Source organism: Elgaria multicarinata, chromosome 7 (assembly GCF_023053635.1).
Source record: "Elgaria multicarinata webbii isolate HBS135686 ecotype San Diego chromosome 7, rElgMul1.1.pri, whole genome shotgun sequence".
In the NCBI taxonomy this organism is placed as follows: Eukaryota; Metazoa; Chordata; class Lepidosauria; order Squamata; family Anguidae; genus Elgaria; species Elgaria multicarinata.
In genome coordinates, this window is record NC_086177.1 from 116,835,486 (window position 1) to 116,974,497 (window position 139,012).

Sequence of the window (139,012 nt, forward strand, 5' to 3'; positions counted from 1 at the left end):
TGAACCCAGGGGGGAACGGTCTCCTCGGGCTGGCTTCCCTCAGGAGGCAAAACATGGGGCAGAAGTTCATGTGCCAGACGTCCCCAACGCAGAAGCAGAGCCTGGAGCAGAGGCTGTTCTTGCACGACCAGGGCCCCGACGCAGAGCAGGACAAGAAAGGGCAGGAGAACCGGCTGGGCCTGCGCAACTATAGGATCTCCTCGTACCTGAGCGGGTACCAGTCGGATCCCGGAGAGGAAGGCCTTCCCGTGCCGATGGATTCGGAGGCCTACAATGAGGTGCTTGGCCCTGCCGAGCCGCTCGCCAGGTACCCGAGCGACCTCTTCGCCCCTTTCAAAGCCCAGCTCCCCTTCGCAAGCGCCAAAGACTCGGCTGGAGCTGAGAGGCTGGCTGAGGAGGCCTCGATGGTGAAGCCGGATCCCTTCAGGAGCAGGATAAACCCCTTGATCCAGAGGAGTTCCCGGCTGAGGTCTTCCCTTATTTTTAGTGCTGCCAAACTCGACCAACAAAATGCATCCGCTGAGAAAGTCCAGATGGTGCAAAAGGAGCAGATGTCCAGTGAGACGACCAAAGACGGCGAAACGGCAATAAAGACCACCACTGCCTCCAAAGTAGCCGAGCTGCTGGAGAAGTACAAGGCTGTGGGCAAAGACCCCGAGAGCACGACCGTCAGCCACACCAAGGCCGTGTCTGCTTTCCTCCAGGAAGAATCCCAGAACGCCGAGAAGAAATGCACCAAGTCGGTGCAGTACAAGATCCTGGAGAGCCGGGTGCTGGACACCAAAGACTCCTTCGGCAACTACAAACTGCACCCCGAGTCAGAGGGGCTGTATGGAGGGGGGCCTACCGCAGCCGGCCAGCCAGCTGACGCACTTAGCAGGGACCCCATAACACAGGTTAGCAGTCGGATGGACAAGTTATCTTCTCGGTTCTATCCAGTAGACAACAAGCCCAGTCCTCCGGAGCAGGAGAGCCTCATATTCGTTGGGGAAACTCAGAAACTCACTGTACCGGAAAGGGAGAAACTGTCCTACAAAGGAGATGCGCACGGTCCATCCGACGCAGAATTCAAGAAACCAGTGCAGGTGCCGACCGGCACCACGTCCGCCCTGGAAGGGCCCTCCAGGAACCTTGGCTCCAACGGCGCTCTCCATAAGCCAGAGGAAGACGACAGCAAGCAGGAGCAGAGTCCGAGGGAGTTCTTTAGGAAGGGATCCCTCAAGCTAAAGCAGCTGCTGAACCCCAAAGGCGAGAAGAAACCTGAACAAGAATCCATCACCGAGAGCTGGAAGGCAGACAGGCAGAACCTGGGCAGCTTCAAGCGGTTGTCCAAGGACGACTTCCAGGATATGCTAGAGGAGGAGAAATCCCCGCGGCTGACTTCCCCAGCACCGGTCCTCAAGGGGAGCCAAACCGCCCAGCCTCGGTTCTCCTCGCCCACGGCCAACGTCCTCTACAGCAGCAACCTCCGTGACGACACCAAGGTCATCCTGGAACAAATTTCTGCGAATAGTCAGAAGAACCGAGCCGAGCTGGCCAGGCAGCTGCCAGCTGCCAGCAACCCCGAGCTGTCCAGGTCCGCCAGTAGCCTGGACCACAAGGGGGAGGAGAGGAGCACGGGGATCAGCCGGTCAGAGAGCTTTAGCAGTCACCCGAAGCGCAACGCCCAGAGGGACCCTTCCGAGGACAGGGACTCCCTCCTGAAAAGGATGGAGAGCATGCGGAAGGAGAAGCGTGTCTACAGCCGCTTCGAGGTCTTCTGCAAGAAGGACGAGCAAGGGCCAGAGGAGGGCGAGGCGGACGCCAAGGACAAGAAGGTGGGCAAGTTCATGCCCAAGCTCCTGGGCACCTTCAAGAGCAAGAAGTGACGGTGATGTTGTGGCCGCCCACATCCACCGCTCTGGTCCCGAACTGCTCTGCCCGAGACGAACACTTGCCGGAGGCCCGGGTGGGAGGACAGCTGCATTTGCCCAGCCATCCCAGCTGCCGAGTGGGCAAGACAGGGCAGGGCCAGAGCTGGCTGGCCGGCTGGCTCCCTGGAGCGAGACCAAGAGGCCATCAGGGGTCAAACTAAGAGGCCCTGGGTCAAACTAAGGGTCAGCTTGCTTGGGGAGGCGCACGGAGTCCCTTAACTATCGTCCATCAAAGCCACCAAGAACCCTCCCTCTCTCCTTCCCTCCCTCCCCTGCAGCTACAAGTGAGACCGGACTCAGCCTGCCTGATGGGAGCCTGTGGGCATTGCAGAGCTGTTTTGAGGCTCAGCGCCAGGCTTGCCGGCCCAGGATGGCGGCTCTGATTTCACGGCTGCCTCAGGAAGAGCAGCGCTGGCCGCTCTGTGGCTGAAGGGTCGCTCAGCCCTTGGCCACCAGGCAGCGGCCAAGCACTGGCTCACCGCCTCAGCCACATCTTTTCCACGCGGACGGGTCATGCAGCCGCGAGGCCGGAGTCGCCGGGGCCAGAAGGGGCACAAAGGGATTTGGTGAGGGGCGGGGCCGGGGGTAGAGGCCAGGCGGCTCCTGGCCTGAGTGCCGAGCTGCCTCCCTCCTGGTGTTGTCAGAAGCGGGTTTTGCAGAAGGCTGTGTCGACATCTCCTAGGCCAATGCGGGGCATTTGGGAAAGAGAAAACGAAGTATGTACATGAAAAGAAAAGCATATGTACAGGATGTTTACAAAACGGCTGGGGTGGGGTGGGGTAGCTGGGTGCACATTTCTTCGGAGCCCCTCGTGGGCTGGGAAGTTCTCCAGCGTGGTGCTGTCCTCTCCCAGCCATCCACAGATGAAGACGGGGTGCCCTCTCCATCTTCGTTGGCCCAAGTGTGGGCGGCCGCACGCTCAGCCAAGGAAGGGTCCACGAAAAACAAAGTAGCAGCTGCATGGAGAGCTTTATAAGGGGGTTAAGTAAGTTCTTGGAGGGTCCTTGGAGGGTTAAGTAAGTTCTTGCAGCCGTCCTTTCAACGGCTGCAAGGTCATGGTGGCTGAGTACGACCCTCCTGCGTTGGAGGCAGGACGTGGCGGCTTCTAGGGAACACGAGCTGGAGGGGGCCGCTCCGCCCACGTCCTTCTTGTGGGCTCCCCACTCGGGCATCTGGTTGGCTTCTCTGGGAAACAGAACGCTGGACTTTGGTCTGACCACGCTCTGGGCTCTTCTGATTGTCCTCCGCGCTGCCAGAAATGTCACACCCAAGCCGAGACAGAAGGCTAGGAGTGCAGGGCGGGCACCGGAGCACCCGGAGAGAGTGGGCCCAGGGTTGCTTGGCTCGGCCCTTGGGCTTCCCAGGGCACCATCTCTGCCACCCCCGGGGCCACGTTTGACCCGCTGTGGCCTGAAATCAGCGCATGTACGCTGCTCAAGGTACTGTTGGAGCTCAGCTAGTCAGGCCAAGGGCTGAAACGGGAGAGCCGCTTCGGGAGCAGGAGCCCTGGCGCTGCCTTCCGAGGAGCTGAGAGGGAGAGGCAGAAGAAAACAGAGGAGGGGGTCGGCTGGCACTGGGCTGCCGGGCCTCGCCTGGTGTTTTCCCAGCACCACTTCCCACTTCCCACCCCAATAACATTCACCAATACCGTGCCAGGAAGGCTCAATCATCAATTCTGGGACTGGAATAAACTATGCAAACGTACATACACCTCTAAAACTTGTATTTTACTTGGAGTGCGGTAACTGGAGAATGAGTGCTGCTAAATCTGGGTTTTCTTGTGGGACCACGCAGAGGGAGCTCAGTCCCAGGGGACAAATCCTGCAAAGCCGAGCTCAGAGTGACTCCACCCCTTGTGTTCTCGAACCCTAACCCTCTCCTTAATGCTCTGCCCATTCCCCCGCTCCCCTGATAAGAGACCCATCTTCATTTTCAGGGGACTTGATTGACTTGGCCTTCCGCTCACTGGAGGCTAGTGTAGACCAGGAGCTGAGCCATACTCTCCCTTGTATTTTAAAGGCCTTCACATCTGATTGGCTTTAACAGCAGTTGGGGCAAACTAGCCAGAGCTATAAAAGTAGGCAGGTGGGCTTGTGAGGGAGCCCAGCTGACTGAGTGCAGGGTCTCCATTGACAAAGCATCAAGGTAATAAGTGAAGCACAAACACGTGAGTTAAGCAACCATGCGAATTTAGCAAGAGGGCAGAGCTGTTAAGAAAAATGCTTTAATTTAGGTGGACGTGCCCATTACACAAACGTAAACCAAACACATACACCAGCAATCTTTTGGCATTGAACTCTGGGTGCTTAAGAAAATCTGAGATGCCAAAAGTGGAGCGAGCCAGACAAGATACTTGAAAACAATTCTGTTTTGTTAAAGAAGGATTTGAAATGAATTAAACTCACACAACAGGGGAATTAGAGCTGTACATACGTCAGGGGAATTGGAACCATAGATTAACACAGAAGATCACAAGACCAAAAGGGGCCATAGCTCTCAGTGTGACACAGCACCTGTGTGGCCTGCAGAAGGGAGCCTGGTTCGATCCCCAGGTAGGGCGGGGAAAGAATCCTGCCTGGGGAGGCGCTGCTGCCAGTCAAGAGTCAACAATACTGAGCTAGATGGACCAAGTGTTTGGCTCCGGAGAAGGCAGCTTCCTGTGTTCTTTTAAAAATCCATAGTAAAGCTGGGTGCAAAAGAAATAAAATGCTTGTGTGTGTGTGCAAAACTGAGTGAAGGTCCTGTGGCCAGTTAAAGAACCGTTTTAATGTCTAGCAAGGCAAATGCGTGGGCTCCAAATCATGGAGAAGAGGAGCGGCAGAAAAGACGTTTCTGCCTGGGATCATTGGAATGGGGGAAGAAGCAGTCTGGTTTGGGGCTTGTCAGTATTAGCGGGCGGGATGTGTGTGTGACAAATACAGCGGTTTTAGAAGGAAGAAGGTGGGGAGGCTGAACAGAGCAAAAGGGAGCCCCGAGGCTGCGGGCTTTTGGCGTTCAGGATGGCGTGGAACATTAGTGAAAGGGGGGCTGAGGGGCAATAATCGCAGTATGGGCTAATAATATTGAGGGCACCCAGGGAGGTGGTGCCCCCCCCCACACACACACATACAGGAGAGGCCTTCAAGAGGCAGCTGGACAACCGTCTGTCAGGGATGCTTTAAGGCGGATTCCTGCATGGAGCATGAGGGGGTGGACTAGATGGCCTTGTAGACCCCTTCCAATTCTACGATCCTATTACTAACCCTGTTTCAGCCAGACGGACAAATTAAGGGAGGTGAGAAATCAGCATGAAGTATCTCATGATGAGGGAAAATCTGAAACCTGATGGTGCTAAATCAGAGGAATTAAAGAAATCCGAAGGCGGGTGGGTGGCCAGAAAGTCGCCCCTCTTCTGCGTCCGGCCGCTCGAGAGGGCAGGGCTCCTGCAGCTTTCCCTGTGGCGACGGAGAGCGGGGTTTCCCCGGGCGCCAAGTGCTCACCAAGGGCACCTGCGGAAGCGCCCTTCTCTTCGCAACTGTCGGGAGCTGCGGGAGGCCCCCTCCCCTCCCCCGGCCCTCCTCTTCCATGGGGCCACCCCATGCAGGGGGGGGGCGCCCAGGGCAGCTCAAGGGAAAGGGGGCGGCGGCTCTGCGCGGCCTCCAGGATCCGAGGCAGCAGGAGGCGGCGGCGGCGGCGGCGGCGGCGGCCCCGCTTACCCCGGGCAGGGAGCGTGGCTGGGCCGTGGCCTGGGGGGGGGGGCTTCTTAGGAGAGCGGCGCCGCGCCCCGGTGGGAACGGGAGGCAGGACCCAGGCGGGCCCGATCCAGGCGCCGGGCTCCTCCGGGGGGGGCGGGGGCAGGAGGGAGCGTGCTGGGAGACCCGGAAGCGCCGCTCTACGGTTTAGGCCTGCGGCGTGAGGCGGCGGCGGCGGCGGCGGCTGGGCGTCCCCTGGGATTGGCGCTCCAGCAGAGGTCGGAGGTCGTGCGCGCCGGGGGGGCGGGTCTTCCGGGGCGCCTCCCGCCCGTCCCAGGAAGCGCTCGCGAGCCACGCCGCTGGAGGGAGAGGGGGGAATGTGCGCGTGCGCAGCTCCCTCCTCCCCGAGTGTTTCCATGGTAGCCGTCATCAACAGGCCGCAGCGGACCGTCTCCCGGTGTGCAGCGCGAGAGCGTCGGTCGGGGGCCGGGAAGGCGGCGCAGGATGAGCGCCGCGGCCGAGGTGGAGGAGCAGGTCGCGCGGCGCTACGAGGTCAAGCGCCGCCTGGGCAAAGGGGTGAGTCGGGAGGGGGGGCTGAGTGCGACCCCCCCGGCCTCCACCCCCATCCCGGGCCCGCACTGACCTCCTCCCCCCCCCAGGCCTACGGGATCGTGTGGAAGGCGGTGGACCGCAAGACCGGCGCCGTGGTGGCCGTCAAGAAAATCTTCGACGCCTTCCGGAACCGGACCGACGCGCAGGTAAAGGCCAATGGGGGAGGGGGCAACCCCTCCCCCTCCCCCTCCCCCCTCCAGCGCTTGACACGCGTGTCCCAGGCTTGGCTTCGCGCTCCCTCCCGGGCCGCCCTGGCCTGCCTGCCTGCCTGCCTCCCCCCCACCCCCGTTCCGCAGGCGGCGCACGGGCGTCCCGTGGCGAGGCCTGGGGTTGCGCCCCCGGGGGGGGGATGGGGGTGGCTGCTGTCGCTGAGCCCCCGCTCCCTTCTCGAGCGCTAATGGCTGGTGTCTGTTTTCAGAGGACCTTCCGGGAGATCATGTTTCTTCAGGTGAGCTGCGGGGGGGGGGGCGGGGGGGGGCGCCGCCGCCTTCGACCAGGGCCTAAACGAGCCTGCCATTGCGAGGCCGGGCAGCACTGCGTGGGTAGGAGGGCCTGGGGGGCATCTCCCGCCCCCTCCCCTTGCTGCAGCTGAGCCTTAAAGAGCTGTGCGGGGCTGCGGCGGGGGCTGAGAAGGGAGCATCCGCTGACCCGGGATCTCTGCCTGCCTCGCCTGCCCCTGCCTGCCTGCCTCACCTGCCCCCCCTCGCTGCCCCTGCACACAGCAGCCTCTTCACGCGCCCCAGGGGTGCCTTGCTCTGTGTAGGGGCCTCTGTGTTAAGCAGCGTCGCCCTGAACAGCCGCTGAGTGGCAGCTCTTATTTCCTCAGGAATTTGGAGAGCATCCAAACATCATCCGGCTCCTGAACGTCATCCGGGCTCAGAACGACAAGGACATTTACCTGGTCTTTGAGTCCATGGGTGAGCCCTTCCCGGTTGCGAGGAGCAGAGAAGCCCCAGTGAAACTGTAGAACTGGCAGGATGGGCTGAGTGTCTTCCTGAGGGAGGGGCATGAAAGGTTCCCAAAGGGAGGGGATGGCTTGCAAGTAGGCAGCCTGGGGGTTCTCACAGCCCAGGCCCGAGGGTGGGGACCCTTTGCTGTCACGTCCTCAGAAGCCCCATGGAGAGTTCCCGGGTGCTTATGACCCACTTAGTTGAGGGGCAGGTGTGCAGATGCGAGGCTTTCAGGCCAGGATAGCCCGTGGGAGCAATGGGCCAGGCCTTGGGCCGTACGGCCGGTGTGGCACAAGGCACTCACTGCTTATTTTATTTATTTTATTTATTACACTTATATACCACCCCCATAGCCAGGGCTCTTTGGGCGGTTTACAGAAATTTTGAAAAATTAAGATAAAAACGAGTATAAAAAAATTAAAACTCTAAAACACAGAACATACACACATAAAGCATTAAAAGCCATTAAAAACTAAACATGTGGGTAATTAAGACGTTCTGCCATATGCTTGGGCAAAGAGGAAAGTCTTAACGTGGCGCTGGAAAGATAGCAGCGTTGGTGCCAGGCAAGCCTCGTCAGGAAGATCGTTCCATAGTCTGGGGGCCACCACTGAAAAGGCCCTGTCCCTCGTTGCCACACTCCGAGCCTCTCTCAGAGTAGGCACCCAGAGGAGGACCTTAGACGTTGAACGTAGTGACCGGGTGTATTCACGTTGGGAGAGGCGTTCCGTCAGGTATTGTGGTCCCAAGCCGGGTAAGGCTTTATAGGTCAAAATATAAAGCTCTGCTATCCCTGTTTCAGAGACTGATTTGCACGCTGTGATCAAGAAGGGGAATTTATTGAAAGACATTCACAAGTGCTACATCCTATATCAGCTCCTGAAAGCCACCAAATTCATCCATTCAGGAAACGTCATTCACAGGGACCAGAAGGTACGTGTGTGCGCGTAGGACTTTCTTCCAGTGCCTTGAATGAAAGGTGGTGGGATGGCGGGGGGGGGGGGGGTTTGCTGCTGGGCTGAGACTGTCTGCAGGGCACCTCGGAATATCCCTTCCTGTGTTCCAGGCATTTAATTCCATATATTGTTTTCTTATTGCGCTTTTGTACCTTCCTCCAATGGGGAGGAGGGTTATGTACGCCGTCTTGGTTTCCTTGGAGGGAAAAAGGCATGATATAAATGCAATAATAACTGTATTTCTTTGATTGTAAGACGCCATCGATTGTAAGACGCACACTAATTTCAGTTCCACCAACAGAAAAAAAAACCTTAAGACACACCTGCGATTCTAAGACGCACCCCATTTTTAGAGATGTTTATATGGGGGGAAAAGTGCTTGTTAGAATTGAAGAAATAGGGTAAATAAACTCTGCCATTTTCCACTCGCAGCCTTCCAACATCTTGCTGGATGCGGACTGCTTTGTTAAGCTGTGTGACTTCGGACTGGCGCGTTCCCTGTGCCAGATCCACAAGGACCAAGCCAGCCCCGCGCTTACCGAATACGTGGCTACTCGCTGGTACCGCGCCCCTGAGATTCTGCTGGCCTCTCACAGGTAAGAAAGTCGAGCCCCCGGGTCTCGGTGTGGAGCAGGTGGCGTGTGTGTGTTTCCTGGCCTCCCCTGCCCAGGTGGCCAGCGCCACTCCCACCCCGGTCCCTCAGCACTTGGAGATGCATAAGAAGAAGCGCGAGAGGGAGGAGCGCTCCCTGAGCCCCAGATTCTCCAGAGTTAGTTGGTTTACCTAAAGAGAGCTCCGGCTATTGGGCGGTATAGAAATGTAATAAATAAATAAATAATACCTCAGCTATAGGAAGCCAAATGGTGGGTGGGGTATGGGGGCGAGGTAATCGCTGCCCAGATGCAATTCTAGGGAGTGTGGGGATTCAAGGCGAAAGAGGATACAGTAATTTTTTTTCGTCGTTGCCCATGTCTGGGATGGGGCCACGCCAAGCAAGGGGCCGCTTAGCAGCTCTCCTGAGTGGAAGAGGGCTCTAGAGTTTACAATCCCTCCGAAGTCTTGGGGAGGGGGATGTCCTCAAGTGACTTTGTGCTTCTCCTTCCCTGGGAACTCCTAAATGGAAATAGGATGGTATTTACTTGCCAGCTCCACCTGATGCTACTGCCTGTTCTGTAACGCTCACCTTGTAAATCAGTAGTTCCGATTCAGAGAAGCAGGGCGTTGCCTTACGGTTGGGAGTGGTCCAGTCGAGACACGCCTTGTTTACAGAGGCATGACTTTACCAGCCTTGAACGTCCACGAGAATATTTAAGGCGTTCACGCCTGTGAGGTGATGCGTGACAAAGTGGTGACGCTTATGATTCAACGTAAGGACAGCTTTCTCTGTAAGGTGAGGCTGGACTTGCTCATATTTGTCATCTAGAACTCCCTGCTGGTGACACTTCGTCATCTGGGTTATGCGGAGGAGATCATAGAATCCTAGAATAGTAGAGTTGGAAGGGGCCTGTAAGGCTATCAAGTCCAACCCCCTGCTCAATGCAGGAATCCACCTTAAAGCATCCCTGACAGTCATACTGCTCTAACAATCAGGAGGTTTTTCCTGATGTCCAGCCAGAATCTGGCTTCCTGTAAGTTGAGCCCTTTATTCTGTGTCCTGCACTTCGGGATGACGGAGAAGAGATTTGCTTGCCACCCCTTAAGCCCCAGTCCACTCTTTCTTCATGCGTTATTGCATTTTTAAGCAAAAGCATGAGAGGCTGAGGGTACCCATCACTCCTGGAGAAAAGGGTGAAGGTGGGGAAAAGGAGTGCAGGGGGGCCCATGTAGTGGAACAAAGAAGGAGGAGAATCTCGCACAGCCTTGGGGACTTCAGGGCTGGAGGAGCCCTGCCCAGCCCCTACTGTGTGTGTGTGTGTGTCTCTGTCTGTCTCTGTCTCTCTCTCTCTCGCATACGGATCTGCAGCAAGGCTTTCCTTCCTTCCTTCCTTCCTTCTCCGCAGCTACACCAAGGGGGTGGACATGTGGAGCGTCGGCTGCATCTTGGGGGAGATGCTTCTCGGGAAGCCATTGTTCCCAGGCACATCCACCGTCAATCAAATCGAGCAGATCCTGCGGGTCATTCCTCCCCCCTCCCCGGAAGGTGAGAAGGTTTTGCACGGCGGGGGATGGGCACGTGAGTCAGGAGGTGGAGGTTGCTGGAGCCCCTCGCCGCTTGCGTGGGAATCGGGGTGTGGGGCAAAGGGATGGTAAATGTTCCCAGCTCCTTTCCCTGCTGCAGAGCAGCGCTTTGAGCTGCCTCCGTCCTTCTTCCCGCTTTGCCTGTGGAGAACTGACGGCAGTCTTCAGGATCTCCTCTGCATTGAGCTACATGGTGGATCCAGAAGGCCGCTGTTACTGCTGAGCCAACCTTTGGAAGGCTGGCAGCTCTCAGACTGCACAGGATGCTTTTGCAAGCTGGCAGGAAGAGCAGAGCTCTGTCAGCTTCGAAGCTCCCATTCCTTAAACTCTGCCTTCGGCATCACAGCTGCCTCTGAATCCCTGACGCTCACGGATACCAAGTCAGGCCCCAGGTCCCTCCAGCTCTGTATCGTCTCCTCTGCCGGGCAGCATTCATCTCGCCCAGGGTTGGCTGATCTGCCAGGCAGAGTCTCAGCAGGGAAGAGTCTCGCCATCACCTCGCTGCTTTTTGAAAGCAAATCTCTGAAAAGCAGCTTGGCGTCCTGTGGCAAAAGACTCGGAGCGCGTATGGCCAAGCGCAAGCCAGAGCTCCTTATTGGGCCTCCTCCGTGGTGCCCCGTTGGGAAGCGGTGCCTGGCGTGGGGTTTCCTTCAGTTTGGCCCAAGAGGAGACCTGCAGAACTCCTCAGGAACCTCCTGCCTCAGTCCGTTCGCTTGCCATTTCACGCTTGAATGGCTCTGGCCTGCTCCATCCCTGGAGGGCCCAGAGTCCCGTGGCAGAGCTCCTGCTTGGGGCGCAGAAGGGCCCTGCTTCAGGCCCCAGCAAATCCAGGCAGGTCTGGGAAAGAGCCCTGCCTGGAACCCCGGAGAGCCGTTGAGGCCGGTCACCATGGACCCTGCTGAGTGATGCAGGCCGGAGGCCCGGCTGGGTGGGACGCTGCTTCCTGCGACCCAGGCATTGGGACGCTGCAGTTGAGGCGAGTCTCCGTGGCCGTGTCGTGCGGGCCACTGCTGGGTCTGACTTGGCAGTGGCTCGAGTTTCAGGGGTTGCCTGCTTGAACCCCTGAGGGCTCGTGTCACCTTCCGCCCTCTTGCTCCTTGCTCGCCATGGCTGCTTCCCGCTGGACTGGCTGGGCCCAGGAGGTCATCGGTGCCTCTGGGGAGAGGGAAAGCACCGGCCTGGCTGTGTGGAAGTGGCCGCTTTAGGCTGAAGTGACACGTGGCAACTGTGGCCCAGTCACAAATGGCTCCTCCTTGGGTATTAAGGTGCTCAAGCAGGTCGTGACCATCCAGGGTCTCGGCTCACCTCAGGCCTTGTTCACCCTACCGAGCGGCCTAAATCGGGAGAGAGAGCGATTCTCCGTGACTTCCCAGCCCCTTTTGACATGATGCCCCGTGGCCTCCTCTGTGTGCGTCTCCCGTGTGGCGCTGCTGCTCCTTCAGACAGTTGGGGACGGGCGAGGGCAGCGGCAGCCTCTTGATCGGCCACCTTTTGTTGCAGACGTGGCCGCCTTCCGTTCAGACTACCGTGCCTCCGTCATCAACCGCCTGAGCTCCCAGTGAGTGCCCTGAGCTGTCCGTCTCCCACCACACATCCCCCGAGGGCGGCTCTTCTGCCGCAGCAGGGGCGCTGGGCTGGGCTAGGCTGAAGCGGTGGATCGGAACAGCCGTGTGTGTCTTTTGCCCGGCTGCAGGCAGCAGGTGACCTTCGAGGACCTCTTGCCAACCTCCACCCCCCCACAGGCCCTGGACCTCCTGAAGCGGCTCTTGGTGTTTAACCCCGAGAAGCGGCTCACGGCGGAAGAGGCCCTGGAGCATCCTTACGTGCGAAGGTGAGAGCCGGCAGGGGAGGGCTGGAGCCCTCCTCCCTAGCTGGTAGCCGGTGGCCTCTTTCGCCTTGGGCCATGCTGCAGCACCCCCTTGCCAAGTGGCTGAGGGGAGCGGCGGTGTTGTCCCAGGCCCCGGTGCGCCAGCTGCTAGGCTGAGAGTAGTGTGCTGGCGGGTGCCCACCCGCCTCTCCGGTCAGTGCCGGTCGTGCCGCCGGCCAAGCGGTGCTGCCTGACATGCTGTCCTCTCGGCAGGTTCCGCTGCCCCGCCAAGGAGCTGGCTCTCAACTACAGCGTCCTCCTTCCCCTGGATGACGACGTGCAGCTCTCTGTGGCGGAGTATCGCAATAAGCTGTACGAGGTGACCCTTCTCTCCCCCACCCCCCAGACGGAACGGGCCAAGAGCTTGCTTGGGCTCACAGCCCCCCACCTACGTCCAGGGACTTGGGGTGGATGATAACGTGAGACTGATGGTTCCCTGTCCCTGGCCACCCGAGGCGAGGTGTTCCCCACACCCCGCACGGCTTTCAGGGGGCCGTAGAGTTTCCTGTGGGTTGCCTGGCCGCAGAGCAGTAGCTTCTTGGAGCGAGTGTGACTACCCAGAGCCAGATAGGAGTGGCCGAGAAGGCACGTGGTGAGTGCGAGCTGAGTGGTGGCTGCCGTAGGTTGACCAAGAGGAAACTGGGAAGAAAAAGAAGAGCCCAGGTGCCAGAAACCTATTCTCTCCCCCCCCCCCCCGGCTTAATAGTGCTTGAAATGGGCCCCTGCCCTGCCCCTCACCTCTTCTGCTTGGGATTCCCACTTTTTTCTGCTCTGCCCACCCCCCTGAGTCTTGCTCTTAGAGTTTCTCGTCATAATAGCAGCCTTGGAAGCCTGACCAGGCCGCCCGTCTGTCTTCCCTGCAGATGATCCTGGAACGGAAGGCCCAGAACCGGCAGCAGCTGCAGAGAGCGAATCTGCGGCCCGCCTCCTCTGTGGCCAGCCCCTCCCTCGAAGCCAGCAGTGAGACGCAGGGAGTGCCACGGCCCCTTCCACCAAATGGCTCCCCCCAACGCCTGGGAGCCACAGTGGCTTGCGGGTCTTTCCAACGGAGAGCCAGTGAGACTGGAAGGCCCAAGATCAGGTCAGCGGCCTGCAGCCCCACAGCCCACGCTGCTGCCCGTGGTAGGTGTCGCACTCCTTGGCGTGGTTCTTTGTGGCGATGAAGGTGTGGTCGTTGGAGAGGGATTGCGTACCGCCCAAGACCGTCTTCTGAGCACTGCTGCTTCTCTTGCTGCTTGTGACGCAGGAAGCTGCAGCGCCCACGGCAGCGGGTGTGTTGAGGCCGGCCAGCCAGCCGGCGGGTCAGAAGTCCTGCCAGGAACGTGGCCTTGGCTGCTCTTCGTGGGCCTCCAGGGCAGGCTTGTGCTTGAACCACCCCGCTTCCTAGGAAGGGCTTTGGGGGCAGGGGAGCGTGTGGGAGTTGTGCATCTGCATCCTCTTGAGCAGAGTAAACTCTGACTTGGCCTCCTCAAAGGCTGTTGAGGGAGGAGCAGCTCTGAGGCCTTTATCACTCTGCCTCCGCAGCAGGGTGGGCTTCTGGAGGGCCCTCTGGGGGAGGACAGTTGGACACGTGGGGAGCTGCGGGTCTCGGGTGGAGGGGTCCGCCGCTGGCACAGACCACCCGGGCCACTGCTCCCAGCCAGTGTCGTGCTTCTCTGCCCCTCAGGGAGGCCGCAGCCTCCCATTTGCCCTACCAGAATCCGCAGGAGAATGGGGAGCAACGTATCGTGTCTTGGAGGCCGGTCGGCTTCCAAGATGGGCCCCTGCATGCTACCTGCCCCGGTTGCTTTGCATATCTCTTTCTTCCAAGGCGCTCAAGCAGAATTCCAACCTTGCAACACCTGTGCCAGGTGCTTTAGGCTAGGAGCTATTTGCCCATTGAACTTCAAACCTGAGGGGAATTTGTGCTTGCGTTTCCCACGCCTGAGCACAACTGTATAGCCACTGCCCTGGCCAAAGTAGCCAGCATGGCCTGGAAATTATTGTGAGGGCATCTTGAAAACATGGCCCTGGAGTTCTCTCAGACTGACGATTCTAGCAGACCTGAACATCTGTGAGCCTGTCTCCGTGGGATATCTGGCCCCAGACATTCAACTGGCCGTACCTTGTACTTGATCTTTTGCGCTGGGTGGGAGGAGGTTTATCTGGGTGGGTGGGGACTCGGTGTGGTTCCATTGTCATGGACAGATCCGTTAGGATCCCCCAGCCCAGGAGGCGGATGGGGGCAAAGAGTTTTCTGACAGCTGGGCATTTTCCTGGGACTCTTAATTGACAATCCTGTCGAAGCCCTGCCCGTCCTCTGCAATGGGCCGGGGGCTCATGACGCAGGCGCCCCTCCTTCTCCGGCTTTGGCTCATCCAGCCAAGCTGGCTGCCTGACGGTCAATGGTGCTGAAGGGATGGAATGGCCAACACAGCAGCTAGAGCAACAATGGTGGCAGACTAGTGGTCAATCCAAGCTCACCTGGGCCAGAGCTCATTTCAGAGCCTGCTGTGCGGCGGTGAGGGCAGCAAAAATGGCCGTTCCTGTGTTTAGGCGAGGTTTGCGTCCACTCGGCGTCCTCCAGGCAGGCCGTCCCGAGACTCTGCCACCGTCGGGGTAGGGCCAGTAGATGTACCTTCAGGTCCCTGCTTGTCTGGTTACTTTTGGTGCTTCTCGGTTTTGTGCAGCCTGAGGCTCTGGACTCTTTCTGCACTTGACCCTTGTCCTCCCTGGCTTATATGAGCTGCCAGAGTGGGTGAAACTGGCACACACCATAGAGGTGCCCCTAGGGACGTAGCCTGCAAAATTTCAGGAGGGTTGGAGCAAGGGTCATGGAAAAGCCTTCCTGGAGGTGAGGGGATGTATGAACCATAAACGGATGTGTCTGAGGCATCAGCGTCCCTCCGCAGCAAGCCCCAGGGGCGTGGAGCAGGTTGGTTGACTCTGAGCCGCTCCGGAGAAGGCCCCGTTTCTGTCTTTGGGCTTGTCCAAAGTGGATGGGCAGCCTGTAGCCTGTGGGGCAGCCATCCGGGTGTCAAAGGCAATGGGAACGATTTTTCTACTCTCAGGACATTTGTATGTGTGAGTGTATGTATGTATGTGTGTATATATCCTGAAATGTGTCTATCTATCCGTATACCCTTGACCCAAGTACAGACTGCAATGCAAGAAGATATGAAAGGTCTTAAACATTAAACAGCAGTGATGCCCAAACCCATCAGCTGAGGAAGGGTTTCCGTGCTTGTTTTTGGCAGCACGCTGTGAAAACCGCCTGTGACAGTCTTGTCTCTGGCTTCTGTCGCTGCTCCTTGAATCATGAAAGTCTGCCTCTGCGGTTGGTGATACCTAGCACATCTAGTTAGGAGAGGGTGAGTTTCTGAACCCGACAGAAGTACTGGCAAGGCATGCCTGTGAAGCCACAGTGCTCCTCAGTGGAATGTTCTGTTTCTCTGAACACACTTCATGTTTAACTGGCCATTTAGTTACCCGAGGTAGTCATTTATAATTTAAAATTCATAAACAGCTGCTGAAGCCAAAGCAAGGCCACAGCAAAGGGAGCTAAATCCCAGAGGAGCGATCCCAGAGGAGCTGAAAAGAATCCCAGCTACATATTTTAACTAATCTGTAAAGGAGGGGGGAGCAATTCATAGCTCTATATTGATAGGAGCCACTGCACAGGACTAAATATTGGAGGTGTCTGCTTAGGAACAAGAAAAGAAGTGTATACTAGCTTCAGTTTAGGCTCAGGTTTAGGGCCTTAAAGAGCACTTTATATAAATCAAGTGTAAGAATTCAGCTTATCACTTAGTTATAACTCATTGTTGACTTTGCATATGAGCAAAATAATGGTCTCATAAAGTGCGGGGGAAGTCTTGCTGGCACTGCAAATATCTCTGCTGCTTTAGGTTGGTGAGGCATAAGGTTGCAAGGCCTTATGAAGAATTTGAGAGTGTTTTCGGCAATTAGTGCACTTCATGAAAAAACAAGGTTTTCTGAAGTCATTTGCAAACGACGCATAGAATCTTCTTGCAACCATAGAAGAGATGGGAAATCCATATCTTGAAAAACGTGGCAATTTCCTTGTCCGATTTGGGGCGGCGGCAGTGGTGGTGGTAGGGAACGGGACTGTACAACCTTTTCATCACGGGGAGGGAGAAAGATTGGACTGGGACACAGTGCCTTTCCCTGAGCCCGTGGTTCTGCTCTTCAGCTGCCCTCCAGCAAAGCTCCAAGTTACCGGTGAACAGTTCATTCAGCAGCAATCTCTTGGAGTCGTGGGGAGGCGACGCGGATGCCGTCCTCAAGCATGAGACCCAGCCCAGCCCAGCCCCCCCCCCCCCCCCGGGGCCAGCCTGAGACAACGGCCTCGCGGAACCAAGCCCGGTCTCCTGGCCTGCCCTGACGGCATCTCTCCTTCCTGCCGAGATGCTCCTTCCGCAGAGTTGGTTGTCCTGGGAGGGGCAGCGCTCGTCGGCGTGCTCAAGCCAGGCGCGGCTGGGGCAGCGCAGCTTTGGGATATGTTTCTTCGTCACCTTTGCACACAACTGCAGCATGTGGATAGAACTGGTGGGCAGGACTCAAGGCAGCTTAGGAGCGACGAGGGCCCCCGAAAGAGGTGAAGGGGCTGGCAGAGGACTCCCACCCCTCCCAAGTAGTCCTTGCTCAGCTGTCAGAAGGTTTTAGAGGCTGGAGGGGGAAAGCCCCAGCGTCCCTGTTGAAGTGAGAGGAGCTGGCAGCCTTTACGGACCCCCCCCTCCCTCCCTCCTGTGTGGACTCCTGCGTTGGTGCTCGCAAATGGATCCCTCAGTGTGTCGAGGAGGAGAAGGGGGCTCTGAAATGTGGATGCACCCCAAAGGGACAACTGTGGAAACCCCACTTAGTGGTGAGTGAGAACATTGTCTCGGACAAAGGGGATGCAACACGTTTCAGTTTCGTTCAGGTTTTGAGTGGTTTTGATATAATACAGTGGAATTACAAGTGGTAGATAGTATAAGGCCAATTTTGGCCCCACGGTGATGATCGTGTCCATACTGTATGCATACTCAGCTGAGTGAGTGATTCCCTTTGCGTGGAATATCGTTCTGAATGTACATGTGCACAGTCCTGTCAATTTTGGTGCGGAGTTCCATGGCGATCACAGTTCTCATGTCTTTTACCTGATCAGGTGTTTCCCGTTAAGCCTTCTGGCAGCCTTGTGGAACCATGACCGGAAGCACTCAAAAGTCGGTGGCTTTTAATGCTGGCAGGCGCACACGTCTGTCCCGCTTCATGCCTGTATCACAGAAGGCGCAAAGCCTGCTCCATCCCTCCGCTGTGAGGCCCATTTGACCGGGGGGTGGGGGGTGGGGGCGCTTGGCTGTGGTCGTGCCAGGGCTCTGGGACCCCCATGTTCCTCCCCCTCCCTAATGACATTTTACTAGAAGGCAGAGGCCTTGATCTTTAGAATGGCCTTTTTCCTAGGGCACCTTTTTTCCTGCTGGCTGTTTTGCATTGTTGTTTTTATGCCGGTCCTCTAAGGTGCCAGTGAGTGGGGTATATTTCAGCTGTCCTTTATGGAGTCCGTTTGACTTTGCTGCTCGAAACTGAGGAAGTGGCGTTATTCTGACCCATCGAGCCCAGAACAGTCGGCGCTGACGAGCAGTCGTGACGCCAGGATTTCAGGCAGGGCCCTGCCCCAGGCCCCACCCGGAGGTCCGGCTGCCCTTGGATGGAACCCAGGGTCTCCTGCATGCAAAGCGGGGGCTCAGCCACGAGGGCCCCCACCACCAAGTGTTGCAACTGCTTCTGATTGCTTGAACCAAACAGCCGGCCCAGGAAGGCCCTGTGATCAGACTCGAAGACGTTGGTGCTGTCTCCTTCCGTCGCGCCATTGGCGTAACCGGCACCGACGGAATTGCTCAAGGAGAAGCCTCCCTTTGAGGGGGTCATCCGGCCGCAGCGGTGGCAGCCCTTCCTCCTCCACCTCTGCCGCTGCCTCTGTAACTTTTCTTCCCTGGTGACGTGGCTCAGGGCTGCTGTCTCTCAGTGATGGTTTCTCCCTTCTGCAGGTAGCCTGGCTCCTGGCCACGTGGCCACGAGGAATCTCCGTGTGCCACTTCTCCCGCAGCCGGCAGCCGCTCCCAACCGGAGAGTGGGGGAACAGCCCTTCTGTGTGCCTGCGAACAGCCTGGCCCCGCTCTGTGGCGTGAGTAATTCTGCCTCCTCCACCGGCGTCCGGAGCCAGAGGGCGCTTTGAGCTGCCCTCATGTTTCTGAAGCTTCAGTCCAAAAAGTAAAATGTTAGTGACGAAGCCAGACCGGAACCTGAAGCTCCCCCTCAGGGTGTGGTTTATTCCAGCGTGGCCATGTTGCATCCAGTAAGAAGGCCAAAGGGCTGGAGCCCGACCCCAAAGAGGAGAGGGCGCCCTGCCTGGGGCTGGAGGAGAGGGGCCCCGGTGGCTGTGCTCTGGCTGGCCGGCTGGCTGGCTGCGTCCTCCGTGCCAGAAGCCCCACGGCTGTCAGAGAGGGAGGGCGGCCCCAGTTCTGGTGGGTCTGTGAGTCTGTTCCGGGTTTTAAGTCAGGACCCACCAGATGAGCTCTCCGAGATGCTGAACTGATTCCGAGGTCAGCGTTCAGCACTTTGGAGAGCTCCTTTAGAGTTCTGGTCGGTTCTGACTTAAAACCCAGATGGGCTTCATGGCCCCACTGAAATCAGAGCCACCAGCCTTCACTGCTCCCTGTGTGCCAGAGATCAGGAGCGGGAGGTGGGGTTGCCCTCCGCCCCCTCATGGCTTTTCCCCTAGGCCGGCCTGTGAATGGCCCTGCTGCCCCAGAGGGGCCCTTGACCCAGGCCAGCATGGCGCACGGCCCCAGTGGAGCCTGGCTGGCAGCTTCCGCTCGTAACCGTGCAAGGTGCTCTGAGCACCAGGAGTGCGCTGTAGCGCAGCGGTTCTCAACCTGTGGGTCGAACGACCCTTTCACAGGGGTCGCCTAAGACCATCAGAAAACACATATGTAATTAGAAATAAATATTTCACAATATATAATTACATATTGTTTTTGTGATTAATCACTATGCTTTAATTATGTTCAATTTGTAACAATGAAAATACATCCTGCATATCGGATATTTACATTACAATTCATAACTGCAAAATTACAGTTATGAAGTAGCAACGAAGATAATTTTATGGTTGGGGGTCACCACAACATGAGGAACGGTATTAAAGGGTCTCGGCATTAGGAAGAAGGTTGAGAACCATGGCTGCAGAGGGTGTGGAGGGCTCCTCTGCCCTGCTCCGGGGTGGGGGTGGGGGCGGTGGCAGAGGCGGGCCTATGGGGGACAGCTGGCCTGGTCCCAAGCGTTCTGCTCGAGGTCCAGCGGAAGTCCAGTTTCCCGTGCTGCAGTCGGGGGCTCAGCCTTCACCTGGGATCCTCTTTCACAGGGGCCGGAGGGGCCAGAGGGGCAAAGCCAGGCCCTGTCTCAGCCGAGGCCCCTTTCGCTGTCTGGCCAGGCACAGGAAGCAGCTCTTAACCAGCCCTTGATGAGGATGGAGCCTCCTTTCAGCAAGGCCGGGGCGGTGAGTACCAGTGTCCGTCCGTCTGTCCGTCCGTCCCTCACATGCCTAGGAAAGTCGGCAGCTGCCTGGGACCGGCGCTCCCTCGAGCCCAGTGTTGTCGACACGGATGGGCAGCCGTGGCACTCTGGGTTTCAGGCAGGGTTTTTCCCAGCCCTCCCTGGAGACACTGCTGGGGGTAGAACCCGGGGCCGCTTTCTGCGTGTGAAGCAGGGGCCCCACCACAGAGCTGCAGTGGAGCTGGAAGCGATGAGGCCATTGCACTTCCCCGCTTGATGTGGACGTGGCTGAGGCTGTGTTCTCGTGGCCAGAGGCCTGGGGGTTAACGCGCGATCTTTCCGCTTGTTCCAAAGGGTAAAGTGGAAGCACTGGGACAGTCCTGGGCCTCATTCTTCAAGTGGATACAGGAGGGGAAGCAGGCAGCCTCCCCCGCCCCGAGGAAATGGGGCAGCAGCTAGCATGCAGGTGGGGGGCGGGGCAGGTCATGCTGCCTGTAGTTGAGGAAAGCTTGGCTCCTGCGACGGACCCTCTGCCGGGCAGTGGGAGAGGCCTGGAAGCCTTCCCGGTCCGCCTGCCTGGCCGCCTCAGGGCTGCCCAGAGGCACATTTCCGGGGCCACCGGAGCTTGAGGCAGCCAGGCCCAGAGAGGGAGTGTGTTGCGCACCAAGGAGCACGCTGCCGTGAGTTTGCACGACAACCCTTTGAAGGCAAAGTCGCTCACGTCTGTCACGGCTTAGCCGCCACAGTCAGTGCAGTCTCAGGAGCAGTGGGGGCCGGAGCACCGTCTGGCCCCATTGGGTTGGGGGCATTTCGGTGGGTCAGGCCTGCGGCGGCTGACGAATGCCAGGCCAAGTTGAGCCAGCCTCCTGTGCATTTGGGGTGGATCCCTTAAAGGACACCAGGCCCCTGCTCGGCGTCTTCCATCGGGGAGGGGAGCGGGGGGGGGGGCTGCCTGGGCCCAGGAGGTTGTCAGCATCGGGGCTCCTAGCTGTGGCTGGTCTGCGCCTGTCGGGCTCCGGGGCCGGGGGGGGGGGGGCGCGCTCCCCTCAAAGGAGCAGGTTCACGGTTTGGAGGTGCTCTTAAATCCACCCTCACTGGAGGCACACATGGCCGCGGCGGCAGGGAGCATCTTTTATCTGCATATGGCTGACATGCCAGTGACGCCCTGACCTGGGCAGAGATAGCCTTGCGACGGTTATTTCTGTTCTGGTAAATGGGAATTCCATTTCGCCCCAAGGGCTGCCCTGAGGGAAGCCTCCCCCGCCGCCCTATGAGTGCTTAAAGCCATTGGCTGAGGCCCTCCTGCACATGCCCCCGCCGTGGGAGGCGAGGCAGGTGGCCGCAAGCGCGAGGGCCTTCTCTGTGGCGGCATGCCGCTCGTGGCAGGCTCTCCCCAGAGAGATTCACCTGGTGGCTACATGGCAGCCTTTCCAGCATCAGGGCAAGGACTTTTTCCCCCAGGCGTTTTAAGAGCTGTTCTTTGTGCCTTTTGCCTCCTGCCTGTTCCGAGGCTGTAATAGTTTTGTTCTTTGCTGCTGGCTTTACCGGTTTTATTCTGCCCTGTTTGATTCTGTTTTGAGGTTTGTACATTATGTTCAATGCATTGCGCCCCGCCCCAAGAACTTTTGTTCACTGGGCAGTTTAGAAGTTCAGTAAATAAAGAAATCCACCCCCGCCCCCACTCCTTTACCAGCACATTTCTTCCTCTTTTTTTAAATGCAGCATCCAAGGAATTCCGAGTCCCATGGGAGGGAAGCTCATCCCGTTCCAAAGCCCTGCAGAAAGATGTTCCAGGTCACAGCCAACGTGGGCACGGCTGGGGATGCCAAGGCCCGCCTGGGCAGTTACTCCCAGTCCTACGGGACCATCTGTAAGTCTGCTCTCCAGAGCCTGCCAGTAGCAAATGGATGCCAGCGCCTGCTGGCCCCCAATTCCCCGCTGCTCTGACCCGGCCAGCCCTGGCCTGCTCCCAGCACCCCTCGGGCAGGGCCAGGCTGGGCCTTTCCTGGCACTGCACGGGGGGGGGGGGGGGGCGTCCTCCTGCTTCCTTCTTACAGAGGAGGCCTGCGCAGGGCCCGTGGCTGAGCCCTCCGCATTGGCAGTGACGCTCAGCGACTCTCCCTCGGCCACGTTGGGCTTCGCTTCACTCTGCTGAGGGCGAGGGTTAGGGTTACCCCAGAAGCCAGAGGGGATGGAGAGGAGGCTGGCTGGGGCTGGCTGCGTCTCGGGCCCTGGATAACCGTACAGGGGCTCTCTTCGCTCTCTTCCCCTTGCCGTCTCTCAAATGGCCACTACACGTGTATTTATTCTTGTATGGATTTTAAATAAAAGAAGCCTTTTTGCAAGAACTCCATGAGGAAAGCTCCTTCCTTGGTTAGTTGCTGCAGAAGGCAGCGGAGTGGCGTAAATCTGCCGAGGGCTTGGTTCATCGGTTCCCCAAGGATCCCTCCTCTGGCCCAGCTCAAGCCCTGAGCCGCTGCTCCTCCTGTAGCTGCTGGGCTCGCTTCAGCTCTCTGGACGGCCTCTTTGCCATCTCTTTGTGAGGGCTGTGGCCACAGATTGAATTGAGGACCGGTGAGCAGAGCCCTCCCTCCCCCCCTTGGGCATGGGGTCTTCAGGGCTCCGTAAAATCTCTCCACGCCTTGGACGCGGACGGACGGACGAACAGACGGGGGTATCTGCAGCTGCGCTGGTGCCAGCAGCTGACGCACCTGCCCAACCCTTTGTGTCCCTGCCTCCTCCCCCGTGGCCAGCAGAGCAGGCTTGTCCTTGTGCTGAGAGGGGCCAGGAGAGGAGCGCTCTGCCCAGTTCGTCATGTATCCCTTTTTTTGAACACCTTCCCTGGCCACCTCTCAGGGCAGAAGCCCCCCCAAGGTGCCATGCAACCACAAAGAGCCTGGCCAACCACCCCCCCAGCCCTCGTTCTGTTGGGAGAAGCTCCTGGAGAGATGGTGGCCTCCTGGACGTGGAGACCCGCCGCTTAGAGTGGGCAGTCAGAGGAGCATCCGCAGAACCCCGGAGCCGGGTCAGACCCAAGAGGCCCCTCTGGTCTGGCATTGGCCAGTTTCCCACTATGGCCCACCGGATCCCCCACTGGGGAGACAGTGGCAGGGGTTCCGCCAAAAACGTTCCACTCAGCTGTAGAAGGTTCCGGTCTGGTCTCTGCACAGGCGCAAAGCCCATATGTGTGAATGCATAGATGGCCACTCGAAGAACTACAGTTACAGGTAAGCAACCTGCATATCCCCCACTGGGGAGACAGTGGCAGCCGAGGACAGAGCAGCACCAGCCGGGTCTGAAACCGCCAGGAGCCACAGCCTGGAAAGCCGCACGTGTGCCTGAGACCACAGCCACCTGTCCCCCCCGCCTCCCACCCCTGCTAAAGGAAGAGACAGTGAAGCCACATCAGGGGCCTTGGCGGATGGTGAGGGAGGTTCACTCAGGGCTCCGTGCCTCGGCGAGCGCTGCTCCTCCACCGATGGGAGGCGCGTTGGTTACTCTAACAAAAAAGTGGGGTCTAAGCAAGCTGATCTGAGCTGTGTTTCTGGAATGGCCATTGCAGTTGGGCGCAGCCCTCAGAGCCACCGTCTAGCGGGGGGGACGGGGATGCAGAACATCCTGTCCGTGTTCCCCCTTCCAGAAGCCTGGGCAAGGAGCCACACCTACAGCCTTGAAAGCCCAGGGAGGTCTGTCACCTGGGGTGGATTTCGGCCCCTTTGGGGAGAGTGGCGTGGGCACTGGCCGCCAGTGGCTGGGGCGGTTCTGAGATTCCTTCATGGGACCTGGAAGTGCTTTCTCTGGAACCTTTTAAGCTGCCAGCCTGAGCACACTAACGCAAGGGGACTGAGTGCGAGGGACGCTGCGGTCACATGCCCAGCTGCTGTGTGTGGCCACCACCGGCTGCTGCTTCCGGATACCCTTTCTCACACTTGCAGTGACAAGGAGACAGAAGCCGGGGAAATGAAGTTTATTTTATCAATTTCTATGTTGTCCCGTAATATACATATTTTCAGGACAGCTTACAACAATAAAATAAGAACAGATATAACACTAAAGCAACAAACAGGCTAAAACTACAGAACAGTGAGTAAAATCTAGCAGCCGCAATGACAGTCCTGTGGCTGATGCACACTCCCCCTCCCCCCAGCCATGAGATTGCAAGTGGTGTTGCTGGGCAAGGCGTGTGGTCAAGGCGTGGGTCACTGGCAGACGCACATCTGGCTGTTTGAGTTTACTCCTCTGCTTCTGGTCCTCTGGCATCTTCTGCCTGTGCTTTTACTCCCAAGGGAGGAGTTTACAGCCACCAGGATCCTGGGAGACCATTGCCTGGAGAAGGGGTCGAAAGGGGCCGCTGCCTGCAAGCTGCTGCCTAGAGGCGGACTCTGTCCTCCATGCAGAGGTCAAGAGAGCAGCGGTCTGGGCAGCAACGTGGATGCTGCAATGCAGCGGAGGCCGTAGCGGCTTTGCTGGGTGTGCTGGCCTGGCTTTTCTGGCTGATGGCAACATAGCAATTGGCTTGCATGTGCGCAAGCAGAGGCCCTGTGAACACCCACCACCACCACCTCGCCCTCCTCTGAGACGTATCATAAAACGGTCGTCTTGCAGCCCAGGTTGGGTTCCAGCATCTTCTAGCTGGATGACAAACTTCCCTGGAGGTTTTTCGGCCCTTGTGGACGTGGTAGAAAATGCCTTTGACGCTCCCGTCTCCAGCCCTGTTAAGGGGCGTTTTGCTCGGAGGGAAGGGGGCTGCCTCAGCTCTCGCGTCCTCAGGGAAGTGGTCCGTGTTCTGTTGGTGGCCGGGGGCAGATCCTGGCTCCTTGACCACGTGCAGTCAGGCGCTGGACACCCGGCGGGAGATGAGCCGGCTCCTGGCTGCTGGGGTGCAGCGGAAGCTGCTGCTGCCCGGCGTGACGGTCAGCCGAGACTCACGGTGCCGTAGCCAGGCCCGCCGGCGCGCCAGCTCCTGCTGGTACTGGTGCTCTTGCAGGAGCTGCTGCCGCCGCTCTCTCAGCCGGAGGACCAATGCCTTCAGCCCCTGGGCTTGTCTGAGGAGCTCCAGCAGCTCATGGCGCAGGCGCCAGTTGTCCGCTTTCACCTGCTTGGTGTGCCGGATCAGGCTGCGCACGGCTTCCTTCTCGGCCAGCTTGGCCAGGGTCTGGACCTTCTGCCGGGACTGCATCTCGTAGTCCGCCGTCTGCTGCAGGAAGCGGCTCTTGACCTTGTGCATCTGCTCTGCGTGCTGGATTTTCATGACCAGCAGCTCCTTCTCCAGCTCCCGGATCCGGGCCAGCTGCTCGCGCTGCAGCTCCTGCCAGGGCTGCATTGCCTCCATTTCCTTGTTGACAAGGGAGAGCTGAGCCTCCCTCTCCATCAGCTGCCACCTCACCTCTTTCTCCTTTTCCTTGTACTGGGAAGTCAGCGCTGCCTTCTGCTGCCGGATCTGTGCCAAGTCTGAGCGATTCTGGTCGTTCAGGGAAATGATGGCGTTTTGGCATCGCACGGTGCGCCTGGTTATGTAGGACAGGTAGACCTTGTTGGCCTCCCGGACCTGCTGGGCTTCCTTGTCCAAGAAGTCGTTTTCCCACTGGAAGTGCTGCACGCGCTGGGCGTACGTTTCGACGTGCCCGGTCAGGGTGGCGTATTCCTTCTGCAGGGCCAGCTCCTTCTCACTGACGTAGGGCAGAGCACTCCTTGGGTCCTTGCCTTTGGCCTTGGCCTTCCTAGCTTTGGGCTTCTTTTTCTTGGGTGCCATCTTGGGCCAAGTGGGGGGGTTTTAGGCGCTGTCAAAACGAAAAAGAATATACGGCAAGTGCCAAGAGCTATGGTGGTGCTACAGAGACTGAGATCAAAAGCAAGGGGGAGAGAGGGGCTTGTTCTGGGTGGAGAAGGCAGGGAGATGGCTCTGAGTATGTGGCAGCTTCTGCCCAGGCTAAAAAGGGTAAAAGCGCGTCACTGTGAACTCAGCATCTCCTTCAGTTCAACCATAAATCAGTTGAACGGGTTACTTACCTGAGTCACAGCCACCCAGCAGATGGGAGTGAAATTATGAAATTTGCCACCACAGAGGGCAGTGATGGCCACCATCTTGGACAGTGTTAATAGGCTGGCTTTAGCCTTTGATATGAGACATTAACCTGCTAAGCAAGGAATTAGTGAGTCATCTATTGGTAGCCCAATATTGGAAAGATGGTGAAGGGCTTCCTATTGGAAGTTGGCACCAGAAAGTGTGGCGGATCGCTCTCCTAGAGAAATTGGCACACAAGTGAAGGATGGCACAAGGACAATTAAAGCAAGGCAAGCGTGGAGGGGTACATGGAGAGGGAATTCACTGCATTTGTAAGTGCAGCGGAATGTGGGAGATCAGCCTCTGGAGCGCCTCCGTCCCTGGGCACACGCAGGGCTGAGGAGCGCCTAGAGCTGAGGACAAGAGGAAGCGCCCTTTCCCACAGGTCTGGAAGACAACATGGCCCGTAAATGGGTGATCTGGCGATTAGGAATTGGTGAGTAAGGAAATAAGGTGTATTAAGCAAGTAAATGAGTAATTATGTAAATGAATGATGCCAATACTTGACTTCTGTAACCAGAACTAAAGAGAGAGAGAATATTTTAAAAATAAATAAGTAAATAAATATTAGAGGCTGTGTGGTGCAAAGGTTGTGCCGGTGTCCTGCTTGGGGGCTTCCCACTGGGGGCACTCTGGGAAAAAGCATGCTGGGCTGGAGAGTCCTTTGGTCTCACCCATGACTGCTCTTCTAGCCCATGAGAAAGAACTAAAAAATCCACAGTTGGGCAATATCTTTACTAGGACCAACCAAAATGTCACCAAAGACTGTGCGAGCTTTCAAGTTCTCCAGAACTCTTCATCAGACTGGATGGTACAAAGAGCAGCCATAAAGGGGAAGGAACAGAAAAGTGAAAATATTAGGTTGAATCTTGTGGCCACGGAACTCTGTCTCACGAAAAGGACAAGATGAGAAGAGCCCTGAGGTTGGATCAGACCAAGGGTCCATCTAGCCCAGCATTCTGTTCACACAGCTGCCAACCAGCTGCCCACGGGGTAATAGCTCCCGCCCTCCCTCCCATGCATGGAAATGGGCGTTGAATGACTTCGTCAGGGCTCGGCTCTGAAGGTATCAGGTGACAGCCAGGCCCAAGCCGGAGCCCGCTCATGTGCTCGAGCAGCCCCCCCCTTTAATCTGGGCCCCTCCAGCTTGTTCTGTTGCTGTTAGCTGAATTAATGAGGGGCTCTAATCGGTGCTGTGCAACTTTCGAGTCCACTTGTCTTAACAAGGCAGTGTCATCATGTGGTGTCAGCCATAGAGCCTGTCCCTCCTCAAACGGGGGGAGGAACGGCATCCACCACCGCCACGAGCATGAGCTTGGTGGAAAGTGCAGCAGCAGCAGAAGACGTGGGGTCCAAGACTCAAATGGCAACAGCGAGAGGCTCTGGGGAAGCTGGGAAGCGCTGGACCACGCTTTGGCCGGGGGTGGGGTGGGGGCTTTGGGAGGAGAGGACCAGGCCGGCCGCGGGTGCGGAGGTCCACTGGCTGCGTGTTCGGAGTCCAGGACTGGGCGGTGGGGGCTGCTGGGGCAAGAGCCGGAGTCTTCCGGCCTGAAAAGAGGGCGGCTGCCTCACCCAACGCCCCCCCCCCCCCCGGTCCCTGACTGAGACTCAGCCTCTGGCTCTCTGGCACAAACCAACCTGGGTTTGAAGGCTGCCTTCCCCAGTCCTCCGGCGTCAGCTGGCACACTCCCTCCCTCCCTCTCTCCCTCCCTCTCTCTCAACAGGGCTGTAACAGGGGCTGGAGGACATGGGCAGGAAGTGGCCGTTGAGGGACCGTTGCCTCTCTACTGGCCCCTGGCATCGTCGGAAGGTCTCCATGGCGATGGAATGCCTTGACATCACAGGCCCTGGAGCGGTGGAGCCAGGCGGGCCCCATGTAGCTTTGGAGGTGGTGTGGGGCTGGGGGGTGGCTGCCCTGCCGGCTGGGTCTCTGGGAGAAAGAGTCTAGCCTGGTGGAGCAACGGCGGGAGAGGCCAGGGCGGTGGGATCCCAGCTGCCCTCGGGGTCTGGTAGCAGCCAAGTTGCTCGCCTGCGGTTGGTCAGGCTGAAATCGCCGCAGTTCAGGGCTCCCCGCTTCAGGAAGGACCTTGGTGACCTCGAACACGTCTGGCGAAGGGTGACCGGGGCCAATCTGCACGGCCGATTTTAATGTGGAGCAAGACCGCCTGGGGGCCATTCGTGGCAGGTGACAGCCAATTCACAAGAGCCCCGCAGCTTCCCTCTGGCAAAGGCGTGTTTGGGGGAAGTCCGTTCAGTGCGCCGTTTCCCCTTTAACGCATCTCCCGAGCGGTTCCGCTGCAGCGTGCCCCCATCCCTGCCACATTAAATCCCGGGCGGCCTAGGTTTGTGGCAGGACCTACGCTACTGCTTGGAAACGTTTTTTCGCGGTATTGACAACTGTTGGGGCTCAAGACACACGCCATAGAGAGTTTTCAACCCGTTTTCAAAGCGTTTATCCTGCTTGGCGTAGAGCCGGCCTGTGTCTTGCCAGTGACCTGGGTCGGCGAGTGCCCCCACCCCACCCCTTATTCTGTCCTTTCCCCGTTCATAATAGCGCTGTTTCATTCACGACTGCGGAGAAGCTTATGTGTAGCCCAGAGGGGCAGGAGAGGGGCCAGCCAGGAGCGTGACCGTGGCAGGCCTCCCATGGAACAAGTCTCTCCCCTTCACTGAGCAAGCGTCATTCATGAAGAAGACAGGACTTTGTGAACAGCAATGGAACCCATGGCCTAAGGAGGCCGTGGGCTCTCCCACACTAGAGGCCTTCAAGAGGCAGCCTGACAGCCATCTGCCAGGGATGCTTTGAGAGGGATTCCTGCATTGAGCAGGGGGTTGGACTCGATGGCCTTGTAGGCCCCTTCCAACTCTTGCTATTCTGATACTCTTTGAGCAATAAATATATATTATTTAATACCATATTTGTGTTGTCTGTCTTGAGAAAAGGTTCAGGGCCCGCTACCCCTATACATTCATTCTTGAAGCCCAAAACATGATTTGCAAATTTGTCCCTGAGTGGGGTCTGTCCTTAAACCTGTTGTGTTCTCTCTTGATCTGGTGAATCTCAGGGACACCCCATTCAAGTTTGAGGGGAAAGCTAGTTGGATGGAGAGAGAAGCAGATACTCATCTACTCAGAAGTAAGTCCCACTGAGTTAAATGAGGTTTGCTCCCAAGTGGGTGGACATAGGATTGTAACCTTAATGTAATGTTTTGCCGTGTAAAGGGAGGGAGATTTACAATTTGGAAACAGTAGAAAACAAGAGATTTTCAGGTTCATGGTAACTTGTGATTTCTACAAGCAGAGCCTTTTTACAGGATCCTGGATATTTGAGAGCGAAGACTCCCTGTAACCCTCCATTTTTTTTTTACAAGGAACGTTGTTGTTTTTTCCGAAAAATTGAACAGTTTTGGATGATGAAATATTTTCTTTTAGAACTTAAGACAAAGTATTTATATATCGTTACTCAGCCTTTACTCCCCACAAAATGATTTCTTAAAGCTATGTACTAAGAACACGTTTGTAGGAAGACTAGAGATGCAGAATGTCTGGAAATAACGAAGCTATGGGGTTTTTAATTTTAATTCTCTCTGTAAGATTCCTAGCCTAGTTTTTTCATTCCTAATTAAAATTATTGGCCTAAAGTGTATTTTACTGATAGACATATATGTTCCGTTTCCCAGCATGTGAGTAGAGTCACCACTGGACATTCCTGACAGTAAATGCGTGTTCTTAACCGTTTGGGTTTTGTTCTATAGAGTCCTGCTGCAGCAGTCATCTAATTTATTTCTAACCTATTCGGACAACAATTACAAATTTACTGAATTTACTTTTAAAAGTTTGAAAATATAATTATAACTTTAAGATCAAACTAAGTTTTACATAAAATAGCTTTAGGAACAGAAAAGCTGCTTTATGTTCTCAAAGCAGCCTTCCCTAACCTGGTGCCCCCCAGATGTTTTGTACTCCAGTGCCCAGCATTCCCAACCATTGGTCACATTGCCTCAGACTGATGGGAGCTAAAATCCGAAAGATCTGGAAGACATCAGGGTGGGGAAGGCTGTCTTAAAGCAACAACATGGTTTTACATCTGTAAAGTGCCTTAAAAAGTCAGTATTGCTTTATTTTTCCATTTTCCCACCCCCAATGTCTAATTTTCCCCAACTCCCTCCCCTCCATTTTTTTCTCTATGGCCACAAAACTTCTGTTAATTGTACATCACTAATATGCTTTTAGCTGCAAACAAGTCAAGAACCAGCTTTTTCGCTGCAAATATTTATTGGAATCCAACTCACCCATCAAACACAATATATACTGGCCAGGACAGGACGGACTTCCATGTATTAAGGCAACATTTAGGCTGATGTTTTTATTGTACGGACTATTCCTTCTCTGACTTTGCTGGGGGTTTTGGTGCACTGTTTCCATGGTGCATGTGCAGAGTGGAATAGAGCCTGAACTAAACTCAAGGAGTCCCCAGGAAAATAACAATTTCACGTAAAAAAACATTTGTGTTCAAAGCGCTTCTCACCCCTTGGCTAAGAAATCTTATAATAGCAACCCAATAAAAGGAGGCGAGTCCTATCCCCCATTGATGCTGGATGCATTGAGTCAGTCCAGAAACCTCCGTAGCTCAAGGGCCCAGCGGGAAAGTTTCCTGCCCCTCAACATCCATTCTCAGACAGTGTTTTTTAAAACCCTTGTGTGGTCTGTTCTGGGGATGGGAGCAGGAGAGGAACAGCCACACGGAACGAATACAGAACCACCAGCTCTTACACAGTTGAGCCACAGACAGAGTGAGCGCACCCACGAGCCCTAAAGCAGCACAAAAAAGGGAAGGCCTTCAGCCCAGCCCCAGAGGACAGGACAGAGGGGCTCCAGGACGGCTGGGCTTTATGAAAACCCAAGGTGTGGTAGCAGAGAGGTCTGTCTGGGCGAGGAGGAGGAGGAGGAGGAGGCATTTCACTGCAAAGGCAGCACCGCTACCTCAGCCAGCCCAAATGCAGAGTCCGAGCAGCGCCGTGGAACTCGAGGGCGGCACCCTACACGGCTCCAGCATTACAGAAAGCCATCGGACGGCAGACTGGGCAGGGAGGCGGCCATACAGGATTGCCTGTGTCCTCGAGCCGTCGAGGTTGCTGCCCTCGGAACACCCAAACCATTTGGGGATTCTTCCTTAGGCAGCAACCCTGGGAAACTCTGGCCAACCTGCCGATGGTGAAGGAGCCGCTGAAGCCACGCTGGGCCACCTGCCTCCCTCCAGCGGTCTGGACCTGCGACGCCCATCAGTCTCAGCCCCGGCACAGCCAATGAGGAGGGATTGTGGGTGCTGGAGGCCAAATGTCTGGGGAGCCACCCGCAGCCCAGGCCTGAGCTAAAGGCTGAGCAGGAGAAGAGGCAAGTGGGACCGCCACCCTTATACCCTACCGGGACCCCAGGACCGGATCCCTCTGCCCTCCTCGCACAAAGGCACCGGAGCTTGTGCCTGCTCATAATGCTGCTGCACGTGGACCGGCAGCGGAAGGACCTAGCAGGAACCCCGGGGCGGGGCAGTGGGGAGGCTGAGCAAGGCAGAAGCGGGGTGGCAGTTCAGACGCACAGCAGGGCGACCCGGAGGCCACGCAGGGTACCGATCCTCCAGGCGCGACCGAGGGGTGAATGAGGGGTGGGGCGAGGCATCAGCGAGAGCTCGTGGGGCTCCCTTCTTCTGTGAGGGTCTTGAAATCCGTGGACAGGGCCAGCTCCTCAGCCAAGGGGGGCTGGCGCCACTCATCCCGGGTCAAGACGTAGCCCACGACTGCCCCGAACATCACCAGCAGCAGGCCCAAGAGGTTGGCAAGGATGCCTTCTGGGGCAAAAGCACTGTAGGTATCTCTGAAAGAGCAGAAAGGGGGCAAGGTTGGCCTCGGCGCTCTCTCTCTCTCTCTCTCTCTCTCCACCAGCCCCACGCTCATCCACTGGTTTGCAAAGGGGGCGGGCAACACCGTTCGGAGCACTCCGCGACGCAAGTGCCTTTTAGGAGCAGCAGAAGGCAAGGCCCTGAATCAGGGGGGATCCAAGACTCCCCAGATGTTCCTGGAATCAGCACCAGGCAGCATGGCCAAAGGGTCAGGGATGATGGAAGTTGTAATTCAACAAGCTTGCAAGGGAGCAGGCACAGAATGGGAAACACTGGAAGGCACCTGGCAATGATCAGGCGGTTTGTAGAAGTGGGGGGTACAGGACAGTGCTGAACCCTCCCCCTCCCGGGTGAGCGGGTGTTTTTGGGCCCATGAATAGAGGCCGGGGTGGGGGGCAGGGCTTGTGCCCTGATGGAAGAAGGGTCCGGGGTCTTGTGGAGGGCCCCACAACCGGTGAAACTCTCAGAAGGTCTGCTGAGCACACTTTCCCTTGCTTAACGGCTTGTGCTGGGAAGTCTTTCCACCCCATCGCTCACTTCTCCTCTTAGCCCAGAATTCTGGGTCTTCCAAAGGGGGCCCTCCAGCAACGGAACGGATGCAAACACAAACCATGTACACGCACACGCACACCCAGCGAAGCCAATGCCATCACTTGCCTTATTTTGAAGAGCAGCATCTCCAAGATACCCAGCAGTGCCGTGGCAACAGACACGAGGAAGAGGCAGGCTCCGAAAAAGACATGCTGAGGTTTGTATCTGCTGCGGAGCGAGAAGGAGGCCCCAGGGAAGAGGAAGAAGCACAAGCCCAGCAGCCACTGGTGGGGGGCGGGAGGGGGAGAGAAAGAGGAGGCAGCCCTCAAAAACCACGCATAGCCTCCCCTCCAACATTGGCACTATTTATTCATGTGTTACCTTCCTATAGCTCCCGACAGCTGAAGCTCTCTGGCTGATTCACAGCAATTAAAATCATAAAGTACAATTTAAAGGTTTTAAATGACAGTATAAAAATAATAATGAAATTGAACCTAGCTGCAGTGCAAAGATTTAAAACATAAAACCAGATTTAAAACAGAAACTGAAAAACTAAAATGCCTGGGAAGATAAAAAGTTCTTCGCCTGGAGTCAAAAAGCACACAAGATGGGCACCAGGTGAGCCTCTCTGCGAAGTTCATCCCGCAACCTGGATGCCACAGCAGAAAAGGCCCTTTTCTTAATAGCCACCTACCTAACTTCCTTTTGTGGAGACTCCCAGAGAAGGCTGCTGAAGATGGTCTTAGGGTCTTAGGTGTATATGGGAGGAGATGACCCTTCAGGTAACCTGTCCCCCCAAGCCATTTAGGGCTCTTGAATCACACCCAGGAATGTCCGGACAGCCAGGGCATGGAGAAAAGTGCCGTCATGATATGATCACATTGGCCAGTTGCTGTCAACCGTCTCATGGCCCTACTTCAGACCAGCTGGAGTTTCTGGACCGCTTTCATGGTTGCCCCATGCATAACGCCTTGCAGTAATCCAGACGAGAGGTCACCAGACCATGGATAACTGAAGCGAGGCGACCTCTGTCCAGATAAGGGCGTAGTTGGTATAATTAGCCTAAGCTGATGAAAAGTGCCTCCATGCCACTGAGTCTGCCTGTGCCTTGAGTGACAATGCTGGATCAAAGAGTTGCTCCCAAACTCTGAACCTGACCCTTTAGGGGGAGCATAGAGGCAGTCCGACTAGCCTGTTGCCCAAACTTGAACGGGTGTCTCTGAGATTCACCAGATCAAGAGAAAATAAACAGCTGTAAGGACAGACTCCACTCAGAGATAGCGATATAAATCTTTACCAAATGTTTTGGGCTTCAAGAATGAATGTCTATGGGTAGCGGCCCCTGAAACCTCTCTCCAGCCAGACCACACAAATACGGCATCGAAGAATATATATTTATTGCTCAAACAGTCTAAGAGAATAACAAGCTTCAGCTAAGATGTGGCAGATCACAAACATTTCGAAATGCACACAAGTCACAATTGCTAGAAGTGCAACGAAGACAGCAGCAAGCGTATTGGTCTCATAGCAAAACCTCGGGTCCTCTCAAATCTAACAGTCAATATCAAAGGTCCATGTTTACCTAAGCGGACGGCACGGCGGGCGAAGCCGGCCTGAGCCCACCCTTCCTCTGCTCAAGGTCCGGGAGCCCAGACCCCGAGCAGAGGAGACCATCCTGGAGAGAACTGAACGTTCCTACACGCCTGGCTGCCGTGGCACTTTTGAGGGCAGGGGGCAGCCGAGAGAGCACCCTCAATAAGCCTGTGCTGAAGCTGCGGATCATGGGACATGCCGTCCAATTTCTGGGACATGCAGCAAACGGGAGCATGGTCAGCATCATCACTGCAGTGAGAACGGAGCCCTGCCGGTTACGCCAGGAAGCCAGTCAGTCGCGTGAATGAAGGTGGAGAAGAGTCCACTGGTGGTGCAAATGGCTGCTGGAAGCGCCATGCCCTCCCGGCTCCAGCCCGTGGCAAGGGAGGCCCATGGAGCCCTGAGCCTGGAAGCCATCACCGGGCCCCTGGAGCAGGCTGGGGACTTGCAGTCCAAAGTGAGCCATTCACAAGGGAGCCCTCAGGATTTCTCTTGCTTGTCAAGATGCCCGTCCCCCCACCCCCACCCTAGTGTTCTTACGCAATTGCTCTCACAGATATGCTTGGAGAGGAGGCGGGCAAAGCCAAGCACACGTCCCCATGACTCCTCCTCCACCTCCTCCTCCTCCTCACCTGTATGAAATAGAAGCCAAACGCAAGGAAGCCGCACCAGCTGTGCAGGCTGTACATATCCGGAAAGCCCTGCTTCTTGTGGTACTGGAAGATGGCAATCAAACCTGAGGGCAGAAGAGACCGGGAGATGCCTCTGGATGGGGCTGCTCTCCTCCCCCCCCCACCCCCCTGGTGAGCAGGGCCAAGAGCAGCCTTGTCCAGGGGGAGCCCCGTGATGAGGGCAACGGGTGAGGAGAGCCCGCCTGGCACCACTCTGGGGAAGCAGCACACGCACACACCCGGCAGGCTGTTCTGGACAGGGGGAGGCCCTGCTAGCAGCCCCCCTTCTCCAGCCGTGCGTGCAAGCCCATGGGTCAGACTTCCCGTCTCTCCCTGCGCTGTGCTCACGGATGGCCTACAATGACCTGGTGGCGGCAGCAGGCGGGGGTGGGTGGGTGGACTCCTTCCTCCACTCCGGGGTGGTGGATGTGCTGCGAGGGGGAAGCCACCCGGCCTCTCTTAGAATCACAGAAGCATAGAATAGCAGAGTTGGAAGGGACCTACAAGGCCATCAAGACCAACCCCCTGCTCAACGCAGGAATCCACCCTAAAGCATCTTCCCTTTCTTCCGCCCAGGAGGCCCCTGGTAGCCCAACCCAGCCCAGCTCTTTGCTCTGCAGCTCACCCACCAGCCAAGTAAACTCTTCTTTTAGAAAAGAAAAGAACAGGGTGTGTTGGCGACTGGCATGGGCCTGCGTGGCCCCAGAACTGGCCTGGCCTCCTGTACGCAGGGCAGGGTGGGCTGGGGCCCCTCTGCTGAGCTGCGTCTTGGCACAGGACAGGGCGCTCTCGAGGGAGCAGGGAAGAGTCGCCCGGCCCTCCGCCTGAGCCGGGTGCTCCTGATGGGGACCTCAAGGGCTCCCCACTTCGAGGGTGCAGAGCCGAGGCTCAAAAGGGGGAACAGATGCCCGACCCCCCTCCATGGGACTCACCAACCAGCGCGATGACCAGTGCAAGAGCATGAAGCAGCCCGTGGAGGATCTTGGTGGAGCGTTTGCTCTCGTTCCTGAAGACGCGGTAGACCAGAAGGGCTGGATGGGGGAGACACACAGGCAGGCAGGCAGGCAGTCAGTCAGAGGGGAGAGGGTGGCCAGCCAGCCGGGTGGCAGCAAGGCTCCGCTTCCGCACCCCCCCTGCCAGGGCAGAGCTGGGCAGAGGCAGCTGGCACTCGGGGGCGGGGAGGCAGGCGGCCACGCCGGTTCTCCTGGCATCTATTGCTGTCAAAAGCGGGGGTGTGGGGGCGGGCAGAGCAGCTCCATGACTGGGGAGTGACAGCTGCCCAGAGCAGGAGAGAGGGACTGCTGAGAAAGAGGGGGTCACTCTAGGGGTCCTCGCGGAAGAGTCTCTGCACGCCAGCTCCAGCAGAGCTCCCCAAAAGGACACCGCGCCTGCCCTCCAATGGACATGAGCCAGGCCCCGCGATGACTAGGTTCCGGCAGCGTGAAATGTTTTACACTGATGATGGTCATTGGCTAAAGGCCTGCCAAAGGCGTGGAGGTGCTGAGCACCTCGGCCTGGAGGAAGAAGCTCGTCTGGTCCCTTTCCAACCCCAACCCCCACTTTTGACAGCAAGCAGGGATTCCTGGCTACAAAGGCTGGGGCTGGGCTGGGGGGTAGAGCAGGGTCCGGCAGGACTTCTCTCTCTCTCTCTCTCTCTCTCTCTCAGGTTTGCCTGGACTGCTCGGACTGAGCAAACACCTTCAGTTCTAGCATTTCACGCAGCCTGAACAGTGAGGGATGAAATATTAAAACGAATACTATAAACAAAACCCAAGAAAAAATAAGCGGGCATAAGGGAGAGAACACTGTGGGGCCGGGGGCTTCTCTCCCTTCCTTTGACAGGGCTCTTAGCCAGATTTGCAGTTTAAACCCTTACAAGAAAAGTTCTGAAATGATCGTTTTGAAAGGGCAAAGCCTTCCTTTCCAAAGCACGGCAGCAGCGCTCAGTCGGAATGGCGAAAGCTGCAGGACAGCTGGCAAAGGCTCAATGTGCTGCGCAGGCGGACTCGATGCACATTTACTCAGGGGAAGCACCACTCGAGTGCGCTGCAGCTTACTTCCAGGTAAGAGCGCAGAGGACGGCAGTCTTGGAAGAAGGTGAGGGGAACCGATGGAGCAGCTGGATCCCCGTCTTCCCTCAGTCCCTGCCCTTTGTCCTAAGCAGGCCGAGGCGGTTCTGAACCCTTGTGGCCGGAGGGCTGTGTTGCGCCCTCTGGAAATCTCCCGCACAGAGAGCTACATGGATCTTAAAAGTTTAACCTGGGAAAGCGCACACCAAAAGCCCTGGAATGAGTCACCCGAGTCAGAAAATGGTTTCCAGAAAAGCCTGACCATGCGCAGTGTCACCGTATGTAATGTCAGTGTTGATATGGGCCAGCACGGATCCCTGGCTGGGCCGGGCGAGGCATTCCGTCCCTCCTCCTCCTCCTCCATCCCCTCTCTTTTAGGCAGGGGGTGGGGGAAGAGGCAGGGCACAGAGATTTCATCCTACCCACTGAAGTTGGCAATGGAGCCATGAGAAGATGCATGCCTGATTGTGCCCTCCTCTCCCCTGGGGCCCTCTGAGGTTCTTACCGTCTCCTTGCAGAAAGACCATCCCAATGACCATGCACAGGGGGTGGACGTTGAGCTGCAGCTTTGAGCTGTCCCAGGCAATGCCGCCCCGATACTGGCCCATCCAGGCCCCCGTCATGGTGACCACTGCCAGGCCCAGGATCTGGGAAGCTGCCACCAGATAGGTGAGTCCCACGGCGCCGCTCGGGGCCCTGGCAGGTGAGTCCTCCATCCTGTGCTCAGCAGAGGTCCTGGGCTGCCACAGAAGAGGAGAGATGCTGTCAGCAGGATGTGTGTGTGCGCTGGGTTTGCAGAAATAGGGAGAGGACTTGGGCTGTAGCTGAGGGGAAGGGGAAGCCATCGCCCAAAAGGTCCCTCTCATAGCTGCATCTCTTACGAGGGATTCACACAACACGCTAGCGCTCATGAGGGCTGTAACTCACGTCAAGCAGCACCGAGCTCCCACAATTGTAGTCGCTAAAGAATAATAGGTCATAGAACACTCATTACTGGGGAAGCTTGAAAATATAATAAATAGGTGTTATTTAAAGTGTGCTACCAATTTTTATTTCTGCCTTGAATGCTGACTATTAGCAGCTACAATAGTCTTTGCCAAGAGGAAATACCACATCTCTGCATCCTTGAATACTAATTAAAATACACTTTGCCGGAGCTCAGCTGCCATATGAGATCTTGCAAGTTTTTTTGGAAAGATTACCTCCAACCATGTCTTCTTTGCGGCCTATGGAGGAGGGTGCCGGTGGTGTCAAGGGAAGAGTCCATGACTAGCAGGAGCTTCGTGACTAGAGCTCCATCACACTAGCGATTTATCACACACTCACCATGCCTAGTATGCGGTTTTGCAGCCCGGTACTCACATGACGTCCTGCACTCATTTTGCCTCTTCCCCTCCATGTTTCGTTTCTTTTTGGAGCGGGGAAAGTCTGGATTATTTTCCCTCCCTGCGAAATGAATGCGCTTCTCCCTCCCGTGTATTGCTGGCCTTGCATTCTATCAGACCATCCTGTTCTTTTGGGGGGGCGTGTGTGTCTAAGGGCGGTCTCACTAACACAAGAGGAGGACGGAACGGTTCTCTGCTCAACCGTGAAGGGGTAGGGAGAGGTCCCATTTAACTCTATTATTATTATTATTATTTATTTATATAGCACCATCAATGTACATGGTGCTGTATTCTTACTCCTGAGTAGGCATGACTAGGGGTACATTTTCCCCTTAAAAAGAAATGTAAAAAATGCACCAGGACTGGGGTGGTGGTTCACCCCCGTGCCTCCCTAGAACTGCAAAGCTTTGCAGTTAAAGACTTGGGTGTTTTTTTTAGAAATGGAGCGAGGCACCGGTGCTCCCGGTACTCGAGCTGCAGCGCACGTTCGCTCCTTCTCCCCTGTAAACCTTTCCCAAGCCAGCCAAGCAGCAGCCACAGTCTCGGCCCAGGTGCTCCCTATGAACGGCCTCCCTTCCTTCTCTCCCCAGAGTTGGTTTAGAATCATAGAACAGAAGAGCTGGGAGGAGCGTCTAAGGCCATCGAGTCCAACCTCCCCCCCTGCTCCATGCAGGAATCCACCTTAAAGCATCTCTGACAGGTGGTTGTCCAGCTGCCTCTTGACGGCCTCGAGGGTGGGAGAGCCCACAATGGCCTTGTAGACCCCTTCCAACTCTGTTGTTGTTGTTGTTGTTGTTGTTTATTCGTTCAGTCGCTTCCGACTCGTCGTGACTTCATGGACCAGCCCACGCCAGAGCTTTCTGTCGGCTGTCGCCACCCCCAGCTCCCCCAAGGTCAGGTCTGTCACCTCCAGAATATCATCCCTCCATCTTGCCCTTGGTCGGCCCCTCTTCCTTTTGCCTTCCACTTTCCCTAGCATCAGCCTCTTCTCCAGGGTATCCTGGCTTCTCATTATGTGGCCAAAGTTTTGCCTTTAATACCATTCCCTCCAGTGAGCAGTCTGGCTTTATTTCCTGGAGTCTGGACTGGTTTGATCTTCTTGCAGTCCAAGGCACTCTCAGAATTTTCCTCCAACACCCCAGTTCAAAAGCATCTATCTTCGCTCATCTTTCCTTATGCTCCAGCTCTCGCAGCCATAGGTTACTACGGGGAATACCATTGCTTTAACTATGCGGACCTTTGTTGTCAGTGGGGTGTCTCTGCTCTTAACTATTTTACCAAGATTTGTCATTGCTCTCCTCCCAAGAAGTAAACGTCTTCTGATTTCCTGGCTACAGTCAGCGTCTGCAGTAATCTTTGCGCCCAGAAATACAAAGTCTGTCACTGCCTCCGCGTTTTCTCCCTCTATTTGCCAGTTATCAATCAAGCTCGTTGCCATAATCTTGGTTTTTTTGAGGTTTAACTGCAACCCGTTCTTCAACTGCAATCTGTTCTTCACTTCCACTGCATATTCATTAGGAATATTAGTGAGCTCATATCTAACTGATCTGTGGGTCTTCCTTATTCTCTTTAGTTTGATTCTAAATTGTGCAATAAGAAGTTCGTGATCTGAACTACATTTCATTGGCCTTCCTCATGCTTGGCAATTTCCCTCCCCCTGGCAACCCACGTGGTTCAAATCCCCTTCCCCCACGCAACCTTTTGTTTTGCGTGATCAGGAAATTAAAGAAAGGTTGGCTGAATGTGGGGAGATCAGTATTAAAGACTGCTTGAAAACAGTATCATTGGGGAGCAGACGGTGCCAGAAGGGAGCATCTTGCAGGTGGGTCTATGGGTGGATGTGCTTTTTATCAGTGAACCACAGACACACCAATTCCTAGCCGGAGATGCAGACTTCATTAGATCATGAGAGCAAACTGGATTAAGACAATTGGTTTATTCGCTTCTGTTTCCCTGCAAATGCCAGCTCTAGGCTGTGTAAAACAACCTCCAGGGCAGACGTGTCCCCAGCCAAGGGACACAAAGACTCAGTGTCTGGAAAAAGGGTGAGGTTGCTAGGAGACCACCTCTCAGGCATCACTGCTGCCCTCCTCCAGCAGCCCCCTACATCAATAAACGTGGGGCAGACAACCACATCCAACCCCTGTGCTGCCTAAGTATCTCCTGCCCTGCTTTTTAAAGGTGTCCCATTTGCCAGACTTGTGGCCTCTGGGGTGAAACAAAATAGAAAAGGCAAGTCAGACAGCGGCTACAAGGATCCCGGCTCCTCGGTGGAAATTCAACAAGTCGCCAGTCACCACTTCCGGGGTGGGGTGGGGTGGGGTGAGCTTGTGGGTCTGGGAGCAGCACACCGCCCAGGAGGCTCCGCCGTCACAGATCTTACTTCTAGCCTTAAAAAAAGTTTAGAATGTCTCAGCCTCACAGGGTGTGAACCAAACAGAGATATAAAATTTCCGGAAATTTTGAAGCCATGGAAAAAAACTGGGGCTTCCCCGTTTTTTTGGGGGAAAAAACCCAGAAATTTTTGGAAAAATTGAAATAATGCAATATTAGCACTTTTTACAGATTGAAAGTCACTTTGTTACTTTAGTAACATAAAATGTAATTATGTCCAAGTTGGTTTGGCATAAAATTATTACATTTGATATATTAGAAGTATAGTGCATTCAAACAATTATTACAAATTTAATTTACTATTTTACATTTTTTTGGTAACAACTGGAGCTACAACCCTGAACTGTTAGGAACACCTGAACTGTAAGGAACCTCTTTGGTTCTGCCAGTTTATGAGAAGCAGGCAAAAAAAATAAATTAAAAAAAACAAAAACAGAAGAAATCACCAACATTAATAACAAAGAAAAGTATTTATGTCTCCGCTAGTCCTCCAGTGTCAAGACATAAAGCCCCCATTCCCATAAAAAGAAATGAGAAAAAAGGGGGAACCAAGATTCAATGAATATGCATGAAATTTAATCAGGCTCATTTTCTGACCTATAGCTATCACTATCAGTTTCAGTCTCTGCTTCAGTGGCAGTGCTGCCCCCTAGAGGCAGAAATGCATCTTGCTCTTGCATTTGGGAGTTGTAGTCTCAGTTTGCAAACTAGGACTTGCTTGTCCTTGGTGCACAGACATTGTAATAATCTGATACTGTACAGTTTTTAGAAATCATTTGGAGAAGTAAATATCTGAACATCTTGTCTTAAACATTTTATTCATCATGCTACACTAAAGCATCCCACATTTTGTTTTTTGTTTCCCCCCCCCCAATTTTCCAATTTTTCAGAAAAAAAAACCCAAAACAGGCTTTGGGGAAAAACCATCCCCCCCCCCAATTTCCCCCAGTTTTTTTCTGGGCCTTCACATCTCTAGAACCATAGGCCAAGGAGCAGCGCTGAAGCAGCTCCGGCAGAAAAGAAGGTTTCCTTCAGGAAACAGGAGCCTGCTCCTATTGAGGGAGGAAGACGGCAGAGAACACAAACTAGGACCAAAGAAACACAAGCCGACAGTAATGGGTGGGGGAAAAGGAGGGCTTGCAGGAGCACGTATCAACAGAGCTTTATACAACAGAAGCAGGAAACCAGCTACGGAGGAGGAGGTGGTTGGACCGCTGGATGACAAAGGAGTTAAGGGAGGACTGAAAGCGCAATCCGACACATGTGTAGACAGGAATGAGCCCTGCGACTGCCAGCATTCTCCAGCCAGCGACTCATTTCTGTCTAAACGTGTGTCGGAGCGTGCCCTAAAGGAGGTTAAAGAGATGAACTGCTTGTGTCTGTCTTCACTGCCGAAGATGTAGGGCTGCTATCTCGGGCCACAGTGATCTTTTCAGGAAGGGAGCTTGTAGAACCGAACCAAAGAGTGGCTACAAGAGATTAAATTCTGGAACTTACTGATAAACTGAAAACAAGCAAATCACTGGGCCCAAATGGTATAACTCTAAGAGTTCTTAAGGAATCCATATGTGAAATTCTACACACTAGAGGCCTTCAAGAGGCAGGTGGACAACCGTCTGTCAGGTATGCTTTAGCGTGGATTCCTGCACTGAGCAGGGGGTTGGACTCGATGGCCTTGTAGGCCCCTTCCAACTCTACTATTCTATGATTCTATGTCGCTAAGATAAGCCTTTGTCCTGGACGAGTGGTGAGCGTAACACCCATTTTTAAAGAAGGGATCATGTCCTGCCTGCAGGTTTCCTAGAGGCACGTGGTTGGCCACTGCGGGGACAGGATGCTGGGCGAAAGCTGCCTTTGGTCTCTTCCAGCCTTTGCTTACCCACTGAACAGAGAGAGACTTACTTCTGAGTAAACAGAAGTAAGAGTTCAGAAGTAAGCACAGGGTTGCAGAGCACTTCTTTCCAGTTTGCTGTTTTAGACTTTAAAAAACAGTTTCTGAGTGTCCACACTATTAAAAGTCAGTTCTATATGTGTTTACTCAGAAGTAAGTCTCTCTCTGTTCAATGGAGTTTACTCAAAGGGATGGGATTTTAGTATGACTTGGATGTAAATACAGTTGAAATCAATGGGATTTACTCTTGAGTAAGGGAACCAGCAGAACTGGAGATGCACAGCTTCACATGATCAAAGTAAAGGAAAATAGATCACAAATGCAAACAGGTGGACTTTCACACTGGTGGACTATCAGGAAAAGGGTTTAAGGAGGGGGGAATTTAAAAAATTCCTAATAAATCAAGGGATGAACTGATCTGATTCAAACTTAGCATGCTGAAAGCTCTACTTAAGAGATCTCAAGGTCCCAAGTTTCATCTCTTTATCTTCAAAAATGAGGGAGCTGCAGGCAAGGAGAGTGGGGAGGGAGCAATAAAAAGCCCATTCATTCCAACATGCCACATGTCGTGCTGGAGGAGGAGGAGGAGAACCGCCCCGCCCTCCCCTTTCATCTGCAAGATGCCATTCAAAGCACACGCCCTCAACAAAAAAAAAGCGAGGGGACAGCACTACACAGAGGCTTTAGAGCGCATTAAAGTTGCTTGGGGGGGGAAACACCAGACTTTCACTGCTCCAAATAGAAATGAAACATGGAGGGGAAGAGGTGAGATGCACACAAGACAGGGTCGACGTCATGTGGGTACTGGGCTACAAAACCGCACGCCAGGCATGGTGAGTGTGCGATGAATCGCTGGTGTGATGGAGCTCGATGACATCTGGAACACACGCTCCCCCTCCCCCATAAAATTCCGTGAAGGAGGAGCTCGATGACATCTGGAACACACGCTCCTCCTCCCCCATAAAATTCCGTGAAGGAGGATTGCAATTGCTGGATAAAAGCTTCCTCACTGATTCCCTGATCCTCCCTTGTCCCCAGATCCTGAGGGCAGGACAGGGATATTGGACAGCTTTAAGTGCCCCCGTCAAAACCAAATGCTTCACAGCTTGAATGACTTCCCGTAATGTCTCATCTGGTCCCCCTCTCCACTGCAAACTTTCTTCGTTTTGTACCGAGGTGAATTGCCTGCATGAATTAACCCTTTGCCAATGTCTGCTGTGCTTCACGATGGTGTGCAACAGGTGGGCCCCCACCTAGCCAAGACTGACCTGCCTGCGAAACCTCTGTGCCGCCTCTGGAGCTGGCAAGGGCTGCCCTCTCTGTATCCAGCATGAGAGCCCCTGGGCCCAGAGAGCGTGGGATCAGGCCTCTGGAGAGACCCCCCCTCCTCCGTGGCCGAAGACTGGGCCAGGGTCATCCCCCTCCTCCACTTTAGCTGAGACTAACAAGCCCTGAGGCAAAACTGAGACTTCTTCTTCAAAAGAATGGGGGTGGAGGTGTGCCTCCACCTCTGCTTTTGTGCCACACGCCCTATGAAAGGGGGGGGGTCTGCTCTGCACCTAAAACTAGGCGTCTGCTACCCCTCCATCCTCCCACTGATTTCAAGAAAGAGTTAAAGAAGTAAGAAGAGCCCTGATGGATCAGGCACTCCAGTCCAGCACTCACAAGCAAGAGACCCACAAGCAAGACATGAGTGCAACAGCACCCTCCCACCCATGTTCCCCAGCAATGGGTGCACATAGGCTTACTGCCTCTCCATAAATTTGTCCAGCCCCCTTTTAAAGCCATCCAAATGGGTGGCCATCATTACATCTTGTGGTAGTGAGTTCCATAGTTGAACCATAGAAGAAGTCCTTCCTTTTATTTGTCCTGGATCTCCCACCCAACAGCTTCATTGGGTTCTAATATTAAGGGAGAGGGAGAAAGCTGTCTCCCTCTCCACTTTCTCCGCACCAGGCATGGTTTTGTACATCTCTCTCATATGTCATGTCGGCCTCCTTTTTTCCAGGCTGAGATATCCCAGCTGCTGCAGCCATCCCTGGCAGGGGAGATGCTCCCGCCCCTGGGCCATCGCGGCTGCTCTTTTTTGCGCTTCTTGCAGCTCCCCAAGGCGCCTTTTTAGGTGGCCAGGACCGCCCAGGGCCTCCCAAGCGCGGCCTCCCAATGCCTCAGCAGGGCTCTGGGCGGCTGCCTTCGCGGCGCCTTTCCCAATTCGGCCTCCCGTGGGCTTCGCCTTTTTTGCCTTTGCCGCGGCGCTCTTCCCCGGCCAGTCTGCCCCGGCGCAGCCCCCGGGCTCTCCCCGCCAGGCGCGCCCCTGCTCCGGCCCGAGTGCGCGCAGTGGCAGCCTCCTTCCGCGGGCGCTCGGAGCAAGAGCAGCAGCAGCAGCAGCAGCTGCGCGGAGGAAACCGGCCGCGAAAGCTGCCTGCCGGGCACCGCGCCGGGGAGGGAAGGCGTGGGACAGCCCGGGCGGCTCCGCCCGGCGGCTCTCTGCCATGACTCACCTTTCCTGGCCTCTCCGAGGCGGCGACAGGAATGGACGGACGGACAGGCAGAAGCCGTGCGGGGAGGAGGAGGAGGAGGAGTTGGAGGGCGGCGGCTGCAGGCAGGTGGCGGAGCAGGAACGCGCGGGCCCAGCCTCCTGCCGGGCGGCGGAGCGGCGCCCGGGGCTGGGCTTCGCCTGCCGCCGCCCTCGCGGTCGGCCTTCGGAAGGGCGGGGCACCGGGGGGGGGGTTCATCCCCAAGTCAAAAGGCGAGGCGGGGGCGCAGAGGAACAGCCCCCGCCCCGTTTCACCCTCACGACCACCCTGCGGAGGAGGCCGGGCTGGGCGGCGGCGGCGGGGGGGCTGCTGTGCCGCCCCTCTGGGTCGAGACTCACCTGGCAGCTGGGAGAGGAGGAAGGCGGAGGCGAAGCGTCCGGGCTCCTCGCCGGCTGTCGCCCGCCTCTGGCCCGCCTCCGCCAGCGGGAGTGGCAGGGGCGGAGGGGCTCCGGCGACGACGGCCCCCTCCCCTCCCCTCCCCCCCCCAGCGGAAACTGTGGCTGGGCGCAATCGCGCAACCGGGAGCAGTGAAGGCCGCCGCGGCCTTGCGCGCCCCCCACCCTCCGCCCCCGGCGGGTGCACCTGCTGGAGCAGACCCACTGAAGTAGATCATTCCCAGAGGACCGGAGTGTGCGGGGCGGATTGTACGGGAGAAGGCGATCCCGCAGGTAGCCCGGACCCAAACCATGGAGGGCTGTAAAGGTGATAACCAGCACTTTATACTTTGCCCGGAAACTAATTGGCAGCTAGTGAAGAGATTTTAAAACTGGTGTAATGTGGTCCCCCCTAGGTGTACCGGTGACCAACCCGGCTGCCATATTTTGAACTGGTTGAAGTTTCTGGACTAGGCACAAAGGTAGCTCTATGTAGAGCGTATTGCAGAAGTCGAGCCTCAAAGTTACCAGCGCGTGCACGACCACCTTTAGGTCTTCCGACTCTAGGAAGGGGCGCAGCTGGCGTATATGCAACAAGTCCCTAAGCTCAGCCTCTGTACCAGAGGACTGGAAGATGGCCAATGTAACACCAATTTTCAAAAAGGGACGGGGGGGGGGGGAATACAGGTTGAAAGCATTATTAAAGACAAAATTAGTAAGCATACAGAAGGGCAGGTCCTGCTGAAGAAGAATCAGCATGGCTTCCGCAAAGGCAAGTCCTGTCTCAGTAATCTCCTAGAATTCTTTGGGAGTGTCAACAAACATGTAGACAGGGGTGATCCAGTGGACATTGTTTATGTGGACTTACAAAAGGCTTTTGATAAAGTTCCTCACCAAAGACTCCTGAATAAACTTAGTAGACATGGAATAAGAGGGGAGGTCCTCTTATGGACCAGGGTAGGAATGAATGGTCAGTTCTCCAGAGGGAAGGAAGTAAATAATGGGGTCGCTCAGGTATTGGGACCAGTTCTTTTCAACTTGCTCATAAATTATCTGGAATTGGGAGTGAGCAGTGAAGTGGCCAAGTTTGCCAAACACACCAAATTATTTAAGGTTGTTAAAACACAAAGGGTTTGTGAAGAGCTCCAAAGGGATCTCTCCAACTTGGGAGAGTGGGCGTCCAAATGGCTGATGTGGTTCAATGCAAGCAAGTGTAAGGTGATGCACCTTGGAGAGGAAAAAAACCAACTTTTAAGTATAACCTAATGGGATCTGAGTTGGGGGTGACCGAACAAGAAAGAGATCTTGGGATTGTGGTGGACAGCTCGATGAAAATGTCCACCCAGTGTGTGGCCACTGTAAAGAAGGCAAACTCCATGTTAGGGATTATAAGAAAAGGAATTGAGAATAAAACAGCCAGTATCGTACTGCCCTTATACAAAACTATGGTGTGACCACACTTAGAATACTGTGTACAGTTCTAGTCATATTATAGAGCTGGAAAAAGTGCAGAAAACAGCAACTAAAATGATTAAGGGGCTGGAGCATCTCCCCTATGAGGGAAGGTTACATCAACTGGGATTGTTTAGCTTGGAAAAAAGGAGGCCGAGGGGAGACATGACAAAGGTGTACAAAATTATGCAAGGTATGGAGAATGTGGACAGGGAGACATTTTTCTCCCTCTCAAAAGACTAGAACCCAGTGGGGTCATCCGATGAAGATGATTGGTGGGAGGTTCAGGAAAAATAAAAGGAAGGACTTCTTCACACAGCACATAGTTAAATTATGCAACTCACTACCACAAGATGTAGTGATGGCCACCCATTTGGATGGCTTTAAAAGGGAGTTGGATAAATTCCTGGAGGCAAAGGCTATCCATGGCTACTAGCCCTGGTGGTTGTGTGCTACCTCCAGTATCCGAGGCAGTAAGCCTATGTGCACCCATTGCTGGGGAACATGGGTGGGAGGGTGCTGTTGCACTCGTCCTGCTTGTTCAGCCCTGGCTGATGGTCACTGTGTGAACAGAGTGCTGGGCTAGATGGACCCTTGGTCTGATCCAGCCTCAAGGCACTTCTGATGTAGGGCTTCCTGCCTGGCCTTTGGTCACCTTTACGGGGCAATTCGGCTGTTTCTTTCTGCGCTGCCTTCCAGCCCGGAAGCCCAACAGCGGATCAGCGCAAGCCGACAAAGCCCGCTCCCAGGCGGCTCTGCCCCAAGGGCTGCCAAGCCCAACAACAACACACCCACCCCTTAGGCCAAACCGCACAGCCCCAGGCAGCCACACAAAACAGGCCCCAAACCCACGTTACTCCTCTGGCAGATGAGGGTGTAACAGGGAGGGGGGCGATTCTCCCTTCCTTGGCTGCACCCCCAAAATCTGCTCGAGGTTTGGGAAATCTGCTCGAGGTTTGGGGGGGTCCTCCAGAGCAAACGGAAGGCAGGCCGCAGCCGGGAGGCCCCCGTGGGGGCTGCTCCCAGGAGGAGCTTTGGCCTGCCAGGCCTGCCGGAAGAGCTTCCGCTACTCCTGCCGCCTGAAGGTGCACGAGAAGCGCTGCCACGTGGCCAATCGGACGCTGGCGCAGTGCGCGGAGTGTGGCGAGACGCGGAGCTCCAAGGCGGCGCTGGAGAGGCACCAGTGGGAGGCCCGCCACCAGCCAGCCTCCACCACTGCCGGCCGCCGGAAGCCGAAGAAGCGGCGCCTCCCCGTGCCCTGCGACATCTGTGGCCGTGAGTTTGCACACACCTCAGGGAGGGGGGAGGGAGCCATGCCAGGTGAGCACGCAAGACACCTCAGGCTCTGCCCCCAGGACACCTTGCCTGAAAGGAGCGTCATGAAGGGGCCAGGCGCCTCAAGTTCCTGTTGTTGTTGCTACTACTACTACACTTATCTGTATCCCACCTTCTCCCAATATTGGGAATCAAGGCGGCTTTACAAAATTAAAACATATGCAATTAAAACATAAATAGAACTACACAAAAGTTAAAATAGGGTAACACTAACCTATCTATAGTACTAAAACATTTAAAAGATTAAAGGGCAAATGTCAAATAAAAAAACACAGTCCAGACTATTCCTCAAAGGCCTGAGGAACACAACCTTTTTGCCTGCCTCTGGAAGCACAGCCAGGAAGGAGCCAGTCTAACATCCTTGGGAAGGGAGTTCCAGAGCCCTGGAGCAGCCACCGAGAAGGCCTTCACCCGCATTCCCAACAGGGCTGCCTGTGATGGTATCAGGACCGAGAGAAGATCTCAGTCTTTCAGTTCTGGGGAAGAGCTCTGGAGCATTCTGGCACAGTGGGCAGGGGCTGAAGACTCTGTGCGAGGGCTTCCTGGTCTCTTGCCAGATCTCACGATGCCCTGGTCTGATTCTGAGTGGGGCCCCAGCACCCTGGCCTTCCAACCACCCACATCACCCTGGAGATGTGGCTCTGTCGTGGGACTGACATCCTCAGGGCCCTGTAGCCCCAGCCCAGGAAAGCCAGGTCCCCACGGGACCTTGGATCTCTGAGAATGTGGGGATTCCTCTCCCCAGGGCAGGGCCCAGCAGACTGGGCAACCCCACAGCCTGGGGGTTGCCCTCCCCCACTACAGAGTATGTGGAAGAGCAGGCCACGGTTTCCCAGAACTTGAGCCCTGAACCCTTCGAACCCCCAGCTCAGGAGCAACGGCTGGTCTTGACGGGGCTCCCACTGGACGTGGCCCCCGTGACAGGTTGTTTGGTATGGAAAGGCAAGACTGCAGAGGCCACATTTCCAACGTCCCTCCAGTCATTGCAGGTGGCCAGAATGCCCTGGGGAGCTCGGACTCTTCTGAGGATCAAGGAGCCCTCAGACACTAACATGGATGTGGCCCTCCGGCCCCTCCTGCTTTCGCTGCGCTTTTAGCCCAATTGAATAAATCCACGCTTTCTACAGCTGCTCAAGGGTGTTTGAAACGTACATTGTGCTGTAGTCCAGGGCGGGCAGCCTATGGCCCTCCAGAAGTTTTGGACTACAACTCCCATCATCCCTCATCATTGGCTACGCAGGCTGGGGCTGATGGGAAATGTAGACCAAAATATCTGAAGGGTCACACGTAACACCCCCCCCCCCACTGTACTGGTTCAAGGGCTGTCGTGGGAGGAAAGACTGCCGCCTTGGGGTGAAGCCGCAGGGGCGCTGATGGTGCTCTCAGGAACTCCCTTTCCAAACAGGTTCAGCTGCTGCTGCTGCCAAAGCTGCAGTCCTTGAGGCACTGGGGGAAACGGCTTCATCTGCTTGGGCATTTTGTTAGCCTTTACTGATTTGATTGAACACGTTTTCGTCCATTTTAAAGTTTTATCTGCTTTTCTGTGTATTTGTTTTATACTGCCCGGATGTATCATGATAAAGGGCAGTATTAAAGTGCTTTAAATTAACGGTTCTCTCCATTCGGTCCAGAAGGGAACAGAACCCTAACCCAGCCTCCGGTTGTCTGCATTCATCCTGTGGGAATTTGCCTCTTAACGCTCATCATCAGCTGGTCCTTGTTTTCAAGAATGTCTGAAACTGATAAGTCTGACAGCAAATGCAGCAACCTTGGCTAGGAAACTGACAGCACAATCACTTAGACGCCTACTCAGAAGAAAGTCTCACTAAGCTCAAAGAGGCTTACTCCCATGTAAGTGACTTCAGGATTGCAGCCGGAAGCACGGCTGCCCTGGATCATGGTTGAAACACTCTTGGTGGCATGAAAAAAGCCATCCTCTCTCTCTCTCTCTCTCTCTCTCTCTCTCTCTCTCTGCCTCAGCTCCTCCTCCCATCTGGAATTTAGGAATAATACTGCCCTACCTTACAGGGTTGTTGTAAAGATTACTAGGAATATATATGTGCAGAGCACGTTTCTCATCATTCAGCAATGCTGAGCATTTTATTATAAAAGGACCTGGAAAACTTTCCCCCTCCACATCCATCCTTGTCACTGCTAGGTTTATGGAACGAGGCTGGACTCCAGGAGCAGCTTCTGGTAGAAGACGGCAGCTCCTCGGTGGCGCACCCGATTCACAGGCTCCCGTGAGGGAGTCCAAGGCTTTCCCATGCTGGGGCCCGCTTTGCCTCTGCTCAGGGTCAAAGGGCAGGCCGCTCCCCCTGCCTGCCTGCCTGCCTGCCTGCCTGCCCCGGGCAAATGCCCTTCTGCCGTAGTCTTGGCACAGCTTGCTGCTTCTCGGTGCTCCAGGGGCTCTTGATGGGCTCCACACCCCTCAGGCCTTCTTTTTCTTGCCTTTGAAGCCACGAGTGGCCCCTTGCCCAAAACAAATGGTGGGCGGGATTCTGGAAGAGAAAGAAGGCAAACAAGACCTGCCGGATTAGAAGCTGTGCCGTTCTGCTAGAGTTTCTCAGATGTCCACTAAATAGCCGTTTCATACCACCATTTCAGGCTGTTTACGTGCCCGTGGCTGCAGGCCAAGAAATGCTTAAGAATGGCTTTGATGTCCTATTGAAGAGTGGCTCATCTCAAAGAGGGACGCAGCCCTTCTCTAAAGCTGTTTCTGACAGTCATAGTTCGAACTTCTACCAGAAGTATCTGTGATGTTGTGGGGTTGGTCATTTGGTTGGTAAAAAACCAAAATGCTCTGTTGAATTGGCTGGAGAGATGTGGTCAAGCATTCAAAACATTAAATTATGCCAATTAAGCCCAGATTATGTAGTTATTGCCGATTCTCACTCTTTGCCAAAGAGGTTTTACAATAAGAAGTTTACACATTTGTTGTTTCACAACTAGAATTCTAATCCGCTATAACAATCCAATAACAGGATTATGCAAATATAAATGCGAAGAGGCTGAACCGTTCTTGGCTTTGACTGTGGAGCCCAGGGACACATATCGCAACGTGAAATTAATAGGCACAGCGTGTGGGGCAGCCTGCCCCCCACCCCCCGCACAAACCTACAAAGAGGAACATTGTTATGTTTTCTTTAAAAACGCAGTTGCGATGGTTCGAGTGCAAAGCCGGGACCAACTGCTCTGGAGTGAAAAGCGTCCTATGCCTGGGCTTCAGTGACCGGGGGGGGGGGGGGGGGGGGAGGCAGCCCTCCCTCCTGCCATGACGCATCAGCGTAAGTTAAGCTCCCCAGCCTTTCTCCCTTACAACACCCCTGATGCAGCTTCCTGCGAAAAATGAGGAGAAGCCATTCTCAAGCCTTTTGAACAGGGTTACCAGTTAACTGACACCAATTTGGTCTTGATGGATTGCTCTGAAACAAATGCACACTGCGCAAATGGCAGAGCCACGACATTGCCTTGTGCCCACCACTGCACGGATGCAGTTTCGGTCTGGACAGAGAGAAATGAGTCTATGAGTTACCCACAAGGAAGCAGCAATGGGACAGGCATGCTGTGATGGTGGCACAGGGTCGCCTGAGAAGGGAAAAGACACCCACCTGGGTTTGCAGAGCTGCCGCTCAGGCGCTGGGCGGTCCACAGCGCTCGCCATCCCTGGCAGGGGCTTGCTCTCCGCTGCGCTCTCGCTAGGACCTACTTCCATGGCGTCCGCTGCTGGCTGTGCCCAGTCCTCTGCATTCACGTCCATTGGCACATTGCTCTCCCTTGGCTGAGGCCGTGTTGCCTTTGCGCTGTTGCAGAAACACGGGCCGGGGTGGTGAGAATACTGGAAGCCGGGAACAAGAGCACTCTGAAGAGCTGCCAGGGGCTTCCCCTCCTCCTCCTCCTCGCACACCTAGGTAGTCCAGAAGGCCCCTTTTCAGCATCTCCTAAAGCCTGCCTTGCCTTTTCTTGCAGCATGGAGGGCAACCTGAGGTCCTTCACATCTTTCGACCAGCCACACCCATCAGCACCAGCCCGTTCAGCCAATACGGAGGGATGGTGGGCCGCTTGGAGAGCTAGACGCTGCCCAGCCCCATTGGACAGAAGGATGCGGGCATCAGCCAGGGTTCTTGTGCAGTGGTTACTGTACGTCTTTGGCCTGGTTTCAAGCCTCGACTCAACCATGAAGCTCACCTGGGCCAGGCTCACCCACTGCACAGGCCTGCTGTAAGGAAAAAATGGGAGCGCCTGCTGTCCTGACCTCCTAAGAGGAATTTAGGCAGGACAAAGGCAGAGGCATAGGTAGCAGCAGCAGCAGCAGCAAGTAGGAGGACTAGCGGCTGTTCTTCTGGCTTGTCTATATCTCCAGGTATATTCGCCAGAACAACTCATCCTGCATGTTCATAGGGCTACAAATACTCAAGCACTTACCTTTTAGATCTGAGGGGTTTATCAAAGCGAAAATCAGATGGGTACTGGTGAACGTTGACTAAGTGATCTCTGCGGTCTTTGCTGCTCTTGAACTTCTGCGGACAGCTCTCTACCAAACACTGGTACTAGAAAAGGGGGTGAGAAAGAGCAGGGGGCTGTGGTCAGCACGGCATGCCTTTAACGAGGAGCCACAGCCTCGTGGCCGCGAGCGTGGCTTGCTTGCTCTGCCTCAGGCTCAAGCTCTACAACTCCAGTGGGAAGAAACTCAGGCTTCAGCGAAAGGCTGGTACTTATAGAATCTAGCAAAGCAACCCTGGGCTAGGTGAACCTACAAGCGGATGGAGTTCAGTCGCTTATTTAAAGAAGTAACCCACCTTTCATCCTAGGGTATCAGGGAAGTATACAAGAGGCATAAAAATCAAATAATAAACGGGACAGGTCAAATCCCACTAATGCTGAAAAGAGGAACAATATGACTATATTGAATAAATTAGTAAAAGAAAATGATTATTTAGATTCGTGGCGTTTACTTAACGGGAATAGGCCTGGATTCTCATACTTTTCCCCAGTTCATCATACATACTCCAGGATAGATTATATATTTGTTTCAAAAGATTTTGCAACGAGGATTTGTAAAATGGAAATGGGGGTAATAAAAGTAACTGATCATGCCTTGTTAAGTCTAGAATTTACAGTTAAGAAAGATTATAAAGAGGCATATAGATGGAAGCTGAATACAAAGATATTGAAATATAATAAAATAGTAGATAAAATTCGGAAGGAACTGTCGGAGTCATGGGAAATTAATGAAAAAGGAGGAACAGCTGGGTCAGTCATTTGGGACACCATGAAGGCTGTAGCAAGAGGAATCTGTATTAGAGAAACATGTAGTTTAAAAAGACAACAACGTGCAGAACAGGAAAAGTTAGAGATAGAAATTAAAAACTTGGAGGAAAGATATTGGCGAGTTAAAGATAAATATAAATTAGTGGAAATACAAGCTAAGAAGAAACAATTAGAAAATTTAAATATAGAAGAGATTCAAAAGAATTTAATGTATATGAAAAGGGAATATTTTGAAAACAGTGATAAGAACTCGAGGTTGCTTGCCAAGCTCACACAAAAAGAAAAAGGGAGGAATGGGATAGAAACGTTGAAAGATAGCCGAGGGAATTATTGTCATGCAATGAAAGCTAAAATAAAAAATTTTCAGGAATTCTATCAGGAATTGTATAAGGGTAAAGAAATTCAACAAGAAAAGGTGGAGGAGTATATTGGGAGGTTTATAAAGAAGGGAATAAAATTAGAATATAAGGAGTTAATGGAGTCAGTAATAACTCAAAGAGAAGTTGAAGAGGTTATTGATAAGTTAAAAGTTGGTAAATCACCGGGAGCAGATGGTTTGGGTCCAGAATATTATAAGGTCTTCAAAGACTGTTTAGTTCCAAAATTAATGGAACTTTATAATAGGATATTATCAGGAGAGAAGATACCTGAATCATGGGAACATTCAGTGATAATTCTGATCCCAAAACCAGATAAAGATTTGACTAATCCCGATTCTTATAGACCTATTTCTTTAATAAATCAGGATGCTAAAATTTTTACATCTATTATGGCCAAACGGCTAAATAAATTTTTGGCAGAATATATAGGAGCAGATCAATGTGGGTTTGTGGTAGGAAGGCATATGCATAATTTAGTGGGGAGAGTTTTAAATGTAATAAATGTAATAAAAAAAGCAAATATTAAGGCAGGTATTATGGCATTAGATATTTTTAAAGCTTTTGATTGTGTGAGCTGGCAGGCACTAAAGAGTATTATAGATAAATTGGGATTTGGAAATAAATTTAAAAATGTAATAGAACAGCTATATTCCCAAAATACGGCGGTAGTGGTGGTAAATGACGGACTTACTGAAAAGATACGACTAGCCAGAGGAACAAGACAAGGATGTCCGCTCTCGCCGGTCCTGTTTGTAATGGTTATGGAAGTTTTGGCGAAGGCACTAAGGGAGGATGAAGAGTTAGAAGGAATTGGAGAGGTAAGGGAAATAAAGTTAAACATGTTTGCGGATGACACTTTATTGACCATTAAGAATCCATTAAGAAAATTAGAAAGAATTAAATATCAGTTGAGGGAATTTGAGGAAATTACAGGGTTAAAAATAAATTGGTCTAAATCAGAGATGATGTTGTTTAACTATACCAAGAAGGAAGAAAAGGATTGGGAATTTAAGGGAATGGAATTGAAAGTTAAGAATGAGATTAAATATTTGGGAATTAAAATTACAAAAAATTTAGAGAATCTTGAAAAGGAAAATTTAACGAGGTTAAAGAAAGAGGTATTAGAGAAATTGGAGAAATATAAAAGATTAAATTTATCTTGGTTCGGAAGAATAGCCTTAATAAAAATGAAGATATTAGCTAAAATTAATTTTGTATTTAGAATGTTACCTATAAAAATATCAGAAACCGAGATAAAAAGTTGGCAAAATATTATTAATAAATATTGTAATGGAGAAAAGAGAGCAAGAGTGAATAAAAATAATTGGTACCTAAGCCAAAAAAAGGGGGGAATGGGTCTCCCAAACATAAAATTATACTACGTAGCAAATAGATTAAGACATGTTGTAGAAGCAATTATGGGAGTAGGAGATTTATATTGGATGGAAGAAAAAACCATAAATAAGGTAGAGATGAATTTGGAGAATGTTTTTTTTAAAGACGGAGGAAGAAAGTGGGTTGGAAGTATAGATAATCCACTCCTGAGGACTCAATGGGAAATTTGGAGTAAATTTAAAGGGAAGCTGCTTCCGAGCAACTCTCCCTTAGCACCGATAATAATGTTAAAGAATTTCCCAGAGGATCTAAAGGGTAGATTATGTAAAATATTAAAAGAGAAAAATAAAATAAGATTAAAGGATTGGGTAAGAGATATCAAAACAAGAGAGGATATGGAAAATTTGTTAAAGGAGAAGAAGCTATCTTGGCTAGAATATGGTCAATTAGAGCAATGGAATAAAAAGTGGATTAAAGATAATAGAATGTGCAGAAAGATGACGAGGTTTGAAGAATTAGTAGTAAGTAAGGAGGAAGGGAAAGGAGGGAGTATAGTTTCAAAAGGATTAATGAGTGAAATATATAAAATATTGTTAGAGAAGGAGTTTAGAGAGAATACAGAGAAAATGGTTTGGGAATCAGATTTGAAGATACAAATAGGGCGACAGAGCTGGGAGGGACTATGGAAACAAAGAGTGTTGAGAAGTTTATCAGTAAGAATAAAGGAGAATTATTTTAAAATCCTATGGAGGTGGTACCTAACCCCGGTTAGATTGAATAAGATAAGTGATCAACATTCAGCAAATTGTTGGAGAGGTTGTGGGGAAAAAGGAACGTATTTACATATGTGGTGGCAATGCAAATATGTACAAAGATTATGGAAGATGGTGTTCTCAGAAATTGAAGAAATAGTGGGAATGAAAATAGAACAAACACCAAAAATAGCATTGCTGTCACTATTTGAAGATATAAAGTGTGGAAAAGGAACTATAGAGCTGATATCGAATTTGTTGGTTGCAGCACGACTGATGGTAGCTAGGAACTGGAAGATCCAAGGGGAATATTCTATTGAGGAATGGTACAAAGAAGTATGGGACATAGCCATTAATGATAAACTGACATGTAATATTAAGTGGAGAAAAGGCGTAACTAAAATAAATGAGTTCGAAGGAATTTGGAAACAGTTCCTAGTGTTTGTGTTTACTAAGGGAAGTGGGAAACCACCAGCAGAAGAAACGATTAGATTTTGGACTCAAGAATGATCCCGAGGTGGGGGGTGCACTTTTATGTTAAGAACGAAGATGTTGTAGTATGATAAGGTATATGTAATAGTTTTTGATATTTGTACTCAACAATCATTCAATATGTATGCAGCAGATATTTGATGTTTTTTTTTTCTTATTGTGTTTTGTTTCAGTTATATTTTGGTAATGTTTATCTATGTTTATATAGTGTTGAAAATGAATAAAAATTTAATAAAAAAAAAAAATCAAATATGCCACAATACACTAAAAACATAAAACATCAGAATAAAACAAATTAACTGCATGATCGTAATACTTATAACGTCCAGGCAAATAACCTGGCACTAAAATGCCAGTGTAGGTGTCAAATGAGCTTCAAAGGAGAAGCTATTCCAGAGACGGGGTGCCACCATAGAGAAGGCCCTCTGCCTAGTTCCTACACAACCAGCATCCCCTAAAAAAGGAACCTGGAGATCTTCAGACATGGCAGGTTGATACAGGAAGAGACACTCCTGCAGGTATTTGGGTCCGAAGACATTTAGGACTTTAAAGGTCCGCACCAGCACCTTGAACTGGGACCAGAAGCAAACAAGCAGCCAGCACCTTAAAAATCAGTATATTATGCTGTGATATGGCTGGACCAGCTAAAATTCAGACAGACACATTCTGCAATAATCTAAGATTCCAAGCCATCTTCAAAGGCAGCTCCATGTAAAACACATGACAGTAACGCAACTGGGAGGTTACCAGAGCATGGATCACCAGAGTGTCCCTGCTCAGGAACAGTCATAGCTAGCGAAGCAGTGGAAGCTAATTCAAGGCATTGTGTGTCACCAAGACCACCTGTGCCTCAAGGGACAGTGCAGGATTTGATCAGCGTTTCCTGCACCTCCTCGTCCAAATCGTTAATAAACATGCTGAAGAGCACTGGGCCCAGGACTGAGCAGGATATACGCCTCATTCCTGGACGGGAGAAGCACCCACCCACCGAGCTGTGTTTGCACTGAGGTGGCCACGTGGGCCTCGTTGCAGCTCACCATGTTGTGCTTCTCTGCCATGATCTGGAAGAGTGCGTCGTGCCACTCCAGGATGTGAACGTCCAGCAAATGTGCTGAAGGGAAGGATCGCTTGCAAGACAAACAGACGTTCCTGTGCAGCATGTTGTAGTGATGCTCGTAACTCTCCAAGGTGTCGAAAACCTGGCGGCACCCAGCAACGTGGCAGAAGACCTCAGCGGTGCTGAAAGGAAGCCAAGAAAGCCAACTTCTGTTAAAGAGGAAGAACGTTTCATCAGGCTGCCCGCTGAAACCGCTGCTTGAGTGGGGGGCAACCGTGCACCTGTCTGGCACACCTGGGGCTCCCACAGACACCTCCCGCTGCGTCTTCCTTCTGCCGCTTCCGCCCAGACCACAACAGCCCCCCCCCACACACACACGATGGCTGGTCCTGCCGAGTTGCATGTCTCGATGCACGGGGGGTGGGTGGGCGCGGAGAGAAGCCTGCTTCTGGGGTCAGCCTGTTGCGTGGGCAAGAGGGCAGCAGCCGGGAGAGCGGGGGATATGCGCCAGGAGGGGGGCGCCGGGCCTCGGCAGCGCAGCAGCGGGGCCTTCCCTTCCCTCCATCCCTCGGGCGGGGGGGGGGGACGGGAGGGGGCGGGGGTCTCCCTCCCTCCCTCCCTCCCTCTCTCCGTGTCTCTCTCACCGGGGCCTCTCGGGGGCCTCCGCGGCGCTCGCCAGCGCCTCTCGCAGGTACAGGTGCCGGTGGACGTCGCCGTCCTGAAGGAGGGGGAAAGGGGGGGGGGGCGTCAGCATCGCCAGCGCCGCCTCGGGGGAGGGGGGCACCTGCGGGGCCCGGGCGGCGCCCCCTCCCCTTCTCCCCGGGGGGAGGCCTTCATCCTGAGGCCTTCATCCTGCCCGGGGCTGGGGTCGCGGGGGGAGTCGGAGCCCCCACCTCGAAGAAGGGGTGGTCGGCGGGGAAGCGGAGCCGAGCCGGCAGGAAACGGAAAGGGCCCCCGGCCGCCATCGCCGCCCCTTGCCCCCCCCGCGCCTCGCTTCCGCTTCCGGGTCAGGCCGAGGGCGCGGGGGGAGGACAGGGCGGCGTTAGCGGCGGCGGCGCGGGGGGTCTTGGCCTGCGCCCCCCACTCCTCCCCGGGAGCCCCGGCGCTGCTGCTGCCGCCGCTGCCGCCGCCAGGATGAGCGAGTTCCGGATCCACCACGACGTGAACGAGCTGCTGAGCCTGCTGCGGGTGCGGGGAGGCGGCGAGGGCGCCGAGGGCTACACCGAGCTGCTGCAGAAGAACCGCGGGCCCTACCTCACCACCTCCGCCTCCGCACTGGCCGCCAAGGTCTCCGGGGGGGCCTCCGGGGGGGTTCCTCCCTCCCCCTCCCTCCCTCCCCCTCCCCTCCGCCGCCAAGGGGCCCCGATCCCGGGGAGGGAGGGGGAGGCCGCCGCCGCCGCGCCAGGCGCCCACCCCAAGAGCAAGGGGCCGCGGGCCGCCGAGACCCCGCCCGCCCGGATCGACCCCCCACCCCACCCCACCCCCGTAAACCCCGCCTGCATTTCACAGGTCAAGATCGCGGAGTTTTCCCGGACCCCGGAAGACTTCTTAAACAAGTACGACGAGCTGAAGTCGAAGAACACGCGGCACCTGGACCCGCTGGTCTACCTGCTCTCCAAGCTCACCGAGGACAAGGAGGTAGGCGGACACCCCCCTCCTCGGGGGGGGGGACACACACCCACGCACACACACACACACACACACACACACACACACACACACGGTGGACCCCTCAGGGGCTGCCCCCTCGTTCGCCCCCTGGGCCGACGAGAGCTTTCAGACCGTGGCTTCACCCCTAACCCAAGGGGTGTTGAGGAGCTCCAGAAGGACCTCTGCGGGCTGGCAGGGTGGCCGTCCCCAAAGGGCGCTCGGCACGGTTCAGTGTACACAAGTGTCACGCGGTGCACATTGGGGCACAGAGATCCATCCGGCTGCCCACAGAAGAGGCCTTGGGGCTGTGGCAGCCGGGTCCGCGAAAGCCTCAACCTCGGGTGCTGCTGCTGGGAAAGAGGGAGACCCCACGTTAGGCATTGGAGGGCCCCCTGGGGGGTCTCGTCCAGCCTCAGGCCACTTCTTGCCTTCTCGGGAGGGAGGGAGGGAGGGAGGGAGGCCCAGGGGGGCCCACATCTCTCCTGGAGCAGGGGTGGAGTGGGGCTCCGCTCGATTAGACAGGCAATGGTTCTGGGGCAGGCGTGGGTGGGGACGTAGGAATCGTGGGTCCGCAGAGCCCAGCAGTGTCCAGCCCACATGCCGTGGCTCCCCAGGGCCTCAGGCACCAGGAGGGCCTCCCCAGCCTGAAGCCCTTTAAGCTGGAGGGCCACCTCCCAGCCCGTTTTCATGGGGAACCAGAGGGGCTGCAGCCAAGCGGAGCCGTTCTCAGCCCTTCTAGGGGGCGGGTGGAACGAAGGCGCGGGTGGGGGCAGCCGCTTTTGGCACCCTGTTGTGCTTGAGGGGGCAGCAGGTCCTGGGAGATTGTGAGGCTGTGTACGAAGCACGCCTCTCCTGGCTCCTCGCAACACCCGCCTTGAGAAGGAGAGCCTGGGCGGCAGCCCTGAGCCTGCGTCGCTCGTGGGGGAAGTTCCATAAGAGCAGAAGAGCCCTGAGGCTGGATCAGGCCCAGGGTCCACCCAGTCCAGCACCCTGTCCCCACAGTGGCCCACGAGCTAACCCTAACCCACAAGCAGGACACGGGTGCAGCTGCAGCCTCCCACCCATGTTCCCCAGCATCTGGTGTGCATGGGCTTACTTGCGTGTGAGAGGGCGTCTTCAGGGCCTTGGTGGCAGTTTCTCATTTCCTAACCCTTTTTGTTCTTGGGGCCCTCCCCCCCCCCGCCCCCCAGACCCTCCAGTACTTGCAGCAGAACGCCAAGGAGCGGGCAGAAGTTGCCGCCCACTCAGCCGCTCCCAGCAGCGCCACCTTCTCCATCCCCTCCACGACTCCCAAGATGACTGTCCAGGAGCTGGAGGAGCTACGTAAGCAGCTGGGCACCGTGGCCACCAGCTCCAGCGCACAGCAGGTATCTCTTCTCTTGGGCCAGAAGCTGTGGGGATTCCGTTCTCCCCTTGAGGGGGGGGGCGTTGCGCTTGGCCTCTCCCTCGAGATGTAAAACGTCTAGAAATTTTGAAGCCATGGTGTGTGTGTGTGTGTGTGTGTGTGAGAGAGAGAGAGAGAGAGAGGGAGAGAGAGATCTTCTCCCCCTGCCTCTCCTCCAAAAAAATAAAGATTTCGTGAAAACTGTCGTATACGTCATACGTGCATTCTTGTCGAACCTAAGCTCATTTTACTGCCTTAACACATAAAATGCTGCATTCATAGCTTAGCATATAAAAGTGCCCCCAGTTGGCATCCCCACATCTTGCCTGGCCCCCCTTTTTGGGTCTCGATTCAGCCAGAGGTCTCCTCCTTCCTGCCTCTAGCCCCCCTCTCCTTGTGGAAGTCTGGATCAGGTGGGCAGCTGTGGGGGTCTGGAGGAGGCAGAGGGCACGCCCCTCGCCTCCTGCCAGCTCTTTAGCTTCAGTGCGGGGCGCTTGCGGCCCACGTGGGGCAGGAGGGCAGCGCCTCCCGCATGGCTGTAGCATTGGCCGGGACCTTCCTGAAGGAGGGCGCAGCTCCCCGGTCTGCCGCCTCGATGTCCCTGTTTGCCTTCCAGGAAACGTGCTGCTGCTGCTGCTGCTGCAGGTGCAGGTGTTTCATCCTGCCGTGAGAGACGGCCTGCCTGCCTGCCTGCCTGCCTGGCTCCTCCCTTTGCTGTGCGGTGGGTCAGGGCACGCATCTCACTTACGTGTCACACATGGCTCTTTTTCTTTTGGCAGCCTCTTGAACTTGTACGAAAGACACTCAGAGAAAAGCAGAACAAGAAGAATTCTGGCCAGCCCATTCCGTTGTTTCCTGCCTGGGTATATGAGAGGCCGGCCCTCATCGGGGACTTCCTCACTAGCTCCAGTTTAAGCACGGATGCAACTGTGCCGATAGGTGGGTCTTCCCAGGGCAGGCTGGGTCGTGGGGGTTGTTTTGCTTCTCACGTGTGCGTGTGTGTGCAGCCTGACCTGAAGCTCTGCAGCAGGGCGTCTCCGGGTGGCTCTGGGGCCCTTTGCCGGCAGCGAACAGTGCTGCCTGGTGCTGGCAGCACGCAGCCGTTGACCAGCGTCCCTCCGAGGGTCTTGGGTGTTGCTGCACCTGTTCACGTCACGCTGTTCACGCCAGTGTAGGTGGAGGGAAGTGTTTCACTGCTTAAAATTGCTGTCCACCTTTTAGCTCTCAGGTGGGTCCCCCAGAAGGACCTCTGGCCTTTTTTTAGAATGATTGCCCCTAAAAGGACGTTGTGGGCCTTTCTCTTTCCTCTTGGGATCCCCCACCAGGAACGTTACCATTGGCAGCTCAGGAGTCTGCAGTCGTGGAGGACTTGCTGTACGTTTTGATCGGGGTGGATGGCCGCTACATCACTGCGCAGCCGCTGGTGGGCAGAGAAACCCGTGCTTTTCTAGTGGATCCTAACTTGGATATGTCAGTCAAAGAGCTGGTCACCAGGATCCTCCCGGTTGCTGCCAGCTACTCCATCGTGACCAGGTACCAGCCCTCGCTGTGGGTAGGGACAGGTGAACCTGTCGACTTTGTCCAGGGTCCTCTGCCTGGGGCTGCACGGCTCAGCCAGGGCCATGGGCTGCCCTGGAATGGCCGGCTGGCGAGCCCAGGAGGCCTCTCAGGCCCTACCGCTTTCCCCTTTGTGTTTCTCTTGGACCTCTCGTGAGCGTGGTGGGGCTTGCGCAGGAGGTCGCCAGGGTGGGGTCAGGGGATCTCTCAATCTCTGTCTTCCTCCTCCCTTGATGGATTTCCTGCCAGCACCTTCGTCCTGGGGCTAGACGTGGCCAGCTGCGGAACGGGGCTTGCAGTGCCGTTCTCCCTCGGTCTCTTCCCAGGTTCATCGAGGAGAAGTCCTCCTTTGAGTACGGGCAGGTGAACCACGCCCTGGCGGCGGCCATGAGGACCCTCGTCAAAGAGTACATGATCCTCATCACCCAGCTGGAGCACCTGCAGCGCCAGGGGCTCTTGTCCCTGCAGAAGCTCTGGTTCTACATCCAGCCCACCATGAGGACCATGGAGATCCTGGCTTCTCTCGGTGAGGAACCCTCCTCTTCTCCCAATTTCCCGCAAAGGCCAAAGGCCAGCCAGGGGGGGCACATGTCATGGCCTTCTGCTCCCCCAGAGCCAGAGCTGAAGCCATTTAAAAAATCTGGTTGAGCGGTAGTGGTGGGAGAGGCCGGACAGGTGAAAGGAAGCCCCTTCTCCACACAGCCCAGAGCTAGGCGGTGGAGGGCGCTGCTGGACAACGCCCTGCAGTGCTTGCCATGTTGGGCTTGTCGTCGTGTTTATATGGGTTTGTTGTGTCACATAGTGTCCAGGAAAGTTAGGGTTAATTGGATGGGAGGGAGGGAGTGAACAGTGGGAGGGGGCGTGTGCGGAGACGGAGTTTCTCCAAGGGGCGAGCAAACCGTTGGTCAGTTAGTTGAGAGGCAGGGGGTCGGGCCTTAGGGGCTGATGAAGGGACATCTAAGTAGTGGCAGTTAGAAGGGGTAGAGCAGAGTTGGGGTAAGGCCAGGAGCTGAGCGGTCAACTAGAAGATAGAGCGCTTGTCTTAAATAAATCTTAGTCTGTTTGTTTTTGAGGTACAAAACCCCATGTGTCGTTCATCTGTCTGCGCTATGAACAAGGAACATACTTCCTAACTACTTCTCCTGTTTGGCTAAAGGGAACCAGCTGGTCACAGTGGGTGTCCTTTTCACCTAGAGACTTTTCAAGCTGGGGCTTGTGGGTCAGTGAGGGCGGGGTCACGTCACAGCTGCCCATAAGGCGATTTGGATGGCTTGCAAAGGCGCTTAGATGGATTTATTTATTTATTTATTTATTTATTACATTTTTATACTGCCCAATAGCCAAAGCTCTCTGGGCGGTTCACAAAAATTAAAACCGTAATAAAACAACCGACAGGTTAAAAACACAAATACAAAATACAGTATAAAAAGCACAACCAGGATAAAAACACGCAGCAAAATTGATATAAGATTAAAATACAGAGTTAGAACAGGAAAAATTAAGTTAAAATTAAGTGTTAAAATACTGAGAGAATGAAAAGGTCTTCAGCTGGCGACGAAAAGAGTACAGTGTAGGCACCAGGCGGACCTCTCTGGGGAGCTCATTCCACAGCCGGGGTGCCACAGCGGAGGAGGCTGTTGATGGCTACTGGTCCTCATGGCTTTACGTTGCCTCCAGATCCCGTCAATGTATTCATGAAGTTGTGAATTTTTGCCCCAACATGCATCACTTTACACTTGAGCTGTATTTCCCATTTAAATGCCCATTCTTCTAGCTTGGAGAGATCCCTTTGGAGTTCCTCACAATCCCTCTTTGTTTTAACAACCTTAAATAATTTGGTGTCATTGGCCAGCTTGGCCACTTCGCTGCTCCCTCCTCATTCCAGGTTGTTCATGAACAGGTTGAAAAGCATCGGTCCCAACGCAGACCCCTGTGGGACCCCACTATTTACTTCCCTCCCTCAGGAGAATTGACCATTTATTCCTACTCTCTGCTTTTTGTTCTTTAACCAGTTCTTGATCCATAAGAGGACCTCTCTCCCCTTATTCCGTGACTGCTAAGTGTGCTCAGGAGTCTTTGAGGAGGGGGGGGGGGAGCTTTGTCAACAGCCTTTGGGAAGTTCCAAGTGAACCATGTCTGCTAATCCCCCCCCCTCCACATGCAGCATATTGACTGGTGGGTCAATGGGGGAAATTCCAGGGCAGGGAAGTTACTGGGGAGCAGGGCAGGGCCAGGAGGGATGGCAGGTTTTGGCCAAGCGTCCGGGTTCTTGTCCTTCGAGGGAGAGTCTCTGCTGCCTCGGGAGATGGAGGGGGGGGGGCAGGCTCAGGTGCAGAGCTTTGTGCTAGGTGAGCGCCAGGGTCCCTTCCAAGAAAAGATAGCTGAAGAGGTGGGGGAAACCTGTCTGGGGCCTCCAGAAAAGGGCAGGTAATCGAGGAAGAGGTGGGTGGGTGGGTCCATCGAGCGGCTGGACTTGCCAGGGAGAGGTTTGCGGGGGAGGGGGCGTGGTCGTCTCTGCCCTCCTTTTCCTGCATAGCTTTGAGCGCAATGAAGCTGTAGGTGCTGGGCTGCCTCTTCATCAGTGGGGGTGGGGGGGAGAGCCAGGAGATGGCCGGGAGGGGGGCGGGGGGGGGGGAAACGAAGCTTCTCTGGGCCCAAAGTGTCCAAGCCAGCGTTGAATTCTTGACGCTCGCCCCGTGGCCAAAGCTCCGTCTCCGGGCGTGAGCTGGGACTCTGGAGCATGGTTAGCTCCCCTGAGGAAGCCCCCTTGGCTTTTTATTCTCGTCTCGAGAGCCACGGCGCCAGGTGGGCCTGCAGAACGGTTCTGCCTGCAAAACGGGGCGTGGTGAGGACACCTTCAGAGGTGCCTCACGGGCCCTACTTTAAAAGGGCTTCCGCGTTTGCAAGGCCGGAGGGGCCCAGGGAGAGTTTTTCTCCTGGCTGTGTTGGGCTGCTGGGCTGTCCCAGAAGAAAGGCTCCCAAGAGAGCCCAGCTGCGCAGGGGAGGGCTGGAGAGGCCGCCTGTCCGTTGTGGATCGTGGCCGTGGGCCCTCAGCGGTGTGCCTCTCGTTCCAGCCACGGCCGTGGACAAAGGCGAGTGTGTGGGAGGCTCCACGCTCAGCCTGCTCCACGACAAGACCTTCAACTACACCGGGGACGGCCAAGCCCAGGAGCTCTGCCTCTACTTGACCAAGGCCGCCAGCGTCCCGTACTTCGAGGTTCTGGAGAAGTGGATTTATAGAGGCATCATCAACGACCCGTACAGGTATGTGGAGCCGGCTGGCCGGCTCACTTCCCCTCTTGGCTCCTTCCCCCGCCAGGCGCCTTCCAGGAGTTTTGGGCTTCAATACCCATCAGCCCAAGAGTCAGGAATGCTGGGAGTTGTCACCCAAAACGTCTGGGTGGCAGCAGGTGTGGGGGGGGCGTCTGCGCTGTGAAGGACATCTGTGGCCTCTTTAGAAGGCGTGAGGGGATCCCTTGAGAGCCCTTCCAAGGCAAGTGACAATAAGACAGCAAAAGCAGCAATGAAAATATCGAAATAACGCAACGCTAAACATGACAGATGTAAACGTAAAGAAGTAGGGCAGCAGATGACGTGCCTGCTGGGGAACCCGACCCCCCTCTGAACTACGGCTGCCTCCCCCCCTCCCCGTCTGCCCCAGGTGCTCACCGGTTTTAATTCCGCAGTGAATTCATGGTCGAAGAGCACGAGCTGCAGAAGGAGAAGATCCAGGAGGATTACAACGACAAGTACTGGGACCAGAGATACACCCTCGTGCAGCCGCAGATCCCCTCCTTCCTCCAGAAGGTGGCAGACAAGATCCTTAGCACAGGTCTGCAGCCGCCCGCCATGGGGCAGGAAAGGGGTGGGGGGCGGAGGCGGGAGGGGGGAAGCTGCTCCCGGTGGGGCACCCAGGAGCTTCCCCTCCCTTGGCCGCTCACTCCGAGGGGGGCTCTTCTCGTCCCCTGAAGCTGAGCGTGGTGGTGCGGGGGTAGGGGGGCGTACGGATGGGAGAGGGGCAGACTTCTCTCCAAGGCTCAGACTTAGCTTGGGAAGGTGGCGCCCTTCTTTTCCCGTGTGGGTGGCCCCCATGGGTCTCCGTCCCCCAGGCCCTTTTCATCCTGAGAGGAGCCCTTGTCAGGCTGGTGGGGGGAGCGCCTGCCCACCCGGGGTCTCCCGGGGAGCTTCATGGCTGAGGAGTGGAGGCTCATCCCTGGCAGGGTCCCTCCCTCTCCTCACCCCGCAAGCGAGCCCCCGCCCGCCCCCGTGGTGCTCGTGCAGGCGGATCGGAGCACGCCTTGCAGTGCGCAGCGTCTGGACAAAATCCATGTCAGTCCTGACGGCCCTCCCCTCCCCTCCCCTCCAGGGAAGTACTTGAACGTCGTCCGGGAGTGTGGCCACAACGTGACTTGCCCCTTGGCAAGAGAGGTGATCTATACGTTGAAGGAGCGTGAATACGTGGAGCAAATAGAGAAGGCCTACAGCTACGCCAGCAAAGTCCTGCTAGATTTCCTCATGGAAGAGAAGGAGCTCGTGGCCCGCTTGAGGTTCGCTTTGCCCTTTTACAAAGGCTTTTGGGGCAGAGAGCTGTGCGCAGGGCGGCTTTTGGGCTGGCCTTTTGGGCTGCCTGTGGGGTCCTGTGTCTGGGGGCCACCTCTGAGGGAGGCCGTGGGCCGTCGCCAGGCCGTGGGTCCTCGCCAGCAGGGCTTCTGCTCCTGGGACTGTGTGCTGCAAAGGTCTGCGGAGAGTGGGGGTGGGGTGGGTGGGTGGCTCCCGGGGCCGTTTGAAGGCCCACTCTCGCAGGGAGAGGTCCCCTCCGCCAGCGCTCGCCTTCCCCCCCCATGCCCTCCTTCCTCCTCCCGCGACAGGAGTCCATGGGCAGCAGCCGGCCTGGACCAAGCGTTGGCCAAGGGAGGGGGCTGGAGGGCTGAATGAGGAACGGCTCTGTTTGGCCTGGAGGAGAGAAGACGGAGGGCGGGGGGGGGGAGTGGGGAGGGGAGAGAGCGGCGTCCGTCGGGTGTCCCTTCCTCACGGGCCAGGGTGGTGCCTCCAGGGTCCATTTCATGGGCCTCAGAGGAGCAGGGCTTTGCTGAACCTGCGTTGGGAGGGGCTGGCCGAGACGGCCTTCCCGGGCCCCTTCCAGCTCTCTGCTTCTGCAGCTGGCTCACCTAAAATGCCGGCATTTGCATGTAGAACGTCAGGCGTTGACCGCTTCGGAGACATCCACGTACAAGCCTCACGTGGAACGTGGCCCACGATGGCAGCGCCTCCTGCTCTTGCCCCCTTTCCTGCCGCTGTTGCCTGCAGGAGCGACACAGGCCGAGGAGGGGAGGGGCAGGAGGGCTCTGTGTCGCTCTTCCCCGTTTCCCTCTGGCAGCCCAGTTCACTTGCATCGTTTTGGGGAGCAGGTCCATCAAGCATTACTTCCTCATGGACCAGGGCGACTTCTATGTCCATTTCATGGACCTCACTGAAGAGGAGCTGAAAAGACCGGTGGACGACATCATTCCCACCCGACTGGAGGCTCTGCTGGAGTTAGCCTTGCGGATGAGCACGGCCAACACGGACCCCTTCAAGGACGACTTGAAGGTACCAGCCCACGTCTGCCCTCCGGGGCAGAGGCCGGGTGCTGCACAGGCCCAGGAAATGGCGGCCAGGGGTGGCGAGGGCCAGGCGGGGCAGGTGCCGGCCTCTTCCTGCCTGCCCAGAGCCCACCTCCCAGCAGTGCGAGGGGCAGCCCCTTCCCTCCTGCAGTGGGGAAGCAGGTTGAGGCTCTCTGGGGACGTCTGGATTTAGCCCCGCCCAAGCTGGTAGGGATTGTTGTGTCAGTGGGAAAACTCAAAGCGACGACCTGCTACGACCCAAAACGTAAATATTTGTGTATTTTAAAGCTGATAAGTTACCTTTAAAAAAAATGAATTGAAACTTGGTTCTGAGATAAAACACCCTACAATATAAGAGGGACCGTTTCTAAAGCAAAAATCATAAAGGAAACCTTAATGATTGTAACATTTCATAACATTGGCTTGTTATGTTATAACCTTTATAACATAACAAGCCAAGAAAACAGCAAAAGAACAATTCATAAATCATCAGACGTGGGACGGAGCAGCATTAACAACACGAGCCAAGAGGCGAGATGGCCAACGGCCACCCGAGGCAGTCGTGCGCAGCCGGGCCCCTGAAAGAATGCAATGTAGGCATCTGCTGGATCTCGTTTAGTAGGACCTTGCACCTGGTGGGGGCCACAGCAGTAAAGGCCCTGTCTCTTTAGGAACAACCAGTTCCTTGTGCCTGTTCCCTCCAGCTGAGTTGCTGAAGATGCTGAGAAGGCCCCGCTGGAGTGCTTCTGCTTGGCCCAGTTTTGTGACTATTTATGGCTGTTCCCCGGCTTAAGGGCAGGGCCTTGACTCTGTTCGGAGGAACGGTGCTTTGTCTTCCAGTCCTGTGTTTGCCAGCCTCTGCTGTAGCTTCCGGCTGCTCTCCTCCGCAGGTTGATCTGATGCCCCACGACCTCATTACGCAGCTCTTGCGCGTCCTGGCCATTGAAACGAAGCAGGAGAAGGCCATCATCCACGCCGAGCCCACGGAGCTCTCCCTCAGCGGCCTGGAGGCCTTTTCCTTTGATTACGTGGTGAAGTGGCCGCTGTCCCTCATCATCAACAGGTGAGCCACACCGCGCTTCTTGGGGCTCAGCCGGCCGTGCACTGTGGTCCTGCCCAGCCCAGAAAATGCCGGGCCGGGCCTCCACGTGGCCGGCCGTGGCTCGGGAAGCAGCCTGGGACCCAGCTCCTGACGCTGCCCTCCTTCTTCCTGACCGGCAGGAAAGCCTTAACGCGGTACCAGATGCTCTTCAGGCACATGTTCTACTGCAAGCACGTGGAGCGGCAGCTGTGCAATGTCTGGATCAGCAGCAAGACGGCCAAGCGGTGCTCACTACATGCGTCAAAGTGGTGAGTGAGGAGGAGGCGGCCGCTCCACCGGCAGAGGGAGATGCCCAGCTGCTGGGTGGGGCAGGGGGCCTCCTGCCCCCTGGCCGTGTGTTTGAGCCAGGGCGGGAGGTGGGGGAGCCCCCACTTGCACCCCCTCCTGCCCAGGCGTCTTCCCGGCCCCTGGGGGACCGGAAGCTGCTCCTTCCCAACGAGAGGAGCTGATTTTCCTGCCAGCCTTGAGGGAGGCTGAAGGCGCTTCCACGCCTGGTCCCCACCGAATGCATCGGTTGCCAGATCAAAAGCCTCCGTCCAGTTCAACGTCTGGCACCAGGGCTCTTCTCTTCTGTCCCGACAGGGGTGGGGATGAGGGCGTGGCAGCTCAGCTGGGCGGCTGGGGGCTTTGAATCCACCCCGTGCTCTGGTCTTACTCCCAGGCCTCGTCAGCCGTGAAGGGGTAGGTGGGTGGGAGGCCTCCAGGCAGAGAACTGCAAACCGCGCTTAGTTTGCTCCGATAAACAGCGGCGCCCAGCTAACACCCTGTGGGTCGTTCCTCTTTTGCTGCTGGTAGCTGCTGCTCACAGCAGCAGTGGGGAGGGGGGGCACCCTGCGTTGCGCTTGCTGCCTCTGCAAGCCCCACAGCGGGCAGCTCCCCCCACCCACCCACCCCCATCCGCTCTCTGCTCCCATTCCTCTCTTTCAGGTTTGCTGGTGCTTTCACTCTCCGCCAGCGGATGCTGAATTTTGTGCAGAACATTCAGTACTACATGATGTTTGAAGTCATGGAGCCGACGTGGCACATCCTGGAGAAGAACCTGAAGTCGGTCAGTCGGGGCGGCCGGTCGGCCTGGGGGGGTGGGGTGGGGGGGAGCACTCCCGGCTCGGGCGTTTACTCGGACGACCTAAAGAGATTGTGCACTTGTGAACTGCAGCTGCCCTCCTCTGGCGCTCACGCACCTGGGCAGAGCATCACCTGCCCTGCCGAGCAGATGTGCCCTTTGTCAGCGGGGCGGGTTCGCGTTTCCCTTTGAGGAGGCCTGGGTGGCTTGACCGCTCCCTCCTCTCACCCTGGAGCGGTCCCAGAGCCCTTTGCCGTGGCTTCAGAGCCTCGCACACCCCTCTCCCTCGGGCCGGCTGGGAGCCATCCACAGAAGGCCACCGGCCCAGAAGTGGCTGCGCAAACAGCTCCCCGGATGGCCTCGGCTTCTCCTGCCTTCCCAGGAGTAAGGACGCCAGGCGACCCCAGCTTCTTTTTGAGACCTTGATAGTGAAATGATTCGGCCTTGTTAGGGAGCCTGGCCAAGTCGCAGCACCGCAAACCTCTTGCCTTGCCTGTGTTTGACTCACCAGGGGGGCTGGAGGAGGAGGAGGAGGAGGAGGGCCGCTTTGCCCGCCTCCTTTGCCGGCCCCACTTACGAGTGAAAAGCAGGCTAGGAAGAAGATTCAGCAGGCTGGGAGAGGTGGCGTGGAGCGCTCTGTGCTCCCTCTGCTCGGTGGCTTGGCTTCCAGGCTGGGAGGCTTTGCCTCCTGCGTGCCTAGGAGGGGCGTGGAGGGAGAGATCGGCCCCTGACTCAGTCGCCATCCCCCTGGATTCCTAGGCTGGACGGCCCAGCAGCTCCGTGGGCTGGAGCAGGGGGGAGGGAGGGCTCTGCCTGTCCATCTGCCCGTCCGTCCTTTGCCAGCACGCTGCATTTCTGTGCTGCTGCTGGCAGAGGGAGGGAGGGAGGGAGGGATGGGGGGGCGTATATGACTGTAACGGCCACGGCAGGGCTTAGATGGCCGCCCATCAGCCCACGTTCCCTGGGCGGTGTGCAGGTGCAGGCGTCAGTGGAAGAGGTGCCCTTCGTAGCCACTCCTCTCCCTTCGTTTGGCGGCGAAACACAAAAAACAGAGCGACCCGTCCCTGAATCAGATCAGAGGTTCCCCCTCCTGCCGGTTGCGTTTTAGAAAAGGGCTCAAACTAATCCCTCCCCTCCCCAATGTTTAAACACGCCCCTCTTTGATCACAGTTTTAAACCCACCCACCCCCGCAACTATCCATGTAGGTAGCGTGTGTGTGTTTGTGTGTGTGTGTGTGTGTGTGTGTGTGTGTGTGTGTGTGAGAGAGAGAGAGAGAGAAAGAGAGAGAGAGAGAGAGAGAGAGGGGGTGGGTGGGTGGGCTCTCCAGCACCGCTGTAAATGCAGGGAGTCCCAACAGGTTTGGGAAGCTGTGCAGTTCTAGTCCTGACCACGTGGCCTGTGGCTTTTCTACTGGCAGCGGTAGGGGGGAGGGGAGGGGAGGGGAGGGGGTGGTTTTTGAGGGGGGCTGCTTCTACATGGCAGTGTGAGAAGGGAGAACGAGCGAATGCCGCTGCCCCCTCAGCTGCCCCCTCAAGCGCCCAGCTGGGGCCGTGCCGTTGAACGGGGTCCATGCTGAGGCCGCCCCCCAGGCCTTTGGGGCAGGAGGTGCATCCCTGCTGGTGTTCCCTCTCTCCTGGGCAGGGGAGGGGCCCTCTCGCTCTCGGGTTGCAGGTTCAGTACCTCTGGGGGCTTCCCAACCCCCACCCCAAGCTATACTGCTGATTGGCAGCCCCCCAAGATCCGGACAAGTAGCAGCAGCAGCAGGTGCGCAAGCACCTTCCTAGGGAGGAGGAGGAGGGGGGAGGGGAGCAGGGACTTGTGGCTCTCCAGATGTTTTGCTCTTCAGCTCCCATCAACCCTAGCCAGCAGTGAGGGCTCATGGGAGTTGTAGGCCAAAACGTCTGGAGGCCCAGAGAGCTTGGCCCTTGGGCGACAGAACTGGAAGGACAGACTGAATGTTGCCTGTGGGAGAACCAGACCCCGCCCCCTGTCCCTGATGCCTGAGCTCCGCCCCCTGCCTCGCCCCTTCCCCTCCGGGCCAGTTGTAGGGCCATCGGGGGCCTCGCCCTGCCTCACAGAGGCGCCGGACCCGCCAGAGCGTTTGTGCCTTGGCAGCCAGCATGGAAACTGAGCCAACAGACAAAGGAGGAACGGAGCGGCCCACCCCTCCCCTCCCCTCCCCACTCACCTGGATGGAATCCCCGGTTGCCTCTGGTGACCAGGTGAGGAGTGCAATAAGGAGGGCAGCTGCGCCCCACTCACAACGCCCTTTCCGGAAGTTTCCTCTGCCTCTGATGGCGTCGGCAGCCTCTGGGCCCTGGTTTTAGTGCCGAGGGCCAAGGCAGGTTTTCTGCCCGGATACTCCTGGGGTGTCCGTCGATGCGCCCGAGGGACCCCAGGCACCCGGCCTCGCCGTACTTGGCTGCCAGAGACCCTCTCTGTGCCAGAGAGCAGGCCTGGAACCGACGGGCGGGACTGCAGCTCCCACCCGCCCTCCTTGTCTGCCTCCAGAGGCGGTGGGCTCCCCTGAGCAAGCGGTATTCAGAGCAGAGGCTGGAGGGTCCTTTGCCAGCGACGCCGTGGGTGTAGCGGACCCTGCTTTGCGCCGGAGGGCTGGGCCAGCCGGCCTCCCGGCCTCCGCTCAGTGGTGGAGGAGGGCTTGCTGGAGGGTGCCTCGTCTCGCCCCGCAGGCCTCCAACATCGACGACGTCCTGAGCCACCACACGAGCTTCCTGGACAACTGCTTGAAGGACTGCATGCTCACCAACCCAGAGCTGCTGAAGATCTTCTCCAAGATGATGTCTGTCTGCGTCATGTTCACCAACTGCATGCAGGTGGGATTGGCTGGACACTGGGCTGCCTCCCCTCGCAGGGAGCCTGCACAGGGGGACGCACTCTGCATGAGCTGTGCCGGCGGCCTCCCCAACTTGATGCCCTCCTGGTGTTTTGGAACGCAGCGCCCATCAACCCCAGCCTCCGCGGCTATTGCTCAGGAGTTCTGGGCGTTGTGGTCCAAACACATGCGGAATGTGCCAAGCTGGAGGAAGGCCGCCTTAGGCTGACCCGTTTTTCTCCCTCCCTCCCTCCCTCCCTCCCACCAGCGATTCTCCCACAGCATGAAGCTCGACGACGAACTGGGCCGCCTGACCGTGGAGCACGGGACCATGAGGGGCCCCCCGACGGAGCAGGAGCGGGTGGAGGAATCGACCCGGAAGCGGCTCGCAAACAAGGTGTGCTGGGAGCTCTGAGCCCGCTCCCCCCCCCCCCGCCCCATTCACGGGACCCTCGTAGAATCGATGGAGCCTTCCAATCTCTTCGTAGCGCAAGAGGGAGGGACGGCAGAGTCGGTGGGGCTTCGGCACTGTAGCCCAGTCCCCGTGGGGGAGGAATACCTCGTGCAGGTGCCGAGAACTTCCCCCCTCCCCCTTAGCGGCGCTGTGCAAGGAGGCAGGGCGTCCCTCGCTGGAGCTCCAGGGTCCTTCCGCAGCCCTCTCACCCTCGGGGGCCTAAATGCAGCCTTGAAGCAGGGCTCCTTCCGCTTCCTGGCCCGGGAGGACTGTTCCCTGCCTCAGTGACTCAGGAAGCGCTGGAGACGCTGTTCTTGTCTTTAAACAAATTCTGTGCTCTGGTTCTGCAGCTTTTAGCAGAGCATGCAGATTCCTTGCATGTAACCTCTGGCTTTGAGGCAACAATAAACAAGTTTGACAGCAATTTCTCAGCACATCTGCTGGATCTCCTGGACAAGCTGAGCATTTACAGCACCAATGACTGTGAGCACAGCATGATCAACATCATCTACAGGTGAGCAGAGATTCTTTCTCTCCCCCTGAAGCCTGAATTGCTTGCTGGGGAAGGGGCATCAAGCCAGTCAGAGGAGCTCCAGGCCACCTCCAGCCCCTGGGGATCAAGAGGAGGAGAGGCACATGCCCTCTTGCCCTGCCGGTGGGCCGCAGGGGGAAACCGGACGGTGGCCTGGAGGGGACTCTCAGGCTTGGGGATGCCCTGCCAGGGTCTTCCAGCCCATCACTCTGCTCTTTCCTAGATTGGACTTCAACGGCTTCTACACAGAACGGCTGGAGCACATGTCTGCCGAACGGAGCCAGAAGGCCGTGTCGCATGCAGCCCCTCCCAGGGCGGCAGCTGTAGCCACTCAGTGACCCTCCCCTTCGGGGGGAGGAGGAGGAGGAGGAGGAGGAAGGGGGCGGGCATAGAGCTGCCATGGAGCTGGGACGCACATGCATTGTGGCTGCTCGTGTTTGTGATGGATTGTATTTTGACCTTTTAAAAAGACAAAACTTTAGATTGTGTAACTCTGTGTATTATATTTAAAAAATAAAAAAAATCTATAAGAGGTTTCCATAATCTTTAAGCGAGCATTTCGCACCTCTGCCTTGAACTCAGCTGAACTGAGCCATCAATGAATGAAGTGACAGAAGCCCTCATGGACCAAGACCATGGCTACTCTGGCGTGTGTGCACCACCTGTGCAAGAAGCCTCACTTCTGTCACTCCGGGTCGGCCGCTGTTGCACCTGCTCCCCAAAAGTGCACCAAGAGGGTTAGGAGAACAACATCTTTGCCCGGCTGTCCCACCCCTGGATGCGAATACAACCGCATGGCAAGGCTAGCAGTCTTTCACACCCTGGTGTCCGCCATACCTTTTGGACCTCAGCTCCCATCAGCCCCAATCAGCTAGCCACTGGTCAGGAATCCTGGGAGTTGTAGTAGTCCCAGCACAAGATGTCTCTGTTTGGCTCAGGAGGCCCTGTAAGGTGCTCCTCGAGCCAGAAAAAAGGAGGGACCGTAGGGAAGTGTGGACTGGCGAATACAGGGCGATCGTCGGTCTGCACAAGAATCCGATGACGGGTCAAATACGACACATCCATAAATACTTTTTCATGGGGGCGGACAGAGCCATGGTAAGGTATGCGGGACAACCGCCCGCGTGCTTCCAGTGTGGCTCTTTCTCGCACAGACGTCGAGAATGCAAAACGCAGGTGTGCTCCCGATGCGGCACCACGGGTCACGCCACGCAGGGTTGCGGGAGACCCGTCACCTGTAATCTCTGCCTCCGGGAAGGGCATCCCTACGCTTGGTGTCTGAAGGCGCAGTGGAACGCCGAGGACCCGGAGAGGTTTGAGCTGCTCATGATCACCGAAGCTGAAAAACGGTTCTCTCAGTTACATCACCAAGGGGACTGGAGAGGGAGCGGTGGGAGAGGGAGGAACGCAGAATGGGAAAAGAGCAGCAAAGGGAGCCAGGGGTACACCAAAATACCAGGGAGCCTCGAAAACAGCTTTCGAGGACACCACCCGAAGAAAGCAGGGGAGCCGTGCGCGCCGAACCCGGCGATGCTGCGGAAGTAACGGCTTGGCAAACGGTGTCGAATAAGAAAAGAAGCAGAAAGGAGGGCAGGGGGGTGGCGAAAGTACGGGCCAATGGTCGACAGACAAACTTCGGAAGGAGAACCAGTATTACCAGTTGCTCAACCTCCAAGGCGAAGAAAAAGAAGTAGAAACGGGTACTGGTCTGGAGGGTATGGAAAGGGAAACTGAGGCCATGGAGGTCGAGTGACCGACTCGGGAAGGCTCGGCCCCTGGGCCCTCCCCGGGGAAGTAAGCCCAAAGGGAAACTAAAAGGAAAATCCAGGAGAAAGGAGGGAAGAGAAAAACAAACCAGGAAAAAAAGTGGCAGGTTGTTTACAACGGTGCAAACGCTTAGGGAACTTCAGAGTCGTTCCAACAGCGAACCCTAAGGCAAGCCCAGCAAGAGATAACTGTCTATCACTTCGAATTAAGGGATAGACAGAGGGAATTGGCGGCCCATCCTGATGCCTCAAATATGGATAGGGTATTACTTATAAAAGGGGATATTTTGGATTTAGAAACGCACGTCAAGGCTATAATAGATCAATCGGAGTTTAATAAGATGCAATCTTCAGGGGGAGCCACTTGGCAAATGGAAGAAGAAGAGCACAGACGGAGTCCTCAGAAGGGCTCTCTGAGGAACCCAGTCACGGTGACTTCATCCTCTCCCCTCCGGATGGAGGTCAGCCGGCCTGTTGGTGAAGAGGAGGATGAAGATCAGAGCACTGAATGAGAAGAGGCAAACGAGCACCTAGAGTATCAGGAGGTGGAGGCTCGTCCGGCCCCGACATACAAAAGCGAACTGAGGTTTCTCCCCCTGACCGTGTTGGATTGGGGGGAGAGGCATGGCTTGTGGCCAGGGCCCCCAATGCGGACGACGATTCCTTTTTCCCACTCTCGCCTCCCTCGGTGCCCATTACTCAGGAAAGGGGGCCACTGGATCTCAGTAAGTCTACACCTCGATCTTCTGGTACCGAGGGGGTAGTTATTAGTGAAATAAAAATGCAAGAAAGGCAAAGAGAGACGATTAAGTCTCCTGTAGATCAACAGCAGGTGGTCGTGGCCCTAGCCTCTCCGATAGGTAGGAAGACGGTGTTAGCATAGTTGTCTAATGTTAGCATAAGTGTCTCCATTTTTAAAAGGAAACTGTGAAATTGCAGGCAAAATGTCATGATGTCCTGTATATGAGAATGTCTCCTTGAGTGCATCCTTCTTATCTAACATAAACAAGAGCCCTGTCTCCAGTGCCGCTGTGTCGAAGTTAACTTCTGTAACTTACTGTCAGGCCAAAGGTATTGTTTACAGAACTGTTTAGCATAATTAGCTATGCCCCAGTGTTATGTTCTGATTGGTTAATGCTGCTACTGGGCCCTGCCCCTTGCTAGCTCAAATACTGTATTGTATTCCCTATGTCTTTTGTCTGATTGCTCCCTTTGAAGAGACCAGGCCTTGATTACTAATCAATAAAGTGCTTTTGAACCCTCTGTCACTGGAATGGTGGAGTCGTGCTTAAGGGCTGTTTGGATTTCGTCCTTGGGTGAAAAGAACATTGATCTAACAACGGTATGCTCCACAATTTACCATCACGTTCACATCGGATGGGAGGCTTAAAATCGCAACATGCAATAAAAATGGCTTAAGGCAAAGAGACAGGAGGGAGGAGATATTGAGACTCATGGGCACTCTAGACCAGGATATCCTGGTACTCCAAGAAACACATTTCAGAGAAGAGAAGGACCAGAGCCAAGCTCAAAAGATTTGGACCTTTGGCCCCTCTTTCTGGAGTTACGACCCTGAGCCATCCACGGGCATAGGCGTCCTTTTTAGAAGCAGGCCTGATCTCACAGTGGACGCCAGGGTGGACGCCCTTCCCGGGAGGCTCCTCGTCGTGGACTTTACGATCCACAGCCGGGCCCCTGGAAGGGTGAGGATGCCCACCCTTTTCACCTCATAGTGCTTTACGCACCAAGCCAGAATAAGCCTAAAAAAAGCTTCTGGACGATGATGAAAGCGTACACTTCCACGGTCAGGCAACTGATCGTCATCGGCGATTTTAATAACAGGACTCGCCCGGAAGATAGGACTGGGGTGACGATGGCGGAAAAGGTCCACGTCGTATCCTGGTCTTTGATGCGGGAAGAAGAAGACTTGCAAAATATGCTGATGTCTCTAAATTTAGAGGATAAGGCACTAGGAGTTGATAATCAGTTGGAGTACTTCCCCCTTTCCTTTAGGAAACACTTTATGGCCAACTATAAGCCCCTAAAAGGAGTGAGGTTCACGTATTATCACCCTACGTATGCCAGTAGGATCGATCGCATGTGGGCCCCCAGGGGACTCAATGTGGAGGGGTGCAAAATCACTCTTACGCCCTACTCTGACCATGCCATAGTAGGGTTTAGCTGTCTGCTGGAAGAGCCCCCCCCAAGGGGGAAGCCGGCCTGGAGGATGAACGTCAAAGAACTGGACAAAGAACCCTTTGTCCTCTGTGTGGAGGGCACCCCTTTTTTTATTATTATTAATACATTTTTATTTTAAAACAAAATAAACATCTTACAAAAAAGAAACAACAACACAACATACTACATACATTTTGAATAAATGTTGAATACATATATATTGAGTAAATATTATCTATAACCTATCCTATCATACAATATAACCATTCTTAACATATAAGTGCACCCCGTGTGGAGGGCACCCTTAAGGAATCTCTGATATACAAAGGCTGCACCAGGTCTGATCAGCTCCTCTGGTGGGAACGGACCAAAAAAAAAAAGATTAAAAACAGGGCCAAGGGTTTCGAAGGCAGGGCAAGCAGAAAAGAAATTGGTCAATACCATCGGGCCGTGTATAATTTCTTGTTGTGCCACTACAGAGCCAATAAGGGCCTATCGGTCGATGGACCCCTCCTAGACCGTGCCAGAGCTGTAATGGACGCCTTTCAAGCTCAAAAGAGGGACAAGGCAAAAAAATACCGAAGGTTCCGGACTAAAGGTGCCGTCGTCGATATCGACGATTGGGCCAAAGCCAAGGTAAAGAATATGCCCATCTCCTTTCCTGAGCTTAGAGCCCGGAAGGGGGAAGGGGCCACGTCCGAGCCTCGAGGAATGCTGGAAATCATTCAGGACTATTATAGAAAAGTATACGGCCAAAAAGATATTTTAGAAGAAGAGATGGAAGAGTATCTCAATTCGGATGGAGGAGTGGGCCGAAAAATCGACCTGAATGGAGAGGAAGCGAGGGAACTCACAGCTCCCTTTACAGAACAGGAGATGCAGGATGCCATTCGGGATGGGAAGCCTAATGCGGCCCCCGGCCCGGATGGCCTGCCCCATAAATTTTACAAAAGGTTCAGTGGGGCCCTAAATGGCCTTCTCACAGAACTGTTTAATGAAATGTGGGTCTCAGGTAGGATCCCTCCTTCCTTCGGAGAAGGGACGCTCATCTTTTTCCTGAAGAAGGGGATTCTCACCCTACCGGAAAACTGGCGACCTATCGCCTTAACTAACGCAGACTATCGCATTTTGGCACGAGTGCTCAGTAACAGGCTTAAAAAACTGGCCTACAGACTCGTGGCGCGGACCCAAACGAGTTCGGTTCCAGGAAGCGTCCCTTCCAAGAAATTCCTGACATGTGTGGGTGATAACTTTCTCCTACAGAAAGTGGAGGAAGGAACTAGAGGATCGGCAATCCTTGACTTGATATTGACCAATAGGGATGACTTAGTGGATAAAGTGGCAGTTACGGGAACTCTGGGGGAAAGTGACCATGTCATACTTGAATTCTTGATTATGAAGGAGACAAAAGTTGAGTGTAGCCATACAGGTACTCTGGATTTTAGGAAAGCTGATTTTAATAAACTCAGAACTATGATAAGTAAGGTCCCATGGCAAGTGAGCCTAATGGGAAAAGGAGCGCAGGATGGGTGGGAGTATTTAAAAAAGGAAATTTTAAAGGCACAGTTACAAACAATTCCAACAAGGAGAAAAGATAGAAGACAACAGAGGAAACCAAGGTGGCTCCACAAAAAGCTTAGAGATGACCTGAAAACAAAAAGGGATACATATAGGAAGTGGAAGGAAGGCCAGGCTACAAAAGAAGAGTACAGACATGTGGCTCAGAAGTGCCGAAATGGTGTCAGGAAGGCTAAAGCTCAGAATGAGCTGAGATTAGCGAGGGATGCTAAAAGCAATAAAAAGGCTTTCTTCATATATGTGAGTAGTAAAAGACAGAGGAAAGAAATGGTGGTTCAACTGCTTAATGAGGATGGCAAATTGATAACAGATGACAAAGAAAAGGCTGAAGTGCTCAATTCCTACTTTGCCTCAGTCTTCTCCCAAAAGCGGGTCTATGATCCCCCTGGAAAAAGTGAAGCAGAAGTTGAGGGGGCAAGATTACAGTTTGAGATTGATAAACAAAGGTCAAAGAACACCTAATTTCCTTGAATGAGTTCAAATCTCCAGGGCCTGATGAACTGCATCCTAGAGTAATGAAGGAGCTAGAGGAAGAACTCTCAGAACCTTTGTCTATTACCTTTGCAAACTCATGGAAGACGGGTGAGGTGCCGGACGACTGGAGGAGGGCTAACGTTGTCCCTATCTTCAAAAAGGGCAAAAAGGAGGAACCTGGGAACTACAGAGCAGTCAGTCTGACATCCATCCCTGGGAAAATTCTGCAGCAGGTTATAAAGAAGTCAATCTGTAAACACCTTGAAATCAATGCGGTGATCACTAGAAGCCGACATCGATTTGTCAAGAACAAGTCCTGTCAGACAAATTTGATCTCATTTTTTGATAAGGTAACCTCCCTTGTGGACCGTAGGAATGCTGTGGACATCATATATCTTGACTTCAGCAAAGCTTTTGACAAAGTACCACATTACATTCTGATTAATAAATTAGCTAAAAGTGGGCTAGATGGAACAACTATTAGGCCTAACCAGGGCCGAATAGAGAGGAACCAGTACCTCACGTGATTTGGAAGCTATACTTCTTTTAATGCAGCCCAAAATAGCATTTGCCTTTCTTGCAGCCATATCGCACTGTTGGCTCATATTCAGCTTGTGATCTACAACAATTCCAAGATCTTTCTCGTTTGTAGTATTGCTGAGCCAAGTGTCCCCCATCTTGTAACTGTGCCTTTGGTTTCTATTCCCTAAATGTAGAACTTGGCATTTATCCCTATTAAATTTCATCCTGTTGTTTTCAGCCCAGCACTCCAGCCTATCAAGATCACTTTGAAGTTTGTTTCTGTCTTCCAGGGTATTAGCTATCCCACCCAATTTTGTGTCATCTGCAAAATTGATCAGTGTTCCCTGCACCTCCTCGTCCAAATCATTAATAAAAATGTTGAAGAGCACTGGGCCCAGGACTGAGCCCTGCGGCACCCCACTCGTTGCCTCTCCCCAGTTTGAGAAGGTTCCATTGATAAGTACTCTTTGAGTCCGATTCTGTAGCCAACTGTGAATCCACGTAATAGTTGTTCCATCTAGCCCACTTTTAGCTAGTTTGTTAATCAGAATGTCATGTGGTACTTTGTCAAAAGCTTTGCTGAAGTCAAGATATATGACGTCCACAGCATTCCCACAGTCCACAAGGGAGGTTATCCTATCAAAAAATGGGATCAAATTAGTCTGACAGGATTTGTTCCTGACAAATCCATGTTGGCTTCTAGTAATCACTGCATTGATTTCAAGGTGTTTACAGATTGAGTTCTTTATAATCTGCTCCAGAATTTTCCCAGGGATGGATGTCAGACTGACTGGTCTGTAGTTCCCAGGTTCCTCCTTTTTGCCCTTTTTGAAGATAGGGACAACGTTAGCCCTCCTCCAGTCGAGAGATCTTCCAGAGGTGCCGGCATGCGGCCTGGTTGGGCAGTCTGGTGCAGCTTGACCAGGTCAAAGCGTTCGATAACTTGAGCCACCGGTACCTTTGGAGGGTCCTGGAACACAAAGGCATGCCTCGTCGCTTCATAGATTTCCTGAAGCTCCTTTATAGGGACTCTGAGGTGTTCCCTCAAGTGAACGGATGGAAAGGGGAGGGAGTGGTCGTCCGCTCGGGAGTGAAGCAGGGTTGCCCTCTCAGCCCACTTCTCTACGTCCTGGCGCTCGATCCAGTTCTGGAAAATATAGGGAACGATAGGAGGCTAGCGGGGATTGCCCTCAGGTGTTCCTTCCTTCAGACGGGAGGGGGCCGACAGCTTTGACAAAGGATCGAAAGCCTGGTCAAGATGGTGGCCCATGCCGACAACGTCACTATTTTGGTAGGGGACGATGAAGAGAGGGACAGAGCGATGAGACATTTTGAAAGGTTCGGGAGGGCCACCGGAGCCAGCCTTAACCTCAAGAAAAGCTTTGCCTACAGGTTGAAGGGAAAAGGAGAAAAGATAGAAGAAGTTAGGCTAGACGGGGGAGATGGAGACAAAGAAAGGAGCGAGGAAAAGAGGGAATTGGATAAGGTGATGCTCCTGGGCATTTATTATTCCCTTTGAGATTCTGGCCAGGATTGTAATTGGGAAATATGGGCAGAGGCCGTGGAGGAAAAAACAAAGAAGTGGGCCAGAGGGGGACTCACGATGTACCAGAAAGCGGTGTATGTGAGGACGTACACCCTTCCGATGGTCAGCAACTTGGCCGCAGTTTATCCAGCCCCAGCTGGGGTAACCGCCAGAGCCAGTGGAACTACTTTTAAGTTCCTCTGGGGATCCAAATTCTTCCCTGCCCCCAGGTCCCTGGCCAGCGCAACGGTGGGACATGGGGGACTTGACCTCCCTGCCCTCGGTCCCCTCTTCCTGGCTACCATCCTGGCCACCAACTTCGTACCTTGGAGTGTGGTTGAGCGGCTGGGTGGGGGCCGGGGAGCGGGCCCTGAGGTCAGAGGCCAGAACCCAGATGAGAGCTGGGCAAACCTGGTCGTTGAGATGAACCCTGAGAAGGAAAAAAATGTGGAAAGGACAAAAAATGACCTGGTGGAGAAGGATCACCCCGCCTGGTTGGTAAAGTCTGGTTGCCCAGTGGAGAAACAGCCAATGGGCGGAGAGATGGTGGAAAGAAGGCTCCCTGGCCTACAAGATCACTCGGGACTTCAAAGATTCTGGCCCCGACTACATGGGGGACCTGTACTTGCAGGTGAAAGTATGGAAGGCGGACCCCTCATCCATCAGGGATGGGAGTACAACTGACCCGGCAGGAGTGAGGCAGGCCAACAGATATCACAAGAAAAAGATGTACAGAGGAATGGTAGACGAAGCCCAAAAAGACAGAGTAGAGAAGATGAAGGGACGGAAGGGGGAACAGGTGTCCGCCTACCTGACAGGGGCCCCAGGTGAGGTGGACACCTTCTCTGACAAGAGGGTGCCCTATTCCCTCTGGGAGGTCCGTTGGAGGGTGTATCACCAAGTGCTGAACATCGGGGCCTCCCGCCCCTGGCTCCCACGGGAGAAGCAGATCTGTTCCAGGATTTGCTGCAAACGGGGACCGGGGGAGGGACTCGCACCCAGAGAGACGCACGAGCATTTTTTAAAGAACTGTCCGTCTGCTGCAGATTTCTGGAAGAACCTGGGGAACAGGCTGGAGTGGCTGAATCTGGAGGGGGTCTCCTGGGAGACGGTGGCTTCGGGACTGGAGCCTGCCCCGCCTCTTCGGGGACCGATCAAAAGTTGGAAAATCAGAGGGGGACAGGTCTATCTCGAGTTTTGGGAGGTGCCCTGGTCCACGGTCAGGCTGCTTCTGCTCCTGGTGGTGACGGGGCTGGTGGAAGACCGAGATTGGGAGAACCGTCACAAACAGCCCGCAGACTCAACTCGTAAGGTGGAACAGGTGGTAAGGAGGTTTTTGGAGTTGGTGAAGTGGAGAAGCGCAGGATGAAAAGCTACTGCTGGCGGAAGCTCTGGCGGTGGCTGGAAAGTGCCACAGAGGGGGTCACCTGAACTCACAGAGGCTATGTGTCCCAAAACAAAAAGAAAAGGATTAAATTTCAGGCGTGTAAGTGATAAAGTATGTGACAGCCCACACAGTCTCGTTCTTTCTAGAAGAGGTGAACTCCCTCTGTGTATAAATAGGTTTGTAAATAGAAACAGGGCAACGAGGCTACTAACGTTATTAAAAAGAGTTGCTAAACAGAGGGAGGTACGGCTGGGCCCGGATAAAGGGCCAGCTGTAGAGACAGGGCAGCAAAGTAATAGTTTGTATATTGAAATGTGTATGTATATGGTTCTGTATTATTATTTCTGTCAATTGTGTCAGTATTTGTATCTGTATTTTGGTTTGATGTTGTTACTTAATCACCTCTCCTCCACGAAGGCAACTGAGAGAACAGACATTAGTTTCAAGTACCGCTTCTGCAGGAGAATGTATCAAAGGACTCACAGCAGGTGGGATGTATCACTCAGGATGGGTTTTTGGGACTTTCTGAGGAGAGCCCCCAATTCGGGGAGATTACTCTGGACTTACGAGACTCCTGAAAGCTGTATATATCAGAAAGATGAGACTCTCAAGCTCTTCTATTGTTGTATTTGTATCTTCTATTTAGTATACTTGTAAGGCCCCTTTGGGGGGGCCACATGGAGTATGATCTTTTTAATAAAAATCTGTTATCCTAAAAAAAAAAAAACTGTTATCCTAACCCTAACCCTAACCCTTACCAATACAACAGTAGAACAGAATAACTGGGTTGGTAATAATCTTTATATGATAATAATAATAACAACAACAACAGTGATAACAATTGTAATTTTAAAAAAATATTTAATTTGTAGTCAATATATATACAATGGAAACAAATACATGGTACATATCGGGCCAATAAAAAAACAATATTGTAGTATTTAAAACCTCTCTTTACCTACAAACACATGACCACCAAACGCGTTTCGACCTATGGTCCTCTTCAGTGGTAAAATGAACATTCACAATTATACAAACATATATTAACAATACAGACAACACAAGTATCAATAGGCACTACTGCAGCGTTAAGACCTGTAAATACAAAGGCAGTATTCTATTTAAAAAGGTAAAATGCCAAATGTAAAAAGTAAAATATGCTAAGAATGTAGATATATGAAACGACATACTCACATACAAATCTCAAATAATAATAAAAAGTCTCTGGATGCTGCCCAAACAGAAACTTTCCAGCTACTGGCACAGCTTATAACTGCTTAAAGCTCCAATTAAATTCTTAAAACAATTAGAACACTCCTAATTAAGGAGCTGATTACAACCTTAAGGGCATTCATCCTAGGCTAGCTGATAACACTAAAATACTTCAAAACATCAACTACATATCAAACGCATAATGGCCAAACACACACACACACACACACACACACACACACACACACACACACACACACACAACATATATATATATATATGCTCTTCCTAGTGCAGGACCATCCAGTTCATCTCCTCAACCAAGCCAGCTGGGGACATAGGCCTTTGCTAGGCCTACCTGTAAATCCAGCCGGGAGGAGGGGCGACCTTTTTTCTTTTTTCTTTTAAAGGAGCCGACAGTGCAGGAGCGCTCCAGCGTGTCAGGTAGGGTTTTTTATAAAAAAATGTCCCCACTCCCCATCGTCCACGATCCCCCCACCCTGTCCCAATCTCCCCCCCACTCCGTCCGCGATCTCCCTGCAGGCGCCGATTTCCGTCCTCCCTGCAGGCCCCGATCTCCCCACCCAGGCCCCGATCTCCATCCCCCCCCACAGACCCTGATTTCCCCACTCAGGCCCCGATCTCCCCCCCCCCCCGCTCCATCCGCAATCTCCCTGCAGGCGCTGATCTCCGTCCTCCCCGCAGGCCCCGATCTCCCCACCCAGGCCCCGATCTCCATCACACCCACCCACCCACCCACCCGCAGGCCCAGATCTCCCCACCCAGGCCCCGATCTCCATCACCCCCACCCACCCACCCCGCAGGCCCCGATCTCCCCACCCAGGCCCTGAATCACTTCCAGGTTTTCAGAAGGATGCAAAGTGTACCCTTTTCTATTAGTGATTTACTTTCTTTAGTTCTTCCCTCAAGGACTGTAAGACCACTGATGCTAGCACACTCATAACCTGTGGTAAGGGATGAACAACTTGGATCACTGGGAAGTAAAGGTGGGAGCTGAATCAGCCCCAGGCAGTGGCTGTCCTGTATGGGAGCTGCAGAGGGGGACATCTTCCGTTCTTTTATGGCCATCGAGAGGGTGGGGGGAACATACCCGGAGGCCAGGAACATGGAGAATCAATACATCATGCATTAGCCCCTCTCTTCCTCCCTTCCCCTTTTGGCTTAATACAAGGTTGAAACATTATTTCCAGATAAGCAGGTATTAATACTTGCAAGATGGCAGAGAATATGGCTGCGGGAGCCCATAAGCGCAGAGCGTCTTTTTCAGCACAGAATTCAGTCTGAGAGCTTGTGCAACGGCTGGGATGACTCCAGGTTATTCTCCCTTCCCCGTGGAAGGGCTTCTGCCTTGTTGACTGCTTTGAGTTGCCTGCCTCTGATCTCTGAGAGACTTGCACCTCGGAGTCACGATAGCGCAGCCCTTGAGAGTTTCTCAGCACATGGAAAACTTTCTCTTTAAATTGGTAACAGTCAAAGCAGGGGAGGATATCACATGGTCTTCCACCATCCCAAGGTTTCTGCCCAAAGGATTGGTGCACGGATTTGCAAGAGTTCTCCTTGGGTCAACTTGCTCTGGCAGCTTGTTCAGAGCAAAGGGTCGTTAGTCAATTCTGTAGCGTTTTCATGCTTTGCACCTCCTTCCGCCATTGCAGCCGTCTCAGTGTTTGAGCTGTCAGAGGCGTGAGACCGATGTTTACCACGCAAGAAAGGTTGGGAGCATTTGGTTGGCTCCGTTTGTATTCTTGGTTCATCCCTTTGGTTGTTGTAATCCTCTATCCTCATCATAGAGGACTTTGTTGTTATTGATGGCTCAACAGCTTCAGCTATTGTGCTGTTCGGAAAAGTAGTAAATGGAAAGGACAGGACAGGACAGGACAGGCAGAGAGGCAGGGAGAGCAAGAACAAGGCTGAGGCCTCAGCTGCTGTGAATGACGCTGCTGCCTGAGATGTGGAGCGGATGAAGGAGAAGCTGTAACTTCCCTTCTGGACCTCACATTAAGCTGCCCTCTCCTTCTACTGGCTCTTGGAAAGGGACTTGGTGGGAGTCTGATCAACGCTCCGCTTTCCTTTGGAAACAACCGTCTTAAATTAAACTGTGTCATCAATAAAGCAACAGAAGGGACGGGAAAAGAGAAGACTGAAGTTCTGAAATGTGGTTGCTGTTTGTAGCCAAGAAGTCACAACTAAGAAGGTACAGCCCTAATTAAGCTCTGGGGACTTGAGGATAAACATGCAAGGACATGAGTACTGACTAGAAGTGCCGTTCATCTGTAATCGCTGGCATTGGAAGAAACTTTATAACGTTGTGCTTACCAGAAGGGGATATAGGACCCTGGGTATTACACCTTCTCCAGAGACTATCGCCCCAATAGATGGTGAAATCAAACAGGATGCATCACTCTTTTGGCTCTTCACACACTGTGAGTCGCAGTGTGGCTGAAGATGGCTGTTTATGGATTTACAAAGGAGTTTGATCCTGACCAGGAGGCCTCAGTACACTATGCAGAGAGACTTTCCCGGTATTTCATTGCTCATGGCATTGACGATGTTAGCAAGAAGTGTGCCATTTCACTGACTGTTTGTGGAGCAAAGACATTTGGACTCCAAAGAAATTTAGTTAGCCTGACCCTTCCTCCGGAGAAGTCTGGATCCCTCCAGGAAAGCAAGGCCTACCAGAGGAACCGGCACTGAGGGGCTACTCGCGGGGAAACCAGGGGTGCCCTGTCCGGTGGCGGTAGGCCTTGTTTCCCCGGCCCGGCCATTTTCATAAGGAAACAGGAAGTCTCGTGAGGCTTCCGGTGAAACTTCCTGTTTCCAGCGAGACTTCAGGAAAGACCCGCCCAGGCTGGCTGGGCAGAAGCAGCAGTCAGCTTTGGGCAGCGGAAGAAGCAGGACTGGAGCTAGCCAGTGCGGGAGCAACAGCAGCTGCAGGATGATGACGGCAACCCAGGCCCAGCAGCACCAGTAGGAGCAGCACTGTGTAGTGGGGTGAGTGGGTGGGTGGGCAGGCCACTGGCTCACTTCACTGCCAGGGCTGGGCGGCTGGGCCTGGGCTGGGATAGTGCGGGTGCTGGGCGGCCATTCTTTGGGGGTGGGGGGTGGACAGGCCACCAGAAACCTTCGCTGCCAGCCCGGACTGGTGAGCCTATGCTGGTCCAGTGCTGGCACAGGGCGGCCATTCTTTGGTGGGTGGCGTTTGGCAGTCTGCCATCTCCTTTGGCTGGCTGGCCTGGATGGATGGGCCTGGGATGGGACGGCACAGGTTTCAGGGGGCCATTCTCCAGGGTTTGGGGTGAGTACATGGGTGGGCAGGCCACTGGCTCCTTTGGCTGCCCGGCCCTCACAGCTGGGCCTGAGCTGGGACAGTGTGGGTGCCGGGTGGCCATTCGCCAGGTGTTGGGGGTGGACAGGCCACCGGCACCCTTTGCTGCCCAGAACAGATGGCTGGGCCTGGGCTGGGCCAGTGCGGGTGCTAGGTGGCCATTCTGTGGGTTTGGGGGTTTGGGGCAGGCCCCTGGCCCCCCACCCCCTGGAGAATGGCCACCTGGCACCCGCACTGGCCCAGCCCAGGCCCAGCCGCCCTGGCTGGACAACGAAGTGAGCTGGTGGCACCCCCACCCCACCCCCATGCCATGGGAGAATGACCACCTGGCACCCGCACTGGCCCAGCCCAGGACCAGCCGCCCTGGCTGGGCAGCAAAGAGAGCCGGTGGCTTGCCTACCCATACACCCACCCCAGCCCCTGGAGAATGGCCACCTGGCACCCGCACTGTCCCAGCCCAGGCCCAGCCACCAGGGATGGGCAGCGAAGGGAGCCGGCGGCCTGCACAAACCCCACCTAACGAAGAATGGCTGCCCTGCACCAGCACTGAACCAGCCCAGGCCCAGCCACCAGGGACGGGCAGCGAAGGGAGCCAGTGGCTGCCCAGTCCGGATGGCTGGGCCTCGGCTGGGCCAGTGCGGGCACTGGGTGGCTGTTCTCTGTGGTGTGGGTGTGGCAGGGGGCTGGCGGCTTCCGTCGATGCCCAGCCCAGGCAGCTGGGCCTGGTCTGGGACAGTGGCAGCAGAGGCAGCCATCTTGCACCCCATCCTCAAGTCATCGTAAACCTAGGCCATCAGATATTATGCTGCGATTTTACTTTAACAGTCTCTCACAATCCCCTGGGAAGTCTGTGGCAGACTATTTGGGAGACTACGTCACCTGTCAGAGCATTGTACGTTTGGAGGTACCTTGAATGCCTTGCTGAGGGAACGGCTAGTCTGTGGCATCAATGGGGACAGGATGCAGAGGCGTTGACAGGCAGAATGCAAATTAGACTTTAAGAAAGCCCTGGAAATTCTGCAAGCCGTGGAGGCGGCAACTCAGAATGCTTTCGATTTGCTGTTTCTCTATATGCTGATAGGAGAAACTAAGGGGGGAGGTGTGCACTTTGGTTCACTTTAATTTCTGCTTTGACAAATGTGAGCCGGTCTTGAGCAAAAGCACAAAAGCTCAAAATTTTAATAAGAGACACTCGCCTAGTTACAACTAGGCCTGTGCAAGCCTCGGGCCACAGATTTTGAAATTTAAATTATGATGGTCATTTCATGACAGATCTGCCATTTTAGGACGGAACCACCGTTTTAATGCACAGCCCTGTTGTTGTTTATTCGTTCAGTCGCTTCCGACTCTTCGTGACTTCCTGGACCAGCCCACGCCAGAGCTTTCTGTCGGCTGACAGCCCTAGGCCTCCGTAAAGGAGAAACGGCCTACAAAGCATCCAGAGAGCTTCGGCTATGGGGTGGTATATAAATGAATTAAATAAACCGCCCAGAGAGCTTCGGCTATTGGGCGGTATAAAAATGTAATAAATAAATAAATAAAATAAAATAAATAAAATAAAATAAAATAAATAAATAAATACAACTCCCAGCATGCATTGCCTGGGGGGGCTGAACCTACCAGAGCCCAGAGACAGTTGGCACTCGTGTCCTTCCCACTGCCACTACCGTGATCGCCTGCTCACGGGCGTAGTGGCTCGCTCGTTGCTGCAATCTGCCGCCCCCCACCATGGCCAGCCACTGCCTGAAGTGATCCAGCATACTCTGGTCCCCGGAGGAGTCCTCATGCGTTCCACAGGCACCACACAGACGCCTGCTTCGGATGTTGGGAGGAGCAGTCGTCTGTGGGGCGCCTGCAGAACACAAGAGGACTCCTCCAGGGACCAGAGTATGCTGGATCACTTCAGGCAGTGGGAGACCATGGTGGCGGGTGGCTGATTGCAGCAACGAGCGAGCCATTATGCCCGTGAGCAGGCGATCACGGCAGCGGCAGCGGGGAGGACACGAGTGTCCACTTCCCAGGCAATGCATGCTGTATATGTTGTATGTATTTTTCATTAAAAAATAAAAAAAGGAAAAAAGTAATGAGAGAGAGAGAGAGAGAGATGAAATAGAAGGAAAGAAGAAATGAAAAAGAGAGAGAGAGAATGGAAGAGGAAATAGAAGGAAGGGAGGAAAAGAAGGCAGGAACGAGCATCTTTTCATTCTTTTCCTGCAAAAACAGAGACATTGGAGGAGTGAGTCCACGAGGTTTCTACAGGGTTTGCTCCATTGGAGCGACTCCCCATTCCGACCATTTCTCCCCACTACGCTTGTCTTCCCCATGCAGGGGATTCAGCCATAGGACTCCTCACCTGCAGCCGGAAGTCGTTTGGCCCAGCCACAGACTTGGGCCACCCCACTGACAACGAGGCCATGGGGCTGGGGGAGGTGTGCTTTGGATTTCCATGGGGGTCTCCGATCCCAGCACTGACCTGACCCAGGGATGCTTAGCTTCAGCTGGCGGCCTTCGTGAAGTGCCTTCAGGCCATGCCCTGAGCCGTATTCACCCTTCCCCAGGGATTCCCACAGCAGCCCTGTGAGGTGGATCAGAGTCCACAGGAGTCTTGTTCGGGCTTTCAAGCTGCCACTTACCTCTCTATATATACATGGCCAGGACAGGGGGCCACACCACAGAACCCCATCCCCACTGTGACATTTTCCCTCAACACATCTGAAATGCAGAAGCAAAAGAAAATTCCAAACCTTTTCTCGGCAGGCTCCTCATTTTTTGGCTTCCTCTTCTGAAAGTAAAAGTGTGAGAGAGGAAAGTTAGCAATGACTGCTGAGGGGCCTCCGTGGTTTTCTGTCTATTCGGACCCCCCTGGGAGGGGAGCCCAAGGGCCCAACGATCCCCCTTCCCAGGGGCCGACACAGCTTCCGCCTCCCTGTGTCCCCCAACCCTTTTGTGGGAGGGAGTTGGGTGGGTGCGGAAAAGAGCAGCAGCGTGGCATCTTGCTCCTTCAATAGCCCTGGACACACTTTGTCACCGTCCTGCTGCAGACAGTGCTGAAAACAGGGTCTCGCAGAAGGGGGCCACACAGTGGATTTCCCTCCCCCTCCCCATAAATGGCAGCCCAGGGGGCCCCAGGGTCGGCCTCAAGGGCTTCCACCGATTCATGGGGTGAGTTTGGGAAGAGCCAAAGAGTGTTGTGAGCAGAGAGCACAGGGCTATTGATTGCTTTACTGCTTCCCCTTTGTAGCTCAAAGGGGCTCCTCACCTTTTTCTTGACACCTTCCTCCTGAGGTTCCCTTTGGTCTAAACAGAAGGAAATAATGAAATCAGGCAGGCATTTCCTGCTGTAGGACCAGTGTTCCCCCTCATTTGATGAGTCTGGGGATGATGGAGGTGGGAAAGGAGATGTCAGAGAAGGTGATCTTACCTGAGCAGGTTGTTGTGCCGTTGTTTTCGTTGATGGCCCAGCTCTTGGTGGAGAAGATGGAAGGGACTGTTTCAGTGGAGGAGATGATGTTGCAGGTGAAGGACACGAGGATGCAGAAAGAGGAGAGGATGGAGAAGGAGAAGATGGTGGGGAACAAGACTCTGGTGATGACGGTGATTGGTTGGATGATCCCGAGTCCTGTGAATATACCAGTGCAGAAACTTCACTTTGGTCGATAGTATAATTGATCACTTCCCAACTTTCACCACTCAAGCTCCACTACCTGTATGTTCATTTGGCTTAGGGGCTGCCCTTGGGAAAGTCAGGGAACACATTTGGCCAACACATTCATCAATCCCCCGCCCCCCTGGAAATACCTCAGCTTCCTTCTGAGCCATTATGACCAGGGAGAGGGGAGGAAACCCCCGCCCTCCCACCCACAGACCCCATAGCTTATGCAGGAGTACACATTTCCCCTATCCCACATTGTCAGACAGGTGATGTAGATGTCAGTGGCATAAAGGTTCTAATTCTCGACCCAACAGCCTGATGAATCATGAAAACCTGCCACAAAATAGAGCAGCCAAAAACATCACTTTGCTAATTTCTGCTTCCTGCTCATCTCCAAACCACGGCCAGTTAGAGTTTCATTGTTCAATCATGATTGTTTTATTGTATTTTGTTGTAAATCTATTATTATGCAAACCGCTTGGATCTTTTCATTGGAAAGCGGTATAAACATCTGCATAATAAACAAGAAATTAATATATTGTCTCCTCTCTTTAGCCAAACAGCCAGTAGAGAAGAGCCACTGACCTCACTTTCCTCTACCCAAGTCCCTTCAGACGATGTCCATTTATTCTGTGAAGCAAAGAAGAGCAACCATTAAATCCATAGGGTTTACATTCACATCCACCGTGAATTCACCACCCATTTTGATTTGCATCTTGAGGAAAAGCCCCCCCTCCCCGGGGAAAAAGGGGTCTCTGGGCTGCTGCTGCTGGCACTAAGAAATGGAAGGAGGCACTTCTTCAGCCTCTGCCTTCGTCGGCTGCCTGCCACGCCACCCCTCCCCGCCCCTGCTCGTGGCACTGCGCGAGCTTCTTTGTGACCTGGTTGCACCCAAAGGAGCTGGGCCCAGTGGCGGAGGGTTGTCAGGGGAGAGTCCTCTGGACTCCCGGACCCAGTCTGACACCCGTAACATCCTACACTAGAACGCCCCCATTCAAGGCCTTGCTCCTTGGCTCTTCGCTGACTCCCTCCTCCACCATCCACCAGCAATGTTAGAGCTGAAGAAAACTTACTTGCAAGGCTCTCAGGGCCGCTGCAACTGCCTGCGTTTGTTCACTGCTCGGGACAGATGTTTCCTGGAACAAGTCAGTCAACAGATCAATCCTGCATGAAATTTCCTAACCAAAGAGCCTGATTCATCATGCAAACTTTCCAGTTATACTTTTAGTGATCAACAATGGTTTTTTTAATTGCATTCCAATGTAATACTATTACTCTGTCAACTGATCTGATAATTCTACTTGAAAGTGCTATACAAATCTGCATACTAAACATCCATAAAGAAATGAATCCCCCCTCCCTTTAACACCACCCTGCAGCAAACACAACCTGCGCTGGCCACTGACCTTGTTTCCCTCACAGGTTGCTTGCTGGGGAGGGGAGGAGACCGATGGTTGTGCCTAAAGGAAAGGGAAGAATAGGGAGTACAGTAAGCTACAGTGAATCCTCTCTCTCTCTCTCTCTCTCTCTCTCTCTCCCCCTCCCTCCCTCCCTCCCCCCCCCCCCTCTCTCTCTCTCTCTGTCTGTCTGTTTGTGTGTGTGTGTTTGTGTGTGTGTCAATATGTGTTTACGTTTCTAAATTACTTTCCAGTGTAATACTGTTAACTGATCTGATAACCTTAATGTCCATGTGCCTCAGTTCTCCCTTTCTGTGGTCTGCATTGATTGCTGTCGGGGATTCAAAGATTGTTCCGCCTCCAGGACCCCTTAGTTCCGCCTCTGTTGACCTGTCTTAACCTCAAAACTCAAGTTAGCCAACAGGCTCCACTACTCAGGCACAAATGTGAATTCTGGGGAAGACACTGAATCATCAACCCCTAAACCTAAACTCAGTGCTGGGGTCAGAATGCAGCATTCCATGACTCTGCCACAGCTAGATGCCTGGGTGGTATTTATCCTAACCCCTGATACTGGTGTGAATTTAGTATTGCAAGCCTATCGGGATATATGTTCCACACTAGACTTTTTATTTTAACAACTGGTGTAAGTTTCAATAATAGAAAGGCAATACAGTGAGTATTATTTTAATATCATTTCACAGATAAAATCTCTCGGATAAGAGCCAATTTAGATGCCGTCGTTATAACAGAAGCTGAAGCCGAAGTGTCCAGCAACTCTGTGAGTAGGATTACACGGGATCAGTTTCACTTGGTGAGTACTGAGAATGTGGACAAGCTGCTTGGACGAGTAAGGAAGACCACTTGTCCTCTCGATCCCTGTCCTTTTGCGCTGGTCGCCCAGGGAGGAGATGCAGTTAGATTATATCTACAACATATTATTAATGCATCTCTCAGGGAAGGGAGTTTTCCACCATGTTAAAAGAAGCAGTGGTACGGCTGCTGGAATGGCCTGTTGATTCCTGTACTAATGTTGTTCCCAGCCTCGATGCAAAGGGAGAGGCGGGTAAGAAATAATAATAATAATAATAATAATAATAATAATAATAATAATAATAAATATTGTATTGGTTTTATATTCTTTTTTAACTAATTTCATGTATTATTTTGTGTCTGGTGTTGTTCCCTGCCTCGATCCAGAGGGAGAAGCGTGTAATAAATTATTATTATTATTAGTAGTAGTAGTATTAATGAAGTCATGATGGTTTGTTAACAAATGCAGAGCATTACGGAAGAAGCTGAAAAAGCCAATGGGAAGAGCTCACTCTGTTCCTGAAAGCAGTGCACATAGTTCCATGTTAAAACTCCTATGAGCATACAATAAGGCAGTGCGATTGCGCAATAAAGGCCTCCCCTATAAGCACCCTATGTCTCTGAGGGGGTTCCTCTTGCCAAGGATGTCTCTTGTCTCAAAAGACCATAGGTGCCTTCATGCTTGCAAATGCCATGCATCCGAGTCTGTGGCCGCTGAGAATCATTCTGAATCTGTACCTACTGACTTGTTGTTTTTTAATTGCATGTTGCATGTAAAGTAAGGACATCTTCTAAGGTCTGAGTAAAAATCAGCTTCAGGCTTCTGGGATTTGGGACTTCCTACCTGATTTTTCCTCCCACCTCTACAAGAAAGTTCAGAATTTGGGGAGACTTACAGGCAAATTATGTTCCTGTGGTTCTGTCTCCTCCAACCGCCTCCGCTTCGCAGGGACACCCTGGGCCTGCAATAGAAAGGTTCACCAACAGGTCAACAACTAGCAGATCAAATCCAGGATGGCTGAGAACGAGTCAACATTTTAGGGGAGATACAGGGTGGGCAGAAGAGAGGCCACTGCGGGAGCACTGGCTAATTTCTCCTGAGGCACCTAGTGCACACCATGGTAATTGATCATCTCACCTCTTCATCAGTAAGGATTAGTGGGTCTCCTCTCCGTTTCCTCGACCCCCTTGATTTAACGTTGGGGAGGTTCCCTTCAGTCTAAAGAAAAGGAAATAATGAGATCAGGCAGGCAGTCCGCATTCCCCTCGACTGTCCCTTCATGCTATTTCCTATCTTCGTTCCTCTCCTCTCCTCTCCCTCTGAACAGCCTGTGTTCCCTCTCATTTAATGACTCTGGGGAAGATGGAGGTGGGAAAGGAGATGTCAGAGAAGGTGATCTTACCTGAGCAGGTTGTTGTGCCGTTGTTTTCGTTGATGGCCCAGCTCTTGGTGGAGAAGATGGAAGGGACTGTTTCAGTGGAGGAGATGATGTTGCAGGTGAAGGACACGAGGATGCAGAAAGAGGAGAGGATGGAGAAGGAGAAGATGGTGGGGAACAAGACTCTGGTGATGACGGTGATTGGTTGGATGATCCCGAGTCCTGTGAATATACCAGTGCAGAAACTTTACTTTGGTCGATAGTATAATTGATCACTTCCCAACTTTCACCACTCAAGCTCCACTACCTGTATGTTCATTTGGCTTAAGGGCTTTTGTCCTTGGGAAAGTCAGGGAACACATTTGGCCAACACATTCATCAATCCCCCGCCCCCCTGGAAATCCCTCAGCTTCCTTCTGAGCCATAATGACCAGGGAGAGGGGAGGAAACCCCCGCCCTCCCACCCACAGACCCCATAGCTTATGCAGGAGTACACATTTCCCCTATCCCACATTGTCAGACAGGTGACGTAGATGTCAGTGGCATAAAGGTTCTAATTCTCGACCCAAAAGCCTGATGAATCATGAAAACCTGCCACAAAATAGAGCAACCAAAAACATCACTTTGCTAATTTCTGCTTCCTGCTCATCTCCAAACCACAGCCAGTTAGAGTTTCATTGTTCAATCTTGACTGTTTTATTGTATATTGTTGTAAATCTATTATTATGCAAACCACTTGGATCTTTTTATTGGAAAGCGGTATAAACATCTGCATAATAAACAAGAAATTAATATATTGTCTCCTCTCTTTAGCCAAACAGCCAGTAGAGAAGAGCCACTGACCTCAGTTTCCTCCACCACCGTGGCCCAAGTTCCTTCGGATGATGTCCATTTATTCTGTGAAGCAAAGAAGAGCAACTATTAAATCCATAGGGTTTACATTCATATCCACCATGAATTCACCACCCATTTTGATTTGCATCTTGAGGAAAAGCCCCCCCTCCCCGGGGAAAAAGGGGTCTCTGGGCTGCTGCTGGCACTAAGAAATGGAAGGAGGCACTTCTTCAGCCTCTGCCTTCGTCGGCTGCCTGCCACGCCACCCCTCCCCGCCCCTGCTCGTGGCACTGCGTGAGCTTCTTTGTGACCTGGTTGCACCCAAAGGAGCTGGGCCCAGTGGCGGAGGGTTGTCAGGGGAGAGTCCTCTGGACTCCCGGACCCAGTCTGACACCCGTAACATCCTACACTAGAACGCCCCCATTCAGGCCTTGCTCCTTGGCCCTTCGCTGACCCCCTCCTCCACCATCCACCAGCAATGTTAGAGCTGAAGAAGACTTACTTGTAAGGCTCTCAGGGCTGCTGCAATGGCCTGGGTTTGCTCACTGCTTGGGACAGATGTTTCCTGGAACAAGTCAGTCAACAGATCAATCCTGCATGAAATTTCCTAACCAAAGAGCCTGATTCATCATGCAAACTTGCCAGTTATATGAATCCCCCCTCCCTTTAACACCACCCTGCAGCAAACACAACCTGCGCTGGCCACTGACCTTGTTTCCCAAGCAGGCTGCTTGCTGTGGAGGGGAGGAGATCGATGGTTGTGCCTGAAGGAAAGGCAAGAATAGGGAGTACAGTAAGCTACAGTGAATCCTCCTCTGATTTGACTTCCCCAATCTGATGCCCTCCCGATGTCCTGGATTACAACTGCCAGCAAGACCCAGGCGCCTGGAGAAAGCTGCATCGCACGTGAGGCGAAGCACCGAAAGACTCTAGTCGGGATTTGGTGGTTTCTCAGAGGAAGGGACAGTCCTGAGCCTCCCCTTCTGCTGAGCTGGGCCTCCTTGTTCCCAGAACAGAAACCTGGAGTTATTCCGAGCGCTCTGCTCTGATGACAGGGGAGCTGAGAACCCTCCCAGGAGTTTGGTCCTTGGGGAGAGTCCCGCTCCCCTCCGGAAGTTACATTGGACCTGAAGAAGAGTTGCGTGCAGAGCTTCCATCATTAGGGGCCTCTGCTGATACACAGGGCTTCTCCTTACTGTGTGGCCTTGTCCTTGCCTGGCTCGCATGCCCTTGGATGACCTCAGTGACCAGGCAGGTTGATGGGGAGAAGGCGCTCTCTCAGGTATCTTGGTCCCAAGTTATTTAAGGCTTTGTACACTAGTACACAAACCTTATACCTGGCCTGAATAGGTAGCCAGTGCAGTTCCTTCAGCATGGAGTTACATGCTGGAAGGCATCAGCTCTGGACAGCAGCTGAGTTCCGGAGAAACTTTAAGGGCAGCTCCACATAGAGCACATTGCAGTAATCCAGTCTTGAGGTTACCTATGCCTGTACCACCGTGGCCAAGCTATCCCTGTCCAGGACAGGCTGTAGCTGGTGATCCAGCTGAAGCTGGTAAAAAGCACTCTGAGCCTCCAGCAATAGAGATGGACATAAGAGTACCCCCAAACGAGGAACTTGATCTCTCAGAGGGAGTGCAACCCCATCCAGTGTCTCCTGTTTGGCTGTTGCTTCTGAAAGAGGCACAGAGTCAGTTTATGTCTCTTTCATGTGTGTGTGTGTGTGTGTGTGTGTGAATATGCGTTTATGTTTTCTGTGTCTATGCACTGCATATTGTAAAAGGAGAAGGTTGTGTTTGTACTTGAGTTTTCTACCATGGAAGAGATTTCAGTCTTTTGATTGCAGGAAAGCAAAGAAGATGATTTCCATTCAAATATGTGGTGAAATATGTTTTTGCATTATTATTGTACATTATTGACTCTCTCTCTCTCTGTGTGTGTGTGTGTGTGCGCGCGTAGTGTGTGAGCGTTCAGTATTGGGGGCCGAGTAGGAGGCTGACTACCGACTGTTACTTTGGGGCTTAGCCTGGCCTTCAGCTGGCTTTGCTGTGTGGCTCTGAGGATATCCTCATTAGCAGGGGAAGCATCATTATTTTGTGGTGTGTGGCGCACCTGCACACCCCATCCCACTGTTCACTCATGATTCTCTGTGGAATGGAAGTTGTCCCTGGGACAAGAGAATGTGGGTGCAGAGAAGTGCGTTTGTGAGGCTACAATGTCCCCACACTGTCCTTTGTCTGTGCAATCTTAATGTTCACGTGCCTCAGTTCTCCCTTTCTGTGGTCTGCATTGATTGCTGTCGGGGATTCAAAGATTGTTCCGCCTCCAGGACCCCTTAGTTCCGCCTCTGTTGACCTGTCTTAACCTCAAAACTCAAGTTAGCCAACAGGCTCCACTACTCAGGCACAAATGTGAATTCTGGGGAAGACACTGAATCATCAACCCCAAAAATAAACTCAGTGCTGGGGTCAGAATGCAGCATTCCATGACTCTGCCACAGCTAGATGCCTGGGTGGTGTTTATCCTAACCCCTGATATTGGTGTGAACTTAGTATTGCAAGCCTATCAGGATATATGTTCCACACTAGACTTTTTATTTTAACAACTGGTGTAAGTTTCAATAATAGAAAGGCAATACTGTGAGTATTATTTTAATATCATTTCACAGATAAAATCTCTTGGATAAGAGCCAATTTAGATGCCGTCGTTATAACAGAAGCTGAAGCCAAAGTGTCCAGCAACTCTGTGAGTAGGATTACACGGGATCAGTTTCACTTGGTGAGTACTGAGGATGTGGACAAGCTGCTTGGACGAGTAAGGAAGACCACTTGTCCTCTCGATCCCTGTCCTTTTGCGCTGGTCGCCCAGGGAGGAGATGCAGTTAGATTATATCTACAACATATTATTAATGCATCTCTCAGGGAGGGGAGTTTCCCACCATGTTTAAAAGAAGCAGTGGTATGGCCGCTTTAAAAAAAACCACTCCCTGGACCTTAATAATTACAGACTGGTATTAAACCTCCAATTCTGGGCAAGGTGATTGAGAGGGCAGTTGCCTTCCAAATCCAAGCAGTTTTGGATGATACAGATTTTCTAGACCCATTTCAAACCGGCTTTAGAGTGGGATATGGAGTTGAGACCGCTATGGTCGCCTTAGTGGATGATCTCCGCCTGAGTATTGACAGGGGGAGTATGTCCCTGCTGGTACTTCTGGACCTTTCAGTGGCTTCCAATACCATTGACCATTGTATCCTTCTGGAACGCCTGAGGGGTTTAGGGATCGAGGGCACTGTGCTCCAATGGTGCCGGTCCTACCTCTCAGGTAGATTCCAGATGGTGATGCTTGGGGTAGTTGCTCCTCAAAAAAGGAGCTATTGTCTGGCGTACCACAAGGTGCCATCCTAACCCCAAGGCTGTTTAACATCTACATGAAACCGCTGACTGAGATCATCCAGAGGCATGTGGTAGGGTGTTATCAGTATGCTGATGACACCCAAATATATTTCTCTATGCCTTCAATAACAGCATCAGCTAAGGATAGTGTGTCTCCTCTGAATGAATGCTTGGAGGTGGTAATGGGCTGGATGAGGAAAAGCAAACTGAAGCTGAATCCAGACAAAACAGAGGTGCTTGCTGTCAAGGGCTCTGACCGAAAGGTCCGAGTAAAAATCAGCTTCAGGCTTCTGGGATTTGGGACTTCCTACCTGATTTTTCCTCCCACCTCTACAAGAAAGTTCAGAATTTGGGGAGACTTACAGGCAAATTATGTTCCTGTGGTTCTTTCTCCTCTAAACGCCTCCGCTTCGCAGGGACACCCTGGGTCTGCAATAGAAAGGTTCACCAAAATAGAAAGGTGTCAACATTTTAGGGGAGATACAGGGTGGGCAGAATGGAAGAGCACTGGCCAATTTCTCCCCCTGCGGGAGCACTGGCCAGTTTCTCCTCAGGCACCTAGTGCACACCATGGTAATTGATCACCTTACCTCTTCCTCTGTTAATGGCTCTCCTCTGCGCTTCCTTGACTCCCTGGATTTTATGAAAGGGAGGTTCCCTTCAGTCTAAAGAGAAGGAAATAATGAGATCAGGCAGGCAGTCCGCATTCCCCTCGACTGTCCCTTCATGCTATTTCCTATCTTCGTTCCTCCATCTCTATCACCGCCCCCTCCCCACCAGTCTGCAGATCCATGCAACCTTATTTACTTCACATAAATTTTTCTAAACTTGCCTTTTTGGTCTTCGCTCCTGACCTGGGGCCAGTCATCCACCCTGTCCAACTAACCTACTTCAGGGGCTGGTCTGAGACTCAATTAGAAAGTTGGAGGGGATGGAGAGAACCATCTATGCCTCAACAAGATATTTGGAAGAAAGACTGAGGCCTTAGCTAGACCTAAGGTTTATCCCGGGATCGTCCCGGGGTCATCCCTGTTCATGTCAATGACGCAGAGGGGATCCCGGGAGCAGGCAGGGACGACTCCGGGATGATCCTGAGATAAACCTTAGGTCTAGCTAAGGCCTGAATGTGAATGTAGTAAATAAATGTGGAAAATAAGATACAGACATTTTTAACCTTATTTGGAGGATTCATTGGCCATCTTTCTCTTATTGGTCAAATGGCCAACTCTTCAGCTACATGTTTGTAAAACTGGAATTCAAACTGAAAACAAGAATGGACTACTCAACACAGCCCACTTGTGTCCTCGAGAAATGGGAGAGGGGGAGGTAGATCATGGTCTGCCTGGGGGAGACTGGCCCATTTCCAGTGGACCACCTAGGGCCTGGCTGTGCTTCTGACTCCTGCAATTCTGGCTGGATTCACAGGGCCCAGGGATGAACAGATTTTGTCCAATCTTTCTGCCTACATTTTGTGGATGGTCAGGGCCGGATCTACACTACTGCTTTAAAGCACTTTATAACAGTTTTATAGCACTTTAAAGCAGTTAAAGCGCTGTATAACTGTTATAAAGCGCTTTAAAGTAGGGGTGTGCACGGACCCCCCTGATCCGCTTCTCTTCCAGATCCGGAACTTCCAGATCGGGTCTGCTTCGCTCCGCCTATAGTCCGCTCTGGTTTGCTGCGAAGCTCCGGATCCGGATCGGAGCTCCGCTTCCCCCCCCTTAGGCTTGCATTGAAATCCAAAAAACCCTACAACTTTTTTTCTGTTAAAGTTAGAAACCTCAAATTCGGCACCATGACACCTCATGCACGTATACACACGCATGCCAAGACTCAAGCCAATCCAAGCCTCCCCTGATTTTTAGGGATTTTTTGAAAATCGGACACCCCATTTTCAGACATGGACTGTTCTCCGACATTTTGACAGATAAAAACTTGGAAGCAGGCACATCCGCATTCATGGCAAGTTTCAAGCAGATTCCATCATCCCCTGATTTTGGGGGTGGGGCTTTAACCTCCAACGCAGCACCCCTAACCCCAATTCAAACACCCCTTTCTATATCTCTGTCAATTTTCATGTTAGAAACCTCAAGTTAGGCACCATGACACCTCATGCATGTATACACACGCATGCCATGACTCAAGCCAATCCAAGCCTGCCCTGGTTTTGGGGGAATTTTTGAAAATCAGACACCCCAGTATCTCTAGGATTTAAAGCTGCAGACAGCTCAATGGGGCCATTTCAAAGGAAATCCCAACACGCCATGAACTGGGGAGTAGATATACCTAAATATGAATCTTTTTCCACACTTGAAAAATTTATTTGGAACTTCAAAAAGTCTAAGAGAGCGCAGGAAGGACTTATCCCATGAGTCAAAGCAAGACACACACAAACCATCCCTGCGAGGCGGGCAGGGGAGGAGGGAGGGAAGGCAGGCAGGCAGCAGAAATTTCTGGAGGCACAAGGAAGTGCGGCAAGGATGGCTTGTTTCTTTCTAAGCCAGCAGTAACGCATTGCAAACCAACCCTGCGAGGCGGGCGCAAGGAGTGAGCAAAGGATGGCTTGTTTCTTTCTAAGCCAGCAGTAACGCATTGCAAACCAACCCTGTGAGGCGGGCACAAGGAGTGAGCAAAGGATGGCTTGTTTCTTTCTAAGCCAGCAGTAACGCATTGCAAACCATCCCTGCGAGGCGGTCACAGAGGAGGAGGACAGGCGGGCAGAGAACCAGGCAGAGATATGCTATAGATCTAGTATGGGGGAATCAGTCCCGGCAGATGCCCCACCACAGCAGCACCCCAGGGGGAAGGCAGGCAGCAGACATTTCTGGGGGCACAAGGAAGTGAGCCAAGGATAGTTTCAAAGCCAGTAATGCAAACCATCCCTGTGAGGTGGGAGCAGCACAGAGAGATGCCTTTTCTTTTGCATCCCATAACTAGGAGGCTAGGAGGATAAGAGTAAAGCTTTGTGATCCTTGCTTCTGAGTTGATTGACTCACTGTGATCACAGCCATTATTAAACAACAACAACAATAGTAACGTTAATAATAGCAATACTAATTAATATTAATACCAATAATAATAACAACAACAACAACAACAATAAGGAGTTGAACCACAATGAAAGCCTGCCTGACTTCACTGAAGAGGAAAAGCCAGGAGAGCTTGGGCTATGGGGTGTAAATATAAAATGGAATAAATAAATAAACAAAGGAGGGGTGGAATTAAAAGCAGCAGTGTTGCTGAGTAAACAACAAGAAGAATTTTTTTTAAAAAGGCTATGTCTGTCTTTTACCAGTAAGAGGAACGTGGATGTGCCCAGGGGGAGTGGAATATGCCAATTTTTGACTGGCCCTAAGTAAGTACCAGTCTTAAGAAGCTACCTGTCACTTCAACTCATGACAGGCATTAGCTTCAGTCTCTCCACTGGGCTACTCTTTGGAGGGCTCTGATGACACTCCAGGGTGGAAGAGTGTGTGCACTGGGCACGTCCACATGCCCTAGGGGACCTCATCCCCTTGCACCACATCTATTCAGTTGTTCACCAAGGTTAGGGTGGGTAACAGTGCTGCGCTTCCTATCTGTTATTTATTTGCTTAGTATATGATTTCAGGTTGTGTTTGTGCATTTGGTGGGGCTACTGTTTTAAAAAACACTGGGAAAAAGTCCGTTCAGACTAAGAAAGAGAAGTTTCCCAGTATCCCAAGTTACTAAGTATCCTGTTTTGCCTATCCCTTCCTCCAACTTTGGGATCATGTGATCATGACTGGGAATTGAATCTGCCTCTCAGCACTTCAAAAAGGTACCTCTCGACCTTTTTTTACCCGCTTTTGAAAGCAATTATAGCAAGCGAACCGCACCACGCAAAGTGCTGAGAGTAGGCTCAAAATGGCCCCCAGCCACAACTCTCTAAGCACAAGAAATTTCAGAAAGACAGCTTTAAAAACAACACAGTTATGCCTTAATCTTTTCTGCAATGCAATCCTGTGGGCGAAATTATCCAAAATGGCGGGCAGATCGCTCTGCAAGAAGAGAAGCGCTTCTCCTATGGCCGCTTCTCTTCGCCATGCTTCTAAGGGTCCCTGGTTCGCTTCTACTCCGCCTCTGGGCAAGGCGGAGCAGGCCAATTCGCTTCTGATTCTCCGATTCTAAGGGGAGAGGAGCACATCCCTACTTTAAAGCAGGAGTGTAGATCCTGCCCAGGTGTCTTTTGTTCCGTTATCCATTCACTGAAAGAACTACAAGAATTTCATCCCATTTTCACTAATACACATTAGCATAGATCTAATTATGGGCATCAGTACGGCCCGTTCGTGGAAGTGCAGTTTAGCGCCAATCCCCCTGAAAAGTAAAAAAGAAAAAAGTCCATGGAATCCACATGGTTTTAAAAAGTTAGTCCTCTGTGGAATTCGCAGGTCAGTTTCCTAGAAATCCCAACTCATTTGATTCTCCTTCATTCCTGGCTGGGCCTTCCTGCGGCCCATTGGGACAGTTTGGCTCGGTTCACATCAATGAGTTTCAGCTGAATTTTCAAAAGGTCCTGAATTATGTACACTCGATTTCTAAATTGACAAGACGTCAGTCAACCACGGGGCTTCTAATAGAACACAAAAGGGGGCCACACAGTAATGAACTGAAGCCACACCTGTTTGGGACTTCTCCATCTGCAGGTACCAGAATCTAGCGTGACCCAGGTCCTGCTCTACTTTTTGAAATGAACAATAGTGAATTAGAACCCTGCTACATGTGTGGGGTCTTCCTCTATTGATTCTGTGGCTAAGACCAAGTTCCTTAGTGGGCATCCCATAACTCCCTTCCAGTCAGACATCACCAACCCATGAAATAAAGGTGACTAGTACAGCGTCCCTAGTACAGCTGTGAGGGAAATGAAATAGCGAGGCTATCCCAACTCAATTACGGCACTATTAATATGTTGACAGCCCACCTTTCATAGAATCATAGAATAGCAGAGTTGGAAGGGGCCTACAAGGCCATCGAGTCCAACCCCCTGCTCAATGCAGGAATCCTGCATTGATACTTTTCTTCATTCTTTCCTGAAGACAACACTATTTTGCCCACATTTTCCCATAGGATTGCATTGGCCGAAGAAACACCTATAACTTCTTTGTTTTTAAAGCTAGATCCCTGAAACTTACTGTGCTTAGAAATTAATCATTTGGAGTTATTTGTGTCAATTTCCAGAAGTTTTCATTTTGCGCTTTGCTTGTAATTGTTTTTTATTGAATGGGTAAAAGCTGGAGGGGGGGGGGAAACCTTTTTTCCCCAGCAGTGATAGACAGGTTCATCTCGCAATCGTGATAAGTTATCAGCCCATGCATAGCATCCTCCAATCCCAACGTTGGGGAGGGGATACTGAGTAACTTTTCTTTGTTTGTTTTTTGTAGGACTTTTGTCACTTTTGAGTGCATTGGTGAAGCAGTAGCCTGAGCAAACTCACACAACCTCACGTTGCTGCAGTAAAGGAAACCACACCTATGTTTTAAATAATATACAAAGTAAAATAAAAGATAGGCAACACAGCACTGCAAGGTACCCACAATAACCTTGGCGGACAACTGGATAGCAGTGGTGCAAATGGATGATGGCCTGTATAGCATGTGGACGTGCCCAGTGCCCACTGCCCTTGAGGAACATCAGAACCCTCCAAAGGGGAAGCAGTGGAAACCAATGAGTTGCACGAGTTCATGTGTGATGTGGTTCCTCAAAGGCAGGCACCTAGACAGGACCAGCCGCTGTTTCCTCCAGGACACTGGGCACGTCCGCTCCAATACTGGTAATAGTCAAACAGCCTTTTTGTTCTATAGTAATAATAGTTGTTGTTGTTGTTGTTGTTGTTGTTGTTATTATTATTATTATTATTATTTGATAATGGCTATGTAGTCAATCAACTCTGAAGCAAGGAGCACAAGGCTTTACTGTTGTCCTGCTAGCCTCCTATTATTTATGGGATGAAAAGGCATCTCTCTGTGCTGTTCCCGCCTCACAGGGCCGGTTTGTGTTTCTGCCTTTGAATGGCCTGGAAAACTATCCCTGGCTCACTGACTTGTACCTGCAGAGTTGTCTGCTGCTGCCTCTCCTCCTCTGTGCCCGCCTCAGAGGGCCGGTTTGTGCGCGTCTTGCTTTGACTCAGGGCAATTGTCCTTCTTTGTTTTTACAATTATTGGCAGGGCATATCCTGGAGTGTGTGAATTGTGGCGGAGCCTGAAAGGATCGTCTATTCAACGGCATCTCCGTTTGATGTGTGTGCATTGCAGCGTCTTGAAAAACAACGTGTTATAACATTTTGGAATGAGTGGATGGCATGAAAGAAATGCACTTTTTAGAAGTATTGCGACCCAAGCGGGGCAACGCAAGGTCTGAGTTGTTTATCCCATGAACAGTACGCTGTACGCTCACCCAGTTTAATAATTTTCTATCTTAAAGTTCCCTGTGTTAATTTTTAACGTGGTTAATCTGAGAGGAAGATTCTGATTTAGGTTTAACTTTAAAAATTCCCCAAAAATCAGGGCATGATTTGATTTCTTTCAAAGTGGCCATGACTAAGGACCTATGTGGAAGCTCTCATGGTGACCAGTTGCATGTGTGTATCTGGAAAAATGATGGCGATAACTGCATTTCTGTAAATCAGGGAATCTTTTAAATATTCCCCAAAAATGAGGGCACAATCCAATTTCCTTCAAAGTGGCCATGACTAAGGATCTATTTAGAAGCTCTCCTGGTTCCCAGTTGCATGTGTGTTTCTGGAAAAATGATGGCGATAACTGCATTTCTGTAAATCAGGGAATCTTTTAAATATTCCCCAAAAATGAGGGCTCAATCCAATTTCCTTCAAAGTGGCCATGACTAAGGATCTATTTAGAAGCTCTCCTGGTTCCCAGTTGCATGTGTGTTTCTGGAAAAATGATGGAGATAACTGCATTTCTGTAAATGGGGGGATCTTTTAAATATTCCCCAAAAATCAGGGCACGATGTGATTTTCTTCAAAATGGTCATGAGCAAGGATCTATTTAGAAGCTATCATGGTGCCCATTTTGATGTTTCTAACTTGAAAAATGGTGTGGATGTATGCAGTTTTGTACACTGGGGTTATAGTTGACGGTTAAAATGTTAAAAATTCGCTAAAAATCAAGGCATCATCGGATTTCCTTCAAAATGGGCATGACTAAGGATCTATTTAGAAGCTCTCCTGGTGCCCATTTTCATGTTTCTAACTTGAAATTAGAATGTAAGCCTATGCGGCAGGGTCTTGCTATTTATTGTTTTACTCTGTACAGCACCATGTACATTGATGGTGCTATATAAATAAATAATGGAATGTAAGGATAATGGAACTCAAATATATATGTGGTGGGACTGTGGGAAAATAAAGAAATTTTGGGACAGGTTCTTTAAAGGAATTGGGAGAAAATACTGCTAATATATATATAACTGCCACCATTAAATACTTTTTATCAAAGAAAATAAAGAGATAAAAGAAAAACCATTTATTGGATTATGCTGACAGCTGCAAGGCAATTAAGAGCAAGTAACTACAAAACAGCAAAGATGCTAACAGTAGATATATGGAAAAGGAAAATTTGGGAAATAGCAATTAGTGAAAAATGGACACAGAAATTACCATTACAAAGAGGAATAAAACAAAAATATAACTTTAAGAGAGATTGGCAAAAATATATAGAAAATATGAAGAAAGAAATGAACAGAACAACTCTGGCAGAGGCCTATAGGACACTCTGTGACTCCTGAAAAGAAGTAATGTTAGTAAATAAATATCAATACAATAAAGGAAGAGATAAACAGAAGTGATATAACATCCCAGAAAAAGAAATGGGACAATTTATGAGAAATGTACTAGGCTGGAGGGAGGGAGGGAACAGGCTAAAAGGGCTAAAAGATAAAACCTGAAATGGAAAGTAATTATGCTTATAACTTTGGGTGGTAAAAAGGTTACTGTATAATGCACATTCATTTATTTATGAACATTTGTTTATATCTATACTGGAAAAATAAATAAAATTATTTTCCAAAAAAATAAATAAAATAAACCCAATGCCTGTGGGAGAAGCAAAGCCCCAATTCCCTGCTGGCCCTCTCTCTCCAGGGCCACCAGCTGACACTTCCCAAGATGGGACCCTAAATTGTTGTTACGATATGAGACAGAAGATGAACAAGAAAAAGACGGTATGACAAAATGGGCACAAAATATTGGGCATAATATCTTAATGGAAGAATGGGGAAATGTGTGGAGAAAGGGTTTAAGATTTGCACGATGTGCAAATCTTAAAGAGAATTTTTATAAGATGATGTACAGATGGCATATGTCACCTGTAAAATTAGCTGAAATGTTTATAGGGGCTTCAAGTAAATGTTGGAAATGTAAAAAAGACAAAGGAACCTTTTATCATCTTTGGTGGACTTGTAAAAAAGCCAAGACTCAAATACACTCCTTAATCCAAAAAATATTAAAGACAAACATAGAAATGAAACCAGAAGCTTTCTAACAAATAAAAGAGAAGGGGGGAATGTTGTTTTTGTATATGGTGACGGCAGCAAGATTGCTATTCACACAGAACTGGAAAAATGAAATAACACCAACAATGAATGAATGGATGTTGAAGATGTTGGAACTTGCAGAGATGGAAAAACTTACAGCAATAATGAGAGAAAGGTCAACAGCTATGTTTATGTTGGAATGGAAACCTTTGATAGAATATTTGAAAGAGACTGAGAAAAAGGATGTATTTGTTTGTGGATTTTAGTATTAAGGTGGGGAAAGTAAGGAAAGTGTTGGAAAATCACAGGCTGAACCAGTGACTAGCAGTAGTAGCAGCGGCTCTCAGTTTAGGACGCAGCAAAGACCAATGAGGCAAAGGATTCCTTGTAAGTTAAAAGCAAATCCTTTACTGACACTTGTAATAATTTAGTTATGGCAGCACATATACAAATACTCACAGACGGTCAATCAATACAGCATACATCAAGTTGGGGTAAGATGAGGGAATAACAAACATGCAAAACACAGCTACTTATATAGGCAGACCTGTACACTGATGCAATCACTAATTGATTAATTACTGAAAACACATTCCCCACAATAATTCAATAACTCAATAAGTGTCCAGCTGAAATGTTGACCTTTAAGTGATTATGTTCTGCTGACTCCTCACTTCTTCCAGGTCCTCAGGTAATTGTAAAAACAGTGGAAAAATAAAAACCAGGATCCAATCCAGGATCCAACAGAAAGAAGCATGACTCTGTGAATCCAATGTAGGAGATTTAGATAAATTATAAGATTATAAGAAAAATTGAATTGGATCTATAAAGGGTAATGAAGAAATTAATCCGCATTTTTGGCATGAACAGGGCAACATAAAAATATATACTTTAACCTCACCCTTACGTGTTTTTAGTGTAATTGTAGTTGTGATATGCATACCCTTGTTTGTATGCACCATGTGTGATGTTTGCTTGGATGTTGTTGGGGGAAAATAAAAAACTTAAACCACCAAGATGGGACCCTTCTTACCTTGTGCCGCGCTGGGTTGTTGTTGCTGCTCATTGTGGACAGCGGTGGGTGGAAGACAGTGTGGGGAGGGGGAAGGGGGTCGGCTCTCTGGGATGGGGGGAGGGGAGGGCAGGGAAGGGAAGGCTAAACTATTAAACTATGAAGTCCTCAACTATTAACCTATTAAAATATTAAACTTTAACTTTAGAATTAGTAAGAAAAATGAACAATAAATACTGCTAGCGCTAAACAACCACACTCCCACGCCAATCCGCCACACTGCTCTCAAGAAACCAACGGTCTCTCGGGGTTGGAATCCTGCGTCACCACGGCTGCTAGAACTCCGGCATTGTGGAGAATCCGGCTCTGGACTGGATGGGATTGTGATATAGGCAGTGAACACCATGGGCAACCACAGGGGGGTGAAGGGGGCCTTCTTCCCCACCCCCACTCCCCCAGGAGCCATAATCGTAGCTGTCTATACGTCTTCTTTGCCCTGCAGTGGCTGTGCAGTGGTGCTGCATTGATTATTCAACGCAGTCACCGACATCACAAGCACAGCAACCCTTCGCAACAGCAGTAATCGGTGATCATTTATTCAGCACTGCTAAGATGATGGTGTTCATATCTGCAGGAGTCCCTATGCAGACCTGAATGAATGGAATTCAGCTGCCTGATGAGTGAGTCCAGGAACTGCTGTCTGAGGGTGACACTTCATTCAGCTGATGACGTGCATCCGGAAGCCCACGTTTCTTATGCTATACAACACTTGTTACTCTTTCAGGGGGCCCAAGACTCCTTGCGACAAGAATCTGGTTGATCGTGAGCCTGTACCTTCCCTTTCATACAATTTTACGACTTTTTACTTATTTACATTTTCAAATTCTGAGTTATTTATCATTAAACACCTGTCATTTGCATTTCATCATAAGACCTCTTACATTGTCTTAAGACAGATGGCTTGGTCTTGTCAGAATCAGCTGTTTCCAACCAATCCAGGAGAATAGGTCTATAGCCAGCTGGATTTTCTCTTCTCCCCCCATTTTATATATGGGGACCAATATTGCCCCCTCCACTCTGTTGGGACTTTTCAGGAACACTTCAGTATAAATAAAGTGTGATGCCAGTACTGGTGCCCACCATTCAACAACGACCTTTAATTAATGCGGGGGGGGGGGATACGCTGGGCTGCGTTGCTTTTCACTGGCACAATGAGTGGCTTAATTCCATCACAGACGGCCATTGGCCAGCAATGGAGGGAGCAAGTCAGTCCGTTCAAAATCCTTGGACTGTTGCCCCCATAAGTCCTCCCACGTTGTTCGTGTAACACGGCAGTCCAGTTCTTGTGAGGAATGACCCTCCCTATCAGTCACTGCCTGATCACGAGCAATGCTCCTACTGACTCTATCCAGCCTTCCTTAATAAAAGCCTCCCTCTCATATTTTATCAGTTTATAAATCATTATTACTTATGTCTAAAAGAGGGCAGGGATATTTACTTGATTGGCATTCTGAACCAGCTTAAATAACGTCCAAAGTTTTCTTTTATATTGCATATAGTTTTATGAAGTATTTCCTTGCACAGAATCCACTACTTGCGCTCTGAACACTCAGACAAGGTGTTAACTTCCCCACTAATGCCATGAATGTCTCTGGGATTGGAGTAGCGGTGGTGTAGTAGTGGTGTAGCGGCTAGAGTGTTGGGCTGGGACTCAGGAGATCTGGTTTCCCCACTCGGGCATGAAACTCACAGGCTAAGTTTGGGCCAGTCCCTGACTCTCAGCCTGACCTACCTCACAGGGTTGTAGTGAGGATAAAATGGAGAGGAGGAGGAGGACTATGTGAGCTGCCTTGGGTTCTTTGCAAGAGGAAGAAAGGTGGAATAATAGTAATAATAATAATAATAATAATAATAATAATAATAATAATTTTGCCTGGTTTGAATGGATTCAATTCTATGCCTTTGTTCAGGGGTCCAAAGTCATGCTAAGACACCATCCCATCCATTCCACCCTCAATGTTCGGAAGCCTCTGAATGTGGAAGCTCACAAGTATCCCATGGAGGGCCAGAGACATGGCGGGAGCAATCTCCGCCTCCCTCTCCTCCCGCTCAGCCCTTTCATGAGATCGGCTTGTTTGCCTGTCTAGCTGGGAAGATTTGGAGGGGGTGGGAAGGAGGCTGGAAAAGCCTCAGGGTAACCCCCATCCTGGCCTCCCCAATCCCCTCCCCTCTGCCCTGCCCACTGGGGGAGTTCCTGACCTCGGAGAGGCATCAGTCATGGTTCTTTCTGTGTTGGCTGCAAGGAGGAGGAAGGTGTGGGGGGGGGGGCAGAAGACTGATTCCCAGATCTGAGGTCAGAGTGCTGCCTTCCACGATCCTGGAATCCTCAATCTCCTGTGGCCCCCAGATGCTATCTTGGGAGCATAGAATTGTTCCCTTACACTACTGCTTTGTAACTGTTTAAAACAGTATTGACAACTGATGGGGCCCAGGACACGCTCCATATGCCATTTTCAAACCACTTTCAAAGTGTCATTTCCTGCTCGGTGTAGATCTGGCCTGAGGCTGAAATGGTGATTTACAACAACCCTGCAATGCAGTCCAGGGTTCTAAAGAGTATTCAGAGTCATTAATGGCCAGCAGGCAGTACAGCTGCCACAAATAGCACAGGCGGTAGGAGCCTGCACAAGTTTAGGAGAGGCCCGAGGCCCAGTTATGACACCCCAGAATCAGGCCTACATTCCTCCCCATCTCTCTCAGGTTGTAGCTTAATCCCGAGGAAACGGAGCTGTGGAACGAGGGGTGATGGGGTTGCGTGGAGATCTTGAGCAGAATGCTAAAGCCCCAAATCCTCACGTCAGACCCCAAGACCAGGCAACCCCAAACTCCGCAGGCTAAAGGCAAAAACCTTCCCAAGTAGGGCTAGTGGGGCTGGTTATGTGTCATGGGGAGCATCATTGACACTGCCTCGTTCTTTAGAGCTGTGCCGTCCTTGTCGAAATGGTTGGCCATGCGCTGAACCACGATGGGCGTAACTCAGGGGAATTGCACCCCCACCGCCCCTCTTTCGTGGGGGTTGTAGCTGCATGCTGGTCTCAAAATGATGAGACATCTGACTTTCCCACAAGGCAAAGCCACAGTTCTAGATGCCGTCACAAACTGCCTGAATGTGACTCAACTGGTGTAGCCTGAACAATTCAGGGGATGAACCCATGTGCTTCAAATTTGGCATACCTAAATCCCTACTTAGGACCTACCATGGTGCTAATTTTTATGTTTAAGTAATTTCCTTCCCTTTTGGGAAAACTTCTCAAGCCTCTAGTCCTCAACGAGGTTACAGAATTAAAAAAAAAAAAACTGAAAATCTGGGGATGAACCCATATGCATCAAAGGTGACATACCTAAAGCCCTGCTTAGGGCCTACCATGGTGCTAATTGTAAGCCTGTGGGCAGGGACTTTTCAAGAAATACTTTTGTAAGCCACCGTGAGAGCCTTTTTTGGCTGAATGGCGGCATAAAAATGCTTAAATAAATAAATAATTTTTTTGCCTGTACCTGTAATTTCATTTCTTTTTTGGTACATTTTCAAGCTTCTAGTTCTCAACAAGGGTTGAGAATTTTAAAGAACTCCTAAAAATCAGGCGATGAACCCATCTGCTTCAAGCTTGACATACCTAAATCTCTACTTAGGACCTACCATAGTGCCAAGTTACATGTCTGTACCTTTAAAAATGGCAGCGTATTTCTAAAAAAATAAATTTAAAAACTCAAACTTTTAAAAATTCCTAAAAATCAGAGGATGAACAAATAGGCTTCAAACCTGGCATGCCTAAACCCCTACTGAAGCTCTACCATGGTGCTAATTTTTGTGTCTGTATCTGTAATTTCATTTCTTTTTGGGGAAACTTCCTTCTCAAGCTTCTAGTCCTCAACGAGGTTTGAGAATTTTAAAGAACTCCTAAAAATCTGGGGATAAACCCATATGCTTCAAACTTGGCATGCCTAAACCCCTACTAAGGGCCTACCATGGTGCCAAGCTACATGTCTTTACCTTTAAAAATGACAGCATATTTTAATTTTTTTAAAAAAAACCTTCTGAACATCAGGCGATGAACCCATATGCTTCAAACTTGGCATTATGCAACGTGGTTAGCAGTAGGGGTGTGCACGGACCCCCCGCTCCGCTTCACTTAGAGATCCGCCATTTTCGGAGTGGCCCGCTTCGCCCCGCCCCCGCTCCGCCCACTTCCGCTCCGCTCCACTCGGAGCTCCGGATCCGGATCCGGAGCTCCGTTTTTTCCCCCCATAGGGTTGCATTGAAAGCTAAAAAAGTATACAACTTTTTTTCTGTTCAAGTTAGAAACCTCATGTTTGGCACCATGACACCTCATGGGGGTATACACACGCACGCCAAGTTTCAAGCAAATCCCATCATCCCCTGATTTTTGGCGAATTTTTGAAAATCGGGCACACAATTCACACCCCTTGGGATAGCTCTGTCAATTTGCATGTTAGAAACGTCAAACTCGGCACCATGAAAGCTTATCCATGTGTCCACATGGACGCCCAGACTCAAGGCAATCCCATCATCCCCTGATTTTTGGCATGGCTCTAACCTCTAACGCACCACCCATCACACCCCTTTCAATAGCTCTGTCAATTTGCATGTTAGAAGCCTCAAACTCGGCACCATGATAGCTTATCCACGTGTCCACATGGATGCCAAGTTTCAAGCAAATCCCATCATCCCCTGATTTTTGGGGAATTTTTGAAAATCAGGCACCCCATTCAGACTCCTTGGGATAGCTCCGTCAATTTGCATGTTAGAAACCTCAAACTCGGCACCAGGACAGCTTATCCATGTGTCTACATGGACACCCAGACTCAAGGCAGTCCCATCATCCCCTGATTTTTGGCGCGGCTCTAACCTCTTAACGCACCACCCATAACCCTAATTCACACCCCCTTAGATAGCTCCGTCAATTTGCATGTTAGAAACCTCAAACTCAGCACCATGATAGCTTATCCACATGTCCACATGGACGCCAAGTTTCAAGCAAATCCCATCATCCCCTGATTTTTGGAGAATTTTTGAAAATCGGGCACCCCATTCACACCCCTTGGGATAGCTCCGTCAATTTGCATGTTAGAAACCTCAAACTCGGCACCATGATAGCTTATCCACGTGTCCACATGGATGCCCAGACTCAAGGCAACCTCATCATCCCCTGATTTTTGGTACCCCAAATCAAGTCCCATTCTACAACTACGTCAATTTGCACGTTAGAAACCTCAAACTCGGCACCAGGACAGCTTACCCATGTGTCCACATGGATGCCAAGTTTCAAGGCAATCCCATCATCCCCTGATGTTAGGGGAAGTTTTGAAAATCGGGCACTCCAGTAGGTCAGGGATTTAAAGTTGCAATGCAGACAGCTCAATGGGGCCAGTTCAAAGGAAATCCCAACATGCCATGAGATAACCCTAAATCTTCTTCCACACTTGAAAAATGGATTTTTGAACTTGATAAAGTCTAAGTGAGTGCAGGAAGGACTTCTCCCCTGAGTCAAAGCAAGACACATACACCATCCCTGCAAGGCGGGAAGGGGAGAAGGGAGGGAAGGCAGGCAGGCAGGCAGGCAGCATGCATTGTAGTGCCGCAAGGATGGCTTGAGCACTAACGCATAGCAAACCAACCCGTAAGCGGGCGCAAGGAGCAAGTGAGGCAAAGATGGCTGGTTGTTTCTTTTTAAGCCACCAGTTACGCCTTGAGGGGCACAGAGGAGGACGACTGGGAGCAAGCGTGCCGGAGGGTGCTGGGCACGAACCGCAAAGCCCATCTCCCAGGCACCAGGCGGGCAGAGCAGGCGAGGAGTCAGTCCTGGCAGATGCCCCACCACAGCAGCACCCCGGGGGAGGCGGGCAGACAGGCAGGCAGGCAGGCATGGGTTGGCGGGCCCAGAAAAGCTGGTACCTTGCACAAGTAAGCCATAGATCTGCGGGGGAGTCAGTCCCAGCAGATCCAGCTACCTCACAAGGACGGCTCCCAGGCAGGCGGGCAGGCGCCTCCACTGTAGTGGCTGTGCTCAACTCGGCGGGCGCACTACAAGACGAGTTGAAGTGAGAGCTCACTTCTCAGGAAACGTAGTGGCTGTGCTACGGGAGATCGGTCGACTGCTGGAGCTTAGCTTTTTCTCTGAGGGGAAGTCCATGAGTTTCAGTGACAGCTTGCTTCTCAAAGAGAGGGTTACAGCAGAAGAGGGGTGGAACGAGACCGGGGAGAGAAGCTGGACCAGCTTCTGCTACTAATCCTCACCCACATCCTGGAGGACCACAGCATCCAACACAAAGTGGCTGTGGTGAAGTCAATGGCTGTCATGAGTCGAAGTGAGAGCTCCCTTCTCAGATACCTTTAATTGCAAGACTGGGGAGAGACGCTCGACCAGCTGCTGCCTGCAACTAATCCTCCTCAACCAAATCCTGGAGGACCAAAGCATCCACCGGAGTGCCTGTGTGGTGAAGTCAATGGCTGTCATGAGTCGAAGTGAAAGCTCACTTCTCAGGAGGAAACTTAAACTGTCCCTATGCAGACAGTGGTTGGGGAGAGAGGCACGGCCAGCTGTGCCTCCACCGTAGGGGCTGTGCTCAAGTGTCTGAACTTGAAGTCGAAGTGAGAGCTCACTTCTCAGATACCTTTAATTGCTCCATTTGAGACTGGGGAGAGAAGCTCGACCAGCTGCTGCCTGCAACTAATCCTCCTCAACCAAATCCTGGAGGACCAAAGCATCCACCGGAGTGCCTGTGGTGAAGTCAATGGCTGTCATGAGTCGAAGTGAAAGCTCACTTCTCAGGAGGAAACTTAAACTGTCCCTATGCAGACAGTGGTTGGGGAGAGAGGCACGGCCAGCTGTGCCTCCACCGTAGGGGCTGTGCTCAAGTGTCTGAACTTGAAGTTGAAGTGAGAGCTCACTTCTCAGATACCTTTAATTGCTCCATATGAGACTGGGGAGAGAAGCTCGACCAGCTGCTGCAACTAATCCTCCTCACCCACATCCTGGAGGAACACAGCATCCAACACGAAGTGGCTGTGATGAAGTCAATGGCTGTCATGAGTCGAAGTGAGAGCTCACTTCTCAGGAAACTTAAACTGTCCCTATGCACTAAGTGGCTGTGCTATGGGAGTTCGGTGGACTGTTGGAGTACCAGCCGCAATTGGGGAAGTCCATGAGTTGACGTGACAGCTTGCTTCTCAAAAAATCACCAGACTGGATCACGAATAGTGCATCTGATCCCTGAGCTCTCCAAAGGGCGACCCGTGGACTGCTGGAGTTAACCTCCCTCAATTGGGGAGTGACGGGCAGGCGGGCATGGGCAGGCAGGCAGGCTAGGGCCGGTGGGCACAAAGGAGCTGGTACCTTGCACAGGTATGCCATAGATCTCTGGGGGAGTGAGTCCCAGCAGATCCAGCTACCTCACAAGGACGGCTCCCGGGCAGGCGGGCATGGGCAGGCAGGCAGGCTAGGGCCGGTGGGCACAAAGGAGCTGGTACCTTGCACAGGTATGCCATAGATCTCTGGGGGAGTGAGTCCCAGCAGATCCAGCTACCTCACAAGGACGGCTCCCGGGCAGGCGGGCATGGGAGGGCAGGCAGGCAGGCAGGCAGGCGAGCAGGCAGGCTGGCTAGGGCTGGTGGGCACAAAGGAGCTGGTACCTTGCACAGGTATGCCATAGATCTCTGGGGGAGTGAGTCCCAGCAGATCCAGCTACCTCACAAGGACGGCTCCCGGGCAGGCGGGCGGGCAGGCAGGCAGGCGGGCAAAAAGGAGCTACTAGTTATTGAAGCAGTTACTTTGAGTTTGGAAGATTTGTGTGCATGCTTGGAGGATTAACGTTGCTGCTGAGCCCTCCAAAGGGCGACCCGTGGACTGCTGGACTTTACCTCCCTCAATTGGGGAAGTGAATGATGAGTTTAAGTGAAAGCTTGCTTCTCAAAGAGGGGTTACAGCAGAAGGGGAAGAGGAAGAGGGGTTGGATGAGACTGAGGAGAGAGAGAGAAGAGAGCATCCACTGTAGTGGCTTTGCTAGTGACTGCTACGGGCGATCGGTGGACTGCTGGAGTACCTCCCGCACATAGGGGAAGTCCATGAGTTTCAGTGAAAGGTTGCTTCTCAAAATCAGCACACAGATCAAGGACTCCATTTGATCCCCGAGCTATCCAAAGGGCGACTGCTGGAGTTTTCCTCCGGTTCCCGGTGGCTGGGATGGGTCTCGGCTTCTCAAAGCCATGGCACTGCTGCATATGCAGTGCAGCTTCTCATAAGAGAGCTGTCCCATGGACAAACGGTGCATTACTGGAGCTTAGCTTTTTCTCAAAGGGGAAGTCAATGAGTTGAAGTGAAAGGTTGCTTCGGAAGTCTATAGCTTTCATGAGTTTCAGTGACAGCTTGCTTCTCAAAGAGGGCGTTACAGCGGAAGAGGGGTGGGACGAGACCGGAGAGAGAAGCTGGACCAGCTTCTGCGACTAATCCTCACCCACATCCTGGAGGACCACAGCATCCCACACAAAGTGGCTGTGGTGAAGTCAATGGCTGTCATGAGTCGAAGTGAGATCTCACTTCTCAGGAAACTTAAACTGTCCGTACGCACTAAGTGGCTGTGCTACGGGAGATCGGTGGACTGCTGGAGTACCTCCCTCAATTGGGGAAGTCCATGAGTTGAAGTGAAAAGTTGCCTCTCAAAATCAGCAGGCTGGTCGAGTAGTCCACTTGATCCCTGAGCTTTCCAAAGGGCGACCCGTGGACTGCTGGAGTTTAACCTCCCTCACCCTCAATTGGGGAAGTGAATGAGTTTCAGTGAAAGGTTGCTTCTCAAAATCAGCACACTGATCGAGTCACCCAGATCCTGGAGGACCACAGCCTCTACGTAGTGGCTGTGCTGAAGTCAATGACTTCCATGAGTTCAAGTGAAAGGTTGCTTCTCAAAGGCGAGGACTCGCCTGTTTCATTTTCGCAGCGAGACAGGCAGCTGCAGTAACACTCACAACCACACACACAATGACAGCTTTTGCACAGAGGCTCATGAGTTCAAGTGACAGCTTGCTTCTCAAAACCATACTTCTGGATCAGGGAGTACGTCTTCCACTCCAAGCCAAGGGCACTCCAAAGGGCGACCCGTGGACTGCTGGAGAGAGGCAGCCTGGCTAGTGGTGGTGGTGCCAGGCATTGCCTTGCCCCCTGCTTGCACCTCACCTAAACACGTGCAGTCAATCATGGAGTCTTTTGGAACTGGGTGGAAAACTATCCGGATGAGTTGACTAAGCTGTACCGGACGCCACAGAAATGAAATGAACTCAAGTGCGGTGCTTTGCCCTCACAGTCAGTCACACACACACACACACGCACGGTGACAAACTCTGCCTACAGAGACGAATCGAATGATTCAGAGTTGATGTTGTGAACTGTAACACAGCCACTAAATAATAATAATAATAATAATAATAATAATAAGAAGAAGAAGAAGAAGAAGAAGAAGAAGAAGAAGATTTAGGGGTGTGATCCGCTCCGATTAGGAGCGTAGAAGCAGTAGCGGATTGGCCTGCTCCGCCTTACCCAGAGGCGGAGTAGGAGCGGACCGCGGACCCCTAGAAGCAAGGCGAAGAGAAGCGGCCATTTTTCGGAGCTCCTAGTTCAGGCGGAGCGCTCCGGTCGCCATCTTGAAAACATTTCGCCATAGGATTGCATTGCGGCAAATAATCGCGCATAACTACGTTCTTTTTGAAGCTATCGTTCTGGAAATTCTCAGATTTTTGAAGCTATCGTTCTGAAAATGCTCAGAGAGTCATGGATGGGGGTCATTTTGAGACCACTCTCACCTCTCTGCGTCGTACGGGTTGCGTGCTATATTTTTTTGAAAATCGGGTCAACCGCGCGGCTCAAACGCCGTTTTCGGCTTTTCGCCCATAGGATTGCATTGCGGAAAAGAATCGGGGATAACTGGGGGGGGTTTTAAGCTATCGTTCTGGAAATTCTTGTGCTCAGAGAGTCGTGGATGGGGGTCATTTTGAGACCACTCTCACCTCTCTGTGTCGTGCGGTTCACGTGCAATATTTTTTAAAAAATCGGGGTTTGGGGTTTTTTTGTGTTTTTTTGGAAGCGATGACAGGCACATTCAACTCCCAATCCTGATGAGAATTGATCTCCTCAGAAAGCATCATCCTCCAATCCCAGCGTTGGAGGGGGGACTAAGGCAGACCCACCCTGAGAACTTTCTGTTTTGTGTCTCTTTGTGGGTTGGCGTTCGTGGAGGGAACACTTAGTTAGTTAGTGCTCCTGCTTTGGACTTTGGAGATAGATTAGGATAGATTTAGTTTGGCGCGCGTGTGTGTGTTTGTTTGCTTCTTTCTGACTTATAGCTTAGTTTGCCCTGTGTTTTTCCCTTACTTTGATTTAATATAAACTTTATTTTTAAATTTTGGAGTGTGTGTTTGGTGGGTTGGGTTGGTTGCCCCCCCCTGACTGTTCTGCTTTTGTGAAAGCTTTTTTTGAAAGCATACACACACTTCTTGTCCCATTTCCCTACATTTATTAGTAATATTCTTAAACATATTTTATTATATTCTTTTACATATTATTAGTAGTATTCTCATACATATTATTAGTAGTATTAATATTTTATTCTTCCTATACATATTAGTAGTAGTGTTTGGTTGGTTCTTTCCCCCCCTCCCCTCTCTTAAATCCTGATTGTGTTTCCTTCTATCTATATACAAAAAAATACCAAAAAATACCAAAAAAAATTATTCTCTTTTTCTTCTCTGTGTAACTTGGACTGAGTGTGCTGTTTTTGTGAAGTGCAACAGGCAGCCACAGATTGAGCATTTTGGGGAAAGCATACACACACTTCTTGTCCCATTTCCCTAAATTTATTAGTAATATTCTTCTTAAACATATTATTATATTCTTTTACATATTCTTAGTAGTATATATTCTCATACATATTATTAGTAGTATAATATTTTATTCTTCTTATACAGCATACACACTTCTTGTCCCATTTCCCTACATTTAAACATATTATATTCTTCTTATACATATTCTTAGTAGTACCTTATACATATTATTAGTAGTATTAATATTTTATTAGTCATCATGAAAAGAGGGAGCAGGCGTGCTGAAAGCAGCAAGGCTCAGGCTGGCACCAGTAAGCAGGCTGCCCCTCCTCCTGTGAAAATCAAACGGGCAACTCCTTGGCTGACTGCTCCAAAACAGAAGCAGGACAAGCAGCAGGCAGAGCCACTCTCTTCTGCAACTTGTGCCCGGCGTTCTCTTTTTGAGGGTGGGAATGGGAAAAGTGCCCCTTTACAAGAGGCAGGTGGCATTAGAGGAGGAGGAGTATCCCCAACACCTTCATTATCCTTTCAGCCCACGAGCCCGCTGATGGACCTAGACGAGGTACTCAGCACAGTGGAGGGGGAGGAGGAGGAGGCGGTGGGCCTCCAGGATGTGGGGGCTGAGGAGGAGGAGGAGCAGCAGCAGGCCGAGGCTCTCTCCCCAGTCTCATCCCACACCCCTGTTTCTGTGGCAACACCAGAGAGCTCAGGCGGGCAATTGGTGGTGTCACCACGGAAACGAAAGACAAGCATCGTGTGGGACCACTTTGAGTTGGGAGCAGATCCCTGCTTTGCTGTCTGTCGCCACTGCAAACTCAGCCTAAGCAGGGGTTCATCGACAGGGCATTATGGAACCAGCTGCATGAAGATGCATCTTCATAGGCAGCACCAGTCGGTCTTGATGGGGAAAGAGGCGGGCAAGGCGACTGGTTCCAGGGGAAAGCCGAAGGCTGCTGCTGCTGCTGCTGCTACTGCTGCTGGCACTTCCACTCTCAGCTCTCCATCTCCCATCCCCACAAGGGTTAGGCAGGCAACCCTGCCGGAAATGGGGTGGGGGAAGTATGGAACCACAAGATGGCGTTTTCCAACGCCCTCCCAGATCACCACGTCAATCGGTGAGATGGTGGCATTGGACGACCAGCCATTCAGCCTCGTCGACAACGCAGGCTTCAAGAGGCTGATGGCGCTTGTGGTGTCATACTATAAGCTGCCGTGTCGCACCACCCTGAGCAGGCGGGTGGTGCCTTCCCTGTACCGTTCCTGCAGGGAGTTAGTGCTGGGTCGTCTGTGCCAGGCAGAGGCACGGATGGTGCACTTCACCTCGGACATTTGGTCCAGCGAGGGCGGAGTGCACGCTTACCTGTCCCTGACGGCACACTGGTGGGCAGCCGTGGGGCAGGAAGGATCCAGCACTACAGGGACTGGCAAGGAGAGCTACTGCTGGGCCCTCCTCCACACGCAAGTGATGGACCAAATAGCAGGCAGCACTGGGTGGAAACGCTGGTGGGCGAAGTGCGGGCGGCATGGGCCAAGAGGGTGGGGCAGAGTGAGGCAGAGGAGCAGGCCACCCCTCCCCGCAGCAGCACCAGCAGCACCAGCAGCAGCCTCACCTGCATCCCTCCCAGCAGCAGCACAGGCGAGGGGTATTGGGAAGAGGCTCTGCACGCCGTGGTTGGGCAGAGACCCTCCCCAGCCACCGGCCAGGATGACGCTGCAACCACCATGCAGCGTTACCTGTCAGAGCCCACGGAAGACTGCTCCATGGATCCCCTGGCCTACTGGTCATCCCGCTTTCAGATTTGGCCGGACCTGTCGCGGGTGGCCATGGATCGACTCAGCTGCCCACCCACCAGTGTTCCAAGCGAGAGGGTGTTCTCTATGGCGGGCGACATAGTGACCCCTCACCGCTCTCGCTTGGAGCCGGACTTGGTGGAGCAGCTGGTATTTCTGAAGGGCAATCTACCCCTGCTGGGATACCTCACCCTCAAGCCCTCGTGGGAGTGACAGGCAGGCTCCCCTCCCTTTAATTCCACCCCTCCTTTGGTTGGCAGGCACACTACAGTTCAGGCAGGCTGGTTTTTTCTTTTTATTATTATTTTTATTATATTTTTCTTATTATTATTATTAGGGGTGTGCACGGACCCCCCGCTCCGCTTCACTTGCAGATCCGCCATTTTTCGGAGTGGGCCGCTCCGCCCCGTCCCCGCTCCGCCCATTTCCGCTCCGCTCCGCTTGGAGCTCCGGATCCGGATCGGAGCTCCGTTTTCCCCCCCCATAGGGTTGCATTGAAAGCTAAAAAAGTATACAACTTTTTTTTGGTTCAAGTTAGAAACCTCACGTTTGGCACCATGACACCTCATGGGCGTATACACATGCACGCCAAGTTTCAAGGCAATCCCATCATCCCCTGATTTTTGGGGAATTTTTGAAAATCGGGCACCCCATTCAGACCCCTTGGGATAGCTCCGTCAATTTGCATGTTAGAAACCTCAAACTTGGCACCAGGGCAGCTTATCCATGTGTCCACATGGACGCCCAGACTCAAGGCAGTCCCATCATCCCCTGATTTTTGGCGCGGCTCTAACCTCTAACGCACCACCCATCACACCCCTTTCGATAGCTCCGTCAATATGCATGTTAGAAACCTCAAACTCAGCACCATGATAGCTTATCCATGTGTCCACATGGATGCCAAGTTTCAAGGCAATCCCATCATCCCCTGATTTTTGGGGAATTTTTGAAAATCGGGCACCCCATTCAGACCCCTTGGGATAGCTCCGTCAATTTGCATGTTAGAAACCTCAAACTCGGCACCAGGGCAGCTTATCATGTGTCCACATGGATGCCCAGACTCAAGGCAGTCCCATCATCCCCTGATTTTTGGCGCGGCTTAACTCACCCCAAATTGTCCCATTCTACAACTATGTCAATTTGCATGTTAGAAACCTCAAAGTTGGCACCATGATAGCTTATCCACGTGTCCACATGGACGCCACATTTCAAGCCAATCCCATCATCCCCTGATTTTTGGAGAATTTTTGAAAATCGGGCACCCCATTCAGACCCCTTGGGATAGCTCCGTCAATTTGCATGTTAGAAACCTCAAACTCGGCACCAGGACAGCTTACCCATGTGTCCACAGGGATGCCCACACTCAAGGCAATCCCATCATCCCCTGATTTTTGGCGCGGCTTAAACTTTTTAACTCACCCCAAATCAAGTCCCATTCTACAACTACGTCAATTTGCACGTTAGAAACCTATCCTTTGGTCCCATGACAGCTTACCCATGTGTCCCCATGGACACCAAGTTTCAAGGCAATCCCATCATCCCCTGATTTTTGGGGAATTTTTGAAAATTGGGCACTCCAGTATGTCAGGGATTTAAAGTTGCAATTGCAGACAACTCAATGGGGCCAGTTCCAAGGAAATCCCAACATGCCACGAGATAACCCTAAATCTTCTTGCACATTTGAAAAAGGGATTATTGAACTTGATAAAGTCTAAGTGAGTGCAGGAAGGACTTCTCCCCTGAGTCAAAGCAAGACACATACACCATCCCTGCAAGGCGGGAAGGGGAGAAGGGAGGGAAAGCAGGCAGGCAGCATGCATTGTAGTGCCGCAAGGATGGCTTGAGCACTAACGCATAGCAAACCAACCCATAAGCGGGTGCAAAGTGAGGCAAAGATGGCTGGTTGTTTCTTTCTAAGTCAGCAGTTACGCCTTGAGGGGCACAGAGGAGGACGACTGGGAGCAAGCGTGCCGGAGGGTGCTGGGCACGAACCGCAAAGCTCATCTCCCAGGCACCAGGCGGGCAGAGAGGCAGGCAGAGCAGGCGAGGAGTCAGTCCTGGCAGATGCCCCACCACAGCAGCACCCCGGGGGAGGCGGGCAGACAGGCAGGCAGGCAGGCATGGGTTGGCGGGCCCAGAAAAGCTGGTACCTTGCACAAGTAAGCCATAGATCTGCGGGGGAGTCAGTCCCAGCAGATCCAGCTACCTCACAAGGACGGCTCCCAGGCAGGCGGGCAGGCGCCTCCACTGTAGTGGCTGTGCTCAACTCGGCGGGCGCACTACAAGACGAGTTGAAGTGAGAGCTCACTTCTCAGGAAACGTAGTGGCTGTGCTACGGGAGATCGGTCGACTGCTGGAGCTTAGCTTTTTCTCTGAGGGGAAGTCCATGAGTTTCAGTGACAGCTTGCTTCTCAAAGAGAGGGTTACAGCGGAAGAGGGGTGGGACGAGACCGGGGAGAGAAGCTGGACCAGCTTCTGCTACTAATCCTCACCCACATCCTGGAGGACCACAGCATCCAACACAAAGTGGCTGTGGTAAAGTCAATGGCTGTCATGAGTCGAAGTGAGAGCTCACTTCTCAGGAGGAAACTTAAACTGTCCCTATGCAGACAGTGGTTGGGGAGAGAGGCACGGCCAGCTGCGCCTCGACCGTAGGGGCTGTGCTCAAGTGTCTGAACTTGAAGTCGAAGTGAGAGCTCACTTCTCAGGAAACGTAGTGGCTGTGCTACGGGAGATTGGTCGACTGCTGGAGCTTAGCTTTTTCTCTGAGGGGAAGTCCATGAGTTTCAGTGACAGCTTGCTTCTCAAAGAGAGGGTTACAGCGGAAGAGGGGTGGGACGAGACCGGGGAGAGAAGCTGGACCAGCTTCTGCTACTAATCCTCACCCACATCCTGGAGGACCACAGCATCCAACACAAAGTGGCTGTGGTGAAGTCAATGGCTGTCATGAGTCGAAGTGAGAGCTCACTTCTCAGATATCTTTAATTGCAAGACTGGGGAGAGACGCTCGACCAGCTGCTGCTACGAACTCCACTTCAGGGAAAGGACAACATGAGGAACAGCTAAGTGGTGAAGTCAATGGCTGTCATGAGTCGAAGTGAAAGCTCACTTCTCAGGAGGAAACTTAAACTGTCCCTATGCAGACAGTGGTTGGGGAGAGAGGCACGGCCAGCTGCGCCTCCACCGTAGGGGCTGTGCTCAAGTGTCTGAACTTGAAGTCGAAGTGAGAGCTCACTTCTCAGATACCTTTAATTGCTCCATATGAGACTGGGGAGACTGCTGGAGAGAGGCAGCCTGGCTAGTGGTGGTGGTGCCAGGCATTGCCCCCTGCTTGCACCTCACCTAAACACGTGCAGTCAATCATGGAGTCTTTTGGAACTGGGTGGAAAACTATCCGGATGAGTTGACTAAGCTGCCACAGAAATGAAATGAACTCAAGTGCGGTGCTTTGCCTTCACAGTCAGTCACACACACGCACGGTGACAAGCTCTGCCTAGTGCCTACAGAGACGAATGTAATGATTCAGAGTTGATGTTGTGAACTGTAACACAGCCACTAAATAATAATAATAATAATAATAAGAAGAAGAAGTAGAAGAAGAATAAGAAGAATAAGAAAAATATAATAAAATTAATAATAAAAAGAAAAAACCAGCCTGCCTGAACTGTAGTGTGCCTGCCAACCAAAGGAGGGGTGGAATTAAAGGGAGGGGAGCCTGCCTGTCACTCCCACGAGGGCTTGAGGGTGGGGTATCCCAGCAGGGGTAGATTGCCCTTCAGAAATACCAGCTGCTCCACCAAGTCCGGCTCCAAGCGAGAGCAGTGAGAGGTCACTATGTCGCCCGCCATAGAGAACACCCTCTCGCTGGAACACTGGTGGGTGGGCAGCTGAGTCGATCCATGGCCACCCGCGACAGGTCCGGCCAAATCTGAAAGCGGGATGACCAGTAGGCCAGGGGATCCATGGAGCAGTCTTCCGTGGGCTCTGACAGGTAACGCTGCACGGTGGTTGCAGCGTCATCCTGGCCGGTGGCTGGGAAGGGTCTCTGCCCAACCACGGCGTGCAGAGCCTCTTCCCAATACCCCTCGCCTGTGCTGCTGCTGGGAGGGATGCAGGTGAGGCTGCTGCTGGTGCTGCTGGTGCTGCTGCGGGGAGGGGTGGCCTGCTCCTCTGCCTCACTCTGCCCCACCCTCTTGGCCCATGCCGCCCGCACTTCGCCCACCAGCGTTTCCACCCAGTGCTGCCTGCTATTTGGCCCACAAAGCCCATCCTTCACACGAGGGTCGCACATGGCTACCAACATGTGGACCCTGTCGGTTTGGATGGGCTCCAGCCTCCGCGTCAGGCCGTCCCTCAGCCTAGTCACCGCTTCGCGGACCTCGGGCTCGAAGCGCCTGCCGGTGACGGGATCCCTGTACTCCAGAAAGTCGCCCATCTGTTTCTGGAGATGCCTGCATACAGGGATCACCTGGCTGAGGAGGGCAGAGCTTTTGCTCAGGGTCTCGGTGGCGTTCAGGAACGGCTTGAGGACCGCCACCAGCTGGGACATGGCGTCCCACTGCTGCTTGCCCATGTGGTGGACGCCCATGTCCCTGACCCTGAACAAGTCGTGGATGGCACGCTGTTGCTCCACCATCCGCTCCAGCATCAGGTAGGTGGAGTTCCAGCGTGTCACCACATCCTGCACTAGCCTGTGCTGCGGGAGATTCAACTCCTCCTGCTTCTCCCGCAGCAAGCGACTGCCCTTGACGCTGTGGTGGAAATGGCCTGCCACCTTTCTGCAGCTCTCCAGGAGGTTACGGATCCCGGACAGGGGACCGAGGTTGGCCTTGGTGCTGCCCATCCCAAGGCCATCCTTCACCACCAGGTTCAACACGTGCGCGATGCAGCGGACGCCCTCGAATCCGCCGTCGCGCACCGCCTTCACCATGTTGGCTCCCCCGTCCGTGACCATGTAACCGCGGGTGACCTTCTGCCCAGCTAGCCACCCATCCACCATGTGGTTCATGGCCTCCGTAATCTCCGCTGCCGTGTGGGACTGGTCCATCACTTGCGTGTGGAGGAGGGCCCAGCAGTAGCCCTGCTTGCCAGTCCCTGTAGTGCTGGATCCTTCCTGCCCCACGGCTGCCCACCAGTGTGCCGTCAGGGACAGGTAAGCGTGCACTCCGCCCTCGCTGGACCAAATGTCCGAGGTGAAGTGCACCATCCATGCCTCTGCCTGGCACAGATGACCCAGCACTAACTCCCTGCAGGAACGGTACAGGGAAGGCACCACCCGCCTGCTCAGGGTGGTGTGACACGGCAGCTTATAGTATGGCACCACAAGCGCCATCAGCCTCTTGAAGCCTGCGTTGTCGACGAGGCTGAATGGCTGGTCGTCCAATGCCACCATCTCACCGATTGACGTGGTGATCTGGGAGGGCGTTGGAAAACGCCATCTTGTGGTTCCATACTTCCCCCACCCCATTTCCGGCAGGGTTGCCTGCCTAACCCTTGTGGGGATGGGAGATGGAGAGCTGAGAGTGGAAGTGCCAGCAGCAGTAGCAGCAGCAGCAGCAGCAGCCTTCGGCTTTCCCCTGGAACCAGTCGCCTTGCCCGCCTCTTTCCCCATCAAGACCGACTGGTGCTGCCTATGAAGATGCATCTTCATGCAGCTGGTTCCATAATGCCCTGTCGATGAACCCCTGCTTAGGCTGAGTTTGCAGTGGCGACAGACAGCAAAGCGGGGATCCGCTCCCAACTCAAAGTGGTCCCACACGATGCTTGTCTTTCGTTTCCGTGGTGACACCACCAATTGCCCGCCTGAGCTCTCTGGTGTTGCCACAGAAACAGGGGTGTGGGATGAGACTGGGGAGAGAGCCTCGGCCTGCTGCTGCTGCTCCTCCTCCTCAGCCCCCACATCCTGGAGGCCCACCGCCTCCTCCCCCTCCCCCTCCACTGTGCTGAGGACCTCGTCTAGGTCCATCAGCGGGCTCGTGGGCTGAAAGGATAATGAAGGTGTTGGGGATACTCCTCCTCCTCTAATGCCACCTGCCTCTTGTAAAGGGGCACTTTTCCCATTCCCACCCTCAAAAAGAGAACGCCGGGCACAAGTTGCAGAAGAGAGTGGCTCTGCCTGCTGCTTGTCCTGCTTCTGTTTTGGAGCAGTCAGCCAAGGAGTTGCCCGTTTGATTTTCACAGGAGGAGGGGCAGCCTGCTTACTGGTGCCAGCCTGAGCCTTGCTGCTTTCAGCACGCCTGCTCCCTCTTTTCATGATGACTAATAAAATATTAATACTACTAATAATATGTATAAGGTACTACTAAGAATATGTATAAGAAGAATATAATATGTTTAAATGTAGGGAAATGGGACAAGAAGTGTGTATGCTGTATAAGAAGAATAAAATATTATACTACTAATAATATGTATGAGAATATATACTACTAAGAATATGTAAAAGAATATAATAATATGTTTAAGAAGAATATTACTAATAAATGTAGGGAAATGGGACAAGAAGTGTGTGTATGCTTTCCCCAAAATGCTCAATCTGTGGCTGCCTGTTGCACTTCACAAAAGCAGCACACTCAGTCCAAGTTACACAGAGAAGAAAAAGAGAATAATTTTTTTTGGTATTTTTTTGTATATAGATAGAAGGAAACACAATCAGGATTTAAGAGAGGGGAGGGGGGGAAAGAACCAACCAAACACTACTACTAATATGTATAAGAAAAATAAAATATTAATACTACTAATAATATGTATGAGAATATACTAATATACTACTAATAATATGTAAAAGAATATAATAATATGTTTAAGAATATTACTAATAAATGTAGGGAAATGGGACAAGAAGTGTGTGTATGCTTTCAAAAGTAAGCTTTCAAAAAGCAGGAACACAGTCAGGCTTTAAGAAAGGGAAGGGGGGGAACAACCAACCAACCCACCAAACACACACTCCAAAATTTAAAAGTAAAGTTTATACTAAATCAAAGTAAGGGAAAAACACAGGGCAAACTAAGCTATAAGTCAGAAAGAAGCAAACAAAAACACACACACGCGCCAAACTAAATCTATCCTAATCTATCTCCAAAGTCCAAAGCAGGAGCACTAACTAACTAAGTGTTCCCTCCACGAACGCCAACCCACAAAGAGACACAAAGCAGAAAGCTCTCAGGGTGGGTCTGCCTTAGTCCCCCCTCCAACGCTGGGATTGGAGGATGATGCTTTCTGAGGTGATCAATTCTCATCAGGATTGGGAGTTGAATGTGCCTGTCATCGCTTCAAAAATTTTTTTAAAAACCCAAACCCCGATTTTTTAAAAAATATTGCACGTGAACCACAGGACGCAGAAAGTTGAGAGTAGTCTCAAAATGACCCCCTTCCACGACTCTCTGAGCACAAGAATTTTCAGAACGATAGCTTAAAAACCAACCCAGTTATGCCCGAGTCTTTCCCTCAATGCAATCCTATGTTTTCAAGATGGCGATCGGAGCGCTCCACGGAAACCGGAGCGCTCCGAAAATGGCCGCTTCTCTTCGCCTTGCTTCTAGGGGTCCGCGGTCCGCTCCTACTCCACCTCTGGGTAAGGCGGAGCAGGCCAATCCGCTACTGCTTCTACGCTCCTAATCGGAGCGGATCACTCCCCTAGTTAGCAGCACTTTTAGTTTTACCCTACCCTGTGCCTGTTTGCATTCTCTTCCCCTCCTTATTGTTTTATTATGATTTTATTAGAATGTAAGCCTATACGGCAGGGTCTTGCTATTTACTGTTTTACTCTGTACAGCACCACGTACATTGATGGTGCTATATAAATTAATAATAATAATAAATAATAAATAATAAAGTAATAATAATAATAATAATAATAATAATAATAATAATAATAATGGCTAAAAGTGTCTCCTGACACGTGTCTGTGGTTAACATGCTGAAATAATAGAGCCTCAAGTACAGAGTGGCCAGAATTGCCATGGCTGCTCTATACTGCGGGCAATTTCACTGCTCCAGACGGCTGCTTTGCCTAAGCGTCTGCAGAGGCCACCATTTTGCATCGTCGGCAAAGATTTTGATGCTGTTACGTCTGATTTAACAGGCGCGTGTTAAACTCACATTTGCTTCCTCATTGCCCGGCACTTCTTCCCTTTGTTGTCGCTTGTTGATGAGGCGTCCCGTTTGCTTGCTTTGGCCCGCTTATTCCAATGGCCGACACACTCAAAATGGCCGCTGGAGCTGTACTATAAAGAGGAGTCACCAACATGGCGGATGGCATTAGCCGGCACAGCAGACACACTCAAAATGGCCGCGAGCATGACAGGCCATGAACCACGAGACGAACGGAGGATTTCCCCATAGAAACGTAAGTGTACATGCTAGTCCACGCTAAAAGGGCTGGCACTACAGCACGGGCTCCTAATGCACAGACTTCTGGGATATGGGGCGGAGCAGTTGGAGGACTCAGGTGCTCCACTAACCTAGTGTGACCATGTGGAAAGGAGGACCGGGCTCCTGTATCTTTAACAGTTGCATAGAAAAGGGAATTTCAGCAGGTGTCATTTGTATATATGGAGAACCTGGTGAAATTCCCTCTTCATCACAGCAGTTAAAGCTGCAGGAGCTATACTAGAGTGACCAGATTTAAAAGAGGGCAGGGCACCTGCAGCTTTAACTGTTGTGATCAAGAGGTTCTCCATATATACAAATGACACGTGCTGACATTCCCTTTTCTATGCAACTGTTAAAGATACAGGAGCCCTGTCCTCCTTTTCATAGGGTCACCCTAACTAACCACTTTGTGGTTAGCGTGTGGTTAACGAAAACTTAACCACAAAAGGGTTAATGTGTCTTCTACTCCCATTTTGCGTGTGGTTAGCGTAAATAGGCAACTGCTATTTTGGGCTGCATTAATAGAAGTATAGCTTTCAAATCACGTGAGGTACTGGTTCCTCTCTCTATTCAGCCCTGGTTAGGTGTCATCTAGAGTATTCTGCCCAGTTCTTGGGCACCACAATTGAAGAAGGATGCAGACAAGCTGGAACGTGTTCAGAGGAGGGCAACCAGGATGATCAGGGGTCTGGAAACAAAGCCCTATGAAGAGAGACTGAAACAACTGGGCATGTTTAGCCTGGAGAAGAGAAGATGGAGGGGAGACATGATAGCACTCTTCAAATACTTAAAAGGTTGTCACACAGAGGAGGGCCAGGATCTCTTCTCAATCATCCCAGAGTACAGGACACGGAATAATGGTCTCAAGTTACAGGAAGCCAGATTCTGGCTGGACATCAGGAAAAACTCCCTAACAGTTAGAGCAGTATGACAATGGAACCAGTTACCAGTTAACAAGAGGCAACTGGACAACCATCTGGCAGGGATGCTTTAGGGGGGATTCCTGCATTGAGTAGGGGGTTGGACTCGATGGCCTTATAGTCCCCTTCCAACTCTACTATTCTATGATTCTATGATTCTAAACACAGATGGCCATGGTTAAGTTAACCACAAAACCCAGAGTGTTGTCTGAACTGGGCCAATATGATAGAAGCATCCTTGGCTGCAGTGTTTATATACTCTTTGACTGATTTTCTTTTCTTTTTTTAACAATGGGGTGTCCAGTTTTTATGGAGAGCCCCCACATGGGAAAGGAGGTCTTCTTAATCCTCTCAGTAACTGTGATTTGCCTCTCAATTCCTCTGCCATTGGAGGTCCTGGTGCTGCATTTGAAGTCTCCTCCTCCGTACACTGGGAGTTGAGATGGTCACTTGCTACCTCGCTTTGCTCCCCCACCCCAGACATCCACCCCGGGTTTCTTTTCCTTTTTTAAATTGCAAAAATTAAGACTGCAATCCAAGGGGCTCGAATGCATTCCATTGAACTCAATGGGATTGATTTACTGAGTAAGCATGCCAAAGATTTGAGGGCAGTCTTATGCAACGTTCTGCCTTGGTGTTCAGTAACAAGAGAAGCAAATCCCAATCCCTGTTGTCCGAGGGGGAGTTGTCCCCACTTCAAACAACCAATAAACGGGAGGAGGAGGAGGTACAAAGAAGATCTGGGGGTGGGTGGGGTTAAGAACACGTGTGAGTGAACCTCAACGGATCTCCCCAAATGCGCTACAGCAGAGGTGCAAGTTTACAAGTTTTCATATGCTATGTAAGCGCTATGTAAGAGCTATATAAGTGAAATGAGCTAATTTGAGGGTAAACCAGAACAAAAGTGTACGTGGGATGAGGCTTTCAGCCTCAGAACAGGGGTTCTCTCCAGAGGTGATGCAGCTCCTGTACTCAGCTGTTCTATAAGATTGCCAGAGTAGGGCCCACCCAACCAGAGTCTGACAGGGGCTGGGGCTGGGACCTCCTCTTTGCCTATTCATGACCTTTCGCTGTAGTCATGGCCATTCAAAATATGATCTGAGAAGTGCCCCTAGAAGTGCTCCCTTCCTCCCTTGGAGGTACAAACTCTTTGCACAGACAAGCATTTCAGCGGTTTCCTGGCTTAGCATGGCTCTGGGAATGGCTGTGATTTGTTGCCTCCCAGAGTACATCAACTTCTAGATCAGCTCAAAGGGTCCCTGAGAGACACAGAACTCTGAAGTCCACTTCTCTGAGCACCTTGCAGCAGTGGCGATCACCCACCCCGAAAGAGAGACCAAAATGGGGTGGGGCAGCTGAGAGAAGTAAGAGCCTAAGGAAATATTATAGGCTCTAGTGGTTCAGTCCAATGCCCTGGGGTTAGGTGTGGCTCAGGATTTCATGGATGTCGTGGCAATCATGGGCCAGTAGATGATGGTTGTCACACAGCAGGTGAGGCCCATATTGGACTGCAGGGCAAATGAGTGGAGGAGATTAAGGATACGACTGTATCATTGACAGATCACAACCTGGTTGGATGAGGGTAAATGAGAGGAAATTAAGGACAAGAAATGCTTGGTATTTGTTCAGGGATCGGATGTCATCCCCTTCTGGATGAGGTTCCCCTCCCCTTGAACGATCAAAACAGCAGTTTGGGGATACTCCTGGACCATACCTGCTCAGGTGATGGTTGGCCAGGTGTGCTTTTCCTCAGCATAGAACACTGCACCCATAGAACGGTGAGCTCAGCATAGAATGGTGCACCCTTGACAGATCAGGACTGCAGCTTGGGGATACTCCTGGACCATACCTGCTCAGGTAATAGTTGTGGCCAGGTGTGCTTTTCCCTGGAATGGAATGGTGCACCCATCCCTGGTTCAGTTGGACCTCACCGTAATGCTTTGTGCATGGTGAACATCATGACTGGACTACTGTAACATGTTCGATGTGGGCCTGCCCTTGGAAAGCACTTGGAAATGTCAGCTGGTGCAGAATGTTGCACCAAACGTTTTGATAGGGGTCATATCATGTGACCAGGTTTTTATATCAACTGCACTGGCAAGGAGGCAATTCAATGGCTGAAGGTACTTGAAATGCTGTTTCCTCCCAGGTGGACCTGCCTGCCTCTGGAGATCAGCTGAGACACTTCCTACTTTTCAGTACTTTCAACCTTGCCCCATAGTAGCACAGCTTCTGACTGGGTTCATCCCAGGAACTTAAAAGGAGTTTGACTCTGGTTCTAAGCATTTTTGCTTCTAGAGGGAATCTCAATCTTCCATTTTCTTTTTTAGAAAAAGTCATATTGAGAACTTTGAAATAGGCGTCATTTTTTCATTCGCAGCATTTTTATACCACTCTTCAGAAGAAAAGATCTCAGAGAATCAATACTTGATTTTCTTTATTTAAAACATTTCTTGGCTGCCTTTCAGGGCAAAGGCCTTCACAAAGTGGCTTACAACAACAAAATACATACAATATTAAAAGCAATAAAATATTAAAAGCAATAAGAATATGATCATAATAAAATAGTGGGGGGAAACCCACAAAACCAACAATAAAACCAGCAGTAACAACAAAAACAGCAATAACGGTATTCATCATGGGAAGGCCGTGGTTAAATCAAATGTTTTTCAGGCCTCCTGGAAAGCCTGCAAGGGTAGTGCATGGTGGACCCCTGATGGAAGTTTGTTCCAGAGGTTTGGGGCCACCCCAGTGAAGGCCCTCTGCCATGTTGAGATTGTAAGGAAGGGGTTAAGTGTACAAAGAATTGCTGTTTTTATGAATCTTGTCAATTGTCTATTGTTTATTATAGAAATGCAGAAGTACAGATTATCTCACCACCTGGTCTTGGGCGTGTGGGCCTCTCCTGGCTCCTCCAAGTCGAGGGAAGCGGCCTTGAGAAATTTACATCTGAGAGGGCGAAATGGCCCATCCGGAGGGAGGGGGGAGTAGAGTAGTTAGTAGCTGTAAAAGTATAACAATTGTGGGGCCTGGGGGTCTGAGATGGAGGAAGCCTGGGCTGGTGATGTATGCTTTGTGACATTGTATTAATTTTGCTGGTGCTGGGGTCATGGTGTTTATACCTGTACAATTTTAGTAGCTAATCTGATGTTTGCTTGCCTCTTACCCTTCCAACTTTAATAAAGGATTGGGCCTAACCCTTTCAATTTTGAGAGCTGTGTGCGTTATTCCCAAGATCTGTGCAAAATCCAGTGGGCAGCCGGTTTGGCTGGGTCTGGTTTCCTTTCCATGGTGGGCAGCGCTGGGATTCGACACAGATCTGGGGGAATAAAACGCTGGCAAGAAACGGAGAGCAGGGGATGGAAATGAACCCTAAACCAGCAAAAGGTAGTCCAGCCAAGATGTTTCAGGGGATACCCCTAGGAGAAGAAGAGTTAGCTCAGATTCAGGGAGCGGAAGCTCCAGGAGCGGAGGTTTTGGGAGAAAACCCTCAGGAAGAAGCAGGGGGAGAGTCCAGTGCAGCCACCTTAGGGTGGGGATTGCAGGAGGCACCCGGCTTCGAGGGTGGAACTCGAAGACGGTCCGCGGTGCGGTGGTGGACGCCACAGGAGGAGGTGGACAAGGCGTGGTACGAGTGCGAACTGGGAATGTCTATGCCGGCGGAGTTGTTGGCGGAGGAAGACAAAGGAAGGCCCAGTTCACGGCGGGCCACGGCATCATGGGGGCCTGGAGAACAGGAGGAAGACGGCCGGAAAATGTGGGACCCACGGCTGCAGGAGGCCCAACCACCCCTGCTCCCTCGCTCTCCAGGAGGGACGAGCGGAAACGGAGGGGAAACCGAGGAGCAGAGGATGCGGAGGATGTACGCTGACTGTATGGAGATGATGGCCCAGCAGCTGCAACTGATGGAGAGGGGGGGAAACCCCGGCCCACGGATTGACAGACGGGCGTTCCCCGTGTTCCAGGAAGGGGACGATGTGGGGGCATTTCTGGCCCTGTTTGAGGACACGTGTGATGAGATGGGGGTGCCAGTAGCCCAGAGAATGAGTTTGTTGAGGCCACAGATTACGGGGACTTTGCGAGAAATGGTGGCTACCATCCCGCGGGAGCTGTGCAATAGCTACCCCTATTTCAAGAGCTTGGCCAAGGAGCAGTTTGCATTAACAGTGGAGCACTGCCGGCAAAAGTTCCGCCGTCTGGTCAAAAGTCCGAAAGAAACTTTCTCCGCCTTCGCCACCAGGATGGTGACAGCCATGGATGCCTGGATGGATGCGGAAGGGGTGCGAGACTTGAGGGGGGCCAAAAACTTGGTGGCTAAAGAGCAGCTGTACCGGCAGTTCCCCGAGAAGTTCGACGCGTGGGTCGGGGAAAAGAATCCAAAGACCGTGATGGAGGTGGCGAAGATGGCGGACCGGCTTCAGGCGTTTGAGCGGAAGGGAGCGGGCGGAGTGCCGAAAATGCCGGAGGGACGGGACGGGGCAGCCACGGCCGAGAAGAAACCCGCGTGGCCACCAGCGCCACCCTCACCAGTGTCCAATTGGAGTGATGATAGCGGAGGCGAGACGGCCGACTTGGAGTGGGAGCACATGCGGGCAGAGTCAGCAGGAGTAGCCCAAGCGGCCGCGGAACCCGGGAGTCCTGGTCCGGCAAATGCAGTCTCTATGCGGCTGGTGACCCCGGCGCAGCTCCAGTGGAGTCGTCGCAAATTCTGTGAGTGCGTGGTGGTCAATGGGAGAACAATTCGGGCTCAGAGGGACACCGGAGCGGATCTTAGTTTGGCCCACGTGGGGCTGTTGGAGCCTGGACAGAGTTTGGTGGGTTGAACCGTAAAAGTGACCCCCTACGGAGCACCTCCCTTCGAGGCTCCGCTGGCCCGAGTGAAAATGGAGTATTGGGGATGGAAGGGGGAGCTAGTTATCCTTACACATACGGAAGGGCCAGCTTTCCTTCTGGGCAATGACTTGTGTTTTAAAGTAACCCAGCTGGCGGTCACCACCCGGGGAAAAGCGGCCCGAGAAAAGAGGGAGTCGCAGGGGAAGAAAGGAGCCAAAGCGGCACAAGAGGAAAAGGAGCAGGGAGGCGGGGGGAAGAGGTTACCCCCGAGTTCCTAAAAGAAGTACAGCAGGACCCCTCCCTGCAAGGGTGCCGGGAAGCTGCGGGAGGCCCAGGGGGAGAGAGAGGAAAACTGGGAAAAGCCACGTTTGTGTGGGAACGGGGAAGACTTTACCGCAGGTTCTCGCCGAAAGGGGGAGGGGGAGCGGAACGGAAGCAGTTGGTGGTGCCGAAGTCAGAACGGGGAAAGGTGTTGGAAACGGCCCATGAGCGGTTGTGGGGAGGCCACTTGGGGATACGCCGTACGCTGGAGCGGGTGAGCCGAGATTTTTATTGGCCGGGGGTGGCCCAGGAGGTGAAGGATTATTGTAACTCCTGTGAGGTATGCCAGCGAGTGGGGTTCCCCCGAGACCATCCAAAAGCCCCGCTGCATCCCTCCTTGATTACGGAGGTGCCCTTTGAAAAGGTGGGGGTGGACATTTTGGGCCCTTTTAACCCGGCTACCTGAGGGGGAAAGAAATACATTTTAACGATGGTGGATTACGCTACCCGATATGCAGAAGCGGTGCCGCTGGCCGTTATTTCGGCCCCCCAGGTGGCCAAAGCCCTGATGTCCATTTTTACCAGGGTGGGGATCCCCAAAACGTTGGTGCATGACCAAGGGGGAAATTTTATGTCAGCACTGTTAAAAGAGCTGTGGCGGTTGGCGGGGGTGCAGCAGTGTGTGGCGGCGGCGTATCACCATGAAGGGAATGGGTTGGTGGAACAATTTAACCAGACCCTGGGTAAAATGTGAAAGGCTTACGCGGTGAAGCATACGGCTGACTGGGATCAGGCCCTGCCCTACCTTCTCTTTGCCGCCCGGGACACTAAGAGTGACAGTTTGGGGTTCTCGGCGAACGAATTGGTGTTTGGGAGGGAGTTGCGAGGACCACTGAAGCTGTTGCGAGAGAGATGGGAGGATGGTGCCTCCCCGGCCCCGGTGTCGGTAGTAGAATACATGCAAAAATTACAGAATTTGTTGAAGGAGGTAGGGGAGGCCGCACAGGAGAACCTAGAGCAGGCGCAGCAGACGCAGAAGAGGTGGTATGACCGGCAGGCCAGACGGCGAGTGTTTCAGGTGGGAGAGAAGGTGTTGGTGTTAAAACCCATAAAGCCGGAGAAGTTGGCAGTACGTTGGGAGGGGCCCTTGGTGGTGGAGAAAAAGCTGAATGAGGTAAACTATCTGTTGCGAGATGTGGAAAAGCAGCGTCGGGCGAAAGTTTTTCATGTAAACATGATGAAGCCGTTTCGGGAGCGCGGGGTGCACGTTGGCCAGGTGGGCAGTGAGGAAGGAGGGGGACACGGAGCCAGGTTGGACGTTTTGGCAAGTTACCGGCGCATGGAGGGGTTAGAGGAGATTCAAGTTCCCGAGGTGCTGAGCGCGCTGTAAAGGAAGCAGCTGCGGCAGCGGCTTGGAGAGTTTAGAGAGTTGTTTTCGGGGTTACCCGGGAGGACATCATCTGAGGAGAGCCCCCAATTCAGGGAGATTACTCTGGACTTACGAGACTCCTGAAAGCTGTAGATATCAGAAAGATGAGACTCTCAAGCTTTTCTATTGTTGTATTTGTATCTTCTATTTAGTATACTTGTAAGGCCCCTTTGGGGGGCCACATGTAGTATGATCTTTTTAATAAAAATCTGTAAAAAAAAAACACCTGTTATCCTAACCCTAACCCTAACCCTAACCCCTAACACTAACCCTAACCCTAACCCTTACCAATACAACAGTAGAACAGAACAACTGGGTTGGTAATAATCTTTATAGGATAATAATAATAATAACAACAACAGTGATAACAATTGTAATTTTAAAAAAATATTTAATTTGTAGTCAATATATATACAATGGAAACAAATACATGGTACATATCGGGCCAATAAAAAAACAATATTGTAGTATTTAAAACCTCTCTTTACCTACAAACACATGACCACCAAACGCGTTTCGACCTATGGTCCTCTTCAGTGGTAAAATGAACATTCACAATTATACAAACTTATATTAACAATACAGACAACACAAGTATCAATAGGCACTACTGCAGCGTTAAGACCTGTAAATACAAAGGCAGTATTCTATTTAAAAAGGTAAAATGCCAAATGTAAAAAGTAAAATATGCTAAGAATGTAGATATATGAAACGACATACTCACATACAAATCTCAAATAATAATAAAAAGTCTCTGGATGCTGCCCAAACAGAAACTTTCCAGCTACTGGCACAGCTTATAACTGCTTAAAGCTCCAATTAAATTCTTAAAACAATTAGAACACTCCTAATTAAGGAGCTGATTACAACCTTAAGGGCATTCCTAGGCTAGCTGATAACACTAAAATACTTCAAAACATCAACTACATATCAAACGCATAATGGCCAAACACACACACACACACACACACACACACACACATATATATATATGCTCTTCCGAGTGCAGGACCATCCAGTTCATCTCCTCAACCAAGCCAGCTGGAGACAGAGGACTTTGCTAGGCCTACCTGTAAATCCAGCCGGGAGGAGGGGCGACCTTTTTTCTTTTTTTTTTAAAGGAGCCGGCAGCGCAGGAGCGCTCCAGCGTATCAGGTAGGGTTTTTTTATAAAAAAATGTCCCCACTCCCCATCGTCCACGATCCCCCCACCCTGTCCCAATCTCCCCCCCCCCCTGCTCCGTCCACGATCTCCCTGCAGGCGCCGATCTCCATCCTCCCCGCAGGCCCCGATCTCCGTCCTCCCCGCAGGCCTCGATCTCCCCACCCAGGCCCCGATCTCCATCCCCCCCCACAGACCCTGATTTCCCCACCCAGGCCCCGATCTCTGCCCTCCCCCGAAGGCCCAGATCTCCCCACCCAGGACCCAATCTCCGTCCCCCCACAGGCCCCGATCTCCCCACCCAGGCCCTGAATCACTTCCAGGTTTTCAGAAGGATGCAAAGTGTACCCTTTTCTATTAGTGATTTACTTTCTTTAGTTCTTCCCTCAAGGACTGTAAGACCACTGATGCTAGCACACTCATAACCTGTGGTAAGGGATGAACAACTTGGATCACTGGGAAGTAAAGGTGGGAGCTGAATCAGCCCCAGGCAGTGGCTGTCCTGTATGGGAGCTGCAGAGGGGGACATCTTCCCTTCTTTTATGGCCATCGAGAGGGTGGGGGGAACATACCCGGAGGCCAGGAACATGGAGAATCAATACATCATGCATTAGCCCCTCTCTTATCATAGAATCATAGAATCATAGAATAGCAGAGTTGGAAGGGGCCTACAAGGCCATCGAGTCCAACCCCCTGCTCAATGCAGGAATCCACCCTAAAGCATCCCTGACAGATGGTTGTCCAGCTGCCTCTTGAATGCCTCTAGTGTGGGAGAGCCCACAACCTCCCTAGGTAGCTGATTCCACTGTCGCACTGCTCTAACAGTCAGGAAGTTTTTCCTGATGTCCAGCCGGAATCTGGCTTCCTTTAACTTGAGCCCGTTATTCCGTGTCCTGCACTCTGGGAGAATCGAGAAGAGATCCTGGCCCTCCTCTGTGTGACAACCTTTTAAGTATTTGAAGAGTGCTATCATGTCTCCCCTCAATCTTCTCTTCTCCAGGCTAAACATGCCCAGTTCTTTCAGTCTCTCTTCATAGGGCTT

At 52.4% G+C, this 139,012-nt stretch overlaps 6 protein-coding genes and 1 long non-coding RNA gene across 9 annotated transcripts in view; 3 read left to right on the forward strand and 4 right to left on the reverse strand.

The window, feature by feature from the left end:
- Nucleotides 1–2,445, forward strand: part of FAM83H (family with sequence similarity 83 member H) — an 18,579-nt gene extending 16,134 nt beyond the window's left edge. The window contains 1 exon segment of the mRNA XM_063131279.1: nucleotides 1–2,445. This exon segment is cut by the window's left edge and continues 782 nt beyond it. Coding sequence (XP_062987349.1) covers nucleotides 1–1,868 — 1,868 coding nt within the window. The 3' untranslated portion in view covers nucleotides 1,869–2,445.
- A 3,568-nt stretch (nucleotides 2,446–6,013) lies between these two features.
- MAPK15 (mitogen-activated protein kinase 15) lies at nucleotides 6,014–22,008 on the forward strand. 2 transcript variants are annotated; one of them, XM_063131281.1, is made up of 14 exons: nucleotides 6,014–6,160; nucleotides 6,244–6,342; nucleotides 6,615–6,644; nucleotides 7,023–7,113; nucleotides 7,949–8,079; nucleotides 8,535–8,698; nucleotides 10,103–10,242; nucleotides 11,781–11,838; nucleotides 11,974–12,111; nucleotides 12,361–12,466; nucleotides 13,011–13,269; nucleotides 18,177–18,313; nucleotides 19,553–19,687; nucleotides 21,406–22,008. In XM_063131281.1, the coding sequence occupies exons 1-14, from the start codon at nucleotides 6,089–6,091 to the stop codon at nucleotides 21,628–21,630; spliced, it is 1,785 nt and encodes a 594-aa protein (XP_062987351.1). In that variant the 5' UTR covers nucleotides 6,014–6,088; the 3' UTR covers nucleotides 21,631–22,008. The 2 variants fall into 2 exon arrangements, with proteins under 2 accessions (XP_062987351.1, XP_062987352.1); XM_063131282.1 differs by lacking the exon at nucleotides 6,615–6,644.
- A 2,506-nt stretch (nucleotides 22,009–24,514) lies between these two features.
- Nucleotides 24,515–25,435, reverse strand: CCDC166 (coiled-coil domain containing 166). Its single transcript, XM_063131395.1, has one exon. The coding sequence runs from the start codon at nucleotides 25,433–25,435 to the stop codon at nucleotides 24,515–24,517; it is 921 nt and encodes a 306-aa protein (XP_062987465.1).
- Nucleotides 25,436–29,963: 4,528 nt separating this feature from the next.
- LOC134401925 (transmembrane ascorbate-dependent reductase CYB561) lies at nucleotides 29,964–45,101 on the reverse strand. 2 transcript variants are annotated; one of them, XM_063131285.1, is made up of 6 exons: nucleotides 45,053–45,101; nucleotides 37,013–37,247; nucleotides 35,371–35,469; nucleotides 34,400–34,503; nucleotides 32,301–32,458; nucleotides 29,964–31,618 (listed from the first exon to the last, which is right to left on the reverse strand). In XM_063131285.1, exons 2-6 carry the CDS (start codon nucleotides 37,221–37,223, stop codon nucleotides 31,423–31,425), a joined length of 768 nt encoding a protein of 255 aa, XP_062987355.1. In that variant the 5' UTR covers nucleotides 37,224–37,247; nucleotides 45,053–45,101; the 3' UTR covers nucleotides 29,964–31,422. The 2 variants fall into 2 exon arrangements, with proteins under 2 accessions (XP_062987355.1, XP_062987354.1); XM_063131284.1 differs by lacking the exon at nucleotides 45,053–45,101 and adding an exon at nucleotides 44,679–44,758.
- Nucleotides 45,102–49,946: 4,845 nt separating this feature from the next.
- On the reverse strand, nucleotides 49,947–58,146 carry ZNF511 (zinc finger protein 511). Its single transcript, XM_063131286.1, has 6 exons — nucleotides 58,056–58,146; nucleotides 57,807–57,880; nucleotides 57,143–57,344; nucleotides 52,301–52,425; nucleotides 51,487–51,678; nucleotides 49,947–50,376 (listed from the first exon to the last, which is right to left on the reverse strand). The coding sequence occupies exons 1-6, from the start codon at nucleotides 58,125–58,127 to the stop codon at nucleotides 50,307–50,309; spliced, it is 735 nt and encodes a 244-aa protein (XP_062987356.1). The 5' UTR covers nucleotides 58,128–58,146; the 3' UTR covers nucleotides 49,947–50,306.
- A 104-nt stretch (nucleotides 58,147–58,250) lies between these two features.
- On the forward strand, nucleotides 58,251–73,877 carry TUBGCP2 (tubulin gamma complex component 2). The gene is made up of 17 exons (XM_063131283.1): nucleotides 58,251–58,449; nucleotides 58,672–58,800; nucleotides 60,003–60,179; nucleotides 60,976–61,135; nucleotides 61,522–61,729; nucleotides 62,080–62,279; nucleotides 64,828–65,017; nucleotides 65,440–65,585; nucleotides 66,120–66,300; nucleotides 67,162–67,342; nucleotides 68,247–68,419; nucleotides 68,578–68,706; nucleotides 69,386–69,506; nucleotides 72,213–72,356; nucleotides 72,624–72,752; nucleotides 73,160–73,323; nucleotides 73,565–73,877. The coding sequence occupies exons 1-17, from the start codon at nucleotides 58,297–58,299 to the stop codon at nucleotides 73,677–73,679; spliced, it is 2,700 nt and encodes an 899-aa protein (XP_062987353.1). The 5' UTR covers nucleotides 58,251–58,296; the 3' UTR covers nucleotides 73,680–73,877.
- Nucleotides 73,878–90,069: 16,192 nt separating this feature from the next.
- LOC134401215 (uncharacterized) lies at nucleotides 90,070–90,908 on the reverse strand. The gene is made up of 3 exons (XR_010025644.1): nucleotides 90,748–90,908; nucleotides 90,586–90,623; nucleotides 90,070–90,108 (listed from the first exon to the last, which is right to left on the reverse strand). It is a non-coding gene; the product is annotated as an uncharacterized LOC134401215 (long non-coding RNA).
- Nucleotides 90,909–139,012: the final 48,104 nt, after the last annotated feature.

Excerpts from the sequence above, each read along its gene's own strand:
- MAPK15 (XM_063131281.1), top strand. The coding sequence starts at position 6,089 with ATGAGCGCCGCGGCCGAGGTGGAGGAGCAGGTCGCGCGGCGCTACGAG. Across the intron at positions 6,645-7,022 it reads GGGAGATCATGTTTCTTCAG|GAATTTGGAGAGCATCCAAA; the intron begins GTGAGCTGCGGG and ends TTATTTCCTCAG. Across the intron at positions 10,243-11,780 it reads TCCTCCCCCCTCCCCGGAAG|ACGTGGCCGCCTTCCGTTCA; the intron begins GTGAGAAGGTTT and ends CTTTTGTTGCAG.
- CCDC166 (XM_063131395.1), bottom strand. The coding sequence starts at position 25,435 with ATGGCACCCAAGAAAAAGAAGCCCAAAGCTAGGAAGGCCAAGGCCAAA.
- LOC134401925 (XM_063131285.1), bottom strand. The coding sequence starts at position 37,223 with ATGGAGGACTCACCTGCCAGGGCCCCGAGCGGCGCCGTGGGACTCACC. Across the intron at positions 34,504-35,370 it reads ACTGGTCATCGCGCTGGTTG|GTTTGATTGCCATCTTCCAG; the intron begins GTGAGTCCCATG and ends TTCTGCCCTCAG. Across the intron at positions 31,619-32,300 it reads ATGCTGCTCTTCAAAATAAG|AGATACCTACAGTGCTTTTG; the intron begins GCAAGTGATGGC and ends CTGCTCTTTCAG.
- ZNF511 (XM_063131286.1), bottom strand. The coding sequence starts at position 58,127 with ATGGCGGCCGGGGGCCCTTTCCGTTTCCTGCCGGCTCGGCTCCGCTTC. Across the intron at positions 57,345-57,806 it reads GAGGCCCCCGAGAGGCCCCG|CACCGCTGAGGTCTTCTGCC; the intron begins GTGAGAGAGACA and ends GCTTCCTTTCAG. Across the intron at positions 50,377-51,486 it reads CGGCAGCTCTGCAAACCCAG|AATCCCGCCCACCATTTGTT; the intron begins GTGGGTGTCTTT and ends TTTCTCTTCCAG.
- TUBGCP2 (XM_063131283.1), top strand. The coding sequence starts at position 58,297 with ATGAGCGAGTTCCGGATCCACCACGACGTGAACGAGCTGCTGAGCCTG. Across the intron at positions 60,180-60,975 it reads CCAGCTCCAGCGCACAGCAG|CCTCTTGAACTTGTACGAAA; the intron begins GTATCTCTTCTC and ends TTCTTTTGGCAG. Across the intron at positions 66,301-67,161 it reads GAGCTCGTGGCCCGCTTGAG|GTCCATCAAGCATTACTTCC; the intron begins GTTCGCTTTGCC and ends TTTGGGGAGCAG.